The following is a 144,179-nucleotide window of genomic DNA, read 5'->3' as shown; positions in this document are numbered from 1 at the left end:
AAACAAACAAAAATAACAAACAAGCACCCACTGTATAGCACAGGGACTCTACTCAGTATTTTGCAATAACCTATAAGGGAAAAGAATCTGAAAAAGAGTAGATATATGCATATGTTTAACTGAATCACTTTGCTGTACACATGAATCTAACATGACATTGTAAATCAACTATACTTCATTTTTTTAAAAAGAAATAAATTTAAAAAATTAAAAATTAAACTGAAAATAAAAAGAAAGAAAAGTAACTGGATACCATAGAGTGCTGTGATAAGTACTGTTAAAGTCTTCCAACCACTGTTCATTGAACACCTACTAGGTGCCAGGTGTTATGCTTAGCTCTCTGGGACCAGAGCTGTGGACAGCAGAGCCCTGGGCTCTGTCCTTCCAGACCTTCGGTTGCAGTGGATAAGATGACGCTTGTGAGCACAAGCACTATGGGAGCACCTGGGAAGGAGGGATCTCACATCCAGACTGGGAGGATTCTCAGAGGGGATGCCGCCTTAATGGATTTTTAGAGATGGATGAACCTGTGAAATCTTGCTCACCCCTGTGTTCTAAAGCCTGGCACGTATAGGGAACTCACTAATTGGTGAACTTGGAAAAAGAAATAGAGGTGTTCTCCATTGTGTACGGACTGCACTATTCCTGATTAAATGAATGAATGAGAGAGTGAATGACTAAGTGAGTGAATAAATCCTCACCTGCAAGGAGCCCAGTGGGATGAGCTCTCCCAGCAGGTGAGCCTCTCTGTCATCCTTACAGGTCACCAGAGAGAATGGACCAGTCTCAGCAGGCTTTCCTTCAGTGATGGAACATTGAGAAGAATTTGGGGATGGCAGCTGGTGATTAACCCTAGTCTGCGTGTGTGCGTGTTTGTGTGTGTGTGTTGGGGGCAGGGTGCGGTTCCTTGTTGCTCTGGCTTCTGTGTTTTGCTTTTCTATTAGAGGAAATGCTTTATTAAGAAAAGACATTCAGATCTCTCTTTCTCACTCTCTATTTTTTGTTTTCCTGACTTGCTCAATACTTTTTCAAGCTCTTATTTTCACAGAGGAAAACCAAGCCGCCTTCCCGAAGCTGTGCCTCAGGTTTTGTTCTTGCCAAGGTCATGCAAACCCAGCAGCCCACGTGCCTCTGTAGGTCAGAAACAAGGGCCCTTCGGCTCCATCCAAAGATCATAATCATCATAGTAACAAAACAATATCCTTTCAGTTTTGCTCAGTGCTTTTCCTTCTATGATCTCTTTTCATATATAGAGTACATTTAGGAAAATATGTACAACATTTGTGGATAAAATGCTTAGGGATTTCCACATTCGTATTGGTGATGCCCCAGAAACCTGTGTAGGAGCCTATTGGGGAGGGGGCCCCCTAAGGGCAGGATGCTCTGCTGACTTATTTCTCTGCCCTTTGCTCAGCCAGTCACACCAGCCAACTCAGCTGCTTGCTTGTGCACGTTCCATATACTGGAGTCCCAAGTTCCAGGTAACATACATTTCACATTTCACCTGATACATATATCTCATAGCAGGGGAAAAAATAAAAAAAGGTTGGAGATTAGTAATCAGTGGCAAAGTTGCATATCTTCATAGTGTTGCTAAAGAAATACAGGCCCAGAAAGGGAAATCATTTGCCTAAAATCACAAAGCTAATTAGTGGCAGAGCAGGAACTAATCCCTCATCCTAGGTATCATTCTGATTTCTACTCTAGAACATGTTTTATTGCTGCATCTGGCTAAACCAATCACAATGAGTGAAAAGGACAAGTAATTTGGACCAAGAGGGGAGAAATAATAATAATAATTAAAAATCTTGAAAGCTGAAGCTTCTGGCCTGCCCCATCACCCTCCTGTATACCTGGGGGATCTGAGTTCCCTGAAACTTGAGAGGTTATAGAAGGCCTGGTGCAGCTACTTCTCCCTCCTGGAACCTCACTTTCACCTCCAGAAACTGACCTGGGTTGGTCACTCACCACCATCTCTTTGGGCTCTGGAATGTTCTTCCAGGTAGGAAATAACTAGCAAGGATTACCCCTGTCCAGACTAACTAAAAGTCTGGATCTGAGGTTCAACTGAAATCAAGGATGGGAATGCTTTCTTTCTAATGTAAAACAATAAGGCTTTATAATGATGAAGTTGCTCCAAGCCTCCTTGCAGCAGCACAGAAAGACAATCAGCTTCCAGGGAAGAGAATCAAGTCTCTACCACAACTTTCAAAAACCGCAGAAGGGAGGTCTCCAAGCTGCATGAAGTTCCTTTGAGAAGGCAAACTCAGATCTATTTTAGCCTCTTCCTGTGAAGGAATGGCAGCACTGAAGATGCTCCCTGGTGTCACGACCACCAAAATGACACTCTTTGTGCCACCTAGAGGTACTGGGAAAGTAGGGGGAGACCAAGGCACTGACTGCAGCTGAATTAGCAGCTCCAGGAGGGCAAAGCGACAGTTCTTCCCAAGTTTTCAGCATATTCAGAACACTTTTAAAGATACTTTTACCTTCTGTAAAGAAAAATATGTTTGCTTATAGCTTCCTTACCTGTAATTTCTTGCAATGGTTTGCATACTGTCTGTTCTGTCCTTCCTTCCTTCCTTCCTTCCTTCCTCCCTCCTTCCTTCCAGTAAATCTCTCTCTCTGGCCAAAACAATACCATTTTTTCCTGTTCATTCCCTGAAGAGAGTACCAGTTATACTTATTTTGAAATGATGACAACAGTACCATTAAAAGCAGATTTGAATTCATGTCTAGTACTCAGATAATTTCTTCAAATTAAGCATTGGTCTCTCCTACAAGCTTATTTTTAAATGTAAACAGTAATGTAATATTTTAATAATATCTTGAATCATGGAAGCTTTTACTGAATTAAATTTATTGAATCGATTTCACATCAACAGTAGACTCTGGCCAGGGACATATTCTGGCTATACTTATAAGGTTCTTCCTGGGGAGCAGACCCATTCGTTTCTCATCTCTGAGAAAAGATGAGTGGAGAGAGTACTACAAGAGGGGGTAACAAAACAGGTAAAGACAAGGATGTGGGGAAATCTGGAACACAAAGAGGGATAGTGAAGATCAGTGATTGTTTATAGGAACTATTTTGATGCATATCTCCTTGGTGGCAGATTATCTTCCATTATTCCCACCTCTTTAAGATGTACAACAACAGGAACTTCCCTGGTTGTGCAGTGGTTAAGAATCAACCTGCCAATGCAGGGGACACGGGTTCGAGCCCTGGTCCGGGAAGATCCTACATGCCACGGAGCAACAAAGCCCGTGCGCCACAACTACTGAGCCTGCACTCTACAGAACTGCGAGCCACAACTACTGAGCCCACGTGCCACAACTACTGAAGCTCACGCACGTAGAGCCCATGCACAAAAAGAGAAGCCACTGCAATGAGAAACCCATGCACCACAACAAAGAGTAGCCTCCACTTGTCACAACTAGAGAAAGCACGCGTGCAGCAATGAAGACCCAACGCAACCAAAAATAAATAAATAAATTTATTAAAAAAAAAAAAAGGATGTACAACAATAGCCATAGTATTTTCCAGTGAAGCAGATCAATGTTATTTGCCATCAGGGATCTTAATCTTGTAAAAGAATAAAGTTAGTGAAATATATATATGAGTGAAAATAAACCTCTCTCTTTTAAAAGAAAAAAAACAAAACCTTTTATTAGTTTGTGTCACACGGCTTGTGGGATCTTAGTTCCCTGGCCAGGGACCAAACCTGTGCCCTCTGCAGTAGAAGTGCGGAGTCCTAACCACTGGACCACCAGGGAACTCCCCAGCCTTCCTCTTTTACACTAAAATAACAGCCAAGGGCCCTGGGAGGTGGGAAGGGGGAGGGCTGAATGTAAGGGCCATGAGTTCATGCCACACATTGGTGCCGAGGAGTGTTGCCATCACACCTATTTCCAACTCCAACCACCTTCGCAGTCCTGCATGGAGCTTTACTTCTGAAGGGGTTTTTGTGTGTATAAACAATCAAATTTACTACTTGCTCTTTCTTTAATGTTCAATGTAATTATACTTATATTAACTAAATTTTCTCTAAACATTTAAACATAAATTTACACAACTTATAAATCAAAATTTAAACTTTATGAAACCTCTTACACATTTAAAAGTTAATAACAAACCTTAGTCAAATTCTCTATCTCAATAAAAGCATGAGCCTAATGTGCTGCATTCCTTTAAGTGCGTCAAACACCTTAAAAACACATTCACAAATGTGTGATAGTCACAAAGTATCATAATGCTTATAAAATATATTGTTATATTCATACTTAGCCTATGAGAAAATTAGTGATTCTATAGGTTTAGCTAAATTTCTCCATTATTCACATACTTTAATATATTTTAATGCATCTTTCTGGGTTACATGACCTATTGAACATAAAACCAAAAGATTATGGTTGGTCAGCTGAGATTGTTATCAGTGAATTGATTATTAATCACACCAAGGCCACTGTTTGAATTTCCAAAGTGAGTCAAACCCTAGCAGATATTTTTTATCAAGATTGTTTCATTGTGTCAATGAGAATGTCCACAGCCATGTCTTTTCCTGCAACTTGGTGTCTCTGCTTTCTTCCTTCATTATATCTGTATCATGGGATGTGACTTATGTCCTCCCCAAATTCATATTTTGAAGTCCTAACCCTCAGTATCTCAGAATGAAACTATATTTGGAAATTGTATCTTTAAGGAGGTAATTTAATTAAAGCGAGGTCATATGGGTGAACTCTAATCCAATATGACTGGTGTCCTTACAAGAAGAGTATACTGGGACATAGACGAATACAGAGGGAAGATGATATAAACAGAGAGAAGACAGCCCTCAATAGGCCAACTAGAGAGGCCTGGAACAGATTCTTCCTTCATGGCCCTCAGAAGGAACCAATCCTGCTGACACCTTGATCTCGGACTTCTAGCCTCTAGAGCTGTGAGAAGGTAAGTTTTGTTTATGCCACCCAGTCTGTGGTACTTTGTTCCAGCAGTCCTAGCAAACTAATATATAATATTTAGCCTCAATTTATAATTTAACTCGATTTACAGTTTTTGCATCTCAGGAAAATTGGTTGAGTCATCCAGAAGTTTCATTTTCTAGGAGATAAGAGGCTGAGTTGACCTAGCAGTCCTTCTTCTTGAATTTGACCCCTTTATCATGTGGCAACCCACTGGTATGCTTTCCACTTAGTTTCTGCCCATGGTCTCTTGAGCTGACAGGCCTTTGCTGCTCTGGGTATAATTTCGATCTCCTAGGTAAAACAAAAACAAAAAACCATAATACTTATAAACATGTACTTGGAAAAACAGAATGTCATGTATGTCATATATGTCAATAGTTCCTTACCAATTTTAGTTCATTTAAAATTTTTATTCACCCTTCTTTGGTATTATAATGATCATCTTATACGTGTTAATGAACTTATTTCATCTTTGAATGTCATAGCTTTCTTATAGACTCAATTCATTCCAGTTAGATATATTTAATATTCTTGTTTGATGGTCAAATTATTATAACTTGGCAAGTAGGAGTTTCTTAAAACTATCTCCTTTGTCCTTGCAGGATGACCCTACACATTTTTAAAAGTGTCCTTGACTTCTGACACTCACTGTAGCTCAAAGTTCATCCTAATTTTTCTCCATACCAAGACATGGAGTCAGTTGATCTCCAAGGAGCCTTGGTTCTCTCCAGCTCAAGAACTACCTAGTGTTGGAGGAGGAGATGTGGCCACTCAGCGTCCATGACCATGCTTTGCATTTGAGTGATGGGGGACAGGGAGACATCAGTGCTGGACCACCAGTGCTGGACCACCCTGGGGATAGAACTGAAAACATCTGTTTCTCGTCAAGGTCAGGAGGCTCACAATTAATCTCTAATTTAGCTTTAAGATTAATAAGTTATTAAAAAAAGATTAATATGTTATTTAAATTTATTTCCATTTCACTATGTTTAACTTAACTTTTAACCCATCATCCCAGTTGCAATCATGTCTCCTTTTTTACTTTCTTTTTATGTCTCATCAACCACCATTTTGCAGTCACTTTATTGAACCTAAAGAATCCCAAAGTACCTCATAAATTGCCTCTGTGTATCCTCCCTCACTGTCAGGACAGATACAAAGCAATCTAGCCCCTTTCACACGTGTGAACACATTTAGGTCCCATAAGATGATATTTCACAGGCTTAAGGCCTAATTTTCTAAGGATGTAATTTATAGGCTGAATGACCTTTACCCATTTTGTTCCCCTCTCTGGACCTCACTGACTCATCTATAATGTTTTGTTTCGTTTTGTTTTGTTTTTTTTTTTAACTAAGAAAAGAAAAAGAAAAGGCCAGGTTTCTGTGATTCTGTGATTCAGGAATGTATCTGGTCCAGGACCAAATCTGTTTCATTAACTAAAGGATCTTTACAGAATGAATACAGAGGGAAGGAAGGACAAAAGAGCTGAGAGCTCTCCAGTCCTATAAAACCAGACACTGAATACCACTCAGCTGTTCTTTCCCTATGTGAACCCGAAAATTAAAAGGGTTAAGCTGTGTGAAAGCACTTTATAAACTTATACCATGTGTAAATTTTCTTTATTCTTATTACAAATTACCAATCATGATAATGATTGAGTTAATTCAAGCATTAAGCTGTTAAAGCTCTCACCTAGGTGTCGGCAGCAAAGTCCTTACAAAGTCCACATACCCTGGATTTCCAATTCAGTGCTCTATCCACCAGATTATGCAGCATTTCAAATATGAAAATGAATTCCATGGATGAGAAGCAATCATTCACCCATGGGCCAGGCTCTCATCTTTCTCTGCACACCTGTCAGGAAAAGATCCAACTGGAAAGGCCCCACTTGCCTGAGATAAAGGCCAGTCCACTAAGGACTGTGACGTCGGGTGCTCTGCTCTTGAGCATTACAGCACACCAGCTGCATTAAGGTTGTAAGGCATGCAAGCCTTCTCGGGCTATTTTATTCATTCCAGGTCTCAGGGATACCTGGAATGTGAGATGAGTTTGGGTATACCATGTCTCTTCAGCATGGCTGAAAAATGAAGTGCATACATTGTAAACAATACATGACTTGTGTAAATTTATTTTTAATATACATACACTAAAGTATACTGTTTTATTATTGAAATATAATTGATATACAATTTTTGTGAGTTTCAGATGTACAGCAAAGTGATTCAGTTATACATATAGATATATATATTCTTTTTCAGATTCTTTTCCCTTATAGGTTATTACAAAATATTGAATACAGTTCTCTGCTCTATACAGTTGGTCCTTGTTCGTTATCTATTTTATATATAGTAGTGTGTATATGTTAATCCCAAACTCCTAATTTATCCCTCCCCCTTCTTCCCCCTTTGGTAACTATAAGTTTTTTTTCTGAGCCTATTTCTGTTTTGTAAATAAATTTATTTGTATCTTTTTTTTTTTAGATTCCACATACAAGTGATATCGTATGATAGTGTCTTTCTCTGTCTGGCTTACTTCACTTAGTATGATAATCTCCAGGTCCATCCATATTGTTGCAAATAGCATTATTTCAATCTTTTTTATGACTGAGTAATACTCCATTGTCCATATAGACCACATCTTCTTTACCCATTCATCATCTGTTGATGAACATTTAGGCTGCTATATGATCCTGCAATCCCACTCCTGGGCCTATATCCAGAGAAAACCATAATTAGAAAAGATACATGCATCCCAGTGTTCACTGCAGCACTATTTACAATAGCCAAGACATGAAAGCCACCTAATGTATACTTTTCAGTGTACTTTTTTTTTTTTTTTTGAGCTTTGACAAATGCCTAGAGTTTTTTTTGAGTTTTGACAAATAACCACCACCACATTCAGGATGCAGGACAGCTCCATCAACACACAACTGCTGTCCTTTTGTATTCAAGTACTCCGCGGTACGTGGGCCTCTCACCGTTGTGGCCTCTCCCGTTGTGGAGCACAGGCTCTGGACCCGCAGGCTCAGCGGCCATGGCTCATGGGCCCAGCCGCTCCGCAGCATGTGGGATCCTCCCGGACCGGGGCACAAACCCGCGTCCCCTGCATCGGCAGGCAGACTCTCAACCACTGCACCACCAGGAAGCCCCAACCTTTTACACAATGTCATATAAGTGGAAATCTGGCTTCATTCACTTACATACTGTATCATATATTTTAGATCTATCCATGTTGTCTTGTAATTTGTGTTTTTTATGGCCTGGTAACGTTCTATTGTATGGATACACCAGTGTTCGTTCATCCATTCATTAGTTAAAGGACATTTGGGTTGTTTCCAGGCTTTGATGATTACCAGTGAAACTGCTATAATCATTTACATACATGTTTTTGTATAACATAAGTTTTCACTTCCTTGAATAAATACCTGGGAGTTGAATTGCTGAATCACATGGTGAGTGTGTGTTTAACTTTATAAGAAACGGCCAAACTGTTTTCCAAAGTGACTAGACCCTTTTGCATTCCCTCTAGCAATGCATGAGGGTACTAGTCAATCTACAACCTTACCAACACTTAGTAGTGTCAGATATTAGTATTAGTAGTAGCACTATTATTATTATAGCAATTCTAATAGGCATGTAGTGGCATCTCATTGTGGTTTTAATTTGCATTTTCCTTGTGACAAATGATGTTGAGCATCTATTCGTGTGCTTACTTGCCATGGTAAATTGTCTTCAGTGAAGTGTATACACAAACCTTTTGCCTGATTTTAAATGAGTTGTTTTCTCATTCCTGAGTTCAATAACTATATTTAAGCTTACAATTTTTTGTTCACCAAGAAAAATCCAAATACCCAAGATTATTATAAATAGAATTTGAATCAATGGTAACAACAGACACCTAGATTTTAAGAAGTCCACATATTTAGTTATAGAACAGTACTTCTCAAAGTTTAGTGTACAAATGAATCATCTGAACATCTTGTTAAAAATGTAGATTCTGACTCAGTAGGTCTGGAAAGGAGCCTAAGAATCTGTGTTTCTAATAAGCTCCCAGGTGCCGCTGGTGCCTATGTCAAATTTGAACTAACAAGAGTCTAAAAGATCCTGGTTAAGTTCCCTTTTCTACCCCAGAGCTGACCAACACTCATCATGTAATCAAATCTTCCTTTTCTTTTAGAAGAAAAACATGGAATTAATAAATACCTTAAGATAATTGTATCTCTTCCACGGGTTATAACACATATTGCTAGACCTTGAATGGTTATGTCACAGAGTCACTGTAACAAATTTTTGTCTAAAATTATCTTATCCTGTTTTATATTTTGAAATTTTGCTACTAAAGAACAAAGAGGGATCCCCCGCACTGAAGTCATTCCAATGAAGAAATAGTTACATTTGTACCTTATTGGAATCAATTATTTTTTGACCCCAAAATACTTTGAAATAGTTTCTCATTGAAGTAAAAACTTTGTGTTTTTCCCCCCATTACAGTGATGTGGGAGTGGGTGAGTCGTATCCAGATATCCTAGGATGTTATTTAAAAATCCTCACAAACACAGGCTTTTTTTTTTTTTTTTTACATTTAGATGGCACCTACAGGAATTATTGTAGGTACTATCTAAATGTTATTTAATATTGCATTGGATATAAAATAAAATGATAGTAGAAAAACCCTTTTATGTCCAAGTCTCTTTGAGGCCTGGAATTTCTGTTTCATTTCTTGGGTTAAGAGAATCAGAATCCTACTAGCTAGCCCAGAGAAGAAAATCATCTACAATTTTGGCAAATGCAAATACTTGTTTATAAAGGGATTGTGTATACTTTAGAGGGTAACCAAGATGAGCCACTGAGATTCAGGAAAAAACTATTAGAACTTCTATTTTCATTCATTTGTAAATTTAAAAGAATAAGAAAATCACATTTGATCAGTGTTGACTGTATCAATCGACACATTGAACTTCATTTCATCTCCATGTCATAGAATGGAAGATAAAGAATTCCATTTTGGACATAAGTTTGAAATATCTGAGAGAGATTTGAGTGGAGATGTCAGGTAAGCAGTTAGACCAGCAATCACAAGAGAAGACCTGTTGGAGCCACAAACCAACAAGGTGTCAGAACAGAGAGGGAAGTGAATGGGATCCCTTCAGTAACAAAAGAAGGTGTAAATAGGAGGTAATTCTAACATTTAGAGCTTAAGCAGAGGAGGAAAGACAATCAAAGAAAATTGAGGAAGCAAAAGAGTAAAGAGTGTGGAGAGAAGCAAGCTTGTTCCCAGGAGAAAATAATGTTTCAGAAAGTAGTTGACAGAGTGTCAAGAAAGATTGATTAACCATATTAAATATTGCTGGCGGGTTTAGTAAAATGAGGGCAGAACATGACTACAGGATTTGGTTCCAGGGATGATTGGTGATCTCAGCAAGAGGGTGGCCATCTCAAAAGACCCCAATGCAAAGTGGAAGCACACAGGATCCATGCCCAAGGAAGGACACTTCCTTGCCGCTGTAAACAGAAGTCAACTTTATTTTGGTGTAAAGAAATACATGCATGTTCTGACTGAAATTAGGGGGAATTAAAGAAATGCAAGAGGTGACCAAAAAAACATGTTCTAAATTAATCACTGTTAATCCTATCATCTAAATGCAAGCCCTGTACTAATGTTGTGTCCAACTCCTCTGTTTTCTCAGTTGGTAGGTTTTGTTCCTTTAATTTGCTCCACATAATTGTGATTAGGTTTTATGCACTGCTTTTTTCACTTCACTTTTTAACAAACAAACTTTAAATGGTTTGTCAGCATAGTATACCATAAAGTATGTACATCATATAGATACTCATCCCATTTAGATTGTTTCCAATTTGAAAGCTGTTACAAATAATGCTAAAATGAGCATCTTTCTGTATAAGACTTCTCCTCAATTACTTTGTACTTAAAAAAATTTTTTTTAAATAAGGAAATTTCTATGTTAAATGTTAAGATGACAAACTCTAAAGACCTATTTTTTTTTAACTGTAAAAAATTTTTTTTGAAATATAGTTGAGTTACAGTGTTACATTAGTTTCAGGTATACAGAAAGTGACTCAGTTATACATATATGTGTATATATATATATATATATATATATATATATATATACATATATACATTCTTTTTTTACATTCTCTTCCATTATAGGTTATTACAAGATATTGAGTATAGTTCCTTGTTGGTTATCTATAACTTTATAGTAAAATATTCAAACATACAACAAATTGGAAAGAATTTTACAGTAAACACCCATATACCCAAACCTGGATTCTACTATTAGGTACTTGCTAAGGACCTCTTTTTAAAATGAATATTAGCATGCTATGGAATGACAGAAAGGACCCCAGATCGACCCATAAACAAGATAAATAAACTCTTGGCAGTTTTAATTCAGCAATTTCCATGAACACAATTTCTAATTTCTTTTCTCATAATTCAGAATATTACTTTTCTACCTTTACCTCCAAGGATACAGAACTTGTCTAATACTGAGTGGTAGGACATTGCTGCCAGTAAAAGGAGAGGGAGGTGGGTCGGGGGAGAGAGAGAAACAGGAAGGGAAAGGAAGGGAAGGGAAGGGAAGGCCATTTGCTACCTTTAATTTCAAGAAAACAGTTGAAGTTGTTTAAGTTATATTTTTCTCTAAATATCTGCATTGTCAAAAGCTGGAGCATCCACATAGTAGACACTTATCAGAAGTTTTAGCTTCTGGGACAACCAGCCTCCTCTTCCTACCATCCCCAGTCTCCCATTTGGGAAACTCCTCTTAGCTGGAGTCCTGGTGAGAAACACCAACCCCTCACTAGAGAAGAAGAAGCAATACAATTCTTCTCTCCCTGTCTTGGGTCAGCAAGAAGCTCGCTCGTGAGTTGGGCTCTGCAAGTTGGCAATCAATTCCAGGGTTTGGATCTTGAGAGAATGATGCAATAATGTGGGAACAGAGGTCATTTTCATCACCGTGGTGCCCTGAGAGGGCCATCCCATGCTTCTATAATGACCTTTGCTGCAGTCTTTGATGGTCAGCTCTCCCTGGTGATTACCTGTTTCTACATCTACTCTTTCTCCCCTTGTTGTTTCTATGAGCCCTGAAAACACTTCAATAATCACCCGTTTCAACTAAATTGCTACAAGTCAGTCTTTGGTGCTTGTAAAGATGTCTCCGTCAGAGACCAGTGGGCAGGGCCAGGCTGCATTTAGGATTTTGGACTTTAGAGCTACTAATGGGTAAAAATTCTTTCAGCACAGCACTCATTCTTCAGGGATGATGGAGACCTCCCTGAAAACTAGTGGCAATCAGAACAAAAGGACACACAGGAGTGAATGCTCCTGGATGCTAAGGAGCAGAAAGAAGGCTGCTCAGAGTGGCTGACACCCCGGGAGCAAGGACCTTCTCATCTTCCCATCACACAGAGGCTCAGGACACCAGGGAAGTAAAGACAAGGGACACAGAGGCTGCAAGTATACCTGTCTGGGAAATCCAGGGACAAATGAGGACGCCAGGAGAGACATTTCCTGCAGCCTGTGTAGACTCCAGTGCTGTGTTTTGTCCACTTTGTGGAGCCAGAAAGAATGAAAAATTGATAATAATCTGTTCTTCTGACAGCTCCTGACCCCTCAGTGCTCATCTCCAACATGTCAGGTGGGAAAAGCCCACCCAGCCTATAGCCACCACGCCCATCTTCAAGAAGTGTTTCCTAAACTTCATGGGTAAGATTCACCTGCAACTCCGGTTAAAAATGTAGCTTCCCAGGTGCTGCCCCCAGAGATCATGATTCAGAAGGTCGGGGTAAAAGCTGAGAATGATTTCTTACCATGTTCTGCCATAGGATTCTTGTCATCATGGAAGTTTGGGAAACACCACTGTAAAGTCTCTTACCTGATAAAGGTATAACATAGATGCCTAGGAGGGATTTCCCTGGCCATCTGCAGTATCATCACAGAAAAAAGGTGGTTTGAAGGCCAAGAATAGTGGTTCTTGATATTGTACATACCAGCATCTCCTGGAGGGCTTGTGACAATATAGATTGCTGGTTCTACTCCCAGAGTTTCTGACTCAGAAGGTCTTGGTTGGGGTCTGAGAATTTGTATTTCTAACAAGTTCTCAGGTGATGCTGAAGCTGCTGGTCCTGGACCACATTTTGAGAATGACTGACCTAGAAGGAACACAATGTCCACAGGTGTTCATGTTGGATGTCAGGCCATGGAAATTATCACTCACCTATTCTCCCAGAGGAAACCCCTCCCCCAATCGATGAACTATTAGAAAAGAACAGGAGATCCTCAATCCAGAATTACATAACCTGAGGCACCAGAGGCCAAGATTCCCCATCCCGCACAATATATCAGACAATAAAATCTAGAATCCCGATTGTGGTCATCAAGTAGACTCAGAGATGCAACCCAAATCCTAACCCTCCTGAAACTGAATAAAGTAGGAGGTTGGAGGGATATGGATGCCTGTACAGAGGCAATGTTTCTACAGTACAGCCTTGGGAGACCCATGGCAGAGTCAAAGCAAGGAAACTGATACAAAAACACCTGGGCCTTGGGACACATCCCTAGTGCGTCAGGGAGAAGACAGCTGAGAGGAAGGGGAGGGCATGCTGGGGTGGGGACTGGACACAGCTGAAAGAACCAGGCCGAAGCTCCCAGAATGACTCTGCCATACACTGGTGGGATGCCACCACGTGTAGAGTTGGACCATGGAACCCAGTGCATACAATCTACCTTTGGAGGGCTTTGTAAATGCCAGACAATGCAATGTTCTAAGAACTTTTCATGAAACAAACTCCCTTAAGACACACTAATCCCAGTGAACAGGTACTAGTAACATGGCCCTTTACTGATTAAGAAAATAGGGCACAGAAAAGCCAAGGATATTGGTGGAAGTCACAAGATGAGCGCTCACTGGAGCCACATATCCAATCCAGGCCATGTGACTTCAGTGACTCTAGGCTCAACCTCAATGTGCTGCTACTTCTCCTTAACAGAAGATGTATTTTGTGATTATCTGCCACCTTTAAGTTTATATTTTAGCCACTTTGGGTGGGGGTTAGAGGAGGGGGATATAAAATAAAAAAGATACTTTCCCTTCTTTGAGAAAGATTACCCTCTGGTAGGATGGACAGACATACTTACAGCTAGCAAGGCATCTACATCCAGTTAAAGGCTGTGGGGATGCAGAAGAGAGTATTGAGGGAGTAAATGGTAAATCTTGGAGACTTGGTGATAGAGGAGGCCTTTAATCTAGGCCTTAAATGTATTATAAGCCAGAAAAAAAAAAGTCCTTGCAAGGTGGGTACTTAAGAGAGAATATCTTGGAGAAAGAAGCACTTGATTCTGAGGCCCTGACCTCATTTTTCAGATTCTCCTTTGCTTTGCATCCCTTTCTGGTTCCCACTATCACCATCCCGCTGGCCTTAGAGGGTAGTAATCTTCAAATATTCTGGACCAGACAGAAAAGACCTTTCTATTAACTCCCCACTGTACAGCTGAGGCCAGGCTGGAATTAAAAATAATGGAAATCAATAAGCCTTTTACTAAATGCTCAGGAGCAGAAACAAGGAAATAAACAGTCCTAGTAATATCACAACTTTGTCTAAGAGGGCTTCTCCTTCCACACTGGATCCCTGAGGAAAGGGCATCATGCCTGATGCCTTCTCTTCTTAGACCCTAGTCTCCCTTGAGATAGTGGATATCTATTTTCATCCCCACCTGTTATCTGGACTCCTCAAAGTCTAGACAGGAGATGGAGAATAGTCTTCCCTGGATCTGGTGCCTGTCCTTTCAGGTCTGGCCTTGTATGTTCTAACTCACCTCTCCTCTGAGTAATTAGAAGGGATTGACCTTCTCCTCTGGACTTTCATTTCTTTATGGGCTTTTAAAGAACACCATGGCTACCTTGTCTGAAATCAAGTCTGGACACTGCCATGAATTAACTGCATAAATTTGATCCAGGCATTTGACCTTTCTGAGGTTCTGTTTTTCTGTTGGAAAAATTAAGGGTTGGAATGAGTGGTTAGCTCTGTTCCATTTCTGATCTCTCTATTATTCTAAGGTTGTCCGTGGACATGACTCAAGTTGCTCGTAGCATATGTTTTTCCTCAGCAGTAATACATTAAGGGAAATTGTCTGAACCTGAAATGTCAAGTCTATGAGGAGGCCCTGTGTCCCTAAGCTCAAAGACTGCTTTGCTTTTAAAGAACAAGGTTGGGTGAGTAGAACCTGGGCTCTTGGATTCTCTATCTTTATATACATAGTATTTAAAGTACATTAGGTCTAAAGAAATCCAGGAGCCCTTTCTATCTCTGGTAAGCTCAATTGCATGTAAAAACAGCATGGCTGATATAAACACTAAGGCCCATTCATCAGCTTCTCTCTCAGGCTGCAGCGTCCAGTCTCTGAGATAACAAGCTGGATTCAAGCACTTTCCCAGGAACTACAAGCCACGGCTGGGTCATACCAATGGGCCATCAGCATGTATATACAAATGACTCTTAGCCAGCCATTGGTACTCACAAGTTCCTTTTTATATGTGAAGATATACACAGAATTTTAATATGATGATGATAATGATCAGGTTTATGCTCAAAGAGGAAAAGAACCCCAGTGGAAATAACAAAATGGCTTGAGGTGACCCCACTGACATCAGCAATATCTAAGATTGTATTGAAGGTCATACTACTGCCTGGAGGATTTTCACCATTAAGTGGTCTAGAACATTAGATGCTTCTCCTTTGGTGGGAGGAGGTCTGCGAGAACCAGACCAGGAAGACATAGATATAACAGAACCAAGATGGAGATTCCTCTCAATAAAAGTACAGGAGGCATCAAAACTAGGAACCCTGCTTCAGTGGAGAATCAAAGTTAAGAGACCAGAGAGCAGGAAGAAAACATTCAGACTCAGGTACAGTACCAAGGAATCCAAAGGTAGTAAAAGAGAAGAGTAGACCATTGAATGAGATGAAAGAGCAGAAGGTTCTTTGGACAAATACTAGAAAAAAATCTCTATTATCTGAGGTTGGATATTAAGGTGGCCTTTTAACATCCTGGTGGTATGGTACATGGGGCTCATCAAAGATTCTATAAGTCAATCAACCTACCAAAAAAAAGACAATGGGTGTGTGTTTTCTGGGCTTCGTGATATCCTTGGCTTCCAGCTGAATTTGGTTTCTATCACCTAAGTTCACGGTATATTAGTTATGTATCCCTGAGTAACAATTTACAAGAAACGTAGCACCTTAAAACAACACACATTTATTATATCACAGTTTCTGTGGATCAAGAGTCCAGGCTTTATTTTGTTAGGTTCTCCATTTCAGAGTCTCATTTGAAAGCTGCAATGGAGGTGCTGGCCAGGGCTGCAGTCTCACTTCAAGTTTTGACTGGGGAAAGATCCTCTTCCAGGGCCACATGACTGTTGGCAGCATCCATTTCTTACAAGCTGTAGGACAGAAGACCTCAGTTTCTAACTGACTGTCAGTTAGAAACTGCTATTCTCAGTTCCTTACTATGTGGCTTCCTCCACAGGGCAGCTCACAACATTCATGGCTTCTTCACAGCCAGTGGGGAGAGTCTCCTAGAAAGATAATATTACAATCTCATGTAATATAACAGTGTACATGCAGTCACTTACATCCCATCACCTTTGCCAAATTCTAGTGGTTTGAAGCAAATTAGAGGATGCACTTGCACTCAAGCAGAGGGAATTATGCAAAGGTGTGGCTACTAGGAGGTGGGGATCACGGGAGCCACTTTGAGTCTGTCACACATAAGTAGAGCTGCTTGTTGGTGCTGGCTCTCAATATTCTTCCATTCTCCTTGAGAAATTCAGCGAAGACACCATAGGCTTGGCAATGAACTGCCTCACATAGTTAAGTACAGACTGCTGGACCAGACAATGGGGCTCTCTAATCATTGTTTCTCCTCTCTCTTGGCTAATAGCTGAGTTTCCATTCCCAGAAATCAAAACTTTCCTTTTCCCAAGTAGACAGAAACCACAAACCAAATGAAATGAGGTAAAGAATTTAACAAGGAAAAGTATTTGGGTCCCCTAAACCTACCTCACAAGTTGGGGCAGAACTTGGTCATAAAGACTCGTGAATAAGGCTTAAGGGATTTGATTGACTCAATATGAGTCAGCAGTGTGATGTGGCTGCCAAGAATAGCAAAGGCTGTGTTACATGCAGTGTAATTAGTCCAGATGGAGGATTACCCGAGAGGAGATGACCTTTTCTCACTTTGTGCTACTCTGACCACACACAGAGGCTGGTGCTGATTCCAGATCTCACGTTCTAGAGGGCACATGGGGACATCCCTGAACCTGGAAAGGAGAGCCCCCAGGAGGTTGAGGAGTTGGAAAGCATGGAAGATAACAAAACAAAAGGAACAATCTCCCGAATGGAGAATAGCACTGTTTTCAAACACTAGAGGTCTGTCTTATGGACGAGGTATCAGGTGGTTTTATGTGAGCCCAGGGGAGAGAACTGATACACTTAGTGGAAGTCCTAGAGAATCAGAGTTCTGCTCACGGTGAGAAACATTTTCCAAAAGGCATAGCTGCCATAGAAGAGGGTAGATGCTTATTGCTGGAGATCTTCATCAAGTCGTTCAGTTATTCAACAAACTTTTATTGGTTCCTACTAATGGATAAGCACCAAACTATGCAGATACCCAACAAAGAAGATGCATTCCCTGTCTTCAAGGAACGTACCTTGAATAAGACAAGTCAATAAACAGTTTCAATGACAGGAAGTAACCAATAACCTCCAAGCCTCAGACTTTCAGTTCTTGCTCATGTCCCATGTAGGAGGCCACAGCTCGGCTCCTGGGGTTCCATCTGCCTGCTCATTCTAGAACCAGAATGAAGGAACTTGGGATAGGGGAAGAACAAGAGTGTTGGTGGAAACTTGTGACGCCTTTGAAAGTTTCCCCTCAGAGGAGACTAATCTGCTCACATCCCATTGGCTGAAGCATATCACATGCTCAATGCCAATGTCCATGGACAAAATAGTACAGTCTTGCCACAGGGGGCCCTGTAAGACACAGCAACAGGCAAGTATGTATAACCCTATACAGGAAGGTGGGAGCAAATATCAGGAATAACCACACAGTTTACTATAGTACCCTCACAGTCATTCTATGGAAGTTGAGAGAACAAGATTTTGTGGGAGACGTAACCCTTTGAAGGGACTTCAAGGATGGAGAAGACTGTTTTCTTGACAGTCTTGGGCCAATCACTCTCCCTTTCCAAAAATCACTCTATATTCACACATGTACTTACTATATAGGATAATACATTTTAGTGTGAATGTTTATAACTTAGTTAACTCTGGTCTAAGTGGGATGGTTTTCTTGCCTAGGGAGAGAAGTGAAAAAATAAACACTTTCCACTCGGGAAAGAAACCTCCAGAAATTTAAATGAGGTAAATAAAATTTAACAGCTGAGAGAAATTACAACTACGAAGAACTAGGTTAATCCAGGAATGAAAGGGAGTGAATCAAGAAAAAAATATAAGAAGCTGAATTTAATTAAGGGACCTAGAAGGAAGATATTAGTAGCTGTTCTCCGTGAGGAATAATAAATGAAAGATTGTCATTTTTGGTTGTAAAGGCCTAAATTATGGTCCCCTGCACACTTCCCTCCTCAAAAAATAATTTATTTAAACTATCTGTGAAAATTTCACAAATGGAAGGAGCCAAGGCAGGCTGATTATAGTCTGTTGATTTGTTTGTTTATAAGAAATTCTATTGCCATGGCCCCTGGGAGCAATAGAGTGGAAAAGAAAAAAATATCCCTTTTTTCCTAAGTGTGGCTTGTGAACCAAGGGAAGAGGCCGGGATGGGCACTTAGCCTAAAATACTTCATTGCTCACATTGCATGTCCTTTAATTTTTAATACATTTAATTCCTGTGTTCGGGGAGTTTTTCTTTTTTTTTTTTACCCTCCTGGTGCAAAATCATTTTGTTAAAACTTTTGGAATCAACATGCCAAATGCCAACTGCACCATACAGTGGCTGTGAGATAAATGCTTCTTCAGTAATTTTCAATTAAAAAGCTACCTTGTTCTCTTCAGAGGAAAAACACAATTTTAATATTTTAAAAATAGTGTGGTGATGATAATAAAATCACAACCAGCATTTTCCTCTAAAGCTACCACTGGGGCCCTGGGTGGGCCCAATTAGGGGTAACTATGGTGAGTTTCAATCTTTCTGGATGTGTAAAGTTGCTGTTGGCAAGACAATGTCTGGTGGATGGAAGTTAGAAGCTTCTTTGGAGTTCTGTGTCCACAACTTGCTAGCCATGGGAACCTGGCTGATAACAATAGGAAACACTTAGGGGAGCACTTACTGTGTGCCACATATGGTTCTAAGTGTTTACATGCATTAACTCGTATAATCCTTGTGACAGCATCATGTGAAGCAGGTATTATTATTATTACCATTTTGTAGACAAGGAAACAGAGGCATAGTAACTTGCCCCAAACATATAAAGATCTTCTACAAATCAATAACAAAAAGACAAAAACACAACAGAAAAATGGGCAAAAGACATAAATAGGCACTTCATAAAAGAGGGACAAATTAAGGGTATGGTATTAACAGATATAAACTATTATATATAAAATAGATAAGCAACAGGATTATGTTGTACAGCACCGGGAATTACACCCATTTTCATATAATAACCTGTAATCAAGTATAAGTTGCAAAAATCTGAATCCGAATCACTATGCTGTACACCTGAAACTAATATAATACTGAAAATCAACTATACTTTAATTTTTTTAAAAAAGTGAAAGTTGATCTTCAATGTTATCACCACCACCCCCAAAGAAAACCAAACAAACAAACAGTAATTATGTCAGGGAATGGAGGTGTTAACCTTACTGTGATAATCATTTTGCAATATATACATATATGAAATTATCATGTTGTACACCTTAAACTTATTTATGCTATATGTGAATAATATCTCAGTAAAACTGGGGGGGGGGTGAAAGAGGATATCCAAATAGCCACTAAACATAGAAAAAAAGCTGCTCAACTTCATTGGCAATCACAAAAGTCCAAATTAAAGCCAAAATGGCACAGCATTACATACTCAGTAGAGTTCCTGACAGTAAACAGACTGGTGCTACCAAGTGCTGGAGAAGAAGCAGAGCCATGGAAACTCACACACTATGGGTGGGGACTGAGTCAGCACACATTCTCTGGAAAACAGTTTGGTATTAACCACTCAGTTGGACTTTTGCAAGTCCTGTGATGTAGCAATCCCACTCCCAAGTGTAGAACAACATAAATGTTTGCACTTGTGCACCAAAAACACATGCACCAGGATATTCACAGATGTGTGATTTGGGAAAGTCCTAAACTGGAAACAACCTGAATGCCATCCACAGTAGGACTAAGAACATTCCGCTACTCACACGATATAATACGATTCAGCAGTAACGATGAACTTCATCTCCAAGCAATGGTGTAGATGAATTGCATAAATGATGTTGAAAGAAAGGACTGAGACACAGAAGAATACTGGATGATGGTATGTAAATAACATTCCAGTTTGCAAATTTAATCTCTAATTAAAAAGTCAGGAGAGTGGGTGCTTTGGGGAAGGAGGGAGGGTGGTGCAAAGAGGAAGAGGCATGCGAGCCTTGCGGAGGTAAACAAGACCTATCCCTACGTCTTGAACCCAGTTCTTCATTCCTGGTTCATGAATTGGGTGAAAGTGAGTTTGTTTGACTACTTACCCTTCTTCAGACTTCCATGTATCATCAGACAATATTTGTTCATTTCCTATATGACGTGAATGTTGAAGTATTACACACTAATTTGATTTTTTTAAAGCAAAGACCTGGCCCCTGTTCGTGCCTGTTCCTAAGAAATTAGAAATCCAAATATACAATAAATGTTATGCTAAATAAAGTTAAAACTAAACAACTTTAAATGCTACAGGCTTAGAAATACCCTAGTAGGACAAACTGGCAATTTCAATTTCATTTTTCATTTCAGCTATTATCTACCCAGGCTTAATCCAGGAATTGCCTTTGGGTAGTGGTGTTATTGTTTTGTTTTGTTTTTTCCTCTAATTTTCTGTGATTTTCCAAATTAGCTATAATGAACAAGTATTACTTTATAATCAAACAAATGCAAAAGTAAACTTTAAAATTTAGCTGAACCCTTAATACTGAGATGCGGAAGTTTAAAAGTAGCATGTAGTCCTTATTCATGTATCACTTGGGGCCTGTAAATGCTTCTTTCTCCTCTGACGTTTTCAGTAAATTCAGTGGAGAATTTTGCCATTTGAAACTCTTCTATAGAAACCAAGCCCATGATTCCTGGATGTGGCCCAGATCCCACCTCTTTGTGAGGCTTTCCATTCTCTGACTAGTCATTTGGAAGCAGGACCTTTGATGGTCAAGCAGGACCCTTGATGGTCAAGTTAAAATGATCTTTTTCTTTGAGTACATCAAACATTTTGAGGATTAGTTCACATGCATAGAACACAGTAGTATCGATCTCTTGAATGATTTACTAATTAAGTACCTCAAAATTTGATTCAATGGTTTTGGCTTTCTTTATTCTTATTATAACATGTAATTACAAAGGTACTGTGAAAAATTACAGGAAAAAAAATGTTATAATACATCACTTAAGGGTGCCATTTCAAAGATTGTAAGAAATAACATACTGTATTTCACTGACTTTAAGGTTTTTTTTTACATTTTAATATTTGTGAAATTGGGATTATCCCACAGTTGATGGCATCTTGCCATTGTGGTCAGCCAAGCAGTGTCATGAGGCTGATGTCGCTGCCTGCTTTTTGGTGGACTTGCTTGCTGCTGCAGTCAGTTTTGAAACTTGTCATGATCCCTGCCTCCTGAACTTCATATTTCCAGTAGCCTCATCCCCTACAGTATAGGCTAGACCTAGCTACTTATTTATAACAAATGGCTCGTGACAAATGTGACAGGATGTCTCTTCTGAGGTTAGGTTATAAAAAGATTCTGCCTTCCATCTGGGGTGTGCTTTTTGCTAAGTCAGATGAAGCCCACTGCCCTATGGGGAGGCCATACAGCAGGGAACTGAGGGAAACCTCAGAATGGCCAGCAAGGAGCCAGGTCCTCAGTTCAATGACCTGTGGGGAACTAAATCCTGCCAACAGCCAAGTGAGTGAGCTTAGAAGCAGATCCTCCAACTCTGAGCCTAGGCATGACTGCAGCTCAGACAGACACCTTGATTAGAACCTGAGCTACTCTGAGCCAGAGGACCCAGCTTAGCCATCCTGACCCACAGAAACCAATAGAAAAATGTGTGTTGTGTTAAGGCACTAGCATTAGGGTTAATTTGTTACACAGCAATATATAGCTGATACACCCAACTGCCATCACTTCATGTTATTATTATTTGAAGTACATGTGGTGAGTATAATTGTTTTAAAATGTCTTTTAGAAATACACTAAGAATTTTCATTGGAATGAAGTAAGTCAGAAAGAAAAAAACAAATATTGTATATTAACGTATATATGTAGAATCTGAAAAAAAATGGTATATACGATCTGATTTACAAAGCAGAAATAGAGACACAGACATAGAGAACAAATGTATGGATACCAAGGGGGAAGGGGGGGTGGAATGAATTGGGAGATTGGGATTGACATATATACACTATTGATACCATGTATAAAATAGATAACTAACGAGAACCTACTGTATAGCTCGGGGAAGTCTACTCAATGCTCTGTGATGACCTAAATGGGAAGGAAATCCGAACAAGGGGGGATATATGTATATGTATAGCTAACTCACCTTGCTGTACAGTAGAAACTATGCAACATTGTAAAGCAACTGTACTCCAATAAATTTTTTTTAAAAGATAGTATATATGCAAAGAGAACAGAAACAGGGCACTGTGGTATAAATGTGACTTCACAAAGTCAATGTCCGTATTTGTAGTAATGACCAGGAATTCTCTATTCTCTTGCAAACCAACAACAAAGTGTTTATGGAACTGTGTTCATTTTTTAGGGCTGCCGTAACTCAGCACCACACACTGGATGGCTTAAACAACAGAAACTTATTTCCTCGCAGTTCTAGAAGGTAGAAGTCCAAGATCAAGGTGTTGGAAGAGTTGGTTCCTCCTAAGGGTCTCTCTCCTTGGCTTGTAGATGACCATCTTCTCCCTGTGACCTTGTATGGCTGTCCCTCTGTGCATTTCTGTGGCCTAGTCTCCTCTTCATATAAATATACTAGTCAGATTAGGGTTCACTCTAATGACCTCATTTTCTCTTAATTCCCTCTGTAAAGACCTGATCTCCAAATACAGTCAACTTCTAAAGTCCTGGCAGTTAGGACATCAACATATGGATTTGAGAGTCGGGGTACACAACTCAACTCATAACATAAGATCATATGTTCACAGGTTCTGGGTGTTAGGATGTGGACATCTTAGGAGGCCATTATTCTGCATATATCAAGGGTGGATGATGAAAGAGAGTTTCCTTTATGCTTCAACATGCCACATGTGTGAGTGGAGTACAGCTAGCAAACTTAGAAAGATGTTCTCTGCAAAAGAAACACCTCCCATTCTCACTTATTCAGAAGATAATGGCCCGGTTTGATTTCCCATGGGGTTGGGGTCTCTTCCTTTTGCTCTGTTCCACCCCTTCTGTGTCACTTGCCTTTCAAGTGAATACAAGTCCACTCAGGAAGCAACATCAGCTCTGGTTAATGGCACTACTTGAAATCAGTGACAAAAGGAATATTCCTTGTATTCAGTAAAACCAAAATATATGTGCCACACAGTCAGTGGCTGTTAGCTGCATCATCTTACCTAAATCTCAAAATATTGTCTTCTAAGTACCATTGTGTTTATCTTATAGAAGAAAAACTGAGGTTCAGAGGGAAAATGTGAATAGACTTGAAAGGCAGAGAATCATACTTAGCTTTGTCTGACTCCCAAGCTTTTCTCTTTGAGAACTCTCCTTCCCTTCACTGCTATGATTTTCAAGCAGCAATGACCTCTGGAGCAGACGTTGTCAGTTCACAAGAACTGTTCCCTTAAAGGGTCTGTAATCCAGAGGCATTTAGGGTGCTTAAGAAAGTAGATGGGTTTTGTTGTACTTTTTTTAAGAAAGGCGGGACCATCTGATTTAATTCCCTTTTATAATAATGTGCTTGCATTCAGTGTGTACTGTATGCTTTACATGCAATATGAAGAGAAGGGGGCCATTTTTATTTTCACCATTTTAGAGAAGAAGAAACTGAGGCTAAATAACTTGGGTGAAGTCACAGAGCTCATTCTGCAGAGCTGGGATCTGAACCCCAGCAATCTGGTTCTGGAACCTGCCCTCCTGGGGTTTGCAATATCTCCTGAATGTTTACTTTGGAGGAGTTCACTTCATGTTCTCTTTCTAAGTATGAGTAGGGCCTAAAAGGCATAGACTATGAGCCCAATAGACATACAATAACCCCAGGAAATGACCTTGGCCATGGTAACAATTAGAGAACAGGGCAGTACATAATGAGTGCTAATTGTGGGCAAGGGATAAGTGAATTAGGACCAGGAAAGAAAGAGCGCTAATCAGTTGGGAGATTTTAAATCTACCTCCATAAGTGGCACCCCTCTTCCGTGCCTCTGCAATAAACACCAAGACAGATGAAAGCTAAATAAGTTCTTCACTACTGAGGGAAGTTACGCTGGAGAACGTACCACATGAGAGCCAAAAGGGCTGCTAGCTGAACCCCAGAACTGGGTACACTTACGTAGGGAGGAAGAGACAGCCCCAGGCCAGAAAAGACCTCTCTCCAACAGGGGAGGACCCCAGAGAAGCAGCAGAGGAGTCGAGCAGGTTGGATGCTTTCTGCAGGCATCCTGCTCCCATGAGGAAGAAGGGCAGAGCTGATGAAGCATCTGAAGTTATTCTTCTTTGCAATCTGCTCACAAATCAGTCCATCCATTTCCCTAGACAGGTAGTGTCCCCACCAACCAGAACAGCTTCCAGGAAGAAATAAATTCAGAAAGGCAGGCTGTCTCCAAATAAAGAGCAAGAGCTGGCAAGCCCATTTAATCCTCCAAAGGATGTACTGACACCTTCCTGATTTTCAGCTCTAAGACGACAGCAGGTGCTGTCTCCACTTCACCCTGTATCTCCAGGGCCCACCCCTGTGCCTGGCAGAGAGTAAGAGCTAGAAAACTACCTGATGCTGGAATAAATGAACTAGTGACCATAAGACACTAGAGCTGAGATCTGAAGCACCACATGAAATCAAGGGCCCCAATGTGAGATAAAGTTTGCAGCAAATACATCTCCATAACAGCTACTATATTAAAGGGCTGATTGTATGTGGGGTGAGAAAAACAATTACACTGAGAACTGAGCTTTTAAGTCTAGAGTGAGTTTACTGAATGCAATTACAGTATGAATATTGGATGTAAATACCTTATGGATAATTCCTAGAATGTAAGTACATTTTCTAGGCATGAAGATAACCCTAGATCTCTTCTTCTACATTTGGAGACAGGACATAAAATCCACTGGACTCTTCTTTCTGCTTTTTTAAAGTGCATACATGCAGGTAAGAGAGGAAAGAAAAAGAAAAAAAGAGAGAGAGAGGAAAGAGAGAATTACATCATGAGACAGGAAAAAAACATGGAAGGACTTGATGTTCACCTGGCCCTAAATCCAGCATTGCTAGTTGTATGCCCTTTAAGAACGTACTTAACTTCTATATGTCCATGTGCAAAATGGGAATAAAAGGAGAATGTATTCGAATCTCCTAGCATAACGCATATCAATAAATGTCATGATTTTTATTTACCTCTACATACCTCCTCCTTATTTCCCATGTTGTCTAATATATTTTCCTAACTTTGTACAAGTTAACCATTTTTTTTTAACATGGAATTCAAGCATGGTTTGATCAGGGCTCTGTCTTAATTCTTCTCTGATCCACTTGTTTTTACATCTTCTGTGTACCAGAGGTCAGATTTTGTTTCCCTGCTGAGGTCTCTCATGGTCACAGGACAGCTACAAAAAGGAATTGAGGTATCATACTTGCAGGTTAGTCATTTTTACATTTTATAATAAATATTGTTACTAATATATTGAGATGTCAGCTTGATCATTTTAAATACAAAATGTTTGTTTTTCATTTAGAGCTAAGTTGTCTGAGCTTCAAAGTGTTCTTTGAAATACATATTGCTACCATAAAGGAGAAAAAATATATAAATATAGCTAGCTCTTCTGAGTGTCACGGCAAACTCTTTATAAGAAAAGTATAGCAAAAGTCAGAAAGAGAACTTGAGCATCTTTCAAGACTCTTCTCATAGCTCTGGCTCTATTTTAAATATAGAATCAAAACAAGGCTTAGAAGTGAGAAGGCAGCCCTGCCGGTTTTCACGGACAATAGGCCACATTCTGGAGGACTTCAGCGGGGACTCGGAGAGGAGAGAGCTGCTAGAAATATCATGTGCTGCTTGAAGCTGAGAGTTCAGGGTAGGAATGTAAGGGTGTGAGAATCACAGCCCAAATGTTCCTTTGACCTTCCTAGTATACAGAGAACAGGAGCACATGAGAATCGTCAGACTGAATTGTAATTTTTCTGTTCTGCTCATCTGTGAGCCCCTTCGGGTAAGGGATTACATTTTATTCTTCTCTATAAATCTCAGCCCAGGTACGTACCACAGGGCTGCTATATAGGATGTACCCAGTAAATGTTTCCACTGAACTGATAGGGCTGAAGAGAGAGGAAAAGGTCCTTTTTTTTTTTTCCTGGAGAGTTTGAACCTCGCAGGATCCTTGAATAAGACCTAAAAGAGAGAATCAGCAAGACCTGCTCATCAAAGCATCAGTCAGCTTTGGTCCGAGCAAACCTGAAATCAAAGAGAGTACCAAAATTTCCCATCGCCCTGAAGGCTTTCCAGCACTCAGCAGGGTCTAATAATTTGAACAAGGGGACCACTTTGGACCTGTAATATTGCAATTTTTGCAGCACTGATGTGTGTAATTTGGGGCAAAGTTTGACACAGGATCAGAAATAAAAGCAGTATGCTGTCTAGAGCTGTTTACCCAACACAACAAATGGACTATAAGGTATGAGTATGAAATTGGGTTTATCATACATTCTTCACCGGAATCAATTAAGCATTCATCCCTTGCAATATCACCATCTACACATGGCCAAGCCCTCCATTAGAAGTCATGAGAGCCCAGGGTACTTTCAGTGCTTCTCAAAAAAGTTTTAATTTCTTTTAAAATCAGAAGAAATAACAAGCTTTATATCTCAGAAAATATTTAAATAAATAAGAATAATATACTCTTCTTTACACCAATGTAGTCATGCAATATAATTTTAATTTTTAATTAATTAATTCATTTTGGTGAAGGATAGGTCCTATAAAGGCAAAAGTTAGAACTAAACCCTGTGACCACATGTGCCAAGAATACATCTGGTATCGGGAAGGGGATGAAAGTTCTGTTTTCAGAAAAACATCCAATAATCTATTAATCACAGAGGCGTGAAACGTTTTCAAGGACATATAGATAAAGTTGGGAGTTGGTCGGGCTGTTGGGGGAGGCATGTGATGGGTGTGCTGATTGGAAGGAACCACAATCCTACATGTTTTCTGGATATGACCCTCATTTTCTCTCTCACAAGCCGTCTGCTCCAGCTAATTAGCAAGTCAAAAGATATAGAAACAATTCTAGACCTCAGCACAATCAAATTAGAGGAGTTATTTGAGGATACCATTTCCACACAGTGTAATCATACTCTCTTTGTTTTGGTCAAATGAGTGAAAATTATCTTTCAAACCCAACTCCCTCTCCTCTACCCAACCAGCTCTGTGGATGGTGGCATTTCATATCTGCTTTTATCAGTTTTACATGTGATCTTTCCTATGAAGACAGGAACGCACAATCTACAATTAAACAATACCCATCAAACTTTCTATACAGCAAGGACCTTTTAAAAAATACATTAGGGGCTTCCCTGGTGGCACAGTGGTTTACAGTCCGCCTGCCGACGCAGGGGACACGGGTTCGTGCCCCCGTCCGGGAAGATCCCACATGCCGCAGAGCGGCTGGGCCCGTGAGCCGTGGCCGCTGAGCCTGCGCATCCGGAGCCTGTGCTCTGCAACAGGAGAGGCCACAGCAGTGAGAGGCCCGTGTACCGCAAAAAAAAAAACCCAAAAACATTGACTTTTAAGATGATTCAGCACTGAGAGCCATTAGAGCTCTATCTAAATCAAGACTTGAAAAGTTTATTAAAATTGGATTTTTAACCTGATCCCAATTTCCTCTGCTTATAAAGAATCCCACTGGACTCCTTAATATTCATGCTATTAACCTGAAAGAGTCAAATGGCCATTAAGGGAGGAAAGGCTGAGGCTGCGCAGGGTAGCCTTACAGATAAAATCAGGTTGAGCCCAGGCAGGTAGAGTGACCGTGAGTCCTGGAGGTGCTCCAAGGAAGCAAGTTCTCTCTTTCTCTCTCTCTCCAACTCCCCTTCTCCTGACCTCTCTCTTCCATCACATATTTGGGGGAAAGTAAACAAACGAAAATACCAAAAACAAACATAAGCAAACTATTCAAGTACAGAGAGCATGGGCTAGGAGTCTAAGTTTTACTGGAAGGGTAGCTGCCTTGGATAAATCACTTCCTCCTCTGGTGCCCTCATTACTCCCACTCACTCATGTCATGACTTTAAACTTCTGTGCCTTTTTTTTTTTTTTTGTAAAATGTGGACATCATGGTTTCCAAGAAGATCGATGAAAGAACAAATGGTGAGGTTCATATCATTCACTTTGTACAGAACCTGGCACAAAAGCCTTGGATGAGTCTCAGCTGGGGGTATTCCTGATTCTTGATCCAACACACAGGCCAGTTACTTCCACTTCCATTTCTTTCCTGCAGTCTTTATCTTCTGCAGGACACAGTATGAAACTTAACTGATGCCAGTGAGTCCTGGTAAAAATGGGTTCTGTCAGTCTTGTTTCTCCTTGAGATAAGATTTTCTGCTCCCTTAGGGCAGTGGCGATGTCTTACTTTTCCATCTCTTCCTGAGTACCTGGCATAGTAGTAAACACATACCTACTGGGTGCTCTATAAAGACTTTGGTACCTTAGAATATGAGCAGCTGAGAGATCACCTACTAACACCCTCTCATTTTCTAGTTGATGACACTGAGTAAGAAGGTCTTAGGCCACCCATCTGAGAGTGACACCCACTTTTCTAGTTGACTGTTACTGTGTCTCCTATGTCCATCCATTCTTACACTGATAGCTTTGAAATGGAAAAACGGAACCACATCTGACCTAAACCCTGACTCCTTCAGGGAAGTTCAGTTTACTATCTTTTTTGAGAGTATACTATGTTTCAGACACCATGCAAGGTTCTGGAAGAGATAACTAAATTGTACTCCCCGTGTTCAAAGCACTTCTAATCTAGTGGGGAAGACAGATCTCTAAGCAGATATTTTCAGTACAGTGTTTGTGTTGTTATAGCAGAGCTGAGTTCTGGTGATACATAAACACTTGGATAGAAAACCTAACTCAGGCCCAGAAGAGGTCAGGGAAGGTTGTTCAGGAGAAATGACAAATGTTTTGGCAAAGACAACAATGCTGAATAACAAAATAACCAATTAACTCTTTCTTAGTTATCTAAGCACAAGAATATTCACCATCGATCAGTGAATGTTGGCTAAAATCAAAAATTGAAAGAAGCTAAAATTCCAGTCCTTAAACTCTTGTCAGTTGCCAGATCTGCCTTGAGTCACTTGGTGCAAGTGAAGCTTGTAACAGAGACTCAAGGCTGGGGCCTGAGGTTCTAGTTCCTTTTTTGGACTTGTAGTGGGGAACTAAGCAGATCAGTTCACCCGACTTTGGCTCCCAGGGTGCAAATGGAATCACTGCCAGCCTCCCTTCACATCTTACAAATGAGTTGTGAAATTCGGACTATGGGCACAAAATCACTTTGAACTCTTAAGGAAAAGTAATCATGCCAACTTAGTACATCAAAGCCGCTCCCTATTTCGAAGAACTCATGGTCTGTGCAGGGCTTAGCCTCTGGTAGGAGCTTAAGGACACCAGTAATTGGCAAGGGTATATCTTAAACTACCACTTGACCCACACAGCCTCATATGTGATTTTACACGACTTCATAGAATAGGGGGAAAAAAGCACTTCTTTTAAAGCTAATGTAAATTTGAACGTTAAGGCTTTTCAAAGTGGGGCTTTCAACTGACTTTGCTTTTTCCAGTTTTACTGAGAAATAATTGACATACATCATTGTATAAGTTTGACATACATCACTGTGTAAGTTGAAGGCACGCAGCCTGATGGTTTGATTTACATATATTGTGAAATGATTACGACAATAGGTTCAGCTAACATCCATTTTCTCATATACACACGATAAAAAGTAAGGAAAGAAGAAACAAATGAAAGAAAAAATTCACTTTGTGATAAGAACTCTTAGGATTTACTCTATTCGCAACTTTCCTATGTGCCATACAGCAGTGTTAATTAACTATGGTCATTATGTTGTACATTATACCTCTGGTACTTATTTATCTTATAACTGGAAGTTTGTACTTTTTGACCACCTTCCTCCAATCTCAGCCCCTAACCACAAGTCTGATTAAAGTGACTTTTTAAAACATATATATATATTTTTTTCTTTTTTCTCTTCCTCTTTTTTTTTTCAACCTAAAATAGGCATGTCAAAATTAGTCTGGCTCAAAGAAGTAACCAGGGTCATTAAAACCCCTAAAAGCTTATTTTCCAAAATAAGACTTGGCCTTGGCCTCCCAGATGCTACTAGCTTTATTAGACAGCAAGATAATGTTGGTCATTATCTTGTTTTCTATTGTAAAAGGGCACTGGGTAACAGTACGTGAGAAAGGGGTCAATTTCCTACAGCATTAATTACTTAGATGGGAGAGTATTTTTAATCTAAGCAAAGTTAATGAAAGATTTTTTTAAACTTAAAGGACAAATTCGAATTCTTCCAAGTATTTATCTTCCAATATTTAAGATATGGAAGAGCTGCTGAAATTTCATATAAAATAAATTACTTTGACGCTCACCTGGCATTTTTCTTTGTTTCCTTCCTTCTTTTTTCTCTTTTTCTTTTTCTTTCTTTTTTTTTTTTTTTACGTGTTTGCTGATCTGCCTTTGAGGGCGACTTGCTTTGGCTCGGCTAGGCAGGAAGCCCAGCTTCCCCAAGGAGATTCCAACTCCAGGCCCCTGGAAACCTTAAATCTGAAATTGAACTGAAGGCCGGTCTAGTTCTCACACAAAACTTCCCAGCCACAGGAACGCGGGGTAGGGGGCAGGGAGACCTGCTTAATTTCAGAGCTGACATTTGCAATCCTGGTGCACTAGCAAAGGCAGAGCTGAACGCTCTGCGCTCCCCTGGTGAACCGGCATCGGCTCGCGGACGCGAAACCGAAGCTGGAGGGCGTGTTCATGGCGACACGGAGCGCTTGGGAGCCGGCTGCTCGCGCTGATCCCGGCCCGGGGTGCCCAGCCACTGGCGTCCCGGTTGGGCTGCGGTGTGTGAGGATGGCTCACCCTACTTCCTGGGCGGCGCGGGGAGCACCGACGCCTAAAGAGGGCACCTGCCGGGAAGGAAACCGGCCGTGCTGACGCACGTGGGAGGAGTGCAGGTATCGGGGACCTTGCAAGGCTGGAAAGTGGAGGAAGAGATGGGCTCGGGGTTCGGACCTACCTTTACCTAGCAAGAGTGACGGAGTAGACAGGACTTCCCAGGTTTGCAGCGACGGCAGAGTCACCCAACCCACAACAGACCCCATCCTCCCGGTAGCGCTGGTCCCCTCCCCAAGCCCCCATCCCCACCCCCCAGCCTCCCGGGACTAAAACCCGAGGAACTGCCGTGTCAGGTGGGCGGGACTGACTCTTTCAATAGCTATCGGCGGGAGTCCTCAGCCCAGCCCCGCCGCCGCGAGCGCTAAGTAGCTAGCCGGTCACCGAGCGGACCCGACTCGGGGCAGCACCGGCGCGGGCCGGGCAGCAGTGGGCGCTCGCGATCCTCCTCTGCCCAACGCGCTCTCCCTCAGTGCCCGCCTCCTCCGTCCCCTCCTCCCTCTCCTGCCCCTCCTCCTGCCCCTCCCCTCCTCGGGTCTGATAACCTAGCCTCGCGCCTGCAAAGTCCCCGGCTCGCGGGCAGCCACGAACCTCCGCCACTGCCTGGTCTCAGTGGGTGCCTGCGCCCGTGCCTCACCCGCCTGCCCAGGTCGTCTCGAGGCTCGCTCCGCCGGCCGCCGGTGCTCCACGGCGCTGCCCATGGCCAAGCCCGAGAGCCGACTTCGGGCGCCAGACCTGCTGGAAGGTGGCGCGGCTCAGGTGAGTGACGAGCGCGCGAGGCGAGGGCCGTCAGTCTGGGGAGTGGCAAGACGAGGGGCCGTCGAGGTGCCCTGACCTGGCAGCCCGGACTTAGGGCAAGAGCAGAGCCCAAGGTGAGTTGAGGCTGGAGCAAGTGGAATGTACATTGGGGGAAAAAGGAAGGAGAGGCCAGAGGTTTTCCCATCCTCCTAACCTCCTGACTTGGTCCCTCAGCTGTGCAAGTCTTCAGGGACTGGTTTTTACAGGCAGGTATCCGGGTTTCTGATTTGGTGAATTGGATTCTTTTTTTTCCCTTACCTCCTAGCAGAGTCAGGAGGTTCGCTCCTGCCCGAGGCTTCTCTCTAGGACAGACCGTGAGGGATAGCAGGAGCTCAAAGCGCAGCGGAGCCCGGGTACCACTCTGGCTGAGAACTTGGGGCGCGGATACAGTCAGCAAAAAGTCAGTCTGTTGAGGGAGCATCCAGGGTGGGGAAACCTTGGTCTGGTTTGCTTTTGGAGCGGAGCAGAGATGGGGCATTTCCCGAGGGGCGGGGATGCTCGGGAGGAGAGAGATCGAGGCGACAGACAGTAAGTACCCTTTTCCCCTAATGCCAATTATGCACGGTTCTGATTTTTCGTGTTACTTTCTACTCTTTTTTTTTTTTCCCTGCATCTGTTTCTATTTCGAGCACCTTGGGTGGTGACGGCAGATGAAGGTGAGGGGAGGAGGGGCGCCAACCTGCGGTGGGAACGCGTAGAACCCGGCTCAGAACCAGGGGCACACTCACGGAGCCTGGTGTCTCCAGGTGCGCCCTCCGAGCCAGGCGGCCGACTGCGCGCTGCTCACCCTTCTGGCCCCTGCCTGTGCCGGGAGCCGGAGGGCCGCTTCCTGAGCCGGCAAAAAAAATGGGATGGAGAAGCGAGCGGGGGCGAGAGCTGGGATGCAGGGCGCGGGGTGTAAGGTGTGCTCTGCTCCGCGGACGTTTGCCGGCTTAGTGAGTCTTCCGTCTCATCCCCTCCGCCGGGCGGGAGTCCACGCTTCCTCGCACTCCCGGGCCCCTCTCTCGGGAGGGGATTTTATCCCTCTTCCTCCGCCCTCCACTTTGCAGGACCAGTTGTATCCGTTCCTTGTCTTGCGCGAGTCTCGCTCCTCCCCACAGCGTTGTCCGCCGGCTATTTTTATCCACTACTTGTACAGAGATGCTTTTGAGGGGATTCTAGGGAGGCGACTCCAAATCTACTGCCTTCTCGCTGCGCTCCCCGAAGCGGTCCCCTGCTAGCAGGGAGCAGCCAAGGGATGAGGATGGAGTGCGCCCACTTCTCCTTCTGCAGCCTGAGCTCTCGAAGCCCCGGCACCACCGGCTCGGCTGCTCCGCCCGCCGCTTGCTGCGGGAGCCGATCCCCGGAGAGTTCCTTAGGGCCCGGGCGCAGGTGCTTGACCGACTTTAGTGGCCACAGCCCTTTTACACGCAGGATCCTTTGGGTCCTACACGGGCGTTCTCGCCTTGCCTCAAAATCTTACCTTATTTTGTTGAAATGTAATTACCAACTTCCACTCAAGTGTTAATTTCAGGAATTTCATGTTTAAAAAAAAGAAAGGGAAGATAACCCAACTTCTGCCTCTCTGCATTTCTAAATGGGTTTCTAAAACCCAACGCCCCTCCTTTGGCGTTCGGAATTACTGTTGCCTTTTGCTTTCTCAGTAACGATTGGGTGCGATTCGAATAAGCGTGACCCAGTGAAATCTCAGGAGATGGACGCTTCTGCTACAAATCCCGCGTTACTCTTTGTGTTTCCAGTGCTTAGATTTTTTTCTTTTTTCCCTCCCATAGGACTGCACAAATAATATTGAAATGGACCATTGTGTTACATAAGGTTTCTCCAGCGCTAGGCAGGGAAAGATCAGCTTCCCAAGGAGCTTTTCAGGGCTTCAGTGGGTCCTTTCTAACTCTTTCAGCCGAGTTTGACTGGGATCAGCAACTTCGTGACTAAGCACTCTTAAGTCGAAGCAGTTAATTACGGAGGTAACATCCAGTGAAGATCCCTTATGGAGGCATCTTGAGCGGTGTTTCCCGGCTAGAGATCCAGGCTGAAGCTGCGGGCTGTTCAGGGCACCGTAGCTTTAAGATGGGAAATTCTTTGCTTGGGAAACTGGTGAGAAAGTGCTACCTTGAACTTGCAAAGGGCATCAGGAAAAACCCATGGTTCTCAGCTGTGTTGTGCTTTGTGTGAAATTTCAAGTCCTCCACTTTGTAGATTTTCAGGAACCCTTGGACTCCACAATATAATTGGGGATGCACTTTTGTTGTGAAAAGGAGAAATCCTCTTACTGGAAAAGTCTGGAGTGCTCCTTGAAGGGAAACACAAAGTGGAAGCTTTTCTTATCTTGAACTAAAATTTGATGGCGAATAGAAAGGGGCTAGGGAGGTGGACTGGCTGATGTAAAATTGCTTGGTGGGTAAACAGTGCCTTTCCCAGAACAGGGCATCTACCCAGGGTGGCCCATACCCACAGGGAGTACAGAGTCATTTTCTCTCTATTGAGGACAGTTTGGAGAGAGGGACAGTAAAAGGTAGTGATGTCCTGATGGAACTGAGCCTGTATTCAGGGTCACAGCTGAGAATCCAGGTTCCAGGGCATGCTTCTAAGCCAGGGTCCTTGTGTGAGAGACAGTCTTGGAGGAGTAAAGGCCTGTGTAAAGGAGTAGAGGCAACTTTGGGGAGTAGCAACTTTCTAACTGCTCTGTGGGAAATGCAGTAACTTTCCAGCTGGTGTTGGAAAAGATCTGGGTTTTTCCCCATCACTTTGATGTAAGTGTCTTCCTTCAACCTCACTAATGACCTAGTGCTTCTTAGCAAGGCCAACGTTTTCCAGTGGGGAATGGCAAGAGTGCTAGCTGAATTTGGAGCCAGCTTCTTGCCCCAGGACCCTAAGCAAATTATTTTTTAATCTCTGAGCCTCAGATTTTACCTCTGCAAAATAGAGACTGAAAGATTAAAAGTGAGAAATGTATGTGAAGAGCATTTGGGCAGTTCTCAAACACTGGTGAAAAATGTACAAGGTTACTTAATATGCTTTTCCTGCCAATTTCATTTGGTCTATTTTAATGCTAAATTTTATTATAGTTTGTGAATGTCTGTGTGAATTACATATGCTAAACTTTAAATGAGGGAGAGGATTCCATATAATGGACCAGTATCTCCTTGTGATTATGCCACCTGAAATTCACCAGCATCAGGGCTCCTGGCTTTTGAGAACTATTAGTTTCTTGTTTGTAGAACCAGAGTTAAATTTCTGAGTGTTTTTTGGTTTTTTTAGCTTAATGCATTTTGTATGTCTTCAGGAAATATATGTTTCAGGAAGGGCCCTTATATTGATTAACCAAAAAAGGAGGAACTTGCAGATGAGTATATCAGTTTCAGGAGATGACCTGGGTTTCCCTTGTCTACCTCTGTCATCAACATAAAGTGTCTCTCTATTGCATTTTGGTGTTCAAAAGTTGTCCTCAGGACCTAGCTAAGTGGCTAATGCATGCTGGATAAGTTTTTTGTTGTTGTTGTTTTTTGCGGTATGCGGGCCTCTCACTGTTGTGGCCTCTCCCGTTGTGGAGCAGAGGCTCCGGCTGCACGGGCTCAGCGGCCATGGCTCACGGGCCCAGCCGCTCCGCGGCATGGGGGATCTTCCCAGACCGGGGCGTGAACCCGTGTCCCCTGCATCGGCAGGCGGACTCTCAACCACTGCGCCACCAGGGAAGCCCTGGATAAGTATTTTTGAAGTGAGTGAATGAACGATTGAACTGAATCTTCGCAAGCAACCCCATGCTGTACACAGGCAGATGGCATCATTTCTGTTTTAAAGATTTGGAATCTGCTGATTAGAAAAGTTAATTAATTTTCTGAGGGTACAGAGGATTCCAGATTGGAGTTCAGGTCTGTCCTCATTCCATTCCTCTGTACTGCCTGTGTTGCCCTCCCTCTCCCATCACCACTTAAAATCTCCTCCTAATCCATAGTGGACTTCTGCATTTTGGAAGGTTCCCAGCAACCAAACACCCTTCTTATTCAGGGGGTACCACCCTCCCCTCATGGAGGGACCTTTCCATGGTGGGGTGGGGCTCTTCCTCTGTGTCCACATCTCCGGGCCTTGAACTGGGGCTCAGCTGGATGATCCCACCTGAGACTTGGAATCTCGAGGGACTAACTAAGGGACAAAAGGACAATTGAGCATTTATTTGTGACCGTGGGTCATGAATCAAGTGTTGTCAGCAGCAGCCTCAATGTCACAGGATGTCCCAGGGATGCCATTCCTATGTCATTATCCTGACGGTCCCTGGTGCCAGGTTCCCTCCATTCCTTTTCATTTCCAAGCCTGACTTTTCAGCTTCTCATTAATTCCTAGAGGTAACTCATAGTCTTCAAGTAAATTCTTTCTCTGTTTGATTTAGCCAGAATTGTAACCAGCTGATGCACAGCCGTTCACAGTTTGTCTTCAGGCCTGCCTCTGGCATGAAGCATTCTCAGCTTCCTCTACCCACAGGGAATTAAGCTCATAGCTTTTTCAGGCCTTTAGAATAATATTTACTGGGCCATAGTTTGTCGGTTGTTATGTGATACCACCAGAGTTCTAGAAAAATGAATATATTATTCTTCCAAGAAATAGCATAAACATAACGGAAATAGATCCCAGGGGACATCTTTTCTTTTCTTTCTTTCTTTTTTTTTTTTCATGTTACATGCTTTTTGGTAACTTTCCAGCAGGGGTCGCTCACTCAAATGCCTTCAGCAGCCAGGCAAGGAATAGCCTGAGCAAAACAGGCCTGGGAACAATCAGGGTAAGGGGGGTGGGGGGCTGCAGCTCTGACCCAACACACAAGTTGGGACCTCAGGCCCTGTCTTGCCACATCTGTGTTTTTTTTTTTTTTTTTCCAAGATAGGCTGCAAGTTCACAATTTTATGTAGAATCTACTGACTTTTAAGTACCAGCCGCTAATTCAAAGCAATTCTACAGGTAGGCCTCCTCATCTATATCCCACAGGCCTCCAATTTACGGCCTCTGGGTTCTGGGAATAGAAAAGAAATTGGTTGGAATATGAGGCTAAGTAAAATCAGTTCTTGGGAGTATTGAGGCAAGGATATGTTGGGAGTGTAGTGTAGACAGTGCTCCAGTGAGTTAAATTTCATGTCTACAGAATTTGTGTTTGCGGTATTCCTTTTCCTTGTCCTGTAAGCAGTTACACCAATTGCATTTATCCCTTTAACATATGTTTATTGCGTTCCAGTCATGTACCAAGAGTTGTTCTTCTCATTGGTGACACAGTAGGGAATAAAACAGGGGGAAAGCCTTGCCCTTCTACTTGTCTTCTAGTGGAAGAGACAGGTAAAAGCAAGATGGGTAAGGACAATCTATCCTAGATTAGATCGAGATGTGCTAAGAATAAAAATAAATCAGAGGAAGTGTCAGGGTGCTGGGGTAAAACCTGCGGCAGGCGGGGCAGGAATCTCCAAGTTCAGTCTCTGACTCAGCATAACCAAAGTCAGCTTTCACTGTTGGAAATAAAAGATTTTGGGGTGTGGGAATTTGGACCCTGGATTATATTCTGGGAGTGGCTATTGTGGGTAAACCCCTAATAACAGACTGTTATCTTAATTTTAATGAAATCAGCTATTGAGCCCATTCATTGAGTGTCTAGCAGGTGCCAGGCGCTGGATTAGGTGCTAGAATCCACTAACAGACAAAACCAATCAAGGGACAGTCCTCAAGGAAATTGTAGACCAGCATGGAAGACATGAATAAGTGATAGCAAAAGAGTAGATGGCGAAAGTGAGCAAGGAGGGTGGAAAGGGTATCATAACTATTGAGTTTTGACATTCGGAATGCTGGCATTCAGCATCTTTTTAATGGAGCATCTGATATGTGTCAGGAACAGTTTAGGTCTGTGCTTCTCAACCTATTTGAATCCTGGACCCCATCATCAGTGAAGATTTTTTTAAAGCTTTTTTTACTTGGCCATGACATTTTGTGTGATTACCAAATTTCATTTTGTGTCAAGAAAACAAAGTATTTAAAAAATCTGTTCTAAGTGTGAAATGTACTTATGATTTTTGAAACTCTAGTACACCCTCTCCCCAGTCGGCCCAGCCATTGATAGTGACTGTTGTTGCCAGGGAAGTTGTGCAGAAAATTAAAGAAAATAGTTCTTGTTCTTGAGGAACTGACAGTTTAGTATGGTAGTCAGATAAATCAGCAATTTTTTTTTTTTTTTGCGTATGAGCTGAGAAATGCATCCTGTTTGAGCCTTTGCCTGTGTCATCAGGTAAGCCTGTCCTTGAGAACACCTTCTTTACAATCACCCTATTTATTTCTTTCATTGCAGTACTCGCTCCCACAGCATGGTTTTGTAGCCATAATGTTTATCTGGAGTCCTCTCATTACTTCATTGGTTCACTTGCTCACTATCTCTCACGCCCCCATCAGAATATGTACCCTGTGTGAGCAGGCATCTGGAGGTACAGGCTTGTTTCTCCCACCAGCTTCCAGAACAGTGTGTCTGGTTCCAAGTAGTTGCTCAGAAAAGAAACAAGAGGCAACCTTTCTGCCTGGGGGAATTAGGAAAGGCTTCATGGGGGAAAGAGAAAGCCTTGCAGAGAAAAGCCAAAGAACGATGATGATACAAGATAATCAAAATATGGCCCCAAGCCCTAGGTGCGATCTCATTTGTAGGTTTTAGGGATTCCTAGTGCGGTCAGCCCAGGTGAAGAGCTGACATGCTAAATACAAACCCTTCCCTGATTAGATCCTGGCAGCTCCAAAGCACTCTGGCATGAAAAGAATGAAAATGATTTAAAAAGACTGAAAAAAATGGAAAAAGAGAGAAAAGAGTGAAAATGATAACTCTTTACTTCCATCTAGTACGTTAATACCCACTGTCTCCTTTTTCTTCTGTACGCAGTCCTTCAAGGCAGACAGGGAGCTCTTAGCATCTTCATTTTGTATTTAAGGAAACCAAGGTCCAGGAGTGAAGCGACTTTTCTTAGATCCTCAGAACGAAGGCAGCAGACCCTGGATCCAGGGCTGTGCTTCTCCGCCTGCAGTGAGCAGATCGCTCAAGGTGGAGACTGGTTAAATCCCTGGAGGACTGAGTTTTCTATAAGCGAAGAAATATATTTAGATTTCAAACATTCACGTCTCCTTTGATTCGTTAAGAACTTCCATTTCAGCACTTTCTGAGATGTGTTTTGTGTCTTGTTGAATTTCCCCTAGAATTCTGCAGATTAGGTACACCCTGCAATAGGGTTGCTTTATGTAAATGTCTTCACTCTTTAGTTTAGGAGAGTAAATCAGAGTCCTGCATCAGCAGTTAAAATACAGTGGGAGAAAGGTGATTGCAGATGCAGCTGAAATGAAAAGGCATGCTCTTTTAGCTGTGCTCAGAAAAATACATACTCAAGTGGCATGGAGTGAAAGCAGGCTGGCACTGTCTCTGGAAAACTCACTTGCACTTGATGTAAATTACGTCTTCAACCAGGTTTTTCCCAGTGTCCCGGACAGGAAGGACAGAAAAGGTGTCAATTACAGATTTCTGGGATTAGATTTTGGAGTTATTCTTGAGGTGGAAACAGCATGGCTTTTGAAGTCATATCTGTTGGCATTTCTGATTCCCCTCCTTACTGATCGTATCACCCTGAGAAAAAGACAGTTTTTCTGGGTCTCAGATTTTTCAACATTCTAATGAGGATTAAAAGAGGTTGCCCATATCAAATGCCTAGTGTAATGCTCAAGATAACTTATATTCATCTTATGCAGAGTTGCCCGATTTAACAAATAAAAATACAGGACACCCAGTTAAATTTTAATTTCAGATAAATAGCATATACTGTTTTAGTATAGGTATATCCCAGATACTCAATATTAAGACATGATTGATTTTTTTTTCTGAAATTTAAATTTAACCGGAAGTCCTATATTTTATTAAGCATCTCTATTCTTGCAGTGACAGTTCGGGTAATGCCTTTGGTGAAAGTTCCAGAGCTGTAGACAGTTACAGAGGGGAGAATACAGTAATTTGGAGGTGAAATGACTTAGCCAGGGTTCCAAGGAGAGCAGGAAGGGCTGTTTTCTCTGATGAAGGGCTGTTTTCTCTGATGAGCTTAGCAACAGATTAAACCAAGGCAAGCTTACTTGTTTGCTAAAAGAAGCAGAAGAATTGTGGACAAGTCAGATCTCTGAGTGCATTTAATAAGTTAGTCAGATATCTCCCATGCATGCACCAGATTATTCCCAATACCTTTTGGGAAGAAGGTATTTTAATCCCGTGAGGCTACCAGGGGAGCATTCAGTCCGCTAACGCAGCACATGATTCAACAATATTGCTCCGAGCTCATTTACTGCACAGGGCTGGAGCTGGAACTACGAGGCACACACAAGGGTTCCACTGAGTACACTGAAGGAATACTTTGTGCTTTGAAAACTCACACCTGCAATGTCTTCCTCGTCTGATGAATCCAAAGCTCATAAAACAGTGAGAGGGCCTTTCAGACCCGCTCCTCCCAAGTAGATGAACTCAGGTTATGAATTGAGTCTGAGATCTCTCCAGGACTGCTAGAATATGTTGTTCTGAGGATGGCCATGAAAATGTGTTTCCATTTCAAGTAATAACCTGCTGGGGAATTCAATAAGCAAGACTTTGGCTGCCGGTAGACTTTTCCCAAACAGAATTTAATGCTTTCTTCTATAGTGAGATACTGCTCATGCCAAAATAATCAGTTTCTGTTGCAGCTTATATTACTAACTCCTCATTTAACCTGAGCTGCTTACTAGCATTATGTTTATATGGAATATGGACCAGAAAGAAGGCAAAGCAGCATGGTGGTGAGGATGCAGCCTTAATCAGCCAGAGAGATCTGGTTAGGTCTACTTTGCTACTTCTCAGTCATGCAGTAGGAGATGTTACTTCCCTCCCTAAGCCTCAGTCTCCACATCTTCAAATTGGGCACAATTAAAATTATAGCAGAGGATTTCTTAGTGCGCATTAAACCAAATAAGTAGTGTCAAGCATTTACATGGTGCCTGGCTCCTAGTCATCTTTTTAAAAAATGTTATTAATAAGACGACAAAAGAAAGCAGTGTAGACCTTGAGATTGCAAACTCAATGTCATGTCACAGAGACCATAGACTGAATCTCATGCATCATACTCATGGGAGACTCTCTGAGTCTTTTGCCCTTTGTTTCTTTAGTCTTTATTTATATAATCCGTACAGATCTTATTATTTCATTTTCTGGGCCAATAGCTTAGAAGCAGTAATGTAGAAAAGCTTTTACTGTTAGGGGAAGACACAAAGTACAGAGAGTGAAAGGGAGGGAGGAAGAACCTGGGGAAGAGGGAGGGAAGAGAAGAGAAGGGAGAGAAGCAGGGCAGAAAAGGAATGTAAGAAGACAGAGGATTTGAAGCCCAGGGAAGTGCAGTGACATCTTGTAACAATAAGTCCCTGGTTAAATCCTATCCCGATGCAGTCATTTAAGTAAATGCCACTCCCTCTCCCTCTCCCAAGGCTTCTCAGGACCCCAACTTAATACTTATGACCTTGAGGGAAGGACTGCAAGAACTGTAATGGTGAAACTGGAAAGAGTGTGGAACGTGATGGAAATAGAGAAACTGGAACCTTTCCCCCTGCTCTGTAACAGCATAAAGTCCTAGATGACAACTGAACACAAGGGAACCCAGTGACATTGTGTGGAGGACACAGCCACCGTGCCCATCTTGGTCCTCCTCTTGCTGCGAGAGGTGGGTCTGTTATTTTGGGTTTAGTTTTACATTTCCCTTCATTAAACATGGACTCTTATTAGAGAGAGTTTCAGTGTGGCATCTCTCCTGCCCCTATTTCTCCCTGTGAAATGGTTCCCTCCCTTCTGATCTTTAAGCACTTTCCACACCACACATCAGAGGAACTGACCTTTTCTGGGGGGACAGGTCGGTCCTCCTCAGTTGTTCAGCAAGCTGGGAGCATCCTCGGGGCCAGAGCACTTTGGAGGTCACGAAAAAGAACTGCCCCTGCTCCAAAAGGTAGTGTATTATCTGAGGTGTTTGACATTGGGAAAAATGATTTTGTTTTTCCCAACCTTGGTTGTCTTGTTAAATGGAATTACACTTCATGGACCTTTTGTTGCTAGAATCACATTTAATAACATATGTGAAACATTGATTTGAGAGTCTGGACCAAGGAAGTGTGTATAATGCCGCACTTAGTAGTGATCATTAGCTTTTCTTGCTGGTAAGCCTGATTTTGTGTGAAAAGCAGATCAAGAATGTTATTAAGACTCTAGCTGTGTATTGCCTTCCAGGTCACCTCCCACTTCTGCTGATCTCTGTCTAGGTGGTGAGAAGCCCATGGTGGCCCCAGCAGCCTCCCTCATCCCTTTGCTCTAACATAGGAAGGGAGCAAGTTTGGGGAAGTCTTTTAATTGGGGAAGGAAACCTTTCTCAAAAGCCTGCAGAAGATTCCCCGGTAGGTCCCATTAGCCACAGGCTAGAATTTACAGAAGGAGAAACTAAGGCACAGACATTTGAAACTGTGGAAGAGGCCAATTAATCGAATACGGTCATCCCAAATTGATCCCTCTTGCCTTTGAGCAACTGTTACATTTATGTTTGTATCTTGCAATGGGCTATGGACCCTGCTCTGCTTCATAACATCTTTTATTTCTGTCTTCGGCTGAAATACAAATCTTGTATTCTTCTGGTTATGCTTTTCCTTCCCTCCCCAGCTCCATAACTTTTACAACCATTTGCATCTGCAGTATTTCTCTATGTTAATTTCTCCAGCCCTGATCCGAACAATCTTTGCAAAACACAACTATAATCAGGTCCCTGCCCTGTGCCTTGATGAATAATGTCCCATGGATCACCGTGATTTACAGTATTAGTGTTTGAGTGCAGGACACTTAAACATAGATGAGATCTCGGCTCAGCCATGTTGCTACATCACGATATCCCTCTGGGCAAGGTCATCGTCTCTCTAAACCTCACATATTCTGTGATTTTTAATTATGGATTTTTTCATACACTTATTTAATGTTTAATCTGTTCCAGTAGATTAAATCATAGGAGGATGGAGGCTACAACCCTGGAACAATTCTGAACCAATGCCTGGTAGGCAGTTGGCACCCAGGAAATAACTGTTGACTAAAAAAACCTAAGAACCCAATATATTCTGTTTTTAATTCTGATTTGTCAGGATTAAATGTGGTGGTGCATAGGGAACACTTAATGCCCAGAGTGGGTGCTCAAAACCTAGTTTTTCTTTTGCTGTTTTGTTTTTTTTTTAAATATAATTATAAGTAATGATGCAATTCAAATCCTGCAGCATGGCATTCACATTCTAATCTTTCAAGCCTCGTCCCTCACCATCCTCTGTTCTGACACACACCTTGTGTTCTGACCACAGGACTGCCCATTGTTTCCCCAGATAAATCAGGAATGTGGACATTCCACCCTGTGCCCATGCTGTTCCCTCTGACAGCCTCCCCCCTTTTTTTTAAATTAATTAATTTATTTATTTTTGGCTGTGTTGGGTCTTCGTTGCTGCGCACGTTGCTGTTGCTTTTTGGGCTTTCTCTAGTTGTGGCAAGCAGGGGCTACTCTTGGTTGCGGTGCACGGGCTTCTCTTTGCGGTGGCTTCTCATTGCGGAGCATGATCTCTAGGCACGTGGGCTTTAGTAGTTGTGGCACATGGGCTCAGTAGCTGTGGCTTGCGGGCTCTAGAGTGCAGGCTTAGTAGTAGTGGCACATGGGCTTAGTTGCTCCGTGGCATGTGGGATCTTCCCGGACCGGGGCTCGAACCCATGTCCCCTGCATTGGCAGGCGGATTCTTAACCACCGTGCCAGCAGGGAAGCCCTTCGCCCTGTTTTATTAGCTCCAGACTGTCCTTCCCTTAGGTCTGTCCTGGATGCTCTCCATCCATAATAAATAACGTGCATGTGGCAGTTGCATGTGGCAGCTCTGCGGCTCTCTCTCTTCCAGGCACAGAGTAGGGTTGCATTTTTCCTATCTGAAGATTAGATGGCCTTGTGACTTGCTGTGGGCAGTGAAAGCAAGAGGAAGTGAAGTGTCACTTCCTGGAGCTTGAAGGGCCAGCTGAGGTTCTGTGCATTTTCTCCCCACTCTGGCGTGATGGCCTGCACTGTCTTTCTAGGTCTCTGAGAGCCTCAAGGCAGAGTCCTGCCACCGACCTGAGTGGGACAAGCTGCCGAGGGAGGAGGCACTGAGATGTGGGGTCGATTCTCAGTTCTCCTGGCTCCTTCTGGCGCCGTGACGTTGCTGTGATTGCTGTGGGCTTCACCGCATCCCTCAGGAAACAGCTGCCCCCAGAGAGCAGGATAAACCACTGCTCTTAGAGCTTTGCACCCGCTCCCACCTGCTCCCTGATCTCAGTGCAGGATTGCTCAACAGAATGTACCACTGGGAAGTGAAAGTACCGTTATCGTAAACAGAAACATCAGTCTTTGAGAGAAGCCTGATGTTTTAGTTCAGATTTTTTGAGCTCACGTGGGCAGCTGTCCTTAGTGACCCACCAAGGAATGAAAGTGACCCCAGAAAATGTCCTCTGGGTAAAGTCAGTGCCACCCGGCTCTCTGTCCTTTCCCGATCCCTCTCACTGCAGGCAGCCCTGTGTGCATAAGCCTTCCCCTAGCCTGGGAGGCCCCTGTCCCAGGGAAGGCTCTACACTGTTTACTCTTGAAAGTGGAGCCGGCCTTGGCCTTGCTCTGATCCCAGCCACGCTTCCTCCATCACACAAATTCCAGCAGATGCAGCAGAAGGGCTCGGGGTTGGCATGGAGCCATTAGTGAGGATTCTGATTACACAAGCCACCGGGCCCTGCTGATTTAAACAATCGCGTGTGTTCAGAATTGCCTTCACCTGCCGCCTTTTCTTACTTAAATAGTTCTTTTCGGTCCTCTGCAAAGATGGTTCAAAGGGTAATTATCTCATAATTGTTGTCCTTTAAAAACATTAGATTGAGCCACTTGGTGCTTTTCATTCTGCTGTTTTCTTTGCCATCTATCTCTCTCTGCATAGCTCTCAATACTCAAAATTTTCCACTTTTTCTGAAGAATGCTTTTCCTTGTCAATTTTTGGAATGTTGCAATTCCTTTCTTACGACAATTATTTAGCAGCTTACTTGTTATAAAAATCTGAATTTTAATTGCTATTATTGTCCTTTTATTTTTCTCTTCAAGCTAATTCATCATACTACTGTTGATTGAACCAATTTTATTGAACTCCTATGTATTGAGGGTCTAACCCTGTGTCAGATGGACTGAGGTATTTTTCTGCAATATCTCATTTAATTCTTACAGCCACTCAACATGGTAGGAAGCATACCCTATCTTTGGATGGGAAATAATAAGACCCAGGGAGGCATGTAGCTTTTCCGTGATCAAATAACTAAGCCAGGATTTAAACTCCGGCAGATATCAACTCACTTGCTTTGATCTTCCCACACCGTTCTATTTATTTCTCTATTTTTCTGTTTATATACTTTACCCTGGATGTCAGTTAAAAGCGTTGAGCTTGGTTTTTGTCCTCATCAGACCTCTGAATGTTTCTTAGGTATTTTTTCATGAAGCATGTCACAAACTTCCTCTTCCTGGCCTCCTTTAAGTTGCTAAAATTGTGTCTACCACAGAGCTTCTTCCATCTCATTGAGCTGTAAGTATATATTTCCACATCCATCTTTCCCCTTCCACAGTGGTCTCCTGGAGGCTGAGGGGGGACCTGTCTCCTTCCTGTATCCCTGGCCAATGCCCGGAAGGGACCTGCCCTCAGGAGACCTGGTGTCTGTGTCCTGAGCAAATAACATAGACTCCTGGGTGGTGTCTGAGGGAAGAAGGAGAGTAATATGTGTAAGAAGAAATCTTCTTGAAATCTAATTTAGTGACTCACACTAAATGTCTTTCCTCCTATGACTCTAAACATTTGAAGGAGACTTGTGGAAAGCCAAACTATGAATTTCAGCACAATCTTCAAAACCTCATTTAATTTGAACCCTTGTGCTTTGGCCAAGCCCCTCCTTTTCCCTGGCATGTTGGACACCAATGCTAGTTTGAGTTTGGTCCTAATCTGGGGTACAAAGCCAGGCCTGCACGTTCCTACCAGCTGATGGGGGAATGAAGGTAGTTGTCAAAGTGGGAAAGCAATGTGGCTCAATGATCAAGGGGGACACAGTCATATTTTTTCTTTGAGAACTTTGGAAACTCATTGTCATGGAAGCATCACATGGGCAGGACCTCAAGACACGTGTTAGCTTCATTAGTGCATTGATGACCTTGAGAGGGTGTGAAAGTTGCAGGAAGTCTTGAAAACTTAGTTCATCATTGGAGCTATCTCTCTCTCTCTCTCTCTCTCTCTCTCTCTCTCTCTCTCTCACACACACACACACACACACACACACACACACACAATTTTATGTAGCAAATTCCTTTCAGAAGGAACTGGAATGGAGAATCCCGTGGATGAGCCCTACTGAAGTTCCATCAAATCTAATCAACACCAAAAAACAAAGAGCAATGTAGAAAATCACATGAAGACTCCCTCTTCCAATGCCTTTGCTTTTTCCTTCTTGTTCACTAAGAATTGGAGAAATACAGTTATTGGGACATGATAACTCATTCCCACGCCATTTTCCATCTTTGATTTTGAAACACAAAACAAGCTATTTCTAAATGTAACTCTGTTACAATTCTTCTCGTCTCTTGACACATTAATAAGACCAAAACAATTTGATGTGTGATGTATGTCTACCCATTATTCTGTTGTCTATGAATCTTTCTGCTAATAAGCAGCATATCTGTAGCCATCTCTCAGCCCTAACCTTAGTGCAGTCATCACATATTTTGCCCCGTCTCCCTCCATTTGCCTCCCAGTACACCCTACACCCCTGCGTGTACCTGAGTCATTTGAGGGAAGGAACAGGATGCAAGCTGTATCTCCAATTCCCCAGTGCCTGATACGCAGCTAGTCTATTTAGGGCTTGTCTGAATTGTGGCTACGCTGAGCAGGCTGATAATTGGGTTTTTGCACGTCCTACTGTTCTTCAAAGGTTGCATCTTCATTTATTTAGGGAGAGACTGAGTGTTATGTGTGGTCAGAAACAAGAAAATGGACGCCTGTGGCAGCCCTCAGCCCTTTTCTGTTGTCTTAGGCAATTTTGCTCACTCCCAAACTTACATCCCTCTCTTACACAAGCAAAAGCCCTAGAGTCCACTGCTTCTAGCCAGCCTAGAAGGTCCTGAAGCTGACCCTTTGGAGTTGGGTGGGGGGAAGGCTTATCTCAGCACACACAACCCCTCAGCCCCTACCCCAGCCTGAAGGGCTTGGTTTAAATGTATATCTTCTTATCACTGAGAAGCCTTTTATATAATGCTATTTTTCTTCATCTTGTTTTGTTCTAGTGGTGACTAACATCCTTTGGAGATAGTTCTCTAATCTAGCTGATCCACCTCTTAATCAGGTGCTACGTTCAATTAATATTTGTTGAATGAACGCTGGATACGATCTGAATAGAACCAGAGCAGCAGGTAGTTTGGGAGACCCTACCCAAGGGGACAGTCTTTCCTGCTAGAAGCTGTATTATTTTCCCTTATATCAAAGGACTTTGGCAGTGTAGAAATTCAAGACATGTTGCTACCTTTAACCCATGAAATGTTAGACTGATGCCAAGTGACAAATCTTTATGATTTATTTTTAACAGTAATTGTTTTGTTTGGAATTTTGGATAATAGTATCTTGCTTTGATAGTCAAGAATGTTTCTTAATTCTCTAAAGCCTTTGCGTTGTAGATAGATATAAGAGGGCGGATGTTCTTAGCATTTGTGGTCCGATTGCTTCCTTTTGTAAAAGAGGCTTAGAGTATTTCTTTGTCTTGGCCAAGGTCACACAGAAGTCAGGACAGAACTTGGGACTAGACCCCAGCTCCTGACCCCAGCTAGCACCATGCTCACTCTTGTGCACTGGTCCTTTCAAGCAAAGGTGACTTTGTGGAGATGCATTTTATGTGCCTGAAATGATCGGTGTTAGCAATATTGACTACCTGAATAAGACCTTTATCAGCCACTACAGTGGAAAACAGAGTCCTGCCAGGGCTGATGATGACATTTGATGAGGGTTTTCATATGCCAGGCCCTCTTCTTAGCACTCATGTAGTAAATATCTCCTTTAAGCCTCATGACAATCCTACAAAATTAATACTGTAACCACCCCTACATTTCAGGTAAAAAGCAAACGAAGCACACAGAGAACACACAACTTGCTCTTGGTCACACAGAGGGAGTAAGGGATGGAGATGGGATTCAAACCCACACTCTTAACCACCAGCCTGCCCCCTCTGAGCTCTTGTAATTCATCTTAGGATTCCTGAATGTCTCCCTCAGATGCCAGATCGTTTCAAATATGTTATTTAAGTAATAATAAATTGAAAATATTTTAAAAGAAGAAACCATAAATCACTCTGCAGCAACATTCAGAAAGAATAAATGACCAGGCTGATGATGATTGAACTTATTGTAGAGTGTTATATTTAATCTGAAGATACTGAAATTATAACAAGAGATAACAAGAGATCACAGGGAAGCTTGTGTCAACTGCAAGATCTTTTCGATAGATTAAATGGCATTTAAAGATTTCGAGATGACTGAGATAATAAGGTAGGTGTTTCCTGTTTAAAGTAAATTCATTATAGATAAGTTCAAGCTCAAATCAGAGGCACATGAGACACTAATTCATTTTTTAAAACCTGAAGCTTAAGAATAAAGGAATATTTAACTTGAATAGTGGTTTTAAAAATTTTTTAAGTAAGGGATGAACAGAAATCACAGCCCTATGTGTAAGTGGGGGGGATGGAGGAAAAAGCCATGCACCACCATTGCTGTATTCAGTGCTGTTACAGGAACAGCAGCAATTTAATTCAAAAAATGAAAGAAAACATACAGACAATGTAAAATCAAAACCAGCCATGGTACCATGCTTTAATTCTGTCCATGCCTGTTTCCCCCTCAGCGACTTGCAGGCAGGGATGTCAGTCCTCACTGCAACCCCAGTGTGTTTCAAGGTCAGTACTAAGCTGTCACTTAAATGTCTGCCTTTAAATGATCATGTTTAAACCAAGAACATGCATATCCAAAGCAAAGACAAAATCAAGCTCTTGGACCAAAAGTGAGCAGTAGTTTCCAAGATTTTCCATTAACTTGCCCCATCTTGGAGTCTGTGAGTGGCATTGCTGGGATTCAAGCTCAGCACCTTTTGCTTTGTTCCATTGCCATGGCTCTTTTCCCTCCACTGTGTTTCCGAATCTCAAGTCGTGGCCCCTGCTGGCTCCTGCAGCCTCATATCTGTCACCCTCCCCCTCCACCTCCACAGCCAACCCCAGCACAGGCCAAGTCCCCGCAACCTGCCCTGCCCTGCCCTGCCCTGATTCTGCTACAAACTCCATTTGGGATGATTGTCCCTGGGGGACTGCCTGCTGAGCAGACCCCAAGCCTCCTCCCGGGTTATACCCGGCCATTGATCACCTTTTGGTAGAATGGCACCAGGCCCTCCCTGGTCTTCTACCTGTGTGGCCTCTCTCCCCTGGGCTCTGGTGCAACTGTACCTGATCCCTGCCCACACTGAACACGGTAATAGGTCTCCTTCCACCTGTATCTTCTACTTTACAGGGTGCTCTGAGGACGGTGACTGGGTTATTTCTGTGTCCCCGGGAACTCAGTACAATCTTAGCAACATCATAGGTGCCTTGTAAAAGTTTGGGGGGAGGGGCACCTGTGGGCAAAGTATAGACCTGAGGCATCAGTCTTTGCAGACTTGCTTTCTAATCTTTTCTTTTTTTCATCTTCACCTGTCTTGGCAACTGATAGCCATTTATTACATTCATAACTAATAATAATCGTGAGTTTTCACATAAATATCCATAGTTCAATCTTGAAAACTCCAAAGATCAGCCCACACGGGTCTCTTGTCTCCAACCACATCTGCCAGAGTTGGCAGCAGCTGGCTCCTTAGACAGACCACGTACACACGTGGCTGCTTGCTGCAGTCCCCACTGGCCAGCAGCCTTCCTAGGTGGATGTCACTTGCCTGATCCAGGAGACTGCTGTGTGCTACCCCTGGGAAAACTTACGCAGTGGAAGCAGTCCCAAGCAGACTCTTTTTCTTTACTATTTCTTCTAAGGGCTATGTATGTGTCTGCTCAGGTAGCTGTAACAAAATGCCATAGACCGGGTGGCTTAAACAACAACAAAAATGTATTTTTCCCAGCTCTCCAGTCTGGGCAGTCCAAGACCAAGATGCCAACAGATTCAGCTCCTGGTGAGAGCTCTGTCCTGGATGCAGATGGTTGTTGTCTCCTAGTGTGCTCAAGTGGCAGACAGAGTACCAATCTCTCTTCCTCTTTTCATAAGGATACTCATCCCACTGTGGGTCTTATCCTCAGGACTCCATCTAAATTTAATTACCTCCCAAAGGCCCCATCTCCAGATATCCACCACACTGGGGATAAGGGCTTCAACCTCTGAATTTTGGGGGGAAACAAAATTCTCTCTGTACAGTCTGGCTCAAGAAATGAGACAAATCCGCCCTCTACCTTTGCCCACCCAGGGGAAGAATTTACTTTGGCTTTATATATGTATGTTCAGCTGCAAAAGTATTCTAATGTTCCCTGTCCCAACATAAAAGAAACACAGATTCCCATGTGTTTGGGCCCTGGTGGCATGGGAATCAGAACACCTTGCTTTCTGATTCATTTCAGCCCCTACACACTTGACCTTGGGATTCCCGTTCTGTGTCCACCTGTTTCCCCATCAACAGGGATACAGACAGGACAAGATGACAACACAGGGTTCTTTGGCCTCTGATGCTCTGTGTGTCTTTCCTTGCCATTTCTAGGGAAATGTATGGATTTCATAGGTGCTGGCCATCTGTGGGGTGATGATGACCGTCCACCTCAGCCAGGGAGGCTCCCACAGTCAGATGGTACCTGTTGGGAGGTTGGGTCACAGCTGGAGCAGGGATCGAGCCATGCATATCCAGGTGCACTGAGGCAGCCCAGCTCCTGTCTCCTGTCTGCTAGCGCGGCCCTCTTTTCCACTCAGCCGCACCGAGTAATAAGAGAGGCCCTGTCCGCCCTCCTGTCACAGAACTCTGCCTGTGCCAGTGTGTTTCTGCTTCTAATGAAGGATTTATTTAGGTCACTGCTGCCTTCTGTGCACAGCACCGCAGATTAAACATGTTGAGGAGAAGTAGCCCCTCCTCAGCCCTCCTGGGGGCCTCCCTGCTGCACACATATGGCTGCCCATCACTCAGGCAGGGGGTATTCAGGGAGGACCCTCTGTGTGCCCCCTCCCCAGATAGAGAGCCTGGACTGCTTCTGTGTGTCACTGTCCTTTCTTCTGTAAGCCTCTGTCTGGTTGAGTCACTGCAGTACTTTGGATCATGAACAAATGCGTTTGACTAATTATCATCCTTGATTCCCATTTATACCACACAGCCTTCTTTTTTAGGGACAGAAATAGCTACCACGATTGAAGGGCTTGCCTTGGGCCAGGCAATATGGCAACTTCGTAAGCACCACACAGACTGTTCTATTTAATCCTCAAAATCGGTATATATTGGGCCAAGGCATTCAATCTAAGGCTCTGAGATTTCAATCCTGTCTTGTGGATTTTAAGTTATACAGCTGAGGTTTGAGCCTGGGTTTTTGGCTCTAATCCTCTGAATTCCAACATCTCCCCTCTGCCCGCCTCCACAGATAACACCACCTCTGTGACGGGACTGATCCCTCTCTATTTTGTCTACTGCAGGTGGTTCCAAACCTGGATTTAAAAACAAACTGCCCCAACAATCATAAGAAACAAAAACCAAAGGCACATCAGCCTTCACAGCCCAAGGCCAAGGGCATCAGGATCTGAATGTGAATGAACACAGTTGTTCCAAGCTCACTGAGTTCTTGCCATTCCGAGGGCTATGGGTGGGCAGACCAGTTCTCCTGGGAGCTTATTGAAACACAGACTCCCAGGCCTCTCCCCAGAACTCTTGGATCAGAATCTGCATTTTGAACTACATCTCTAGCGGATCGGTGTGCACGTATAAGTTTTCAAAGCACTGTTGCTGGTGATTGTCATGGGGCAGACAGAGCCCCTGGGGGGATGCTTAAGTCACCTCCCACTTGCAACTCCTTTCTAGATGCTTCAACCCTAATCTCTCACTAATTTGGAAAACAACTTTGTATGGGTTGACTTCAGACTACCTATGGGACAGTTTTCCTTTATCATCCTCATAGTATCATGGAATTCTCAGAAGCTCGGCAAAACACTGTGACTGAAATCTTCTGGCCCTAAAGCCTTGCCCCACCATGCTGCCCTCCCTGGTTGGCCCAGGTCCCTCCTTCCTTCAATCCTGAAGAATTACATTCATTATGCAGGCAACCTTTTGTATATATGGAACCTCCCAGCCATGCCATGGAAGCAACAGAGCATAGAAAGTCTGGAAGAGGGAGTGTTGGAAGAGTCCTGATCTTTTTCAAGGGGAAAACAGGGCCAATTACTCCTCCTTTTCCCAGATAGCCAATGTGACCCAGAGAAACTTATTAACATTATGTGGACTGACCTGGGGTCTTTTCTACCCTGGACTCTTTCCACCCCATCCTACCTCACAGCAATTACCATAAGTAGACCCAAACAGAAGTGAATGTCAACACTGTATGACAAGTGTCATGTGTAGGCAATTTCAAGAAAATAAATATTAATGCAAGTCTTGAGATCTCACTGTCCTTCTGTAGACTGACAGGCATGAGCTAAATCTGTTTCCTCTTTCTTGGTTTCCAAGATGATCTGCCAAGGATAGAAATCTGACAGCTCTGCCATGCACTCTTAAGTTAGCAGTGCAAAGGTAAAAGAGAAGACATTTTTTTCTCCTAAAGATGAACGAAAAATCGTATACTGTTGATTGCTCAGAAGTTTGGTTGGATATGGAAATGACAGTTCTGATCAAACTGTCTTGGCTCAGATATCAGTGCATTCCAGAAAATTAAATCACTCAATACTCGGGGATGCTTGGAGAGAAACAATTCTTGTAGAGCAGCACAAGAGCTCTTATCCTTCCTGCTATGTTATCATCATTCTTTGGAGTAAGCTCTCCCCTCTGCCGGGAATGCACTTGCCACTGCCCACAGAAGGCATCTCCATTCAAAGGCAAAGCAGCACAATGGGCTTTACAGATGGCCTGCGGAATTTTAGTCATCACACTTCCTGGTTCTGTGACCTTGAGAAGGTCATTTAACCTTAATAGCATGTTTCCATGTCTGCCTTGGGGAGAGAGACAGGCCATTAACATTCGTTGAATGCCCACCGAGTGCCAGGCACTGCACTATCTCTTTGCCGTGGGTAATCTTACTGAGTCACGATGGCATCCCTATGAAGTAGATTTTAGCCCATTTTGCAGAACGGCACATTGAGCCCCAGGGAGGTGAGAAACTTAGCTGAGTTCAGTTAGGTATAAGAATTCTAGCCTGGTTCTGTCCAATTACAAAAGCCTCTTTGTTTTTCTACTACTGCACACTGCCTTTTCATTGCTTAAAAAATATATAAAATAAAAGGAGACTAACCACCTCTTACTATCGTTACAAGTATTAGAGGAGATAATTTATACACGAGTGCCTACTGCCTGATACACAGTGGGCACCCAGGGAGGAATCTATTTCTTTTCAACGCTTTTGTCAGATCCCTTAGACGACTTGGGTCCCCATGTTTTGATCGTCCCTGTTATCCAAGGAGATTCTCACCTGTGCCAGCTGGGTCACCGTCTTTTGTTGAGAGGCTGGGAAGTTTTTCCTGCAGACACAGGGACCGCAGGCGTCACTGTTCCCGATGCACTGAATTTCCCTCCTGTTACATATTCTAGTTATTTCATTTTATCCACGAATATACTCCAGTGGTGGGACTGAGAGCAAATATATTGTATTAGTTATATTTGAAATCTGGGTCATGATGTGAATTATGTAGTAAGAAGACTTAAGGAGAAAATTAAAATATTTTTGAAGGGTGATTTCACTGCTTCCCCTCCTTTTGTAATGAAAATATGTTTTAGACTCTCAGTGATCTTGTCCAATCGCCATGAGAAATTTTGAGTCCCCCTCTTAACATCTGGTTTCTGCTTAACCCTCTAGGGAGGGAAAACTCACTACTTTTTGACACAGACATTTTCATAAAGGGACAGACTGTTAAGTTTCTCTTTCTGCTGAATTAAAAGCCTTTCTCAGTGCCTTCAATCATTTGCCTGACTTTCCACAACATTCAATGTATTCATTCAGCAAATAGCATCTCTAGTACCCACTGTGTACTAGCAATCATGCCAGCCCCAGAGGATGCAGCAAAGAGAGACAGGACATCGATAAGGAAGCTCTGAATTAACATTGTTGGGTGGAGAGGCAGGCAGTAAACAATCAAACAATTTTGGATAGTATATGAGGAATATAAAACAAGATGATGTCAAAGAAAGTGATTAAAGGAGAGTGGGGGCGCTAACATTGCGGGAAAGCCAACATTTGAAATAAAATCTGAATGACAAGGGAGAGCCAGCCTAGCAAAGCCTAGGGCTAGCATCCTGGAAAGAGGGAGCATTAAATGCCAAGGCTCAGAGCTGGTGTGAGCTTGGTGTGTTCAAATGAACAGAAAAATCAGGGCTTGGCTTAAAGGAGGCGGGAGGGGCAGGCAGGTCCCATCCTAGGTTCCTCCCTGACCTGAAGAGGAGTGTTGAGTTAATTTTCTTTTTTTACTTTTCTTTTTTTTTTTTTTTTTTTTTTTTGCGGTATGCGCGCCTCTCACTGTTGTGGCCTCTCCCGTTGCGGAGCACAGGCTCCGGACCTGCAGGCTCAGCGGCTATGGCTCACGGGCCCAGCCGCTCCGCGGCATGTGGGATCTTCCCGGGCCGGGGCACGAACCCGCATCCCCTGCATCGGCAGGCAAACTCTCAACCACTGCGCCACCAGGGGAGCCCTCGATTTAATTTTTAATGCAAGGAAATCTCCATCTGGAAAATCCTGTGTCCTCTCCCATGTGTTCCCAATGCCTGGTGTGTGGTCAGCATCTTCATGGTGGGGCCCAAGGACACCTAGTGCTGCTGATGGGAAAGACTCTTGTCTTTGGAATTCTTGAAACTCCGGGCTTGGTTTATCACTGCAGGATGAAGCAAACAGCCTCCCGGATAAAAGGGAGTGAACAGGGAGTGGGCTGGATCTCTTTTGGGGACCTTTTAACTCATCTACAAAGGGAAGGATGGGGTTCATTTTATGCTCGTTCTAGCAAGACTGGGCCATTCCAAGGAATCCTGTTCTTCATCAAAGAATCAGTGGCTGGCATGATGGTTCAACAAGACCAAAGACAAACCAAGGAGCCCAGTAACTACTTATACACTAACTCTGGGTGTTGCCACCTAGTGTGAGGGATGGTGAGGTTCCTGGCTTTGTCTGCTCAGACTGAGTTTGAGTCCTAGTACTGCCTCTAACTTTCTAGACAAACCACTCTGTTTCTCTGAGCCTCACTTTCTCATAATGATATCAGTTCTATCGAGAATGCAGTGAGCACCACAGGGGTCCTGTGTGCAAAGTTGCCAGCCTAGTGTCCGCTTAGTAGCGAGGGCTGCAGATGGCAGCTGCCATCATTGCTTTTGGGAGGAATGTGGCTCGGGTTCCAGATTCTGTTGAACAGTCTTTGTCTGCGCCTGTGCCAGCTCAGGGCTCCAGACTTTCAGAAGATTCCTTTGACAGTACCTAGTTTACTTCCGGAGGGAGAATAATCAACTTTGTGCTGCTTGCAAGTTCAAACTTGCCTTCCTGGTCCTTTTCCTGTTTGGGAAGCTCCTAATTTGTGAATGGGGTAGAGTATCTTACTTATTAAGAAAGCACTTTCCACAATTAAAGGGATTTCCGAGTAAGAACTGCAACACTGCTCAGTGTTCTAATACCTCTCTGCTGTCCACCTCAGTTGCCAGTAGCCACATGTGGCCTTGAGATGTCCTGTAAGAGTAAATGTATACACACTGGATTTTGAAAACAAAAAAAATGCAAAATATCTCCTTAATTTTATATAGTGATTATGTGTTGGAGTGATAACATTTTGGAAATACTGGCTTACATAAAAGTTGCCTTTTTAAAAAGGGGCTCCTGGAAAATGTACAAGTGCATATGTGGGTCATTTTAACACCTATAATAAAAGTAACAATAAGACATGATCTGTCTTAGGGCAAGATATGACTAAGTGTCAGGGACATAAATAAATAGTGGCTGCTATCACCTTTGAGGGGAGTTGCTGTTACTTTCCTGAGCATCTCTAGATCGCCTAAGGAGATTTGAGTTTTTTCTCCGAACGTAGTAAAACTGTGTGTTACACTTTTTATTTACACAAGTCATCTGCTGCATAACTCCTATGGGGAAGGCATCGTGGTTGGCATAATGGAGGGGAGAAAGTATTGGTGAAAGTGGGGAATTCATCTCATAGCTTAGCTAAAATGCTAGCTATGTAGCATGAATTCAATAAATATTTGTTTGATAATTGGAAGAAAAGTGCATATGTGCTTCACGTTACATTTCTATAGGACAGTGCTGATAACCCATCTCACTTCAGTCCCAAAGTAGCCATTTGAGGCAAGTGGAATTATTACCACTTTACAGATGAGAAAACTGAGGCTAAGAGAGGTTACGGCACTTGGACCAAAGTCAAAACTGGAGACAAGATTCCTGACTCCATAGCCTGTGTGATTCCTTTAACTCTTCTACTGAGTAGAACAAATGAATGCGTTTCACCCACGTGCTATATGTATATCCCCTGTGTACCAGCTGATTCTGGAGTTGGCAGCCAGGGCTTGTCACTGCTAGGTAGGTTTTTTCGGGGGGTTTTCTTCTTTAGGATCCCCAAAACACTGCCTTTGTTTTAAGACCACATGCTAGGGAGATAGCAATAATAGCAGAGAGTACAGAACTGGAACTCAGGATCCACAAGTTCTAGGCTCTGATTTTCTACCTGATCTTGGGCCTGTCACCTCAGGGCCTCCTCACCCATAAAATGAAAAAAAGGGACTTAATGACATGATGCTCTGATGCTCATAATTCCATTGTCAAGACCAGCTGGCCCAGATGTCCTGGCTTACAGGTTCACCTGAGCTTGGGGATCTTTCCTTTTCTGAGAATGTTACTAAAAGGCACAAAAATTCTATCTGTACCACTGAGAAATTCACATTATCAAACTACAACAGGAAGAACTTGGCTCTCGATGGCCACTGTGTGTGTGTAACTACATTTTATATATATTTAGATGTATAAATATATGCGTGTATATATACATAATATATATGTGTGTATAATATATACATAAAACTTAGCTAAAGTTTCATACACACACACACACACGTGTACATATGAGACTTTAGCTAAGATTTTTTTTCCATATACCTCAAGTACTTTTGGAATGTAATGTAGATGGCTTAGAATAAGTAAATGTACATTTTAGAAACTATTACATTATAAATGAGGAGCTTTTAAACTACAAAGTGCCCAGTTTTTTGGTTGTTTGGGAGGGTTTTTGTTTTTTGCTTTGTTTTTGTAAAGGACAAACTATATTTAGTTTCTTGTTTCTGCTGTCTGCTGGTAACTTCCCTTTAGGAAAAAGATCTCAGATGTGCACTGTGCTAATCAAGATGCCTCATAACAGAATGGAAAGAGCATAAATAGTCAGATAATATGAATCTCAGATCTGGGCTCTGACTCTAACCCTTAGATGTTGCAGGATCAGGTTGTTTCCTAAGTCTGGATGCAGAGCTGTATGATGGGGATGACAATACCCACCACAGAGAGTATAGCAGTTTAGTGTGGAGAAGCTACTCTCTCCATCACTTCACCCACCCCACCCCCTGCACACGCACGCACACACACATACATGTGCACACCCACGTACACACGTGTACACACATACATACATAAACACACAAAAGCATACACTTGCACCGGCACACACATACCCCAAACATGTAAAAAGCAAGCACAACTGGTCCCTTTGGTCAACGCACATGGGCAGTTGAGAAGGAAATAGAATTTCACTGAAACATACTAAAACGTTCATTTGACTGAAGCAAATGGCCCATTAAATTGGGCTCATCCAATCAGTAAGACCAGGCTTGAGCCCCATCTTGTTTGGCCATCCCTCCTTAAATTTTTCTCTTTCTTTTTCCTAAATATGTATGTCAGGTGATTTGGCAAGTCCCTTTTCTAGTGTTCTGTGATTTTCTAAAGGTTTCAGCTTTTTAATTGCTTGATCTTTAATATACATTTTACAAAGTGGCTATTACAGTTAATATCTGAGGGAGGTAGATCAATTGATCTGATCATAAACACGGAAGTCCTGCCTGTTGTTCTTTGTTTACACATTCTAGACAAGTTTTAAGCTAATAAAGTGAATTTTAAACCTGGCATAAAGAAGATGATGGGCTCTCTTGATAGAAAACATTTTTCTGGCTCTGTAAATCCCATAGTCCCCAAACTGGGCCTCTGTGCAACTCTTCCTGAGCTGTGTTTAGACAGAGATTACTTAAAAGAGAGTTTCCAGGACTTCCCTGGTGGTGCAGTGGTTAAGAATCCGCCTGCCAATGCAGAGGACACGGGTTCGAGCCCTGGTCTGGGAAGATCCCACATTTCTCAGAGCAACTATGCCCCGTGCACCACAACTACTGAACCTGCGCTCTAGAGCCCGCGAGCCACAACTACTGAAGCCCGCACACCTAGAACCCATGTTCCACGAAAAGAAAAGCCACTGCATTGAGAAGCCCGCACACCACAACGAAGAGGAGCCCCCGCTCGCCGCAACCAGAGAAAACCCGCATGCAGCAATGAAGACCCAACGCAGCCAAAAATAAATAAATAAATAAACTTTAAAAAAAAAAAGAGAGAGCGTTTCCGATCTGCTCTTTCCGGGAGAGGGTCGAACACGGATTGCTGCTTATCAGCCTCCTAAAAACAACAACCATAGCTCTTGTGTCTTTGGGAACTCCATGCCATGTAGCTCAGCAGTGCCCGTGTTCCTGAGGGACTTTAATGCCCAAATGTGATAAGTCTCAGTTAAAGAGAAAAAGGTATAAAGCAGGCAGTTCACAGGAAGAGCCCTGAATTTCGAATTTTAAATTTGGACCGTGAATTTTGAAGTGGACTAAATTTTTGTGTCCTTGTGTTTCTATAACTGTCCTGCGTTTCTACCTTACACTGTAGTGTTAAAATGACAATCCACTGAGCAGACTGCAAGACCTGTTCTTTATAAATAGTAAACATTTGCATGCATGAAGGTTTTTTGCTCTTTCCAATAACCTCGCCTGTTTATCCCTCTAGGCCCACTTCAAACATTTGCTTTACTTGGAAGACATCTCTAATCATTTCAGGCAAAATGAATGAACATAGGCCCTCACAGTACTCTCCCTAAATTATAATCGTAACATATATCGCACTGATGCTTACAGTCCGGTTGTATCAATTAACCTTTGCCAAATTGGTGCTGTAATGCAAACCACCCCAAAACTCACTGGCTTAAAACCACAAGCATGCATTCTCACTCCTGAGGGAGTTGGCTGGGCTGCACACAGGGGGCTGATGGGGCAGCTCTACTGCAGGTGTCTCTCGTCTTCCTCCTGGCACCAGCAGCTGGCTGGCCAGGGCATGTTCTTCTCGTGGCAAATAAAAAAAAAAAAAATCAAATTGCTAGGAAGTACACTCCCCCTACAAGGAGGCTATAGCAAGAATTGGATTCAGGGAAGAGTAAAGAATTGTAGTTAATCATTCAATCTTTCAAACAGGTTCACCTGCCCTGTTAGATCAGGAGCCCCTAGTGGGTTGGAAACAATGCCTGCTTCCATATCGCTTGCCCCTCTGCCTGGGGCTGGCAGCTGGTAGATATTCTCTGATGTTTGCCAAGGTCCAAAAGTCCTTCCCAACCTTTTCCTTTATAGCAGATGTTGGCAAACTATGACTGCAGGCCAAAGCTTGGCCTGGTTTTAGTGCCAACAGAGCAGTAAAAATACAAATGTTTGAAAAAAATTAAAAGAAGAATATTTAATGACCCATGAAAATTATATGAAATTCAAATGTCAGTGTCCATAAATAAAGTTTTATTGGGACACAACCACACCCATTTCTCTGTGTATCATCTATGGGTGCTTTAGAGCAAAATAGCATAGTTGGAGTTGCCATAGAGACTATATGTCCCCAAAAGCCTAAAACATTTACTCTCTTGCCTGTACAGAAACCATTCGCCGCCCCTGCTTCATAGGATAAAGGAACCAAGAAAGCCCCAGGAGGTGAATGTCGTGCCCAAGACGACAGAGTTATCAGCTTGATTAAGCCCAGTATTTATGTGGGGTTAATACTTCTCCCCTTTGTTTCCTAGTAATCGGAAGCCTGCGACACCCATGTGTCACTGATCTGGAGGCATCCCTCGCGGCAGCGCTTCATGACCCAGCGGCGCCCCGCCCAGTGAAGCCACCGTGGTGTCCAGCATGGCCGCGCTGCTCCTGGGCGCGGTGATGCTGGTGGTCCAGCTCCAGCTAGTGCCTTCCCGCCCCGCTGTGCCCGGGGCCGAGCTGGGCCAGCCGGAGCTTGTGAGGAAAGCGGCGACCTTGCAGGACGAGATCCGGGAAGGCGCGGCCCCCAACGGCTCCGCCCAGCAGCTGCCGCAGACCATTATCATCGGTGTGCGCAAGGGCGGCACACGCGCGCTACTGGAGATGCTCAGCCTGCATCCCGACGTGGCGGCCGCAGAGAACGAGGTGCACTTCTTCGATTGGGAGGAGCATTACAGCCAAGGCCTGGGCTGGTACCTCAGCCAGATGCCCTTCTCCTCCCCGCACCAGCTCACAGTGGAAAAGACCCCCGCGTACTTCACGTCGCCCAAAGTGCCTGAGCGGGTCCACAGCATGAACCCGTCCATCCGGCTGCTGCTCATCCTGCGGGACCCGTCAGAGCGCGTGCTGTCCGACTACACCCAAGTGTTCTACAACCACATGCAGAAGCACAAGCCCTACCCGTCCATCGAGGAGTTCCTGGTGCGTGATGGCCGGCTCAACGTGGACTACAAGGCTCTCAACCGCAGCCTGTATCACGTGCACATGCAGAACTGGCTTCGCTTCTTCTCGCTGCGCCGCATCCACATCGTGGACGGCGACCGCCTCATCAGGGACCCCTTCCCCGAGATCCAAAAGGTCGAGAGGTTCCTGAGGCTTTCGCCGCAGATCAATGCCTCGAACTTCTACTTTAACAAAACCAAGGGCTTTTACTGCCTGCGGGACAGCGGCCGGGACCGCTGCTTACACGAGTCCAAAGGCCGGGCGCACCCGCAAGTCGACCCCAAGCTCCTCAATAAACTGCATGAATATTTTCACGAGCCAAATAAGAAATTCTTCGAGCTTGTCGGCAGAACATTTGACTGGCACTGATTTGCGATAAGCTAGGCTCGGAACCTTTCCTATTGTAAGTTCTAGTGTACATCTAGGGGGGAAAGAGAATTTTAAAAGGGCATTTAAGCTATAATTTATTTGTAAAATCCATAAATTACTTCTGTACAGTATTAGATTCACAATTGCCATATATACTAGTTATATTTTTCTACTTGTTAAATTGAGGGCATTTTGTATTGTTTTTCATGGTTGTTAACATGTGTAATATGTCTCTATATGAAGGAACTAAAATATTTCACTGCAAAAAAAAAAAAATTCTGGACACGCTGTCTTTTTTTAATGTAATTAACTTGCCCCCAACTCAAGATAGCTGTCTGTGTTCACTCACTGCACATATTCCTTTATTACTTACTTAAAAAAAAAATGTTTTTCATAGCTGTTATACTCCTCTCCCATTCTCTCCCTTCTTCATTACCTTTTAAAAATTTTAATGGCTCGCTGTGGTCATCAGATTTATTTTTTTACTTGCATGGTGAGATTTCTCTTCATTGAGATCCCCTATTATTTTTGGAGGTGATAGTCTCACCCATGCCCAACTAAAGCAAGTACCTGAATGTGGATTTTAACCCCATGTAAACTCCAAGTGGACAAAGAAATTAAGCTGGAGAAGTAGTTACTAACCAGCAAGAGGCTTGCCTCCGAGAGTGCTTGCACTTACTTCTGACTGCAGCAATATGTGAAACTACAATAAAGGGAATTAAACCATTGGTCTTCAGAACGATCTTGGGGCTGTGTACTTTGCCCCAGGTGGCAGTGGGTCTCTGGAAAGCCACTTAGAATAGAAAAGAGGAATTGCAAAACCTATGCATGTCCCCATTTGTAAAAAGCTGACTAAAGTGGTAACTGTTTCCTTGAGTTGGGAGTCTATTAATCTATTTCCTTAAATATAAATATTATACTCCATATACTTTGAGACATAGGTGTATGTATGTTTAAAAATCAACTCTGGAGTCCTGAAGGTGAAAGGAAATTTAAACTCCCAAGGGTTGCAATTGAAAAGAGAAAAGTGCAAAGCAAATGGTGAAAGGTAAAGAATCCCTTGCACCTGCCTTGATAGGCCAGAGGCCCAATTTCAGTTTCACTTCTGCCCGGAACAACTGGGTTGTTAGAAGTGATAGAATAAGCCCTTCTGTGCCTCAGTTTTCTCATGCGTTCTTCATTCAGTCAGCCTTTTACAGAATTAAATAAATTGGATATTTTTTCTTATTATGAATGAAATAGACATTATATATAGGAACTCATTGAAATTCCCCCCAAGCAACCCCAGGAAGAAGGAATTATTACAGCAAGTTCAAAGAGGAAGAAATAGGCATGAAGAACATAAGGAACTCGCGCAAGTTCACACTGGCTATAAGCCAGAGCTCAGAGTCCACTTAAAGCCAAAGCACAGGGTTTTTGAGTTGGTTTTTTTTTTTTTTCCTACACAATTTTTTCTAAATTCAAATGGAAAGGCCCAGGCTCAGAGATAGTTCTTCCTGACATATTCCTTCCCTGGTGCCAAATGTCTTCCACCCCAAGAGGTGAGCCTGAGCCAGAGGAAGAGGGCAAGAATGAGCCTGAAGTTCTCTCAGCAGTGCTATCAGGGAAATGAGTCACCTTGGTTGTGCTTTGCAGCTGCACCCTGGCTTGAACTTAGCATGGCCCATGCCCCAGCCTGGGCCTTGCACAGACAGCAGAGAATGTCATCTCTCCTCCTTTATTAAGGTTGTCATTAAACAAACAACTCCCCAGAGGGTGTGGCAGAAATATAGCAGGTTTCCTGTTGACATGGTACTTTGCCATTTGCAGAGTGTTTCTCTCTGTAGCACATCATTGGATCTTACTTTTATCACACTCATTCAAGACTGAAAAAGTGAGAGGCTGGGCTTCCCTGGTGGTGCAGTGGTTGAGAGTCCGCCTGCCGATGCAGGGGACACAGGTTTGCGCCCCAATCTAGGAAGATCCCACATGCCACGGAGCGGCTAGGCCCGTGAGCCATGGCCGCTGAGCCTGCACGTCCGGAGCCTGTGCTCCGCAACGGGAGAGGCCATAACAGTGAGAGGCCCGCGTACCACAAAAAAAAAAAAAGAGAGAGACCAACAAAGGTGAAATTGAGTTATCAAGTTCGCCCAGGAATTGGCTGACAGAGTGGAGACTCCAGGGTGTGTTTTCTGACTCCTAAGAGGGTGCTCTTTGCAAAATACTTATGCATGTCTGTTCCCTGATAAGGATGGTGTGCGTAAAGCCTGCACTGTTGGGACAAAAGGTGGTGGGTGGGGCTGGAGGAGGGGAAGACCAAGCACTGGAGACACATCTAGCTGCTGCGGCTCACACAGCTGATGGTAGGGGATGATCCAGTTTAAAATGATCAGAAGGTATAAATTCAATAATTGTCGGTTTGGAGGTATGAGTCTTGACTAAAAATGCATTCATGGGGTCCACCATGGGCAAGGGGTCAAGGGTCAGATGAATATTTCTATTCATCTATTTATGGTACAACCCGAGCCAGCCATTTGGAAGAGATAAGCAGTAGGAGCCTGTCGCTCCAGACCTAGCCCAAGCACTTAGATCTCATCTGAGCTCTGTCAAATTCAGAGGAGGTCCTGCAGTAGACCACCTGCACAGAGAGACAAATGCAATGACTCGGGAGCCAGATGGGCACCTGACCCCTCTCCAAACACACCTAATACTAAGTCTGTTAACAAAGAGAGAGATGCTGAGGGAGTGAGGTTGCTGCCTGGACTGATCCAGGCTCAGGGGCAGCCTGGGGGCCTCTGGATGACAGCCTCCCAGAGGTGGCTGAGGGCAGTTGAGCAGGGCCTCAGCTATTATATTTGGAATAGTCACTTCACTTGATGCTTCTGAGTCAGGACAGCCCCCTCCCATCCTCCAGGAACTGGATAGTGCTGAAACCCTGGTAACACTTTGGTTATCAGCTCACAGCCTGAAAATTTGCCATTTTAGCAAAAATGATTATGTGCCTCTGAGCAGAGTGCCTTGCCCTTTCAATCCTGGGAGGCTGTACTCAGCAGAAGGGAGGTGTGAAGCAGAAGAGGCCATTGCTCAGGGTGCCTGCTGAGCAATGAGGTGGAATCAGAGATCACTGCCAAGAGTTCAGGTATGCATTAAAATTGTATTTTTCTTTCGAGCCCCTACTATGTGCTTAGCATGGTATTAAGATCTCAGGAGTAGGAAAATGTTAATGCAAGAACGAATAGACATTAACTGTTCTGTGTTTAAATTAAAAACGACAACAGCAATATGGAAGGGCTAGGAAGGCTGTTCTGTGTTTAAATTAAAAACAAAACAAAACAAACAAAAAGACACACATGGAATGGATGGAAAGGCTAGAAAGACAGGTAGTATTAACTGTGTGTAGACTGACCAGTGCAGTCATTCTCATTGAATTCAAGAACATCCCTGGGAGAAATCAACTAGCCCTGTGATAGAGAGGACTAAACTGGGCATAAGAAATGGACCTGCACTCATTGTTTTAGAATAAATAGAGGAATACTACTCACGGTAGGGGGATGGTTGCCCCAGAGATGGGGAATGTTGGAATTAAGGATCATACACAGAAAGTGAGAGATGACAGAGACATGTTTCATTACTCAGGAGTAGCAAGAGATGGGAAATCTTCCCGAAGGCTGCACGGCCAAGCTGTGAACCAGATCACTTACCTTGTGGGCCACAGGACCCTGTTCTTTCCACAGGAAGTCTTGGTGAAATTGCCATAGAGCTGGAGTACAGGAGGCAAAGGACATAACCAGAGCAGGGCATTCTGAACAAGGGCAGCTTGAGGAATCATGACAGTGGTGATAAAGAGGGGGAAGGAAGTAGAGAGATGCAGGCAAGAGACTGTCTATTGGTCATGGGAGTGAGTTAAGCACACTGGGAACTCACTCTGTGGCCTTGACATCTGCTTTCCAAGTGGTGGAAGCTTGCTTAGAAGGCACCCATGTGTCTCTGTCTCCTGTGCAGGTGTATCTATCATATAAAAATAACTACCATTTTTTGCATACCTGCTATGTGCTTGGCATTTGAAATAGGTTGCTTCTAATCCATGTGACAATTCTGAGAAGCAGGAAATGGCATAGTACTAATTGTACAAAGGAGGAAACTCAAACTCAGACACTAAAGGGCTTGCCCACGATGCCAGAGCCATTGATTGCCACAACTGGAATTTAGGGTCTAATGTCCACGCTCTGCTGCTTTGTAGTCTATGCAATTGTGGGACAGGGGAGGAAGAAATAAAGCATAGGCATCTGTCTATTAGGCAGAGCTTGGAAGAATGATGGGCATCCAGAATGCCAGGATGCACAGAGAGAGTTATATCAGATCACCTTCAAGCCAGGAGTGGCTGGGACCTGATACAAGGGACACATGATAAAGCATGTTCCTTACCGGCAGATATTCATTTAGAAAGTCTAAGCTTGAGCTAGAGACCAAAGCAACACAATGGAGCTCTCCAAATGGCAAGCAAGGGGTGAGGACCAAAGTTACAGACTGTCCCTGATTGAGATGCTTGACTGAAGTAATTTGATGTAAGAAATGGCCTTGGTTCTTCAGTTCATCCTGATATCAATATCTTTACTCCATTTTCCTCAAGTTTCCCAGTTAGGTGACCTGAGAGAAAAATCAAGTAGAGCCAGGAGACCTGGATGTGAATCCCACCTCTACCAATTTTTAGGTTCAAATTCTCAGAAGCTCAATTTCTCTCTCAATGTAAATGTGCTTAACTCTGTTTGGGGGAGAATTCAATGAGATAAGTAAAAACTGTAAAATCTGTGGGTATGTGGCTTAGTGGTTAAGAGCATTTAGAACTTTGGGAAGTAGACCAAAACTGGTTTTGAAACAGTCAGCAGGCACGCACTGCCTTGGTTTCTCCATCCATTTCCCAGCTTCAGGACTGTAGCCTTTGCTGTTGGTGCACCATCCAGAGCCCATTTACCAGGGAAGTGTCCCCATTCCCCACCATCAGAAGAGTTGGCTACTAAAAGCTCACCCTGTACTGTGTTCTGGAGCATTTCTCTCAGTTGTCAGCTGCTGCCTTCCCTGGAGGTACCTGGGAAGTTATGCCCACCCTTCTTTTCTACTCTCCTTGGGGTTGCCTGTGAGTAACACTTGATTGATGTGGGATGTGGAGTGGGGTCTTGGGGAAGCAGCTCAGATTCCTGGTCTCTGGGCAGGGCAACCTCTATGGTACAACTTATGCTCCAGAACTCCTCCTGGGATCAGGCTGAGGCTAGACTTCTGAAACCACACTTTTGCTTAGTTTCTTCTACTTTATCCTGTGCCCCTTGTTACCCATTTCTTCTGTAATCCCATTCTTAGTAAATGACTTGCCCAAGAATACAGGAATCCCCATCTCAGGTTTGCCTCTAGGGCATACAATCTAAGATAGTAAACTTGCATACATGTCTTATTCTCTCTATATTTCATATGAGTAATATGACCAGCCCACAGGGTTATTATAATTTTTCCAGTTAAATAACAGACAATAAGGAATGAGTCTGTTTTATCCTCTGACACATAAAAGAGCTAAATACAATAATAGACACAATTGTTACCAAGTATAATAGTTGTCTCTTCTTTGGCTTATCAGACTATCAACATAGTGTTCATGCATCAACATCAAACTTTAACTTCATGAAAGATTTCTGGTTCTCACAAATATAAGGGCATCACGCTATCTTATGTTACAGGATATCGTATCTCTATTGTTTGATAAGTATTTCATTTCGAGCTTGTGCATGAATGTTTTCTGCTCTTGGTTGCAACAACTTGGCACCTAGCACAGTGCCTGGCACATGGTAGACAGAAAGTACTTGTTTGTGAATTGAATTGTAATTCTAGCCCAGTTGTCAATCTGATGTGAAAATCCCCTCTACTATATCCCAGCTTCATGATCTGACCTCCTGGGAACACCTTCTGTGGGCCAGGCACTGCTAGCACTTCACAATATACTGCTTTATTTACTCCTTAGAAAACCCTAGGGAAATAATCAATCCAAGCTCATTGTTTTTTCCTTACCATCATATCCCCAGCAAATAGAACAATGCTTGACATAGGAGTTGCAGATATTTATTAACTAAATGAATCATTCTAATGCCCAAGCTCTCTCCACTATGCAGTACTATACAACCACACTTCCTGAATATAGCACTAGTGGAGAATCCAGTATTCTCTAAGGCAACCCATTACATCTCCAAATTGGCTACTAAAATTCACACTTCCTGTAACTAAATCTCTATTCCCGTAGCTTCCTCCAATAGAAATGAGTTTACCACAGGGCGTCATGGAGAACAAGCCTCATTCCACTTTTCCATATTGGCACACTGGATGAAACACTGGCCTTGGGTTCTGAAGTCCTGAACTTGGAGATTTTTCATAGCTATGTGACTTTGGGCAATTTCCCTAGCTTCTCTGAAATTCTGGTAACTTTCTGCAAAACAGGATAAATCATGCCTTCTTCACAGAGGTTCTATGAGTATTGCATGGTTAGTGACCAATGTATAAATATAAGAGATCATAATTCTATAAAAATTCATCTAATATTGAAAAGTAATTCAGATCTTATGACTGGTGTCATCCCTTATAGAGGCTAATGGGATAATTACTGAGTATTAATGAAAGCTGGGTGTGTATTATCTCACTTTATCTTTAGGTCAACCTCTGAGACAGATATTACTATTAACTTCATTCTATGGATGGGGAATCCAAAGCACAGAGATATTAAGTAATTTTCCCAAAGTCACATAGCTAGTAAATAGCAGTGTCAGATCTGTTCCCTGGGCTGTCTGTCTTCATGGCTAGCATACTTAACCTCCTGGCTACCCTACCTTTCAGTGCAAAAGAGAACCCTTTCTCCAACATATCTGCCCATGAAAAAGGCTAGAGCACAAAGAAGAAAAAAATAGAGATTAGGAACTTAAGATAAAAATCAGCAAAAAGACATAGTAGGCAGAATTCAAGAATGTCTTCCCAAGATTTCTAGCCCCTGGTGTACACACTCCATGTAATCTTCTCCTCTTCAATGTGAGCAGGACTTGTAAATAAGATGGGATGTATACCCTCTTGATTAGGTTATATTAATGGGATAATGGATAAGGATAATTAATAAGGATAATGGGATGTGACCTATCAGGTTATCTAAGACTCCAACTTAGCAGACTGGGGAGGGAGAGAGATTCTCCTACTAGTTTTGAAGAAGTTACCTGCTATGTGAGAGGGCTAGCAAGGGATTGCAGTGGCCAGCAATACTGAAAGTGTCCCTTAGCCAGCAACCAGCAAGGAAACAAAAGCTGTAGTCCTACAGTTGCAAAGTGTTCCAGCAAGCTGTGAGCTTGGAAGAGGGCCCCAAGTTCCAGATGAAAACACTTCTGGCTGAGACCTTGACTGTTGCCCAGTGAGGGCCTGCTTGGACTCCTGTTTTATGGAAACTGAGATAGTAGAAGTATGTTGGTTTAAGCTGCTGAGTTTGTAGTAATTTTTTATGTAATAGGAAACTAATACAAAAACTTAAATCTACTTTTTAGCGATCTTCTCAGTTTATACTCACTTTTCTATACTCTCTCTTGAAAACAAACAAAATGCATGACTTTTTGCTACCCAAGGAATACATGTCCATTATACGAAAATCAGCTTCTTCAAGTAAGATTATTCAGAAATAATCACTGTCAACATTTTGATTTGTATAGTTTCAGATTTTTCCAACACATGAATGTGTGTGTGTGTATTAAAAAATAAATTACATCTTTTTGATAACTCAGCAACCTGAGAGTAAACATCAGCTGATACCTATCTATTGATAGAGTTGAAATGGATCTTAGAAGTCATTTAAGCTAATCTTTTTGTTTTATGGAAGAAGGATGTGAGGTTTGGAGGAGTCAAGTCGCTGTTCATGCTGAATCTATATGAGAACTCAGAGCTACTTCCTAATACCTTCCACACTGTATGTTTGATGTCTAATCACTTGTCTAACTCCCCACCAGACAGTTTGCTCCCCAGGTGAAGGCCTGCACTTCCTATGAAACCAGTGCCTCACAGTGTTTTGCAGGAAGCTGATATCTAGGTGAGAGTGGCTGATTAAAGTTTTCATTTAGCGGTGCTTTTAGTGCAATGGGAAAAACAATAAAAGCTACATAGACGTGGTATTACAGTTACCTGTGGCTGTGTAGCAAACTACTCTAAAACTCAGTGGCCTAATGCAACAATTTATTATCACTCACGGTTCTGTGGGTGGCCAGTTCTTCTTTGGGTGCTCACCCAGTTGTAGTCAGATGGTGGCTAGGACTGAAGTTGCCTGAAGGCTGGACTGTGTTGGAGGTCCAAGATGGCTTCTTTCCTTACATGTTTGATGCCTCAGCTGGAATGACTAAAATGCCTGGGGGCTGGCTGGGCATCCTCCCCCCATACACACACACACACACACACCATGTGGCCAACTTGGGCTTCCTTATAGCATGATAGACTTAAGGTCATTGGTGGAATGTTTTATATGGTACCTGACTTTCCCATGAGAGTGATTGTTCTAGAAGAACGAAGTAAAAGTTGCAAGTGTTACATCATGAAACTACTGCTACATTGTGTTGTTCCAATGGGGCCAGCCCAGATTCTGTAGGAAAGTACTACATAAGGAGCTGAATAATAGGAGGTGTAGCTCACTGGGGGGACTGGCTCTCATGCTTGGTTGTTCCTTGACAATAAAATGGACAGAACACCTACTTAATGGATTTTTGGTCATATTTAAAAGGGAGATTAATATAGGTATGAGCTTTCATGAACCTTAGAGTCCATTATACAAATGTAAGCTATCATTATTACAAGTCCTTGGGCCTACTATGTAATTTCAGCAATTTTGACCTAAAGCATTTGCCTATTTTCAGTCCAATCTTTTGATCACATGTGTTGGTGTTAAGTGATTTTGCATGAATCATTTGTTCCATGTTGCTTATACTGTATTTTTATTATAGCCCAATGAAACCACATGAGAAAAAGATATACTTAGAACAAATTGTGGACTCTGGTCAGCAGGGAAAATTTTGTCCTCTAATGTAGGCAAACCTACAGAACATCTTAGAAAATCTGTCAAACACAAAAGAAAGTTGCTGAAAAAAAAAAAAGAAAGAAAGTTGCTGAGACATTTAACACTGCATATTAGAAACTGTGTATAACATTCAGAAAAGAATGCATGGCAGAGTCCATTTCTACTTTCTTTAATTTGGAAGTTCTATTTTTAATAACAATTTACATTTTCCACACAATTAAGGACTCCACCTCAGCTGTGATTTACATTTTTTTCCCCTCTGTTTATCTGTTTACCTGCTTCCCAGTAAGAAAACTAGGTTTTAAATCTTGACTTTAGTTGTGAGTAATACTAGACAAATTTGATTAACTATTTTAGAGGCTCAGTTTGCTCATATGTTAAATGGGAATAAGATTTTATTTAAGGAATTCTTAAGTAAAAGGCCAAGAGCACAGTCTTTTATTTACTTATCTTAAAGGCCAAGAGCACAGCCAGGTGCATAGTAGGCATTCACACATGTGCATTCATTGTTCTTTTCACGAATGTTTTTTTTTTAATTTATTTTATTTTATTATTTTTTATTTATTTATTTTTTTATGTGGTACACAGGCCTCTCACTGTTGTGGCCTCTCCCGTTGCGGAGCACAGGCTCCGGACGTGCAGGCTCAGCGGCCATGGCTCATGGGTACAGCCGCTCCGCGGCATGTGGGATCTTCCCGGACCGGGGCACAAACCCGTGTCCCCTGCACCGGCAGGTGGACTCTCAACCACTGCGCCACCAGGGAAGCCCCATTGTTCTTTTAATACCCTCTTTGTGGACCCCTCCAAAGGGTCTGCAATAAAGAACTGGCTTTTGGAATAGAACAGCCCTTGGGGTATCACTGCCCAGTATGAACATCAAGGGCAACACATCCAAAATCAGTGAGAACTTGTTGTGCCTCTAAACATAAACATTCACATAAATCCAGGCCACTGACAAGCAAACAAAGCTTTTGAGACAATTATCTGAATAATAAAAGTCTATTTGTTTTCCTGAAATATTCAAATAATGAAGAAGATAAGTTTGAATGGCCTCTTTGTTTCTTTCTTTTCTATACATGACAGATGCAGATTAAAGGTAATTTAGAAAGAAAATATAGTCCACTAAATAGTTTGTAAATTTACCTGTTTTGATAAAGAAGGCTCCTAACTATTTGCCAAGGACATAAAATGACTGTTTTTCAATTAACTGTCATTTCTCTCATCTGTACCAAAATCATTCCTTTAAAATCCAGTTTCTCCCATCTCCCAATGTACAGTGTCCTGCTTAGTTCCCCCCACCCCCCGACCCAGGGGGTATGGCAAATTTGAAAAGGAAACTGGAAAGGGTTTTAAATTTCAAGGGATATTTTAGCCATGACCATCTATTTATTAAAGTCCAGTCTTACTCTCGTTCACAATCACCAAATGGTAGAAACAACTCAAGTGTCCATAAACAGATTACTGGATAAATGAATGTGGTCTATCCATACAATGAAAATTTATTCAGCCGTGGAAACAAATGAATCCTGATGAATGCTACAACATGGATGAACCTTGAAAGCTTTATGCTGACTGAAATAAACCAGACACAAAAGAACAAATATTGTATGATTCCAATTATATGAAATAACTAGAATGGCCAAATTCAGAGAGACAGAAAGTAAATTAGAGGTGATCAGGGGCTGAAGAGAGAGGGGGAAATGAAGAATTGTTATTTAATAAACATAAAATTTCCAATGGGGTAATGACGAAGTTTTGGAAATAGACAGTGGTGGCTGATGTACATTTTGAATTTAATTAAAGCTCCTGAATTGTATACTTAAGATGGTTAAAATTTATGTTTTGTTATATTTCTTACCATATATATATATATATATATACACACACAGATATAGATATAGATACATATAGAAAAGGACACAAATCCAACCTTAGGTTCTATATTAACTTTTTACTTAATTGCAAGCAAGTCAGCTATGTTCCTAATTCATCTGCAGTTTATGCAGAAGGACCTTCATAAAGTGTTAACTTCACGCGTCACCAACAATTGCATGACAATTCTAGTTTCCAATCACTGCATTATTTATCAGTTTATAGATGGAAAATAAACATGATACTTAATGTAAAGCAGACCTAATTACCCCCACTTTTCATGTACCTAACTTATGACTTATCTTCAGACAAAATAAACTATTTACAGTTCTAATTTAAGCTACTGTACACAGTTTTCAATTCCTCCCATCCTGAGAAGTACATTACTGCCTCTAAAATGTATTGTTCCCATCCTGAGAAGTACATTACTGCCTCTCTAAATTGTATTGTTCCCAATCTACCTGTGAAATGTTCAACATCACAAACTTGGGGTCTCAGCATCATCAGTCAGGTCTCTCTGGAGTGAAAATTAGCCCATGACTCTGTCAGCTCTGTTTGACAAAAATTTCCCTTAATGAGTTGAGCCTAACTGACCAAACAGTTGGAAATAAATGATAAAAAAAAAAAAAAGCTCCTTAGCAAGCAAAAGCAGATGATGTATGTAATCAGAGTGTCTGCCTTGTATAGGAACGGGTTGTTCACCTACATGTGGATTTAGGTCAAGCCAGAAGACCCATCAAGGTGCTTATATTTGCTTCCTATGGAAGCTATAACAAATTAGTGTAAACTTAATTAATTGTTTAAGACAATGTGTATTTATTATCTCAAAGTTCTGGAACTCAGAAGTCCAAAATCAGTCTCAGTGAGCTAGAATCAAACTGTGGTCAAGGACCCATTCCTTCTGAAGGTTTGAGGGGAAAATCCATTTAATTTTCTTTTCTAGCTTCTAGAGACTGTCCTCATTCCCTGACGAGCAGGCCCATATCACCTCACCTTTTATTCAGGTGATCTCTGCTTCCTTCTTACAAGGGTCCTTGTGATGACATTGGGTCCACCCAGATAATGGGTCCACCCAGATAACCCAGGATAATCTCCTCATCTCAAGATTTTTAACTTAATCACATCCACAAAGTCACTTTGCTGTGGAAGGTGACATATTCACAGACTCTGGAGGATTAGGGTGTGGACATCTTTGGGGGTCATTATTCAGCTTACCACAGGGCTCTAGAGGTCTGTCATAGAACTGATCATTACTGGAGATGATATACATTTATTTGTAGGTTAAATATATATATTTTACTCATCTCTCTTATTTCAGTTTTCTTGTGCCAAATGTAATTTGTTCAATTATTCCATGGATATTAGCTGAGCATCTAGTGGGCAAGGCACTGTTCACAGGACAGGGAATGCCACAGTAGATAAAAAGTAAAGTTTCTTCCATCATGAAGCTTTCTTTTGGTGTTGGTTTACCGCCCTCCCCTGCTAGAATCTCAGCGCCATGAGAGTAGGGACTTCGCATCTTTTGTTTATTCCTGAACCCTCAGAGCCAGAACAGTGCCTGAGCCCTACTGTTAACACTTAGTGAATGAATGAACAAATGATCTTTCAAATCTGTCACATAGAAATTTACCCCAGGGAGAAAAGGGGGACAAATTTTGAAGATCTCTCACAGGTAGAGAATGAAGGGATGGAATGCATCTCATACTTCACCCTCATGATTTCCTGTGGTCTGTGTTTGTCCCTATGGTCAGCTGTGGAAAGTGGGAATCAGAGACATCCAATCACTTCCTCAATGACACACAGCTAGACTGGAACAGAGTCTATTTGACCCCCAGTTCCATGCTCTATATACTGTATCTGTTCAGAGCAGCACAAGCTTACTGATTAGTGACTAGAAGAAGAGTGAAGGATTGGCAAAGACCTCAGTTACACACACAGTTTCTCTACACTCTACCACCATACATTCTATGTAAAGTAGATGTCTAAAGAGCTAAGGTTTAGATACATGAAAGTATAAGTCACCTCAGTGTTTATGAAAGAAAGAGAAAAAGAAGAAGAAGAAGGAGGAGGAGGAAGGTAGGGAAGAGATGGAGGAGGTGGAAGAAGAGAAGGAAGAACAAAGAGAGTAACAAAGTAGGGCTTTTAATTGACTGTTTGCTCACATCAGTATTTCATCCTGGCCTACAATTCTGCACTTGATGTTGTTTACCATCCTAAAGGGATTTCTCAATAGTTTCTTGTGCAGGATTCCTACACACTCCTCAGTAGAGAGCCAAGATTCTCCTCCCAGCTGGGCGCCTCCCTCCCATTCACTGCAGTCCCATGATGCCTGTCCAGAGCCCAGCTCCTCTGGCGGGTGGCCAGGAGCTCAAACAAGCGCTGTTCTCCGAGCATAAAAATAAAGTACCATTATACAAATGGGAGGCTGGATTCTGCAATTCAAATTTGGGCCAGAAAATCACCTCTTACCTAAGCTGTTGTTTATCTAGGCAACAGGGGACTGTGGAAATTGCTGTACAAAATTTCAGTTCATCCATTCACTGGTTCTGTGGTTTTAGATACATATCTTCATCTCTCTGAGCCTCAGATTTCCTTCTTTGCAAAAGGTCATAGAACTAGATGATCTTTATGTTCCTGACAAGTTCTAGAATGCTATAATTTCTCCTAGGTAAGAAAAAGAAGAAAGGGTTGTCTTCTCACCCTCCCTTCCTTCCTTCATTTTCCTTTCTTTCTTTTTCCTTTTTCTGTCTTTTCTTCTTCTTCTTTGTGCCAAGATTTTAAGTAACAGGCTGCTCTGGCTGAAATTAGTACCTTAAATTTTTGAAATTGTCCTGGGTAGAAGCCAGAAAAATAATCACTTAAAAGCCATAACCATCTTGTTATGCTCTTAGAGGAGGAAACTGGAGGACAACTTTGTTGCCTCTGTCCTGAGAGCATCTATTTACAAATCTTATTTCTTGAAAAGTCACCCCTCCATCCTGATAGGATTTAGAGACAGGATTTCAGCATGGGTTTAGAAATGCAAATCCATTTTCTATTTCACATGTTATCTTGGTCAGTCACTGGTGAGGTGTGAGTGGCTAAGTTAGGCTGTCTTGGTCTAGAGTTGGAGCCTGGCAAGGGACTAGTGAGAGGAAATGGATTTAGAATGTTCTGCAAACCATACCTTATCATTGGAGAGATGGAAGTGGTGTTTGAAAGTTTGTTTTCTGAGACTTGCATGCAGGAGAGGAGACATGGAAGAGGGTAGATGAAGGAATTGATTTCATGGGAGATTTTGTGGAATTCTGGGTGGAGCAAGGTTTTCTTAGGATCCAGTGAAAACGTGACTCTGAATTGGGGGGAGGCCAGTGTCCACATCCCAGCCCTTTCCTCCCCAGCCATACAGACAGTTGGTGTCAAGCCCTTGAGATTCAGGGGTGTCGCTATTGTAGAAACCTTACATTATATGATACAACCTAAGCTTAACCAGACAAACAACCGACCAGGCTGTGGTAACTAGTTGATAACTGTGAGTGTATGATATACTCCTTTTGGGGATCCAATAAAGAATTGGAAGATGCTGATGAGAGGAAATGAGACCCTGTAATCAAGTCAGTAGGGTTCATGACACCATGGTTTTAGATTGCATGTAAATGAGATCTTGCTTGGATTCAGCATTAATGTCTTTGGTATATTCTGTCCCCTTGAACCTTGACAATGATTCCTTAGAGGAGAGGACACTGAGGCTGGGGTTTGAGCCAGGACTGTCTCACCCTGCATCCAACTCTCCCCATCATACAGCACTGAGTCTGTCTTCCCTTTTGCTCTGCTCTCATCCCTGTCCTGCACATGCATCATTTTAAAGTGTGCATAATCATATCACATTATGTATTTTACTATCACTACACTAGAGACAATGGACCTTTCCTGTTGAAGACCTTGACATATTCATAGTGTAAAAAAAAAAAAACAACAGCTAATGTTTGAAATACTTCATGCTTGGTTCCTCTTCCTATGAAACATGCTTGGAGTTTGAAAACCCTTAAGCTCTTGTTCCAACACCATGGGGGCAGATAGAATTGGGAAGCTTTCAAATGTAAAGGAATTTGTTGTTTCCTTGGCAATGTCATAATTCAAATGACTTCAGGTTTTCAAATGTCACAATTGTGATATACTATAGACAGTCATTAATAAACACAAATGTGTTTTTGAGGTTTAGATAAAAGTCAGTAAATAAAGGGATGGGAACCTCTATGCAGAAAGCAAGTGGATGGTGTTGGGAGCTCCATTTCTGTAGCTAGCTGGCATTTGCATGGAGTTCAAGTTATCTATGTTGACTGTGATCTTTGGAGGGGTATTAATTATTTCCCACTCACAAACCTTGATGGCTGCCCATTGATGGCAGGTAAGCTTGCTTTTTGCTTTTTAAATGTGGCATTTAAAGCCTTTTGCAAGATTGGTCCACCTTTACCTTCTTGTCTTCTTTCTCTACCTGTCTACTTTCTTGGCCACATTTTAAGACACAAGAGTACCAGACACCCTAGCCTAGATTCCCAAACAGGGCCACAATTTTTCATGCCTCTATGCCTTGTTCAAAACATGTTCCTCCCTTTGCTACCCAGCAGTGACCTCCATGGCTTTCAGAGCCCTGCTAATATGTCACCTCTTAGATTTAACTTTCCCTGGTCCTCACTGGTGGAAGGACTTAGCACCTCCATGGCATCCTCAAAGCACTTTCTAAGAATATCGTCTTTGGGGCAGGCCTGACCATTCAGTGTCATGGTCAATTCTGGGCCCGAGTCCCTGACCAGGTACAAAGTCCATCAATATTCCTGTGTCACCTTGTCTCCCTTGCACCTCACACAGCAACGACCTCATAGCAGAAGCGCTAAAAAAAAGGTTTGGTGAAAGAATATCTGAATAGTTAATAGATAGTTCATAGATACTGGTGTTCTTCTACCTGCCTTCATTTAATATTTTCTTTCTCCACTTTGAGAGAAGGACCTGCTTTTGAAACCAGGGGCATCCCAAGCCCACAATGGGCTACACTTCAAAACTTGATACCCTGAACCTCTGGGTCAGTAACCATTTGTGTAAGTGAACAAGCATTAGCCAAAACCACAAACAGCACCAGAGAGGGAGGAATTAGAATATTAGCAAGCCATGCATTGATAACCACCAGCCAGCTGGACATTCTCCTTCTGGGGCTCCTATGCTATTTGTTCTCTTCATTTTGAAAAGTGAGAAACTGAGGGGCTGTGTAGCCAAATTTAAGAAATGTATATGTAGAGTAAGGAGACTTTCTATCAAGGTCCACCTATAATTCCAGAAGCAGGAGGGAAAAATGTATACTCCCTAGAGGTAAAATACTTACTAAACAAAGATATAGATAATTGCTCCAACACTCCAGGGATAATTTTTAAATTAATTGTAATAAAAGTGAATGACAATTTCACCCACCAAATTATTAAATATTTAAATATATATGTGCATATATAATTTACATGTGTGTAATATTTAACACTGATAAAGATCTATGGATAGATTAGGACATGCTCATATAATCTCAAGTTCAAATGGTGAAATCATTCCAGAAAGCAATTGAACAATATATATCAAGGTCCTTAATAATGAGTAGAGTCCTCTGCTCACTAATTCTGCTGCAATAAATCTCTGTTAAGAAAATAGCAATACCTGAAGCAAAGACTTATGAACAAAGATTGTATTGAAGTGATATTGTAATACAGATATTGTAAAAGTTATATTGAAAGCAACTGTGTCTATTAAGACACACATGTGCTATATATCAATCTAAAATGTATTTATTACAAAATATATAAAATGAGAGATCTTGCTTGAATATTTACAAACATCAGCCCACCTGGCATAAGGTCTGAATAAATCCTGATGTGAAGAAAACACTCTCTAACCATTAATTTTTCAAGCCTCTGGGTCAGTAATCATTTGTGTAACTGATTCAGTATTAGCTAAGACCACAACAATTCCAGAAATGTTGGAAATGAAACACTAGCAGAGTTTGCATTGATAGCAACATCTTGCTGGCCAAGATGTGGTTGTACAGAAATTCTTACACATTCCAGGGAGAGATGGATGATTGGTTAAACATTTTGGTACTTAGGGTTAATCCTGAGAATGAAACCTGAGGAAGAAAACTAAAATCAAGGGCAACAACAACGGAAAGTCTTACTTACAAAAATATTTATTGTAACAAATATTATAATACTCAAAGGTTCTAAAAAGTCAAATAAGAACAACCTACCTGTCAAATGATGGGATATGGTCAAGTAACTTGTGACCTAGACATGCAATGGTGTATTATGTTGTCTTCAAGCAGCTTTTCAGAAAGCTACATGAAAATATGGGAAAATGCTTGTCAAGTTAAATAGAAAATGCAGGCTAAAAATAAATATATGGTTACTATACATTCAGAGGACTATAAATTATTCAGGAAACTATTAACTGGGTGGTTTGAATAGTGGGGTTGTAGATTTCTGTCTTTCTTCTTTTTTTTTTTTTTCCATTTTCTCCTTTTCTCCCCACCCCCGATTTTTACTGGTCTCTTAAAATGAAAACATATAATAACATTAAAGATGTAGAATTTGTCTTCAGGGGAAGCTTTTGCATAGTCAACTGAGGGCAAATTAAAGGCTATAATACTTTATTCAACACAGAGGAAGCATCTAGCGTCACAAAAGAATGAGCAAAGGGAAAGTGTTTTCCTAAGATGTGAAGACTGGAAATATAAGTAGACTATTAAAAGTCTTAGACATTTTTTGAATGGAAGGTGTACAAAGGATTGTTAAGCTCAGCAGGATATTTAAGGAAAGTACTTAGCTTCAAATTTGATTTTTCCTGAAATGCTTTCGAAATCTTTATCACAAAAGCCTCAGACTGAACATGTCCAGATTTTTAGGTTTCTATTAAGATCTGCCTTGTGGACTTGAAGAACTTTTATTTGGAAAGATACATGGGACCCTTTCTGCCTGACTCCAAGGAATGGAACAAGGGGTCCCATCACCTTGGTAAGGGAGACCTTTCTATTAGTTAGGAACAGTCTGTGGTAGTCAGGGTACCAATGAGAAACAGATGGCAAATTCAAACTGGGGTTGTTTGAAATGGGCTTATAAATGGAGCTAACTACAAAGGTATGGGAGAACCATGAAGGATAATGTGATAACCACAGCTAGTAAAAGAGCACGATGAGATGGCTATCAGCACCCACTAGCTCGAGAGGAGTGGTGACTTCAATCGGGGACTCGCTTGTCCTACATCACCCTTAGGACAGGACCCAAGGAGAGAAGTAGCCTGACTCCTCTCCTCTCACCCACCAATATCCTGCTGGATGTTGGCTAAACCTATTGGCTCAATCTAACTGGAAATGAGAATACAGTCCCGAGAGACCATCCTTATGGAGAAAAGCATGTCAAAAAAGGAATATCCAACCATATAAAAGAGTATGTTTTTCATCATTGCTGTTGGTGAAGAGAGGCTGAAGGATCATTTCTTTGGGAAATCCAAGCAGAGCATGGTGTTTGGACCAGATGGCTTAAAATTTTCCATTTAATTCTGAGATTTTGTAATTCTAAGGTACCTCCACTGAACTAGAAACATATAAATAACCAATGCAGCTGCAATTGTGTATTATGATCACCAGCCTCAAGTCAGGAAAATTGAGCTCTTTATTCCTTTTACAGTGCAATAACAATTTTCAGCATTCACACTGATTATCTTTGGAAGATTTTTACAAAGCAATAAAACCAATGATATATTTAATTGAAGTGTGGGTGCTGATGATCAACAAACACAACCTGGGATGAATATGTAATTGGCCCTCTTTACGTTTGTCACCCAAAGACCAGGGTGGATGAGAAGCACATTTTAATAAGAGCTGATGAATATTAAATGGCCACCATGCACTAGGCATTGAGCCATGTACTTTATATTAACTCATTTCATCCTGCCAAGTGTTGTTTGAACTATGCACTATGGTTAGTATCTTCCAATCTGTGCCCAGAAGCAGCCAAGGAAATGTACCACTAAGATTTCTTCTGTAAGAGCACAATTTGCTGATAGTCCCAGCTGCTGCCCCTTTGCTCTCATTACCATGTGTGCCAAAAGCACACTTCCCTTGGGCTACTCCCAGCCCAATGACAGGACACTCTACTGCATAGTGAGATGCAAGACTCCTCCAGAGAGTGACTATCTCAAGAACACCTATTAGAGCTACCATATGATCCAGCAATCCCACACCTGGGAGAAAATCACCTGGAGATTATCTGGAGAAAATCATAATTCAAAAAGATACATGCACCCCAATATTCATAGCTGCATTATTTACAATAGCCAGGACATGGAAGCAACCTAAATGTCCATCAACAGATGAATGGATAAAGAAGATGTGGCACATATATACAATGGAATACTATTCAGCAATAAGAAAGAATGAAATAATGCCATTTGCAGCAACATGGATGGTCATGGAGATTATCATACTAAGTGAAGTAAGTCAGACCAAGAAAGACAAATATCGTATGATACCACTTATATGTAGAATCTAAAAAAAAAAGGACACAAATGAACGTATTTATAAAACAGAAACAGGCTCACAGACTTAGAAAACAAACTTACGGTTACCAAAGGGGAAAAGTTGGTGGGGGGAGGGATAAATTAGGGGTTAGGTATTAACATATACACACTATTATATCGATATATAAAATAGATAATCAACAAGGACCTAGTATATAGCACAGGGAACTCTGCTCAATATTTTCTAATAACTTAAATGGGAAAAGAATCTGAAAAAGAATAGATATATGTATAGGTATAACTGAATCACTTTGCTGTACACCTGAAACTAACACACCATTGTAAATCAATTATACTCCAATATAAAATAAAAAGAAATTTTAAAAAGGTATATATGTGAGGTGGTGAATGTACGAATTAACTTAATGGGGGCACTGTCACAATGTCTATGAATGTCAAATCATCACATTGTATACTTTAGACATCTTACAGTTTTATATGTCAATTTTAACTCAATAAAGCTAAAAAAAGAACAAAAAAATACTTATTAGCCTGGCCTAACCTTTCTTGAAAGTGGGCTGCAGTAAAAGATCCTTCCTACTCAAATCTTCCTCCCTTTTCTTCTTTCACAGATATCAGATCCACATAGGGGGAAGGCTCTGCCTACTTTCTGCTCCCTCCATGCTATGGACTGTGTTATATCCCCTTCCCCTGTTCCTAATCTCTCTCTCTCTCGCTCTCTCTCCCATGTGAGGACACATCCAGAAGGTGGCCATCTGAAAGCCAGGAAGCAAGCTCTCACTAGAAACCCAGTTGCCCAGCCCCTTGATCTTAGACTTCCCAGCCTCCAGAACTGTGAGAAAATAAATTTCTGTTGTTTAAGTCACCCAGTCTATGGTATTTTGTTATGGCAGCCTGTGCTGATACTAATCCACTCCTCCAATAAATGTCTTACACCTACAATCCCATCTTGACATCTGGTTCTCTGTGGACCCAAACTAATGCATGCGCCATTGGGAGTTTCAGGTGTTTGCCTAAGTTCACAGAATTGGGTTGGGGCTCAAACCCAGGCAGTTGGACTCAACTATCTGTTTACTACTCTGCCTCTTGTGTTACTGACTAGCTTAACTTGCCTAGGAACACCTTTTTGGAACCCCTTCTCTCCTCATTTAACCAAAGCATCCCTGCTTTCTTTATCTATTTCGCCTGACTTGAAGTCAGACATCTCTTGTATCTGATCCGAGACTTCTGCTCTTCAGGAAAACACCTCTGGTACTTTCTTTCACTCCTCATGATGGAGCAGTGTTCAGATGCCTCTTCACTCTCATTCTTCTAAGACAACTTAGACAGATGTGAATGTAACCAGTTCTAACATTTCCCAGCTGTGAAACCTCAGACACACTGACTGCCCTGAGGCTTTGTTTAATTATATGAAAAAAAAAAATGAGAATCTCCATTCCCAACTCATGGGTTCCTTGGAGGATTCAGTGAACATTTAAGGGTCTAGGACACTAGCTGATCCACAAAGCCATTTATAAATAATACGGTTCTCCCCTATTTGGACCCACTTTTTGATTTATTTAAATTGATTCTCTTGAATCTATTGCCCACAAGTGTATAAAATATTATCATTTGCAATACTCCTCCCCTCATGAAATTGCCAATGAATATACTCAGGACACCCTACTCAGAAGCTCTGTCTAGATTTGACATTTTCCCTTATATTCCTGGGATTCAAGAGAATTCATTTTGATTTCCCAACTTGTTTATCTCATTCCCAGAATTTCTTATGAACTTGATAATCAAGTTCATACAAGCACTTGAGTTACAGTCCCAGCTTATGGCAGAAGTTGCTTTTTCTAAGGGAAAAAAGTGAATCCTGGAGGTAATTTTTTCTCATTATGATCTGATCTTTAACAAAGTACTGTACTTTCAACTATTTCTAATCATTCATTACTTGAATCCATCTTAAAAAGTTAAAAAACAAACAAACAATTTTTAGGCCATTTTGAAAATTGAAAATGAGAAGCAGTGTGCTATCCTGGGGGCTGGAATGACCTTTAGAGTAACATAGGTGAGAATTTGGCTGTACTGATAATGAGCTGTGTTACCTTAGACAGTTTCCTTAACTTCTCTGTGTTTGTTTCCTGCCACTAGAGAAGGATAATAACGTTCCCTTTCTTGGGATTTCTTCTTGGGAGGATTAAATGAAATTATGAATGAAGTGCCTTCTTGCTGACAAGCAGAAGAACCTAAATAAATTGTTGGTATTGTCCATGATATTTTCATTAATTTGGTACCCATTTCTTCTCTTTCCATATTGTTAAGTGTTCAAAGCTCTTCAGGGTTTTCAAGAACTTCTAACAAAGAATTTCCACTGTTTTAATTTCCAAGAAAGTCTAGGATGGCCTGTTAGAACTTGGAAGTTCCACTCGTGTCTTATATAATTAATGGACTGTTATAGGTTTTTGTTCCTTTGGTTGTTTATTTTAAATTAAAATAATTATTAATTATCTCCATCAAATATAGGTTTTGTTGAGAAATCAAATTTTAGATCCCACACAGCACTCCTTTGGATGTGTTCATTTCTTTGCTTACCTGGTCTTTAAAGGGCTCCTTTGGAATATACTAGAACACCTGGAAAGTCCCACTGGATGGTCCCTCAGGTATTACCTGCATTGTGAAATACAGACAGCAGGTACTCGTTCCTGTTCCTATAAGTTCTGGAAGAATTATACTATTCTCTGAAGAACAATGCATCTTACTGAATTATCTTCTTAAAAGGGATTTTGTTGAATATGTCATGATTTCTAAAAACCTTAAAAATGTTTTTTGTTCTCTAGCTTACTTCTTAATGTATCTCTCTGCATGACAACCTCTGATGTTGACAAGCATAGGTTTATGCACGTGATGTGCCATGATTCCTTCATAATGCTAAGTGTATGGGAATTTTTGGCCCTTGAGTAGGTGACTGCATCACAGTGAGATGGACTTATGGCTGGGGTGCAAGGGCTCTGTGCTCTTATGAAAACTGGTGGCTTTCATGAACCATACGATTGTGTTAATTGCTTTTCAATACTCTTCTATACTATAGTATGCCATTTTAGACATTCTTCCCACATGTGTCTTCCAGTGATAAATAAACTAAAAGGCAAATAAAATATTTATTTTCAGCTCCTGAGAAGAATCTGTAAGCCCTACCTTTGAGTCTATGACACTCCAGCTCCTGAATGGACCCCAGGACATCCTTTAAGAACAAGACTTGTCCCTGTGTCTGAGCTATGTCTGCTCAGGACAGGAAACGTGTCTGCAGCCTCAGCCCCAGACTCCAGTGGGAGTCTAGCAGAGTGAAAGTGACCCTGGAATCCTGGCTCCATCACTTGTAAGCTCTTTGAACTTAGACAAGTTACTTAACTTCTCTGTGCCTCAGTTTCCTCTTCTATAAAATGAGAATATAACACCCACTTCAGTGGTTTACTTTGAGGACTAACCAGGATATTACATGTAAAGTGCCTGATACATAATAATCCCTCAATAAATGTAAACTCTCATCATTATTGTTTTCTCCTCTCCCTCCAGGTGGCCCTTGTTACTGTGTCACAATCCATCTACTCTGCTTCAAGCCTGTCCCCATTCTTGTACAAAGAATGACTGACCCACTGGCTCAGAGTTCACGGGGTCATGCTAAGCCTCACCACTTTTAGTGACTTTGGAAATTTATTTCATCTGCAACTTACTTATCTCATCTGTAAAATGGGTATCATACCATCATTAGTGGTAGTGTAAAGATTACATGAGCTAATTCATGTTAAGTGTTTAATAAAATTCCCCAGCAGCATTGCTACTCAATAATTTATATCAAAATGTATGCAAAACTGAGTTATATAAATCTTTGAACCCACAGTGTATTGGGTCTGCTCTCTTAAGAATCCCACCTTTGTGCTTAGCTGCTGATGTTGCTTCTTTCATTCCTATAATAGTCAGCTTGCACTGTGTTTTGTTTTTGTTTCTGTTTTTACGAAACAGGCCACGTTCTGAAAAGCAGACCCCTCAATTTGAGGGTAGAGGCACAGAGCAGGCATCACTACTCCCGTTCTTACTGCTTTCATAGAATGGCAAAATTCATACAGGGGTACTAAATACATTGCTATGCTGAAAAGTGAAACTCTGCTAAATAAATATTCATAAAATGCCATTTACAAAATGAATACCTGTGCTAAGTGAATATGCATAAAATAAAACCTCATTGAACAGGTACAGAATTTAACCAAATTATAAAATTCATTAACCAGTGAGTACACTCATCCATTAACAAATTAATCAGCTTTCCCTGCTTTAAAAATGAATTCATAATTGAATGGCTTATTATACTGATCTTTCCTCATTGAAGACTTTTAATACAGGAACAGTGAACATGGAGGCAAGGAAGGTATAGCTAGTGTGTTTTCCTTTTCTTTATAACTGTCCTAAGTTTACTGATTCTTCAGTGAAGACTCACGTAAGTTGCACGACAGGGAAAGGACACAGTATTTTTTGATTTGCTGTTTTTTGGTATGTTTTTGACATTTACTAAAAGTCAATGAGCATACCTCATTTAATTTAATTTAATGGGTTAGGAATCACTAACCCATTTTGGTTGGAATTGGCTTGGACAGAGTTACAGGCCTCAAGCATCTCAGAGCAGGAACGTGACTAAGGGCTGTCTGATTCTGAAGCCTGGGTTTCCTTCACTTATACCCTGTCAAGCAGAGATATTAACACTGGTAACTGCCCTAACTGATGGCAGGATGTCAGCCAAACTCTACAAGAAATCCCTTCTGCAGGCATTAACCTCTGTTCACTGACTCACTGCCCAAACCTGCCGCCTGTGATACTGTTCTTGGCACTTTTCCTGTCCTCCTCTCGTGAGCAAGCATACTGTACGTAGCCCTCAGCAAAGCACTAATATGAACGGGGCCTTTACCACACTGGAATCACTCTAAATTAAAGTTAAGGGAAACCCAGAGGCCATTTCCTTAAATCTAGCAGGAATCAATCAGGTTCATTGTCTTGAAGAGAAACGGTGCAAGCATTTAAGGAAAGTCACGGTGGCTTCGGGTCATAGAAAGTCAGAGCTCGGTGTCACGTGTTCACTCCCCTCATTTCCTCATAGATGAAGAAACTAAAGCCCTCTCTCTTATGATGTTTATTGGCCAAGTTGTGCAGTTTGGAAAAAAGAATAGTTCAACAGCGTTTAAAGCTGAAAGTGTGACGCCAAAAGATACGTGTTAAAGTCCTAATGCCCAATACCTCTTAACGTGACCTTGTTTGGAGGCAGAGTCTTTACAGAGGTAATCAGACCATCAGTGTGGCCACTAATACAATATGACGGTTATCCAGTGAAAAGAAAGATTCTTGACACAGAGACAGACACATGTGGGAGGACGACAATGTAAAGGGACAGAGGGAGAAGATGACTCTATTAGTCTGCTTGGGCTGCAGTAACAAAGTGCCACAGACTGGGCGGCTTGAAAAACAGATGTGTATTTTCTCATGATTCTGTTTTAGAAGTCTGAGATCAAAATGTCAGCAGGGTGGATTTCTTCTGAGGACTCTCTCCTTGGCTTGTGGAAGGCTGTCTTCTTCCTGTGTCCTCACACAGTCTCCCTGTTTGTGTCTGTCTCTTACTCTCCTCTTTCAGTCATGTTATTGGATCAGGGCGCACCCACAGGACCTGATTTTAACTTAATCACCTCTTTATCTCCAAATACAGTCACATTCTGGAGTACTGGGGTTTAAGTCTTCAACGTATGAATTTTGGGGGGTTACAGTTGACACCCAAACAACATCCATTTACAAACCAAAGAGGGAGGCTTGTGGCAGATACTTCCCTTACAGCCAGGAGTCAGCCCTGCCAATGCCTTGATCTTGGACTTCTAGCCTCCAGAACTATGAGAAAATGAAAGGAACTTGTGGTACTTTTACAGCAGCCACAGAAAACTAACACAGTAATGTTTACCTGGAAGTGCCTAGCTGGAGTTTTCAGCCGCCAGGTGCAAAGGTATAAAGATTCAGCTGATTTCTAGAAAAATAAAATTGACTATTTTGCACCCACGTTTATTTCCTGAAAAAAGTTGTTCCTGTCTTGTGTTGTTTCATCCTAGTCTCTCTTCAGGTCATTCTCTTGGGTCCTTGTTGTTTTATTTTGTACTTGGTTCCTGATAGCTCATCAAATAGGGAACATTTGTAAAAGATGACTACAGGGGTTATGTTTTTATTTCCAAATACCATGGTGGACTGGAGGAGATGTCCTTTCTGGCATCTTGGAGACCTTGGAGTGTGAGACCTTCCTGGGAACACTGTTTACACCGCTGTAACTTAAGTTCTTTTGCCTTGTTCTCCAGGTGATTATGCCTAAGTAATATTGCAGGAGAGAACATGGTAATGTGAGTTCACACAATGCTTACCTTCTTGAATCTCAGGAAACTACATTTTCTAGAGTGAATCATTTTCTTGGAATTGGTAAAACTTGGTTCCTTTAAACTTTTACATTTAGAATGATACTATTCTTGATGGATTCTTTCATAACAATGAATCACATTTTCCTGTGTTCTTAGATGGAAAAACTTTCCTGGAAAATTATTTTCATGTTCATGATATTTGTACAATCATCATATGTACCCTTAAGTTGCATTGAAATGTGTAGTCCCCTGAGGATATGTTTATGTATGTAAGATTTTCCCTTTATTTACTCTGGGGTACTATTTTTTTTTGGAATTCCTGTCTCTTCTTAGACACAACTTACCATAAGTGTTGGAATAAACATTTTTAATCAGAGGAGTTTTGTTAGATGCAAATGGTCTACAGTAACTGTAAACCATAAACACAGTACCTGGTACATGTTAGTTCATCTCTTTCCTAACTGGCTGGAAAATATATTGTCAAACTACTTAGAACTGTGAATAAAATAAAACTTAACAGGTGCTACATGCTGGCCTGAGTAGTAGTCCTTTGAAAGTTGTACATGAACTTCAGTTTCTGAAATTTTTTGGTGGTTTAAAGGGATTGTGTGTGTGTGTGTGTGTGTGTGTGTGTGTGTGCGCATGTGCGTGCACATATGTATATTCTTTGTTCTAAGCCTGCTTGTAGGTGTGTGGTGAGTGCTGTGCTTTAAGATAGAATTGGGATTGAATCCTGCTGTATCATTTTGCTGGGCCTTCCATAACAAAATACTGTGAACTAAGGGCTTAAACAATAGAAATGTATCATCTCACCTTTCAGGGGGCCAGAAGTCCAAGATCAAGGTATCACCAGGGTTGCTTCCCTCTGTGAACTGTGAGAAAGAATCAGTTCCATGCCCCACTCCTAGCTTCTGGGGTTTGCTGGCAATCTTTGGCATCCCATGACTTATAGAAGCATCACCCTGATCTCTGCCTTTTTGTTCACATGGCATTCTCCCTGTGTGCATACCTGTCTCCAAATTTCCTCTTCTTATAAGGATATCGGTCCTATTGGATTAGTGCCCACTCCATTGACCTCATTTTAACCTAATTACCTATCTGAAGACCCTATCTCCAAACATAGTCACATTCTGAGGTGCTGGGAGTTAGGACTTCATCATATGGATTTTGGGGGAGAGGGACACAATTCAGCTTATAATATCTGGCATTTCCAGTGACTATCTCTAGTGATAGCAAAGTTATTTGACCTTTCTTTAGTCTCAGTTGCCTCATCTGTGAGAAGAAGCTCATACTGCAAACCTCCCAGGAGGTACATGAGAATTTTTGAAGATATATGGAAAGGTAATTTGTGACTGCCCAAGTGCTACTCATGAGTATTAGACCAGGGAGATGTCACCATGCCTCATGCATGTGAGAGCCCTGGAGGGGTTGTCAGGGCACCTGGATTTCAAACCCTAATAAGGGAGGTGAAGCACTTTTGATAAGCCCCTACCATGTGCCAGTATGACTCTAGTTGTTCTTATGGGGAACTCAGGTTTGCCCTGCTCTATCTAAAAGGGGCTGAGTGGGTTGGGCTGCAAGCATCAATTTGCTCACACTGGACTTGTTCCTTTTTTGGCTGAAGTCTGAGGCAGAGGAATAGGCATTGGGGGAGTCATAGCTATGGCTATAGTCATAGACTATGGGCCAAACTTAGAAGTCGAAGAATCTGGAGCAGAAGCTAAAGGGAACTCTTCTCTGGAAGCCTGTTGGGGAGTTGGAAGTTTGCACCAAACCAACTAGGCACCTGAGGGTTTTATAGGTTTGAGATGGCCTGGACTATGTCTCCATCTTGGGTGTCAGTGGCTCAAAAAATTCCCAGAAATAATACTGCAACATAGGGGGCACTTTGAAGGGAACTGAGGTCATATGCTTATGCTGGAAAGTTAGGTAAACGATGCTTACGGGATTCCATCTGTACCTCTAAGCTGAGGACACTGGGGAGGTTTCACATTTGCCATCTAATTTCAACCTTATAAAAACCCATGAGTGGTTATTAAGTCCTATTTTAAGAATGAGGAGACTGAATATCTTCCATTGAGCTATTTATCTGCCTAAGTGTTTCCCAAATAATTCCTGTATCACCTACACAGTCTGGGTCACATATACCTACCACTTGTATTTCCATTGTATTTGATATTTTCTTTAAACTGATTTAATTTTACTTAGAGTTGTCTTGAGAAACAATATATATAATTAAGGGCTTACTGTGTTATATATAAACATATAAAATACACATTAAAATAAATATGTAATTAATATTAAAATATTTTTAACATCTTTATTGGAGCATAATTGCTTTACAATGGTGTGTTAGTTTCTGCTGTATAACAAAGTGTATCAGCTATACATATACAAATATCCCCATATCTCCTCCCTCTTGCATCTCCCTCCCACCCTCCCTATCCCACCCCTCTAGGTGGTCACAAAGCACCAAGCTGATCTCCCCGTGCTATACGGCTGCTTCCCACTAGCTATCTATTTTACATTTGGTAGCGTACATATGTACATGTCACTCTCTCACTTCGTCCCAGCTTCCCCTTCCCCCTCCCTGTGTCCTCAAGTCCATTCTCTACGTCTGCGTCTTTATTCCTGCCCTGCCTCTAGAATCACTGACCAACAATTCCAATACTAGGTATATACCCACCCCCCCCAAAAGAATGAAAACATATATTCACATAGAAACTTGTATATGAATGTTCAGAGCATCATTATTCGTAATAGCCCCCAAATGGAAACAACTCAGATATCGATCAATGATAAATGAATAAATAATATGTGGTATATGCATAAAAGGAAATGTTATGAGGCCAAAAAAGAAGTACTGATACATGTTACAACTTGGGTGGACCTCAAAACATTATGCTAAATAAAGGAAGCCAGACACAATAGGTCACATATTGTATGATTCCTTTTATATGAATTATCCAGAATTGGCAAATCCATGGAGGTAGAAAATGGATACGCATTTACCAGGGGATGTGAGGAATGAGGACTGATTACTTGCTAGGTACAGGATGTTTTTATGGGATGATGAAAAGCTTTGAAACTAGAGAGAGGTGGTGGTTGTGCAACATTATTAATATACCAAAAACAACTGATTTATTTACTTTAATATGGTTAACTGTATTTATGTGAATTTCAGCTTCAACTAAAAAAATCATCATCTGTGTGCTATAAAATTGCCATGTCTAGGTGTAGGGCGACCACAATGCAAACCTTTTATTTTTGGCTCCAAATCTCTGCCCCACTCTGCTTGATGTTGCCACAAGCTGATCGAAATGGAAGCCCAGCTTTTACTTCAGCCGAATGTTTGCAGACATCCACTTCAGCAATTGCAGGAGATGGCAGGGGCAATAGGAGAAGAAGGAAGGAGAATTGGTTCCAGACTAGGGAACCCAGCTCCAGCTAGAGCCACACATCACACTCATGGTCAGCACATGGGGTTCCCTCGCCATGGTTTTCGCCTTCGATGATGGCTCCTCCCTGTTTCAGGTGCCGATCCGGCCGATTAAAGATGAGAAGGAAAGTGTGAGGCCGGTGGTTTTGGGTGAACCTGTCCTACCTGGCTGCTCAGGCAGCCAGACTGCTGGAATCACGCGGGACACACACCCACGAGCCTTTTCATTTCAAAGGATGCTGGCTGCTGGGGATGGGGCACAGAGTCGTGATCAGAGGGAAGATGCTCTGAACCGCCCGCCCCCGGCCTCCGAGGGTGCGGGAGGATAGGAAGAGAACTCCTGGGTGTGGAGGCTGGGGTCTACTAGCAATCACCTGCCCCCAGCAGAGGTTTCAATCTTCTCCTTCGCTTTGGCATTTATGCAGGTTCATTTCCTCTCATTTTAAATGAAAGATCCCATAATCTCATGCCCCCACCTATTAACACTGTTTTTTTTTTTTTTTTTTTTTTTTTTTGCGGTACGCGGGCCTCTCACTGTTGTGGCCTCTCCCGTTGCAGAGCACAGGCTCCGGACGCGCAGGCTCAGAGGCCATGGCTCACGGGCCCAGACGCTCCGCTGCATGTGGGATCCTCCCGGACCCGGGCACGAGCCCGCGTCCCCTGCATCGGCAGGCGGACTCTCAACCACTGCGCCACCAGGGAAGCCCAATACTGCTTTTTAGTGAAACTTTTCCAAAGGGTTTCCCTGGACCGCCTGCCCCTATGTCTCGTGTCTCTCTCATTTGCTCAATCCAAAGGTATACCTGGGTTCTATCCCCAGCCCTCCCCTTCGCGGTTCCTGCATGCTGACACCTATTTTACAGGAGGTTCCCGCAGTCTTTGACCTTACCCGCCACACCCTCCAGTTTAGAATGCTCCATTTCTTAGCATGCGTGATACCTGTCTCCCCGGGCTTGTCTCCTCCTCCACCCCCTCCATTGGACCCTAAGCAGAGTGAGGTGGGGAAGATGTCTGCTTCCTTCAGTATCCACACACCTAGCAATGCCTGAATCACAGTGAAACCCCTTGGGGGAAAGGAACTAATGAATACCTCGATTCTTCCAGGTGGAAGACCTGGATTTCATTCTCTGAGATGTGATAAACTTTTAAACAGAAGCAGTGGACTGTATGACACTTTACTTTCCCCTGGATAGCATCCAAGCTCTGAAAATTGTAGTTGGAAATCTTCAAACGCTCTGTGAAAAGCTGATCCTGCTTCTGTGAATCTCTTGAGTAATAGGGAAGTAGATTTCTTCAGTTCTGGAAGCACCGGGGCTAAGAGCCATGCTTGGGCATCAGACTAACCTGGGTTTTAATTTCAGCTCTACCAAGCAGTAGATGGAAACCTGGATTAAGCCCTAGTTCCCACAGATGTTATTGGTGAAAATAATATCCGCCTAGTAAATACTGACATAATACCCACCTGCTATTATGAAGCTAAATTAAATGAGATTATATACAGTCAATTTTGCTGTAATGTGACGTATGAGTCCCTAAAAATCATTACACTATGCACAATCATGCAATAAAAATGACAGGGCTCAAGGGAAGCATGGAGTTATTGGCACAGCACTCAAAAACTTCATCACTGATACATTTAAAGAAGAACCAGATAGGAACTTAAAAGTGGTGGCACAGCTTTACACGTAGTAAGTAGATAAGAAATAAAATACTTCAATAAATGTGGCCCTTGACTTTGAAAAAGACCTGAAGTTTGTATACTGTGAGTGATGGAGAAGTGAGGAAGGAGAGGCATAAAACTGGGTGGAAAGTCATAACACAGGATGTGGATGAGAGAGTGTGGCTTAGGGCACACGCGAGGGACTGGGTAGTTGGTGGATGTCTGAGGTACGTTTTGTGTTCGTTTTTTTATTTTCATATGTCTCTGTTGACATGGATGCAGTTTTCTTTGTTTATCTAATGCTTCTTGTGGACAAAATTCTGCTAAGCAAACACAAAATTTGTGTTATGCTCAAATTGTTCCCTGATATATCAGTTATGCTGGAAAACATTTGTGTTATAAAAATAAGTCTTGTTTCAGAACTGGCTGTAAGGAAGGTACTATAGTGTCCCTGGCCTGCAGTAAACATCCAAATAAATGGTTGGTATTTTTCCTTTATTTTTCTCTTCCCTAAAATCTGATCTTGTTGAGGGCAGGCACTATGTTTTGTCCACCTTTTTGCTCCCTGTGACGGACACTCCTTAGCCAATCAGTAAGTATCCCCGATGGTAAGAGCAGGACAGGGCTCAGCCTCTGGGGAAGAGGCTGCTGCATTTGACAAGACCTAAATCACAAGGGAAAATATAACAACTCCGATACCTGGTGACCTGCAGGTTGGAGTAAGCCCAGAACCTGCTGACCAAATGCTGGACCCTGAGTATTGACCTAGCCCAGAGGTGGGCCTGCAGGTGGAGAGGCAAGTGAAGGGTTCCAGAGAAAAGAAATGGCCATACTGTGGCTTCCCAGGGGCAAATGACAAATTTCAGAGATGTGACACCATCACAAATCTGGTAAGTGACAGACTGAAGTCTTGATCTTGGGCAGAACTGGCTCCAGGCCCATGCTTTTACCTGCATGTCACTACTTACCAATGCCTATGACAAAATCAGTCAAATCTATAAGGTACTACCGCAGTACTGTGAACTTTCTACCTGACGTCTTATTTAATCCTCAAAATCACCATATAATATAAGATTAATTTTCTTCTTTTACAGATGAAAAGAAAATGAGCTCAGCGAAGGAAAGTGACTTGCCCAAAGGCACACAGGAATATGTGGACAGCTGGCTCCTCATTTAGAGCAGGGCAAGGAGAGTTCCGGCTGCCTGTCCTGAAGGGCCAGGGGGAGGATGGATGAGAGAGTGGATAATAAACGTCAGTGCTGCTGTCGGCTCTCAGCGGAGGGCACCAACTGTGTCAGTGAACAGCATCACTCTGCTCTTCCCTAACAGAAGCATAAATATGGCCCTTCTCTGCAATGAGCAATTTCCTTAGCTCTGCTGACACAACGGGAAATATCCTCAGCGAGAAAATTAAATATTGGTGTCACAGGACTATTAGAGAAGCAAATAGCATCCCACACTTCCTCCTCCCTCCCTCCTTTTGAATCTCCACCTTTTCTCAGGCTGGCATGAAGCCCTGAAGAGGGTCCCAGGTCCCAGCTATGAAAGTGAAGATTTTTGAGATGTCTGGGACCTGGCTTTGTAAGGAGAGTCATTCGTTCACTGATTTGACACATTTCTATTTGAAACAGCATGAGGTCTTACCGAGAGCTTCTGATTCACATTTTAGAGCTCAAGTCTGGACTCTGCCTCTGAGATGCTGTGAACTTGGGGGAGGTTACTTAATCTTTCTGAGCTCCAGGTTCCTCTGGACCTGTTTCTTTCTCTATAAAGTGAAGATTCTCACCATCAGTATAATCATCCTCATGAAAATACCTCCTTCATTGGGTTTCGGAAAATGAATTGTGTCAGCCTCCCAAGTCTAATGCACAGAGTGTGTGAACACCCAGGAATGTGATTTTGTTTTCATTCCTAGGAGGTCCCGGAGCTTGTGCTCAGCGATGTGAGAAACATAGACAGCGTCAGGGATAACCCTGCCCTCATGGAGTCCACAGTCTGCCAGGCACAAGAACCCACATGCCTGACTCCCCAGCCCGTACTTCAGAGAATCATCACATTTTGGACTGTGAAACGCCTTTTTAAAAGTCTGTTTTGCAACCACCACGGGAAAGTGCTTATCAATTAAATATCCAAGTATTGAAAAAAAATACAAGACTGTCATGTATTAATAAAAATGTAAAATGAGTCAGGATTTTATTTCACAAACCATCATTAATATGCATTTGAAAAAATATTAGAACTTATAAAGGGCAAGGTATTTTATCTGGGGTAGAGACAAAGCATAGTACATATATGGTTCAAGAGCTCTTGAAATCACTCTATGCCTCCCATCCCCATGGCCTACACGTTGAGAATTATACAAAAACAAAAAACAAGAAAAAACCAAAACAGTCCCTGGAGGGACTCCTGCCTTCTTTGTCTCTTGAAGAAAGGTTAGAATAACCAGTACATTTTGTGATGATGAGGTGAAACCCATAAAAGGAATGATGTCTCCAAAGCTCTACAGGGATACCCAGGGCCTCAATGACACGCACAGAGGGATAGCAGGTAATTTAGAATTATAGCAGGTAATTAGAATCCCCAAATGTAACATTACAAGTTAATCCCATGGATGGGAAAGAGAGAACTGTAGAAACTAACGCAGAAACTAAGAAACTGTAGAAACTAAGATCACCAAAAATTAACCGAAGTTAATCTCTATAGTCAGTGTGGCATGCTCTGCTCTGTTGAGGAAGGAGAGATGAAATGGTGGCAACATATTTTACACTAGATTTGTTAATTTTTGCTTCTGCTTTTGCTCAAAATATACACATCTGACAAAACCTAACATCTAAAGGTCTGTTGAAGTAGAAAGCTGAGCTTTTGGGATGAGAGTATAAAATTCATCTGGAGATAAATTTTTAGTTTTCACTCTTGACTGATGCTCAGATACTTATGTGAGGACGGAAGGAAGTATCTGATGTGGTTTTGGATGGAACAGATTCGACATTCCAGGTGAGGGCTCATGCCATATAGGAAAAGAGCACTTGCAAATACTAGACACTGTGTGTTGAAGCCGTCGCTGTCACACCCACTCCAAGCTATGATTTCTCACGTGGGCATAAGAATAGCCTCCTAATTGGTCTCAGTACCTTCATCTCCCTCCCCATGCCCCACCCCACTGCCATCATGCACCATCTATGCAAAAGCCAGAGAGAGTTTTTAAACTTTCTTTTCGGATCACAACACTCCTCTGCTGACCTGGCTGCAAAGCCCTCCCTAATCTGGGTCCTGTCTTCCTCTCTGACCTCAAAATGACCTCCATCTCCCTTTCTCCCTGGTTTTCCTTCTGTGCCTCAAACACCCCGACCTTGGGCATCCTTCTCACCATTTGGATTTTAGCTTCAGTCACTTCCTGTGAAAGGCCTGTGCACACCCCTGCCTCTAACATACTTTTGCTCACATAGACCATTTTCTGTCACATTTCTTTATTGTAGTGTCTTCCTAGCAGTTGCCTTCATCTGAACTTACCCTGTTTATCTAGTTGCTAACTTGTATGTTGTCTGTGGACACCCTACTATAAAGTAAGCTCTGTGAGAACTGAAACCTTGTCTGTCTTGTTTATACCAACCCCCCAGTGCCTGGAACGAAAAAGGTAGGCAATAATCACCTGTTGAATGAATGACTGAATGATTGAGTGAGTGAAATAACTTAGTTGATTTACAAAGCTTTGGAATGGTCTGGGAAAACTTAGGAACCTTTATAAAAGAAGAGAAGCTAGAATACCGGTGGAAACATGAACAACTAACTACATCAATAAAAATGTGTTCAGTTCCTACGACTAAGTCATTTAATCTTTGTGATCTCACTTGATTTCTCACAACTGCTAACGGAAGTAGGCAAATCATATACAATATCATTATGCATGTTTCAGAGCAGATCAAATCCTAAGGTTATCAACCTAAGCCAACAAAGTGAGGTTGAGAGGAAGGGGTTGAGGGAGGGAAATGGAGTCATTCTCTGCATTGGGGTATGTCCCAAGAACTCACAACTTCTTCCACATCCATTGCACTGTTCAGCCTTTGCAACAGCTCTGAGAGGTGGTCAGATGAGCACGGCACAGAGGCAGAAACACAGAGGGATGGTGTGGGGTGACATTCCTGCTCCTCCCATACTGGGGTCATGACTTTGGGAACATAATTGAATCACTTTGTGCCTTAGTTTCCTCTTCTGTAAATGAAGAGGAACATAATCTCATAGAGTGAAGGTAAGGATTAAGTAAATCAACCCAGGTAAGGTAGTGAGAGTGGTGTCTGGCACATAGAAAATAAACTGCTCAAATGTATTACATCATCTTTCAGAGAGTGGTGAGACTCCTTTAAGGTCCTATATTGAGCACGTGGAGGAAACAGGATTCAAACTCAGATCTGGAAGCCGCTAAAGCTGAGTGTTGCCCCTGAGCCATGTGACTGCTCTCCTCCTGGGGTCTCAGTTACTGATGGTCAATTCCATATAATTTATACACTTGGACCATTCCTTGCCATTTTAGTGTGTGCATATTTATTTTCCTCAGTGGGATTATAGACACCTGGAAAGCAAAGATTGCCTGTCTGGAAAGCAGGGCTTACCATTTGGTAAATCCCAACACATCTTGTCAGTGTATAGACTTTCACTTAAACTGCATCTAAAACCATCCACCCTCCTTATTGTCCCGATGATTCCCAAGGTGAGTTTGCCTCTAAGCCGACATCCTTGGAATCCCCATGTCATACATTGCTGGTATTAGTCGTTCAGGTTTTTCGTCTCAATATTAAAGCACTCGGTAAGTCAGTATAGGTCCCCGATGTGGCCTCTGCCACTAGCTAGAATTGCTATTGTTTGATTGCCTAGAACAGCAGCTTGGATAGCAACACAATTCATCCACTGCTCGGAGGGAGTTTATAGTAACAAACTTGAGCACAAAATGGTGCAGCAAACATTGAAATGCACTTAGGATGCAGAGATGGCCCCGCCCTCGAGAAAATGCAGTCCACTGAGGAAATGATATGTATGAAGTAATCACAAGACAGTGTGGTAAGTCCCATGACAAACAGGAGACGAGGGAGAGCCCAAGGTTGGAAAATCTCTGAGGAAGAATTTGGCCAGGCTAGGGAAGAGGGAACAGGCCAGGTATGGGCTCAGGGGTGACTTTCAGAAGAAGGTAATATCTGAATTGAGTCTTATAGAATTAATGGAATTATGTCATCTAATAAAGATGGAAAGATTATTCTGTGAGGTAGTTTGAACAAAAGCATGGAGGTCTGATGCATAAGGAAGGGGGTTGGATGGGACATAGTAAATTTTGAGTAGGTGGAGCATTAACTCAAGACATCCAGTGTCAGAATGAGTCTCTGGGTACTTCCCAGGCTGTACCAGGGAGCTGGGACATTTTCCTGCAGATACAGGAGGATTCTGGAAACAACAGTGAGACAAGTCAGGGAGAGCAGCATTTATTCGTACTTTACCAGGTACCAAGCACTGTGTTAAGTGCTTTACAAGGATTATGCCATGTTCGTAACAGCCATATGGGACATTGCAGGCAGAAAAATGGTCCCTAAAGATGTGTGTGTCCCAATCCCCCAATGTTATCCTATATGGCAAAAGGGACGTTGCAGATGTGATTTAGTTAAAGATCTTAAGACGGGAATATATTCTGGATTATCCAGGTGGGTCCACTATAATCCCAAAGGTCCTTAAGAGGCAGGAAGCTCAGAGATAAAGAGGGAGAAGTCATGATGAAAGCAGAGGTTGGAGTTAAGCGTGGCCATGAGCCAAGGGATGTGGGCAGCCTCTGGAACCTGGGAAAGGAAGTTAAATGGATTCTCTCCTAGAGCATCCAGAGAGAGCCACCTCCGCTAAACCATTTTAGACCTCTGACCTCCAGAACTGTAAGATAAAAAAAAAATTGTATTGTTTTAAGCCACTAAGTTAGTAGTAATTTGTTACAGACACCATAGGAAGTTTATTCATGGAGTCAGGTATAAAAAACAAAATCATCTTCATTTTAGTAATGAGGAAACCAAGTCTCAGAGAGGTTAATTTGTCAAAGGGTCACAATGCTGAGAAAAGGCAGAACTAGTTAAACTGTGCAAATTCTCTCTCCAGCGTTGCTTATTCTGCGTGAACCAATTTTTTGCTTGAGTTGAGGGTAATTTCTTGTCAATTTCTTTCACTCCCCATTCTTGGCAACACCCTTTATGCAGTATTCATGCCCACCAACATGTGATTCTTTACCAAACAAATGACAGTAGAGAGATCTTTTACTCCTGCCAAAAACCTAAAGGAAAGGGGGAAAAGCACAGGTTATGAGCATCTCAGTGAGATTAGAGAATCTGAGTTTAAAAATTAGATTGGGTGATAAAAAGCACATTCTTCATAAATATTTAACCTCCATCAGCATGACAGTAATTAGAGAGCTGAGTGGAGTACACTGCTTGCAGTGGGCTGTCCTGATTTCTGAAAGGAAAATCCTCTTTTTGCAGCTGTATAATTCTTCTTCGAGAAATAAATGATTGAAATCCAAGAAAATGAAATACTGCTTTGGCCACCAACGTTTTATTTGAAATGCCCCCAAAATGATGCTTTTTAAATTGTTGAACTCTTAGCAAATCTGCCTTCCATTTTCAAGCTATAATGGACCTGAAAGCTGTACATAGTCAGTGCAAACAGTTATCCCACTTCATTCTTCTGCATTCATTCGCTATTCCTCTTGTGGTGGATTGATCATTAATGGTCCTGATTTATTCAAGCCTCCCTGAATGCACACCCCTTGGTAATGCCCTTCAATATTGACTCTGACTCCAGTCTTGGCCATATGCCCTGTTTTGGTCAAAAAGTAGTAACAAACAAGACTTGAAAAGTGCTTGCACATTAGGGCTTTTTCTCTTCCCTTTCTTAGAATCCTGAGTGTGGCAAGCTTGGACAAGCCTATTAGATGATAAAAAGCATATAGTCCAATTGTCTTATCAACCTAGATGGCAGCAAGCCAACTGGCACACATGAAATGTGGCCAATTTACACTATCCAGACCCAGAAAACGAGAAGCTGCCTGCTGACCATTGATATATGAGTGAGACCAGCCCAGCCTAGCTGAATCATCTGGTTGAACCCAACACAAACTGCCAATCTGCAGAATCAGGAATGGAAAAAATATATATATTGTTTTAAGTCACTAAGTTTAGATCAACTTGTTATGCAGGAAAGCAAAACTAACTTACTTTGCATCAGTATTCAAGCATGCTCTTGGGTCTTCACTATTAATTTAACACAATAAAATAATACAAGCAAAAGGAAACAACCCCACAGGTCATCCTTGCAAGGCAGCTGCTTCAAGTAACAAGTCTACACCATTGAAGGGGAACAGCTTTGCTTGGGGGTCACTAGCTGTCTCTAATTTACTACTTAGACATTAGCTCTGCCCTAGCATCACTTATACAGCTTCACTTGTACATTTCTTGGAATGATTGCATACTCATGTTATTCTTTAGTTTCAGGTAACTCTTTATTCACTTCAGTCTGGTTTCCAGTCCTAACACTTCACTGAAACTGTTCTTATTGAGGATCGGTTATGACTCTATAATTTACTGACAAGCAGCATAAACTCAAATTGAATAACTCACAAACTAAAAAGGAAAGTTATAATTATGGTATAGAGTATCTCACAGAACCCAAGAATGGGGTTCACCAACACCTCAGCCACCACTGGAACCAAATCTTTCTCTCTTTGGGTCTCACCTTTGGGCCTCTCCACATGTTTCCTTTTTTATTCTCTCTTGTTACAAGCTAACTGTCTCTGTTCCTGAATCTGTAAAACAGAAAAAAAGGTAGCAGCCAAAATCCTCTGGGTTGCATCACTCAAGTTCAAGAGAGTAGCTAGGCCTAACTGTCATCTCTTAGATGGATTTCATCTTCCCTGAGTATCTTTTTATTAACCCTACTTGAGGGAGACACCAATTTATGAAATGACTCGTTGTGTCTAGGGTTTGGGGTCATACTGTGTAATCACACAGAATCTCTTATGACAACCATGCAGCTATAAATGAAGGAGGGAGGGACAAATCTCAGAAAAGGAGAAGTTCCCAGAAATGTGGTAGAACTAGGCAGACAAAGCAATTTTTGTTCACTAGAGCTTACCTCTTGGTTTCCAATCATGTATTCTATCAATACACACATTTTTAAAACTTTCCTACCCTAAATGAGCAAAAATCTTCACACTGTGGGTCTTAATATCAGCTCTCAGAGTTGTAGCTTTATTCTTGGTTTTTGTATGATTATGTGATTCATGTTTATTTTCCCCACTAGCTTATATCTTCATTAAAGCAGAGTCCAGTTTGTTGTTTAGCTCAGGATCTGGCTCTAATGGTAGGAACCTAATAAATGTTTGGGAATGACCCAAGGAACACCAAGTCATTTTTAGGTTTGGCATTGAGAAATAACGTCATGGGATACTATGTTCTGATCCACATTACCTGTATTGTCAGGTGAGCAAAATAAGACGTCAAAATATTAGATAATTCACCCAGGTTCATGCAGCTAGTCTATGATAGACCCTGGACTTTGATCCTTACATTTTTGCTTCAGAATTGAAACTTTTAACCATTCTGTTCTATGGCTTCTCAAACATACTAATATACAATAGTGGAGGAAAAGCAGGATAATGGCAATAAACTTTACCAGGAAAAAACAAGGAGGAAAGATGACGGAGCATATGCTGATCATTGATCCAGACCACAAATCACATTTCGTTGGACAAATATAGTAGGGTCATTGAGAGGATGAATGGAGCTCATGGAGATAACTTTTCTGAATTACCTCTTTGATCAGGGAGTGAGATTTGTGGTCAGCCATATGGCTGTATCTAATTCTGTCAGTTGGGAGGATTTCTTTTGCATATAAACTTTTACTGGAAGTCTTTATCATCTACTGTAGAATGTTGTCCCTGCTTTGAGTCACACTCTAACTGAGTACTTAAGGAAGAAGACTTCACCACCCAGAAAGAAGACTTTAACACATTAATCCCACGGGATAAAGGAGGAGCATAAGCAGGAGTCCTTTGGAGACGCATGCTGGTTCAGATTGTCAAGTCATCTGACTCCTCCCACATATCCCTAATCCACATTTCCATTATCATACACAGTTACCTGGGCTCTCAGATCTCTAGGGACATTAATAAATGTATGTTCCTGTCCTGACACTTAATTCCTTGTCTTAAGGTAAAACAGCTTGAATTAGAGAGTATTTCTCTTATAGTATCTCACAGAATGCCATCAATAACTGCACACACACAGTATAATGACCTGATAAAGTGCTTTTAAGCTTTAGTCTCAATGCACACATCCAAGACCAAAAATCAACAGATAATAGTTTATCCAGTTAGTTCACTAGAACACAAGAATGGCAAGATTCCTAGTCCAGAGTGAATATGTTGTTGTTGTTTCCAATACCCATTTCTCTTCCAGTCCTGAGCATCTGCTACTTATAATTCTGCTTGTGGTGAACGTATGATGTAGTGGTTAAAAAATATGAAATGTGGATATAGAGTATATGTGTTAAGTCCTAGCTCTGCTACCCACTGGCTGCATGACTTTATACAAGTTACTTGACCTTTACATGCCTCGCTTTCCCTGTTATGATGAGTTAATAATAGGGTTATTGTGAAGATTTAAGCATATTAAATAGTGTGTGACAGTTTCATGATATTCCTTAACTATCATAGTATAAATTTATTTGTTAAAAATATTATTTTTATTAATAACAAAGTCATACTTGAAATAACTGAGGCAAAAATGACATGAGGTTTGTGGAAACTAAGGCTAGAATGAAGCTAGAAATTCGGGAAAACTGGGCATATAAACTCATACACCACCATACATTCTTGGTGCGGACAGGTTTTCCCTTCTCTATAGTCTGGTTGCAGTAAAAATGGCCACAGTCAATGCTTTCTTGGTTTACTTCTCTTCAATTCAAAATATCAGTCAAGCTTAGCTTAAATATTAATTTAATTCCCAATTGCCAGCTAAGTATTCTTGTTGGCATGTTTTGGGCCAAGTGTTCTTCCTTGACTCCAACAACTGTGGCTTGGAGATGGGATGAAGTTATACTAGCGGGCATCTGCCAGAGTAACCATATAGGTTGAGTAGGGAGGAAAGGAGATGTTTCACAAAGGGGAAAAGGTGAAGAGAACAGTTGTCAGTAAAGAGGAAAATTGTGTGAGGAAAAGGATAATCATTCTCTACCACAGACTCTGATAACAAGGTTGTGGCAGAAATCTGAGAAATGTTTTTAATGTTCCTTGTGCTTGATTTCTCAATAGTTGACTCAATTAACCAAGTTCCCTCAAAATGGTATCTTTCCTTGGAGACTGTGACATACTTATTTTTTTACTCTTTCATTGCCCTTTCTATGCCTGTGTTCTATGCACCCTCCTCCACCATTCCACAGTTGACTATTGGTACTTTTTTAAGATTTTTTTTCTGGGTATTTTTTGCTTTGTATATTTTCTTCTAGGTAATCTCATCCACTACCAGTTTCAAAAGCCATGTGCTGATGACTCCAGATTTATATCTAGAGTTCCGGACTGTCCACTCAACCTCTACATTGGATTTTCTCACAAGGATCTCAAATTAAACATGTCCAGGGGCTTCCCTGGTGGCGCAGTGGTTGAGAGTCCGCCTGCCGATGCAGGGGACACGGGTTCGTGCCCCGGTCCGGGAAGATCCCACATGCCGCGGAGTGGCTGGGCCCGTGAGCCATGGCCGCTGAGCCTGCGCGTCCGGAGCCTGTGCTCCGCAACGGGAGATGCCATAACAGTGAGAGGCCCGCATACCACAAAAAAAAAAAAAAAAAAAAAAAACATGTCCAAAGCAGAACTCAAAAGCTTCCCTTTTGAACTAGCTTCTCATCCATTATTCTACCATTTGGTATTTTATGCATACTTTCTCCAGCAACAGGCATAACGGAGCATAACTGACAGCATTAGGGCTTCTATTTTATTGAAAGCCCCATTTATAGTAATTCTAGAAAGATGAAAGGGAATTCCTTGAACTCACAGTAATAATTTAGTGGAAAAGATCCTATCAAATGTCAAAGAGGTAGTTAATTTAAGGTTATGAATTTGGATTTATTTCTGCAAAGCTGAGTTGTTCTCTGATAGCTTAAGTAAATATAGGCGATATAGAGCTTAGCTGTTTATATATTGTCCATAAGCTTTCATGAAGATTCTTACATAAATAAAGATTGCTCTGTGATATTCAGGGGTGCTGAGGGACGTAAAGCAAATAGCTAATAAAATAACAGAACTGGGATTTGAAGCACCATCCATTAAATTCCAAGGGAGATGTGTCAGAAACAAAACAAAATACAGCAGTGAGGGAGTTTCAGAGACAGAAATTCACAGAAATGCCTAACCCATACTTGAAAAAGTTCTCCAGCCCACGCACCTAGGGTAGGGTGTGGTCCTTAGTAGAAGCTAAGAGCTTGTGTGTTGACCAAATAGAGAGCCACTGCATCCTAGAAGTCCCTGAAATTCATCATGGAAGCATAGTTACCAAAGAGGCTGGAAAAAGAGGATCCTGCAGGTAGCTTCCAGATGGGCATTTGAGATGGAGGGAAAGCTGAAGTAACACTCTGAGATACAGCTCTTTCTGTGATGAAATTCTCTCTCTCTCATTTTTTTTTTTTTGACCGCATGGCTTGTGGGATCTTAGTTCCCTGAGCAGGGATTGAACCCAGGCCCTCGGCAGTGAAAGCAGGGAGTCCTAACCACTGAACAGCCAGGGAATTTCCTATGATGGAATTTTTAATTTACAGAAAACATTAAGGAAAACATTTTTGCATAGGAAACCCCAACATTTTCAAAAAGCGTATACTTTTATTGAGAAAAAATAGATATGTGATTATTGGGGCACAAAATGAATTCTATAGTTGGAAGGTAGCCTAGAAATAATCTAGTTCAACCACGTCATTTTCCATTTATGGAAATAGGCAAGACAAGTGAGGCATGAGAGGAGTCTGTATAGAGAGAATTTTTGTGCCTCCTCTGACTCCAAAATTTACCATGTGAACCACTCCTCTTCTATCAGCTTGTTAGAGCAAGTTATATATACTTGTTACATCTCCTCAAATGTGTAGCAAAGAAATCCGTTCCAAAAATAATCACATGTGACTTACTTTTTCTTATTTCCCCATAATACAAAATAAACAGTGAAAGCATATTCATTAAATACAACCTAGAAAATACAAGAAGACAGAATGATACTGAGGATGATGATAGTATGATGATAATGATATTATTAATAATAATAGTAAAATCATTCCTAGTCCTATCCCCCAAAGATAGTCATTATTATTATTATTTGGATATGTAAAGACATAGATTCAAAGACATAGATTAAGAGTGTGGGCTTTCCTTTGAGGGAAACAAATTTCAAATCTCAGTCTTCCGCCAGAAGTTGTCTGACCTTGGATGTGTGTTCTGATGTCACTATGGTGGTTTCCTCATCTGTGAGCTCCAGGTGTTACCAACAACTGCCTGATAGGACTGTGAGGATTTAATTGTGAAGCGTTAGTCCATTCCAGGAAAAAGCATGCAAAGCTCTTCGTTATTGTCATTTTAATATATGCTTTACAACCTATACTTGAAAAATACAGCATACACCAAGAGCTGTATGTTAATATATACATGTCTAACATATATGGGTAATTGCATGTTCTACTTTAAGTTGCCATTTATGATAAGAAATGTTCATGTTATAATATTCACATTCAAATATCATTTTATGGCTAAAAATAAAAGGATATGTGAAATCAAACTTCTTTCTTGACATTTAAGGTCTTTCAAAATTTTTGCAATTACAAATAATGCTGTGATGAATATGTTTATATATAGTCTCTTTTTATGGATACATTTCAGAAATGGAGCTATCACAGCAAATATCAGGGATATTTATAAAACTTATGATGCATCTTGCTGGATTGCTCTCCCAAGGGGTTATACCAATTTACACAAAAATTAGCAACACATGAGATTTTTTTTCCATCTTTTGGTACATGTGGAAGCATTCCATTCTGATATTTTAAAAAAACTTTGCAAATTTGATATTTAAGCAATGAGATTTCATTGTGATGATTTCAATTTTGCATGACTCAGATGACTGGTGAGTTTGAATATCTTCCCATTGCTTTTTAAGCAAATGCCTTTCCACTAAGGGAGACATATTATTTTCTCATTTATCTACAGATATACAAGTACATTTCTTATTGATTTGTTTGGGCTATCTGATTATTATTGATAACAATCCTATTCTGTGTTTCCTAAAAATTGATTTATTAGTAATAAATTTACAATGTCTTTTTATATACCTTAGGTTTATTTGTTCATTACTTTGTTTTAACTTATATGCACTCTGATCTGAGTATTTTGATAAATTTATCAAATAACTAGAAAATTATTATGATTTAGGAATTATGTGTCTGGTATGTATATTTTGTTCCATTCATTTGTTTGGTCAGGCCTGGGTCAGAATCACACCGTTTCAATTTCTGTAGCTTTATAAAACTTAGATTTCTGGTTAGATTAGTTCTCCCCCATGGACTTCTGTTTCCGAAAAACTTCTCTGCTATTTTTACAAGCTTATTTTTTACAAGATAAATTTGGATTAATCTTTCTTAACTAAGTAGACAATCTGTCATGATTTTGAGAGAAATTACATTCTACTTTAAAGCTACTTGAAAATAAATAATAGTTTAGAGTCTTTAGTCTTCTCATCCAGAAATATGATCTATATGCTGATGACTCAGTATTATCTTATACTTTTCAAGAATATTTTGTTGTTTTCTACAAATTTCCCTGAATATTTCTCATTGATATTACTTCTAAGTATTTTCTTCATTTAGCTATGGTTAATGAGATATTTCCTGATTAAGTATTTTTAAATCCAGTTTTTGCTAAATATATGTTTACCATTCATTCAGTTTACTGAACTCTGATTCCAATAGTTCTTTGGGTGATTCCTTCAGGTAAAAAGTGCCTGCATTAGTTATCTTTTGCTGCATAGAAAACTTCCCCCAAACTGAGTGGCTTTAGACAACACATTATCTCTCATTTTCTGTGGGTCAAGCATCTACACACAGCTTAGTTGAGTCTTCTGGATTAAGATCCCTCACAGGCTGTAATCAATATGTTGGGCAAGACAGTCTAAGTCATCTTAAGGCTTGACAGTGGGACGAAACTTTTCTTGACTCACTAACTTGGCTTTTGTCAAGATTCAGTTCTTTGTGGGCCATTGGGCTGAAGGCCTCATTTACTTGCTGACTCTTAAATAGTGGCTACCCCTCAGGTTGTTGCAACCCAGATCTTTCCATGGGCAGCTTGCTTCATAAGAGTGAGAATAGCCAGATGGAGGGATGGAGAAAGCCAGCAAGATGGAAGTCACAATTTTTATCACCACATCCCATCATTCTTGCCATATTGTGTTGGTTAGAAGTGAGTCACTAGGTCAGGTCTAGACCACACTCAAGGGAAGGGGTTACACATGTAGCAAAAACCAGGAAGGTGGGGACCGTTGAGAGTCTATTCAGAAGCTGCCTACTATAGTACCTTTTGAGTGATTTAGCAAATAAATAAGTTCAACTGCAATTTTAATTCCAACTAATCTACTACATCTCCTGTCAATTAATAAAAATAGCAGTTCATTCTCTCAGCCAAGACCACAAAGGTTGGGCCTCTCCATATGGGAAGTCCACAGCTGATTGTCTGAACTTTGGGCTCTCTTGCAGAACTTCTAGACTGGGCTGATCACAATGTCCTCAGACCATGCCAAACCCAGAGGATGGCTAGCCATTAAGTTACTATATTGGACCAGGGTACTATTCTGTGTTCACAGCTCTGTTCTTTCACACAATTCTAGACAGGAAAAATGGAGTTCAGGTACATAGTTGAAGAATTATGTATAAAATTGCAGTGTATATTTAGTGGAGAATGGTATTTATCTCCCCAGTCTCCAGACCAGAGCTAGATTGTACTTTATTAGTGAAGAATTAAGTTGCTGTCTCTCATTTCTTTTCAAATGAAGAATCAAAAGTTCAAGGGGTCTTGCCAGCTCCCAGAAGTTTGCAAGCCAAGACTCCAGAAGCACTACACAAAATGATACTAATTGCTTAAGGGAGTTCTTCGAAACTGAGTGCTTTAGTCCATCTTCAAAGGAGAAAGAAATGGAGTCAGTGATTCCCTCTTGCAACAATAGACACTTTCTCCTGCACCCAGTTGAAAGGAGAAAAGGAAAGAAGTGTTAAGTGAGAATTGACAAGTGCTTGCACAGACTGTCAAAGTAAGATGATAATGAGCTTCAGAGTTTTAAAAATTGTCTCTCCTTATTACCATATTCCTACTCTCATGATACATATTTCCTGAACCAAACACAGACAACTAACACCAGATTTTTCCTTGAAAATTAGGAGGTTGAGTTTAGGAATAATAAAAGTTACTTAAATTGGATTAGAAAGGACCTTGCAATGGAGGGGATACACTGTAGGGTTTGTAATCCAGACCTGGATTTGAATCCAGCCGATCTGCTCTAAATTCACTGTCTATGCAACTTTGGACAATTTTGCCTTTCTGAGCCTGTCCTCATATCCAACAATGATAATACCTTACTCAGAATTCATTCAACAGACATTTATTGAGAAGTCATTATGTGCCAGGCATTCTTCTTTATTCAAGAGGCATGATAGTAAATAACCAAGGTCCTAGTAAAGAGATATAAGTAGACAGAAACCTATATAAATTCTGTATCAATATGTGATAAATTAGGTTAATGTGATAACCCAACTGGTCAGAAAAAGCTTTGCTGAGGAACATAATATATGTAAGATAAGACACATGGTCCTTAGAACATCATAGGGGCTCAAAAATGCAAATTCCAGTTTGTTCCCAGTATCATTGCTCTGTTTATTAAGCAAAGGCACAGCATGTGAGCAGCATTAGCCATCCCATCATACGTTTTACATTGTGTAAAACTCTGAAAATTTTAGAAGCAGCCTTAAAGTTATCCTAGCCTAGCTCTTATAATTTATAGATAGGGAAACAGAGGCTAGTAGAAGAGACTGAGCTGAGGCAATACGGGTTGATTTTCATCCAGAATACTCCACTGCAGAGTTAACTGAGCTGTTGTGTATTGGTGAATCAGCCTCTTCCCTGGGCATCTGCAGATATTAAAGTCCTGGCATCTGTGAAATCAGCTTTTCTCAGTTCTGGAAACAAAGAAACCCTGGTCTGAAAGTCTCCTGACTCCTGGCTGAGAACTCCTTTATCCTTAGAGTTGTGATAATGCCCACACCCTTCCTATCTCCAGCCCAGGGCAGTGGGGAGTGGCCAGCGAGGTGAGAGCCGTGGAGGAGTAAGTTGGGGACAGTGGAGCCAGGAACAGGAAGTCCTCCGCCCACAGTCCTGTCCCCTTTCATCCCCTCTCCTTACTCAGGTCAGCAGGACATCATTCTGAAGCTCAGATCTGATCTGTCACTTCCCTGCCGGGTGGGTCCTCTTCGCTATCACGATAAAGCCAGATTCCTTCTGGGACTAGATGACTTCACAGTCTGGCTCCTGTATTCTCACCATTCCTCTTATCAGTTTGTCTGTACAAACTGAGCTCACGGCCACTTCAAAAATATACTATTTCCCCTTGTGCCTTTTGCACATGTTCTTCTCTGGCTGCAACATCCCTTTATCCCACTGATGCACCCGAAAAATACCTATTCATCCTTTGAGGTCTGGCTTTGACATCACCACCCTGGCCAGCCAATGGCACTCCTGCCACCCAGGCCAGGTGCTTACCTATGTTCTGTGTACTTCCCTTTCACTCCATGCTTAGCCTCATCACTGTGCCTGTCACCCTGCACCTCTGCCCTGGATTTTGTCTCTTTCCTTGTTTGTCTCTCCCACTAGACCATAATAAGATCCCCTGAGTTCACTGTGGAATCTCAAGGGCATTGCACTGTGCTTGACATAGAGTGAGACACCAAATACATATTTGTTGAATAAATGGAGGGATGAATGACTGGATGGAAACCATAATCATCATTAGCTCTGATCAATAATTTAAGAATCTGAGAAGTCAGGGAAGAGCATGATTGTGTTATAGTTCTTGGGGTCTGCATTAGTTTTCTCTAGGACTAGACCTTGATCCATGGACCTCTAGCAAAAACTGTGTCAAACTTTTTGATCTAAAATGTAGACCCATATTAGACCTTGTATTCAATTCTTAGGGCTGGTGTAACCCTGCTTAAGGAAAGACGTGGTCATCTCTGTTTCATTGGCTGTCCTCCCCTTTCTGGCTCTTTGACTGATCCCTTCTGTATTAGTTTCTTAGGGCTGCCATAACCAAGTACCACAAACTGAGTGTCTTAACAAAAAGAGATGTATTGTCTCACAGTTCGACAGGCTAGAAGTTCAAGATCAAGGTGTTGGCAGGTTTGGTTCCTTCTGAAGAATCTGAGGGGAGGATCTGTTCCAGGCCTATCTCTTTGGCTTATAGACAGCTGTCTTCTCTTTGTGTCTTCAAATTGTCTTCCCTCTATACTTGTTTGTGTCCAAATTTCTTCTTTGTATAAGGATACCAGTCATATTGGATTAGGGCCCCACCGTATTCCGGTATATCTGCAATGAACCTATTTCCAAATAGCATTACAATCTGTGGTACTAAAGGTTAAGACTTGAACATATGAATTTTGGGGGGATACAATTTAAACAGTAACAAGGTCCATAGTGGGTTGAATAATGTCCCTCTAAAATTCATGTCTATCCAGAATCTCAGAATCTGGACTTATGTAGAAATAGTGTTTTTGCAGATATAATGAGTTAAGAACTGTGAGAAAATACGTTTCTGTTATTTAAGTCCCCAGTTTGTGACACTTTGTTAAGCCAGCCCTAAGAGACTAATACAGAATCTAACATGTACCTACATTTTAGATCAGAGAAGTCCAGCACAGTTTTCACCAGAGGTCCAAGGAGCAAGATTTAGCCCTAGAGAAAGGGAACATTGGAACTTAAAGATCAGGGCTTAAAGATCATCAGATCCAAGAGAACAGAGTGACTAATGGTTAAAAGGGTGACTTTGGAGTTAAAGTGCTCTTGTTCATAGCCTAACTCTACCACTTGCTGACTGAAGATAGCAGTTCCTCTATCCCATGACCAAAGTGAGGAATAAAAGAGATAACGCCTGTAAAGTGCTTAGCAAGCACCTGGCTCAAAGTCAGCAAGGTGTAGACAGGGAACTAGGAACCTGCCCAAGGTGGACCAACCGTAAATGGAGATGCTCAATAGGGCCCTGTACTCTGATACCCACAAGGCCCTCCTGGGCTCAGTCAGTCCTGCACCACCAGCAGAAGGACCCTGGACTCTTTCCAGGCCCCTGAAGGGTGGGGAAGAAGCTCTTCATACAAGCAAGTGGGTCAGACTCTTCTAGCTGTGTTGGTGTGATGGGGTAAGGCTGGGGGTGGACCCAACCCTTCAGGAGGCTGCCATGTATTCTGCTTCTGGGGAAGGCAGGAGAGGTGCCAACACTCTCCTTACTGGGCTCCCCACCTTCAACCAACCGACAGAAGAGTAAACAGTCCCAACTCTTGCAAAACAAAAACCAATCCTTTTGCCAAATTAATAGTTCTTTTTTTTGGTTTGTTTGTGTTCTAAACTCCCAGGACACTCTGTTTCTATGTACAGCATTTAACAAAGGCAAACATAAACAAAGGCAGCCTCCATAGCAATGATTGGCCCAAGGCTGAACCCCTTTATCAGAGAGCACTCTGTCTTAGGTAGGATGGGCTCTGACTCTCTCATGTCTATGTACATTACCTCCTCTGGCTACAGAGCCCTGGGAGAGTCCAGTGATTCTCAGGAAGCCTCTTTTAATAAGGAAGGTGCTAATGTGTTTATTTTACTGTATTACTTATAATCCCTTTTTTGGTCTTATTTCCTTGAATTTTTCTTTAACACTACTACCCCCAGTTAGACTTTAGGAGCGACAGGAAATTACTTGAGAGGAAAAGAAGGTTCGACACTACATTTTACCGTTGAGACATTTAAGTAACCATGCATCCTCCACCCAGCTTGTGATAAACAACTTTAAATTCCCTCCACACTCAGCAGCCTTTGTCACCACCGCCGATGAGTTCTTCAAGGCAAGATGGTGAGAGATGTCATGAGGATGCTCCCTCAACCCTGGAAAAGGGGATCTGGAGTGAGAAACTCATCCCTGGGCTGTCACATGGCTCTCTCAAGGGCCTTCAAATCATAGTCAAACCAACTTCACCCCTACGTGCTGTGTTACGGTCCGCCTGCCATTAAAAACCAGGGGCACTGACAGAAAACAAGAGGAATTAGCATCTGGGGTGGGCAGTCTATGCAGAAGGGAATCTTTGCCTTTGCAGCAGAGCAAAGGACCAGACACCAGATGTACCTGAGACCCACTGGTTTCATTCTAGGACTGTGTTGGGTGGTACCTTGTCCATCATAATCATAATAATAATCATGATAATAAGACTTAACTTTACACATTTACTTATCCAAGACCTACTGTGTGTCAGAGACTGCAAATTCTTTAGCATATGTTTTCTTAAAAGTCATGCAATCTCTGCAGAGTTGATATTGTTATGACCATTTTGTAGCTAGAGAAACTGAACTTGCCTAAGTCACACAGCAGTGTTGATCAGAGGTCCATCCAGGGCCTGCTGATTTAGAGACTTATGATCCCCAAGCCATTGTTTCATCTGAAGGCAGTAGAGGAGAATGGTGTGTGCTCAGATCTAGGGCCAGATAGCTGATGGCCTTTGAATAACTAGTCCTCTAGTGACTTGCAGAATGACATTGGGCAAATCATTAAATGTTTCTCAGTGTCCTCATATGTGAAAAGGGGACTCATTGGTCATGCTTTCTATAAACATTTAGTGAGTGCCTACTAATGCCAGGTGCTGAAAATATAGGAGAAAACAAGAGACAACAATTCCTGAACTCTACCTTCTGGGAGTTGGAGAAATGGAGGGAAATGAACAAATTCATAAGTAAACAACATTGCGTATTACATGGCTGTTAGGGTAATGGGGAAAATAAAACAAGGAAGAATGGATCGGAAGCAGAGTGCTAGGAAGAAAGGAGTGGTGTAATTTGTAGTGTCTGGGAATGCCTCCCTGATAGGGTGGCATTTGAGCAAAGTATGGAATAAATCATGTAGATATTTGTGGGACCAGCATTTCATGCAGAGGGAACAGCAAATTCACAGGAGCATACCTGGCAGATTTGAGAAGAATGGGGTTGGGGGCAGTATGGCTGAAGTTGACTGAGCAAGAGGAAGAGGGGGTAGAGATGGATTCAGAGATGGGAGTGAGATTGCTCAGGACCTGAACAGACCTGTAATAACTGGTTTTTAACTCCAAGAATAGAAAACACTGGACGGTTTGAAAGGTTGACTAATAGGATATGAGATATTTTCAAAGTATCATCCCGACTTTTAGACAGAGGATGGACTAGAGTGTAGCAAGATCAGCAGCAGGGAGGTTGCAGCCATAATCCAAAGCAACAGATAACGGTGGCTTGGATGAAGGTGAGATGATGGGGAAGCGGTATGCAGTGGTTAAATTCTGGATACAAGATGATGTTAGTTGAAAGCACTGCATAAGTTTACTGTTACAAGGTGTAAATGTGTTGATATAGGTAAAGCACTTCCAATAATGTACAAAGTAAGTGTTAATTGTATTTTTCCTTATGATAGACACAACATTATTGATAATAGCACACTGTGAAGTCATTCTATCATAAAGCCAATACTTTCTCTTCCCTCCTTCCCTCCCTCCCTCCCTCCCTCCCTCCCTCCCTCCCTCCCTCCCTCCCTCCCTTCCTTCCTTCCTTCCTTCCTTCCTTCCTTCCTTCCTTCCTTCCTTCCTTCCTTCCTTCCTTTCTTCCTTTATGTATTTATGTATCCACTCAAGGACCTATATTTATATTGACTAAATTTGTAGGGTCTGGAATCATATACATATTTGGGTTTAAAGGCTTGGTTATGCCATTTTACAGCTGTGTTACCTTGAGTAAAATCGAGATTCTCAACTTCTCTGAGCCTCAGTCCCTTCATCTCTAAGGTGGATATAACAATGGTACCTACAGTAGAGGGTTGATTTGAAGATTGAGATAATTTGTATAAAACCCTTAGACTAGTTACTTAGAGTAATAAATGCTCAATAAAAACTTTTTTTTAATTTATTGTATTATTAAATTTGTATTAACAGCTAATAAGTACTGTATTATATGTTGAGGGTTAAACATTTATTTACATAGTCCTAGCTCTTTAACACCTCTTATCTAGAGGAAGAGGCCTGGGGAAGAAGCACAGATAAGTTGTACAGAACAACATAGCAGAGGAAAATATGGTGTGTTGCCAGGGAACTATCCAGTAGTAACTAATCCAACTCATAAATTCAAGGTTGGCTTACTGGAGGAAGTGATGTTTAAACTCAACCCTAAGGGATCAGTAGAAGTTTGCAAGGAAAGTTGGGAGTTGCGAGAGCTTTCTCAACAATGTTTAGGCAAAGGAAGCAACATGAATAAATGTCCTGAGGCAGGATATGGCATGATCCAGGCAGAAATTGTAAGCCATTCTAAGAGATCAGTAGAGAATTATTTGTCTATCAGGTGCATGTTAAACTGGTGAAATGAATTAAAAATTTGGAAATTGTGACACTGACCCTTTTCTTCCACAATTATTCTATTTGGTAGAATAGTTTCAGAAGGAATTCATGCTTATTGCACCTGTCTTAGCTAGTGTCCAAATAATGATGTCAGCTAGGGGGAAAGAAAAACAAATTTACCCCCCTCTACCCAAAACAGCTCCTCTTTCTGTGTCCCATGCCCCTACCCTCATTTTTGCTAATAGCATCAGTATCACCCAGCAGTGAAACATCTCTCTGAGTCTTCTACCCCTCCTCCTGCTACAAGGACACACACACACATACACATAAACACACACACACACACACAAGCATATACATCTTCATTTAACTAAACATAGAATTGTGTCATTTCTACCCCCAGGATGTCTCCTATCTTTTTCCTGTCCTTTCTAAACCCACTGCCATGATCCATGTTCATGCCATCACTCAGCTAGATTGTTGCAGTAGCCTCACAACTCATCTTCCAAACTCTTCTGTTCCTAGGACAGGTCAGGGGTTTGAAGACCATGGCTATCAGATTAGTCTTTAAAACAAGTGTCAGCAAACTTTCTCTGTAAAGGGGTCAGATAGTGAATATCTTATGTTTTGTGGGCCACAGGGTCTGTGTTACAAGGACTCAACTTTGCCATTGTAGCGCAAAAGCAGCCATAGACAATACAAAAAACAATGAGTGTGGCTGTGTAATAAGCAGATGCCAGAGTTGACCCTGTTCTAAAGCAAGACTCTTAGCATCACCCCACAACTGCTTCCCATAACTTCCAGAGTAATGTCTGTAGCCTAAAATTAAACACATATAATATATCTTTTCATCTACTGTTTCAATCACTTTCCTCTGGATCCCCCCACTATTTCCTTTCCCTGTAGGTCTTTAGCTTCCTGTCCCACTGAACATTCTCTATCTTCTGAACAGGCTCAATTTTCTATCTAACTTGGGTGCCCTTTTCTCCAAAATTATCTTGTTAAAATTTCCCTTATCGCTCAAGACCACCTCTGACACTGGTTTCAGTTCCCAGGGGTCTTTTTCACAGTAGGAGTTCATCCCATCCCAAAGGGTCAAGAAGAAACTGTTGAGTGTTAATGCTCCTACTGGTGGTTTCTGTGAGGAAGAAACTTCTGTCATCTTGTGTTAGACACTAAGACCCTTGCTCTTGCCTGAAAAATCTTTGACAAAAGTCCCATTGAGAACCAGGATCTGTGACCCCTAATCTTGAAACTGGGCAGGCTCTGTGATAACCGTGACCATAGAGTATGGCAAATGTGAGTGTCATATGCTTGACGTATGTCACATGTGTGTCAGTGTCAATGACTAAGTTTAAAAAAACTGACATCTTTTACTTTATGCCTTTTAGAATACTCTCTTTGGGAGCCCTAAGCAACAATATAAAGAGTCTGACTACTCTGAGACCATTTACTGTCATACTGGAAATGCCAGATATTAGTGCTTAGATCAATAGTATTAGCTGAACCCGGCCATGCCTCTCAAGGCACCACATAGGTAAGTAAAGCCATTTTGGAACCCCACACTAGCCCAGCCAGCAGCCAAATACATCTATATGACCTCCATCACCTCCACATGGGGCAGAAGAATTGTCCAACCAAGCCCTGCCCAAATTCCTCACCCACAAAATCAGGAGATAAAACAAAATGATTGTTTTTTTAAGCCATTAAGTTTGGGGCTGGTTTGTAACAGAGCGATACATGAGAATATAGGCTTCTAGATTAATCACCCTGTTCTCCTCAATTTTTGTGAAGGGGAATGTCCTCAACTCTTTTCCAAGCCAAGAGACTTCACATTCCCATTTACTTTGTGGTTGCTCTTCCTCCTGCTTGGAATGCTTTTTGACTGTGACTTCCTTGTATTCTTTACTTTTTGCCTATTAAAAATCCAGTTTTACAGACCCATTTATAATACCACTTCCCTATGAAGACTTTTCTGATTTCTCCAGGCAGTTATTCAGCAAGGCCTTGAAGTTCTCCCAGTACATGGTTTAAAAGCTCATCACTGTAGTGATTTCTTTTGTGAGTTTTCTTTTAATGTGGCTGCCTTCCCCAGTTGGCTGTGACCTCCTCAGAGGCATAAACCATGCCTTACTCTTCTACACAGCTCTGTTTGTTGTATGGTTGCTGACAATTATTAGCCACTTAATAAACATCTATTGAATAAATAAATGCAAGAGCTGGGATGTGCACACTAGTAGTTGCCATGTTGGATTAAAGATGATGAAGGCAATCTGAGAGGAGTAGCCAAGATGGTGGAGTAGGAAGACCTGAACTCACTTCCTCTCACAGGCCCACCCAAATTACAACAATTTACAGAGCAACTATTGATGAGAAAAACTAGAAGATTAGCAGAAGAGACCTACAACTAATGATATAAAGAAGGAACCACCACGAGACCAGTAGGACAGTAGGAGGGGCAGGGATATGGTATAGTTAAGACTCATACCCTATAGTAGGTGACCCACAAACAGGAGGATAGTTACAAATGCAGAGGTTTTCCCCAAGGAGTGGTCTCAACTCCACATCAGGCTCCCCAGCCAGGGCTCTGGCACCCTGATGATGAGCCCCCAGAATGTTCAATTTTGAGGTTCATCAGGGCTTAATTTCAGGAGACCCAGAGGGCTGTGGGAAATACAGACTCCACTCTCATTGGGCACACACAAAATCTAACATGCTCCAGGACACAGGGAAGGAGCAGTAATTTGAAAGGAGCCTCGATTAGACCCACCTATTGATCTTGGAGGGCCTCTGGGAGATGCAGGAGGGCAACTGGAGCTCCCCCTGGGGACATAGACACTGGGGGAAGCCACTTTGGGGAGCTCGTTCTACCATGTGGACACTGGTGCTGGCCTCCTTCCAGATTACTAGCACCGGCCCAGCGCAGCAGCCTTTTAGCACTGGTACTATGTCTTAGGCCAAGGAACTACCTAGGTGGAGATATGGCCCCACCAACCAGTGGGCTGATACCTGCTCCAGGACCCCTAAGACCCTGCAGCCAACAGCCTCATGACTAGCCCCGCCTATGAGTGGCCAACTTACTAGACACCCATAGTAGTCAGCCCACCACAACACAAAAATTCACACAGCTCACAAAGGGGACACCCCTAGAGCATATAGCTCTGGGGATCAGAGAGGAGTGAGCAGCTGGGACACATAGGATGTCTCCTACAAAAGGTCACTTCTCCAAGGTCAGGAAACATAAACAACTTACCAGATATATAGAAATAAAAACAGCAAATTAGGCAAAATGAGGCAACAGAGTGTGAAATAAAATTCATATTTAATGGCAAGATAAAAATTTAAACAAAAAATTTTCTCTGCCATTTGGCCTCCTCTTTCCCCCCACTGTGCATTGTGTATCTTCATTATGCATTGACCAAACCTCCCCCATCAGCAGAAATACCTGCTCAACCATAAAGAGCAACATTCTCCTCGTATCAACAACTCCTTAAAGATAACATTCCTTCTTGATCTTGTAAAGGGTCACATGGAGCTTACATCTGGATTGTGTAAACTGTCAATAATACATCATTTGATGTATAGCCCTCTGTCTCAAAAAACCTGTATGACTGTGACTTGATTTCTAACGTGTGAGACAGTTCTCAGAGCTTTCTGACATGGTCTACCCAGGTTATAATCCTCAAATTTGGCTTGAATAAAAGTTTCCATTTCTTTCTCAGATCAGCTGATTAATTTTTGTTGGCAAGAGGACTATATTCAAAATGAAGAGACAAGATAACACCCCAGAGGAAGAACTAGCATAGCGTTGTAGGTCAATTATACTTCAAAACAAACAAACAAACAAAATCAAAGAAAAAGAGATCGGATTTGTGGTTACCAGAGACAGGGGGAGGGGTGGAGTAGGAATTGGATGAAGGTGGTCCAAAAGTGCAAACTTCCAGTTGTAAGGTAAATAAATACTAGGGATGCAATGTACAACATGATAACTATCATTATCCCTGTTGTATGTTATATATGAAAATTGTTAAGAAAGTAAATCCTAAGAGTACTCATCACAAGAAAAAAAACTTTTCTCTTTCTTTAATTTTTTATCTATTTGAGATGAAGGATGTTCATTAAACTTAATATGATAATCATTTCATGACCTATGTAAGTCAAATCATTATGCTGTACACCTTAAACTCATACAGTGCTATAGGTCAATTATATCTCTACAAAACTGGAAGAAAAAAAATATGTTGAAGGGAATCTGCTCATTTACTGACAAATTAATTCAAACTTTCTCATTACTCATTCCAAAGGAAAGGATAAATGAGTTTAGTTTATTTCTAACATATAACATGTCAGGAATGAAGACTGAGACTAGGCTGTGAGGTGATCAGAAGTAAATCCTAAATCTCAGTGGGTTAAATGGCAAAGATTTATCCCTCTCTTTATGTCACAGTCCAATGCAGATTAGGCAACTCTCCTGAGCAGGTCTCCTCCAACTGAAACTGTGCACCTCATATTGGAACTTGAACCCACGCGGCCGGGACTCGAACCCGGCCAAAACCCACAGTCTTCCAACTGAGATCATACACCTGGTTTCAGGACTTAATGAAGCTCGGGTTCTTGATGTCTCATCGCAGAAAGAATTCAGTGAATTCACAAAGATCTTGTGTGAAATTTCAGTTGAGTTTCTAGTCTGTACTCTCACACTCTATTTAATAAATACTTGAGATAATTCAGTACATTACAACAATGTATATTTATGAGTTCCTTTTTCCACAGAATATTCCCAGTGATTTGCAATGATTCAGACTGTGGGATCTGGTATCAAATTGCCTGGGTTCAAATTCCAGCTTCGTCACTTCCTATTGAACATAGGGTCGGTAGCATAACCTCCGCACTCTGTTTTCTCAGCTGTAAATCAAGAATAATAACAATAGTAACTCCTACTAGGGTTTGAGGGAAGATTCAATGAGATAATCTATGTAAAATGACTGTGAACTCTCAAGAATATAATAATAGCTCACTAAATAGTGCTTAATTACTTGTCGCAGTGCTATTTCTCTGATTTGGGAAAGGGACACCCATGGGTTCTACATCCTTTGTTAGGATGACAGGAGTTTTTTTTTTTTCTTTTTTCCTTCTCTTTCTCAGATAACAGATGAAGAAGTGACAGTGACAACTCTTTGTTGTTATCTTCTGATAATGCAAGTGTTGCGTCAACACAACAAGTTTCTTTTAAGTCATTGGTGAGCTGGAGAAAAGAAGACAGAAAGGAACCTGCAAGTACCATCAACCATCTGAAGGCCAGTCAAGTGGAAGTGGATTAGATGTGTGCTCTGTCACTTTGGAGGACAGAATAGATCTTTGGATGGGAGTTATAGGGAGTCTAAGTTTTATTGAATTAAAGAAAAACAATTTACTGAATGTAAGGAAAAATATTCATGGTGTCAGACAATAGATGGGCTGCTCTTGTATTTTAAGTTGATTTCCCAGAAGCAGCCTCTGATATGATGATGAGCACAAAAGCAAATCAGAGACATGGGAAGGAAGTAAGATGAGGAAGGAGAGGAGGCCAAGGAAGTATATGATATCAAGTATAAGATATACCCACACTTGGAGGGTAGCTTTGGCTCAATCCCACAGGGGAGCCTTAGACACAGTGAAGGGCACATTCCAGAGTTCCTGAATCAGGGGCAAGGGAGCTGGAGTAGTTATACTCCTGCACTCATCATTAGTTAAGCCCTAGGATGACATACATTCCCAGGTACTTCTGGGTCTTTTTGCCTTATGCCTATAGGCAGTGAAGGCTCTGGTAGCCTGAAGGCAGCCCTCCAATTGCTGCTGTTGGTAGCAGAAGCACATGAAAGCTGGTGGACACAAAAATAGTTAAAGGGATCTGATGGAATATAGATGGAACACTGACATCATCTGCTAAGCTTTGTCTGTAGTAAAATCCCATTTCTGAGGAGATCCAGGCAGAGGCTGACAACTAAAGATATGGTCTCTCGACACCTATTTTAACTCAGAGTCTTTAACAAAGACTTTCTTTAGAATGAAACATTACCATTGCTTGGTTTCATTTGGCGCTTTTAAAAACCAAGTGCCTGGAGAAAGCCTTCCCCTAAATACATAACCTGGTCTCCAGTTGACCTGCTCTTTGGCTACTCAATGGACTGTAGCTTCAGACAGACTTGGTTTCTCTTTCCTGCTCTACTCTCTTTGGGCTGAATCAGACAAATCACCTAACATCCTTGTTCTTCAATTACTTCAGCTATAAAATGGAGCAAATAATAATTACCTCTTAGGTCTAATAACAATATCTCTATATCTGGCTCACGCTAGGTATATATAAATGTGTGTGTGTGTGTGTGTATACTACATGCATTCCTTCATTCTCAATTTGAGGCAGTAGAAATTAAAGCAGAAAGATTAAGTCGCATCTCAAGTCTCTTGGAGAGAGTGGGGATTATTCCTATTCTACTGACTCTTTCTCCAGCACAATTTCTAATTTATCATTTCACATGGAAATAAGGATATGGATAAGGCCAGATAGAGTGTAGAAAAACAATAGATCAAAACCCAGTGTCACTGCTGGTGTTGTGGCGGTTTTTATCATCCATATCTTCTATTTACTAGCTATTGGACCTTAAGAAATTACTTATGTTTTCTGTGCCTCAGTTGTCTCTACTCCAAAACATGAACATTGGGCTACATGGACATAAAGTTCCCTTTGGTTCTAACCACCTACGATTCTAGGAGGCAAAGAGGGGACAAAGGCATGTAGGTGCTAGAAGTCTAAGTGTAGTGATATGGATGGAGTTGTATAATATTTCCTCAAGAGGTCAAAAGCCTTTGTTGCCCATAGGGGGAAAATAATAAAACATAGCCTGCCTACCGATGGAACTTGCATTTTCTGATTGCTGGTTGGATTTAGACTTATTTACTTGTTTCTCTTCAAGGTTATTTCCAATCCTGAGGTTAACGATTAACAAAACCATAATTCAAACAACTTACCTGAGAGGCACTGAGTATATGTATCTAAGAGAGGAAAATCGGCTGCAAATGAAACAGAATATTTGTGCAGTGAGCTCCTCTTCCCACAGATGCTGGGAGGTTACAATGCCACAACTGAATAGCTGTTTGAAATAGTTCACTAAATTACTCTGTTGGGTACCCCTTATTAAACAATCTGCTTCAGAAAGTTCTTTTGTTTTCTTCTTCTTTCTTTTCTTTTTTCCAGGGCTGGCAAAGTCTTACAATTTCATTATGCTGGGGGGCTTGGTGCTCTCTTTTGAGAGATATGTCTGCTTGGCAAGTGGCCCGAATTACCTTCGTTGGTGGGCCTTGATAAGTGTCTCTGAACGAAGGGAAAACAATTTGTACAACTCTTCCAGTCAATTGGAGGCTGAACTGTGGGACTGAACAAAGCTCCAAAGTGCCAATTTGCCCTTATCAGGTGCAGCAGAGAAAATGTGATGGCCGTTACTGTGAGAATAGGCAAGTACTCCCAACAAAATGAGAAAACAGTTATTGGACCAGTTTTATGAATCCAGAGCTAGTTCTGCAGCAATTTTCATACAATTATGATATGTTAGTATTGCCTCACCATATGGCTAGTCATTGATCATTTTGCCATGATATTAATTTAATATGTAGTGTGGATGTTTGTTTGTTTTGTTAATAAAATTGTCATTTTGGTGTTCTGATTCTATCATAGAATATGTGAGCATTGATAGGTTTTTAAATAAAATTTGTTGATATTTGTAGAATAAAAATCTCTTTCATAAACCTCACACTATTTGAACTTTCATAAGAAAGTTATTGAGTCCCATATACAGAAAGGCTGACTGAGGCTGAGAAGTTCCTAATTTGTCCCAAGGTCAAGCCAGTGGTAACTGAAAGGTCAGGGTTCAGTCCATTTTTTTGTTGTTGTTCAGTGAAATATTCTTTCTGGGCTGGGATACTAGCTTTCTTTAAATAGAATTCCTTTATAGGGATCCTGTTGTGACATATTCAAGACCTCTCCCAACCTACTGGAGAAACATATGTGGAATCAACTGAGTGGCTCTCCCTCTGCCCATGTGTTGAGATCTAGGGGACATATTACGTACTCTGGAAACCAGAGCCCAGCTCAGGCAGACATGAGAAAGCCACCAATGAGACATCAAGGTTCATATAAAAGGCTGAAAAGGACCTCTGCAATGCTCTAGTTTTGAAATTCTGTTTCCCAGAACTTCTAAGATTCTGTGAGGGCATCTCAGAGTCCACTGCAGAGGTCAAGAAGAGGGTTTGAAGCTTTCTACCCTCTGCCTCAGCCAAAGCTGTTTAAATATAGGACTTTCATGAACACTTTCCTTTGGTAAGAAGGTTCACTATGGGACAAAATGTTTGAAATAACTGGTTTAATCCAATACACTCTCTTTCTGAAGGTGGAAGAAGCCAGCCCTAGAGAGGCCATGGGTCCAGGAGGAATCTGCATCTTTCAGGAACCCAAGCTACATCCCATCATCTCCTAGCTCCTACTTCTGTGGACCATTGCTGGCAGGGTCAATCAATAAAAAGACCCCATATCTCAATACTGTTAATGCTTAGACTCACATTTGCCCTATACTGAAGACCACATTTGGAAGCTGGGTATGTAGGGTTGTTGTGAAATATATAATTCATGAGGAGATAAGAATGTTCGAGTGGTAGGGAGGAATGTCTAAGTACCTATTAAATCTCTAAGGTCTTTCTCTTCAATAATATTTTATTATTAATTCACTTTAAATTATTACTCTATGATTAATTTCCATTCCTCCTCTCCATTCCCACTGTGTTGCATCATCTCTTAACCAGTGTCTCTGCCTCCTCTTTTGCCTATATCAAATGCATCTTATGCACAATCACCAAAACATATCTTTGCAACATACAAATCTGACTGTGCTACTTTCCTGATTGGAGTCTGCTTCTTTAACAAGATGACATCCTGACATCTTAGCTGTACTGCAGAATGATTTTTTCTCTCTCCCTTATACCCACTGATTACTTCTCTGGCTTCGTCTCCCATTGCTGGTCCCCTTGTTCAACAAGTGCCAAACATAACATTTTACATTTTCCTCCACGCACTCATCACTGCTTCACACATGGACTCCTAGGCACATTCAGTCCCTCCTGTCTGGAAAACGCTTATGGCACTTGTGTACCTGGAAAACTCAAGCTTCAAGATGTACCCTAGGCCTTCCCTGGTGGCTCAGTGGTTGAGAGCCCGCCTGCCGATGCAGGGGACGCGGGCTCGTGCCCCGGTCCGGGAGGATCCCACATGCCGCGGAGCGGCTGGGCCCGTGAGCCATAGCCACTGAGCCTGCGTGTCCGGAGCCTGTGCTCCGCAATGGGAGAGGCCAAGATTTACCCTAAGAATTGCTTGCATTAGAAATCTTTTTTTTTTTTTCCTATACCCATCATGTGTTAAATAAATGTTCTATAACATACCTTTATCTAGCAATTGCCTGATTCCAGTGAAATCTGCACATGATGTGAATATATCTGTCATTAGTAAAGCTTTCTAGGGCAGAACCTGCATTATACTTTCTTAATCCCCCCATAGTACCCAACACAAAGAATGCTCGATAAATACCTCTTGAATTTAAATGTCTCTATTTCTGATTCCATGTATTAGTTAAGACTCTTTTGTTAAAGGAAATAAAACCACCTTCTACAAATTCAAACCAAAAAGGGGATTCAGTAGGAGTATGCAGGGATAATTAATAATATCCTAGGATGTGAAGTTCAGCACAACTTGATGGGGGTTGGAATGCTAGAGGCATAAAGTCCATTCCTCCATCTCTCTGGGACCTCAAGCTCAGTCATCCCTGCTTCTTTCTGAGGATCTGATGAATTTTCTTCTCATTTTGTCTCTGAGGATTGCTTTTCTCTGCTTCCGAATACATATGGAGGGAAATGATCACCAGAGCCCTAGCCCAATGTACTATCTGAGCTGGACCTAAAACTTCTGAGTCCTGATTTGAAAGAGGAAGGATAGGACTCTTTCTACTTTTCTAAGCAAACATTGTCAGAGGGGAAGGCATGGCTATGAAGATTAACATAGAGCCTATAATTACCCATTTGGTTGAGTCTGTTTGAAGAAAAGAGGATTGCACAAGCATCTCAGAAGTATCCACCTGGAACATGCTATTTGTATCATGATTAGGCAGTCTAGAGTGAGGCTAGTATTTCTCATAGTGTTTTCCACTGAAAGTTAGTTCCATTGGGTGATGAAAGTTGATATAAGAAAAACAAAAACCTCTAGTCCCATAAGCTTGAGAAAATGCTCAGTTAAACACAGTTATCCAGGTTTCTTTTCTTCAAGACTCCTTAATGGCTTTTATATGCAAATGTGATTTTTGGACCAGAAAAGAAGGATATCATTTGTTGCATTCCCTAAACTTATTTGTCCACAGAAACACTTTTTCCCCCAAGAAACATCTTTTAGCATTAAAGTTCCATAGAGTATACTTAGAGAACACTGGGGTAGTCCAGTGTTAATTATCTCACCCTCCTGGTGGAAATACATACTAACCAATATGTTCTACTCCACCAATTATAGTAGTGGCATTTCCTAGACTGTATTTAGGAGCCTTTGAGAGGCGATAAATTCCTCTTTCTCTCTCCCCTCCTCTCAGCAGGAGTGAGTTGTGATTTCCCTAGTGACCATCCCTCAGGTGGAATCTTCTCTTTCTGTCCAATTTTAGGCCTAATTAAATGTCTGCTATGATTTTAACAGATTCCACTTAGGATGTGAGTACTGGTTCTTCTTGAGAAGTTGTTTCAGCAAGTAGAGATGAGCTGGGAAAACAAAAGCAGCAGTTATTTATAGGGCACAGCAGAGTGCATTGACATTATGTTTCCAGGTTAATGATTGGTTCAGGTCCATTCATCTCATGTTTATTGAGTGCTTGCTTGATTTTAGGCTCCAGGTTGGGCATTGCTGATACCAAGGTAAATAAGACTAGAGCCTAACCTGTAGCAGCTCAGATTTTAGTAGAAGAGACAGACATGTCACCAGATAACTTCTGAATGTGATAAACACTTTGGTAGAAGAAAGTAAATGATAAAGAGCTAGCACAGAGACTAGGACCATTTAATCTGGAGGACGCTGCAAGAAAACACTCTCCGGAGGAAATGACACCCATTCCCTATTTTGATGAAAGGGTAACTGTTTTCTTTTCTTTCTCTTTGTCTGTGTTGTGTCTTTGTTGCTGCACGCAGACTTTCTCTAGTTGGGGTGAGCAGGGGCTACTCTTCGTTGTGGTGCACGTTCTCATTGCGGCGGCTTCTCTTGTTGCATAGCACTGGCTCTAGGTGTGCAGGCTTCAGTAGCTATGGCTTGCGGGCTCTAGAGCTCAGGTTCAGTAGTTGTGGTGCACAGGCTTAGTTGCTCTGCAGCATGTGGGATCTTCTGGACCAGGGATTGAACCCGTGACCCCTGCATTGGCAGGCAGATTCTTAACCATTGCGCCACCAGGGAAGTCCTGAAAGGGTAAGTGTTTCAATGAAGATAAGAAAGGAGGACTTCCCTGGTGGCGCAGTGGTTAAGAGTCCGCCTGCCAATGCAGGGGACACGGGTTCGTGCCCCGGCCCGGGAGGATCCTGCATGCCGTGGAGTGGCTGGGCCAGTGAGCCATGGCCGCTGGGCTTGCGTGTCCAGATCCTGTGCTCCGCAACAGGAAAAGCCAGGACAGTGAGAGGCCCGCGTACTGCAAAAAAATAAAAAAAATAAAAAAAAAAAGGAAACCTTTTTATGCATGACTGAGAAGAGAAAAGGGTCAAGGACAGAACCCTGGGTTATACTCACAATTAAGTGGCTGACAGAGGAAGTGAATCCAGGCCAAGGAACTGAGAAAGGATGTCCAGAAAGTTGGGAGAATTAGGGAGAAGGGTAGAAGAGAAAGAAGAAAATTTCACGGAAAAAAGAAAACAAAGAAACAAAACCAGAGCATCAAACGCTGCTGCAGAAAATCCAACAAGATTCCAAAATCAGTGGTTTTAAGGTTAGTATTCTCAACCTTGAGCTTGAATATATTGGAGCCCCCAAAGACAGCAATTTGGACTCCCATCAACTTTTTCCACTCACCCAGTGAAAACCTTAAATGGACCCATGATAAGATAGTATAGACTGTTATTACTGAATCAATGTAAACTTCAGTTAACAAAGATACAAAACTTGAGAATAAAGGGAAGGGAGGGATGGAAATCAAAGGGGTCTTTGGTGGGTTATGGGTTTGTAAACATTTATATTTGATCAAAAATATGCATAAGAATAAGGAATCAGGAGACCTGATATTGATACTGGATTCTACCATTAACCAATCATGTGAGCTGGATCTGATAATGACTGACATCTAGTGAAGAGACCAGGCTGCCATGTTGTGAGCTGCCCTGTGGAGAAGCCCATGTGATGAGGAACTGAAATCTCAGCCAATCAGCAATGAAAATCTGAGACCAGCAAACAGCTGTGTGAGAGACAGTCTGAGTGGAACCTGCCTGTGGAGACTCAAGGGAACAGTGGTCCCTCCCAGTGATCACCTTGATTCCAGCCCTGGGAGAGACTCTGAATAGAGGTATCAGTTAAGCCACACCTAGACTCCTGATCCACAGAAACAGTGAGATAACAAATGTTCATTATTTTAAGCTGCTACATTTTGGGATAAGTTGTTACACAGCAATAGATAACTAATACATGTGTTACCCTTACAATGGTCTACTTAACACACATGTTTTCAAATCAACTTACTTTTTTTACATGCTTATATTTATTTAGATGGAAAACTTTATATTACATATGTAAGAGAATGGTATCAATTTCCACAAATGGAGGTTGAAAGCATCCCATTTTTATATACCTTGAAGAATAACTAGCTAATCGGAAGAACAAGGGTTTGTGAGAGAGACCCTGGTTTGAATTCTATGTTCACTTCTTGTTAGCTGTGTGATACTAGGAATGTTTTTTTTTTTTTGCTCCAAGACTTAGTTTCTTTGTCTGTACAAGAGGAAATTTATCTCTATATTTTAAGAGGTTTTTGAGGATTAAAAATGCAGTATTGTGAAAGTACCCAATGATGATAATGATGATGATGACAATGATGATAATTGCCATCTTTTTAATCCTTACCTCTGTACCAAGCACTATGTTAGATGATTTATATCCCCCCCAACTTTATTATATCATTATAAACATTTTGCCATCCAAGAAACTCTTCTGGAGAGGTTGGATAACTTGAGGTCACCCAACTAGTGTAAGGGTGGGGTAAGAATTCAAACACAAATCATTTTCATTACGAAGCTCCTATTCTTCACCATAATAGATTACAGACTACACACAGTTAAAAATACTTGCCAGTGTTGGTTGCCTCCTCTTGCTTATGAATGATACTTTTCAGTTTTCTGCCTCCTACTTTAAAGTAACATTGAATGCTTGTTTTTCTAAGCCAGATTTAACTTCATCTCTTGGATCATCCTCGGTTTTCTAATGGAGCAGTGGTCAGGACCCCATTTTTCTAGGTTCACAGCAGCTCGTCAACCATCACCCAGGGTCAATTGGCGCTGCCTGTAGTAATGACAAAATCCATGCCTTCAATTTCTTAATTAACTAAATACAATGAAGTCTGTAAATTGATCAAAACAGGATCTCATATAGAATTAATTAGGAAATTGCGGGGGAAGACTTGGTAATTAATTTAGACTTTATAAATCTTACTGGGAATTTTATGGAAGCCCCAAATAAAACACAGTTTTTTTAAAAAAATTAATTTAGAATGTGATATTCACTTCAGCATTTTTTCTTTATTTGGGAGCATGAAACATCTCAGCTTCCAGATGCTGTGTTAAGAGGGTGACATTCTGGGGTTACGCTGTGCCTTGAAAAATGCCCAGTGGCAGTGCCGTAAGAGGGCAGATGGGAGCCTTTTTATAAATTCCATGATTGCCCTTTCCCAGCAGATGCCTCTAAACATTGCTCTTGACACAATCATTTTAAACAAGAAACACCATTTTTTTCTCATCTTATCGAAAGTGTAAATAAAAGCATTCTTAGAAAATTTTACAATGTTTCTCACCTGTTACAAAACAATCTGCAAAACCAGAATACTTAATATTATGGTTTCAAGAAAAGTCCCCCAGCTTTTCGACCTCCAGCCAATGTGTATGAAAATTCTGGGGCCACCACTCTATTGAAACCCAGGCTTCATTGGTTTCCTCCATCCACAAAGGATCATACCCATTTGATTCATGGCACTGCGCCTGGTACTTGTAGAAGAGCAATGCATGGGGCACCTGTCTTTGCCTTCAAGGAGCACACAGGTGAGTGGAGGATATGGGTGGGAAAATGGGCAAGTTCACAAAAGTGAGTTTGATGGTGGGACCAGCAACCTTGTGTGGAGCAGTAGCGGGGATGGGGAGCTGAGACTCTACATTGAGGTGCTAACACTTGAGCTGAGCTTTGAAGGAGGAAAGACCATCACCAGGCAAGCTCGAGGGAGTGGCATGAACCTGGAGGACTCAGGGACAAGGTCACATCTACCACATTAAAAGGACTTGGGTCTATGATGGCTGGAGCACTTTATTTTTCTGGGTCCTGACACATTGGAGGTGATGATTGTTCCATAATAGCACTTCTGTTGCATTGACTCAGCCTGAATCTTTCTGATAATGAATTAAAAATGCAATTATTAAAAAAAAAAAGGAATGCAATTAGCTATTTTACATTGTGTTCATATATGCAAATTAGAGAAGAGACTTGATATAATTATGTAGAAAATGGAGGTTAATAAATACTCGTCTGGGCTGTAATTATCTGTACATTCCTAGAGAAGGATAGTTTAGAGTCTGATTTAATGGAGTAAGAGAAAGGAAGAACTGTATGTCAGCTGCTGGGCTATTTTTAATTGACTCCTCTGACCATGATGAGAAGGTCACATTATCCCCAGTTTACAGATAGGAAATCAAGACCCAGAAAGGGAAGGCAGGTGTTGAAATTTGCACAGCCATGCCTGACCAGCCTGGATCACGCCTGGCTTGGTCTGACTCTTAAGCTTATGTTCCTTTCATTTTCCCTCACTTTGTTTTATTATTATTTGAATATTTCATGATTTTATGGTGTAGTGATAGCTGGATTCAAATGCTAACACCTGAAAATGTATTAGTCATTTTTTGTTTCTTTCAGGTAATTTAGCTAACAGTGTACTTTGACAATATAACCGTCAATTAATGACATCATAGTATGTGCAACTTATAATATTTGATTTCCACAATCTTAGTTATTTTAGGAAAAAAAAAACCCAATAAATTCAAAGCATAAAACTAAGCCAGCTTACATTTACCCTTCAAAATTGGAAACTTTCAAAATGTACAATAAGGAAAATTGAGTAAATTATGTTATACTATTGGGTCGGCCAAAAGGTTCGTTCTGGTGATGGAGAGGCCTGATATAGATAACTGGGGAACTGGTTAACAAGCTATAAAATCTGCTCTGCAGTTGGAGAAAGCATTAAACAAGCTGCTGCCAGAACTGAAGACCTTGGCTTCTAAGAATAAAGAAACCAATCTCTCACGCTTCATGAAAAAGTTCCTGGATTAACAGACCAGGAATATAAGCTATCTGGAATACCAGCTTAACTATCGTAAGGACTTAGAAAAGGCAGACCAGAGTGAAGGACAGCCCGAAAAGGCTGCTGAAGCATCTGAAACATCAAGTAAAGAGACAACATCTGAAGGCAACACAGCAAGTCTTCCTACCCAGGAGGTCCCAAAGTCAGCTACTTAAGAATCTTGTTCTTCTCCATTTGACAGAAGTGTGCTTTCCTTTTCACCTCACAAATGAATCTGTTTTGCATTATAAAAGATATTTTATGGAAAAATCTGAACAAATCTTTTGGCCAACCCAATACTTGCAAGGAGTATTAAGTAGCAAATGAAAATACTGTGCTCAAAGACTATAAAATATACACAGAAAAAAAAGAATTTGCTCTGTATGCATTAAAAAAAATTTTATAATAGGCAAATATTTTAATAGAAAGTTATACTTTATTATTACTTTTAACTGAGCAGACAGGATATAAAGACTCCATGTTGATTTTACATTCCTTTGAAATAAGGTCCTGTTGCTTTAAGAGCAAAGTACAATAAATATCTCTAAATAATAATATCAATGCATGATTAATTAGCCCTCTGATTTATACAAGCAAGGTGAATAAATTCCACGATATTTGTAGTAAGAGCAACAAAGCAGACGTCAGAATGAGTCCCAAAGCCAGCAATTACTCCTCTTATTTTACACCTCGTATTTTCAGCAAGGGTTTCTGCATTTATTTTTGTCACTTTTCTTTGCCCTTTTGGGTTCATCCTTTTTTTGCACGGACTTGTGCTATGCCCCATCTGCTGTGATTCACCCTGTTCTAATTATACAGCACACATCCTGTCTCTATGAACCAGAATTTTATGAGGTTTTTAAAAAATAATTAATCAGGGCCTCCCAGGTGAAAGATAGGAATGCAATATTTTTAAAAGAGATGTTATTGCTGGAAGTAACTTGCACAAGCCTGAGCACATTAGGTACTTGTGATTATTTGGGACAGAGAGAGAACATATATTGTAAGTAACTCAGTTTCCTGGAAGGCTGCCTGGTCCAAGGCAGAATAGTGGCCTGAGAGAAAGGACCCCTGACAGCTTGCCACAGTTCTGCCTCTTACTAGCTATGACACTTTGGCCACTTAACCCCCTACCTCTCAATTTTCTCCTCTTTTGAGATGAGAGATAATCTCTGATCTTCCTTCCAGGTCTGATCTTTCTTCCAGACCTGACCCCCCTTCTTAATTGAATCACTTTTACCCATTCATTTGTTCAACAGATATTACTGGAGCACCTATTTATATGAGACCCCAGGTTCAGAGACTTGGAATCCATTTGTAGTTCTTTTGGTAAACAGCTAAGTCAGGCCTGAAAATTCATTTCTATATGTTTCTACTTCATTTACTTAGAAAACATTTCTATCACATCTACTAGGTGTCAGGCACTGTTCTAAGCACTTTATAAACAACTTATCCTCTCCATTTTACAGATTAGGAGGGTTCAGTAACCCAATGCTATTGGCTGAATTGTGTCCCCCCCAAATTCATGTGCTGAAACCCTAACCCACAGAATGTGACTGTAATAAGAGATAGGACCTTCAAAGTGCAGATTAGGTTAAATGAAGCTGTTAAGGTGGACCCTAGTCCAATATGACTGGTATCCTTATAAGAAAAGGATATTTGGACATACAAAAAGATGCCAGGGATATGTGCAAATGGGGCCAAGACCATGTGAGGGCACAGAGAAGAAGTGGCCTTGTGCAAGCCAGGGAGAAAGGCCCCAGAGGAAACCAAAACTTTCCACACCTTGATCTTGGACTTCTAACCTCTAAAAGTGTGAGAAAATAAATTTCTGTTGTTTAAGCTGTCTAGTCTGTGGTATTTTGTTATAGCTGCCCTAGAAGTCTAGCCTACCCACCCAAAGTCACGTAATTAGTAAGCATTGGATCTTGTATTCATTTAACCATAGTTTTATGCTATTTCTCAAAGATATAAATATACCTTCCCCTATTACCCAAGTCTGGGATAGTAGAAAGAGCCTACTTTTCAGAATGGAGTACATCCAGGAAAAATTAATCCCTGCCTGGGCAGTCCTTAGCTGTGTGACCTTAGGCAAGAAACAGAAACACTCTGACCTTCAGCTTTCTCATCTGTAAAACTGAGATAATAGTACCTACCTCGTTGAATTGTTAGGTGGGTTGGAAGACATTGCATCTGTGTAAAGTACCTACTAGGGTATGTGAACATACAGAAGATTCAAAGGCAACTCTCTTTCCCTTCCATGAGATGATGGATATGGAATAGAGATGTAAAATTTGCAAGTGAAAGTCTACAAAAGGTATTGATAATAATACCCCCTTTATACTGCATGCTTTTTGCCTGCCAGGCCCTTTGCATATGCCATCTTCAATCCTGTGAGGATGCCCAGGATGGTTTGTTGTAACTCTCCCCATTTTAGAGTTCAAAACATGGAAGCCCAGAGAGTTTCAATAACTCACTAACATCATAGAAAGTCACTGACAGAGGGAAGTTTTTCCCCATGGTGATTCTTATGCCAAACCCTGAATTCTTGCTGGAATTATATTTCCTTAGACTCCTTCCTAACTGTTTCCCAGTCAACTCCTTAGCCCCCAAGGCCAGGAGCTATATTTAATTTGTGTGTGTGACTCCTATTCCAAACCAGCATTACGAATGGCATACGCACAAAGAAAATTAGTATTTAAATGGCAGTGTAAATAAACACATTACAGATTCTGGGTGTACACATCCCTGATTCTGCTTGCTTTCTCAGGTGGGTGAAGGGCTGACCATGGACCTCTGCTGGACCATCTGGAGTGGATGTGGCCTCCACATCAGGAATAACAGGACCAACCAATTACAATCTGGAAGGCACCTCACCCAGACAACAGGGGGCCCTTCTGCAGCTTCAAACAAAGCTGAAAGTCCACTATTTTAATGCTTCCCCAGAGCTTTTCTGCCTGTTAGATCCTCCAGGGAACAATAAAATAGGAAACCTCCTGCCTCTCCTGGCCCCAACTTCCCAACCATTGCTTTTTAATATTCGGGCCCTCTGGCCTCCAACCAGATCAATACAGCATGATCTCTCACAGAGAATCACTTCAAAATGACTTGCCTTTGGTAAAGCAAGCTGCTCATCAGACCGTCTGCAGATCAATGACGGCTCCCTCAGGAGAGAGACACGTGTTGTTTCCTTATTACAATTTAAGGATTATGTTTAACCTTACAACAAGGGTGCCCTTGAATGCTTAAGTAGGTGGCTTTTGATCCAGGTCTTGGAAAGTAAGAACTTTGCAAGGGGTGGCAGTTAAGCCTGGGAATGGCAGAAAGAGGGACCACTATGTCCAAAAAACACGCAGGTGAGAGCCTAAATAATAAAGGAAAATTGATCATTTACTGAGTGTCTACTTTATGCCAGGGACTGTGTAGGGAGATTTACATCCTCATAAAAGCACTAGAAGTTAACTATTTTTATCTCTATTTTTTAGAAGGAAAAGCTAAGGCTCTAGGAGTTCACGTAACTTTCCAGAAGTGGCATAGGTGTTTGTTGAAGGAGAGTTTGAATGTTGAGTTGACTGATGCAAAGCTCACTCTTTCTAGAAGAACAAACATAATATTAGAGGCTGGCCTGCTAAGTCTCCAGGCTCCGTTCTTAGATATTTGTTTATGGGAGTTTTATTTGTTTGTTAATGTTTGTTTATATTTCAAGTGATGGTTTTAGAACTTGATGAGTGAGACGGTCAGGAGTTACAGGCAGGGATTTAGAGAGATTTTATTTCATGAGAAGTTGTGGTCCCTCTCTTCTTTGTTTGTGGTTCTTGGAGAAGCAGACTGCTTTGATGAGGCTAAGAGGGAAGAATTTCAGATATTGAGATGGCATCTTCAGAAGAAATGCTACATTAAATATCCGCCCCTGAGTGTTGAATAGATCTCCATCCAGTAGGCATTTATTTTTTCATTTATTCATCCTTTCCTCACCATCTATGTATGTAACACTTCCTGGGCAGCAAGCATAGGGCTAGTCCTTGGGGCACTAAGTGGCCAAGTGACCCTCCTGCTCTGTCCCTGGAGAACTCACTCTCACATCCAGGGCAGGCAAAGGAATTGACAAAAATGAGAATATCAGAGAAGGCTAGAGAAGGGAGTAAGTGGTGATGTCCCAGGTGGATCTGCAGGGGAGAAGGAGCCCCAGGATGTAATGTTCCTGAAGATTCTTGGAGGGAGAGATGGACTGCTGGCCATCTGGATTCAGAGCTGGGCAGCAGCTCCAGAGGACCTGGGAATAAATCCGAGGACAGCAAAGTGGTTCCAGCCTGGGTACTTGAAAGACAAAAATCCCCCAGACTGTGACTTCCTGTCTCAGAGACCACCTTGCACTTTCTTACTTTGAAGATATAGGCTTCTCATGAACAGTGAATTTCACACTTTCCAGAGTGATAATCAATCTGCTAGTGTTGGTTCAGGTTAGAATGTAAGGGTTCGAATAGATTCTATTTGATGTAGCTCCTCAAAATTAGTGTCAACTCATTTAAAAGCAATTTTTATGGAGTACCTCCTTGGGCGGGCAGGTATCTATAGAGATCCTTGCACATAGGAGGGCTTTGTAAGTGTATTTTATGTGTTATGTATGTGGATTTCATCTCTTCCCCCAAGTTATTGCCTTAATCTCTACAGTTCCCTGTGCATCTGATTGCCTTTCCCTCCCTCAATCTTTGTTTCTCTCTCTTTCTTTCTCTTTGACACACACACACACACACATACAGAGTTCCATCTGATTTTGCCACCTTTGTTCCTTCCTCCCTTTGTTCTGTTTCCTCACTTTCTTTTTCCTCATTATTCGTTAAGTGCAGAGTGATACTGTCCTGGAACCAGTTTACTGTGACTATAAAGACCCCTGTGCTAGGCAGTCATCACTATCTGTCTCAAATCAGGGCACAGGGGAGACAATCCTTGGCACGTGCACAGGGCTTTGCAATTTAAAGGAATTCTGCCATTTGCATCAATTTTCTCCATTAATTTTTGCCATAGCCTGGAAGGAAGGGATTCAATAACGCTCTCATATGAGGACCCTCCACACAAGGATATAATGAGTGAAGTAGACACGCAGAAGAACCATCTGGAAACCTGTTGAACATCCAGTTTGGGGGCTCTGCTACAGGAATTCTGATTCAAGGAGAAGCCAGAAATCTCCATTTAACTAACTCCTCAAGTGACTCTGATGAGGGGGCCCTACACTTAGAAAGGTGGTCTAGAAAAATAGACCTTGATAAAATGGGGTTTTAGATTCATCAGGGTTATGATGAGGGTGAGACTTTGCATTTCTAACAAGTTCCCAGGTGATGCCTGGGGTGCTCTGGTCCAGGGACCACACTGGATGTAGCAGGGGTTTAGTAGGGGTCTTTATTATTCTCCTACATTTTGCAGGCCTGGAAACCATGAAGGTAACTCCATTTCCTCAAATCTGTAGAACTAGTAAGGAACAGAGCTGGATTCACTGCCGTGGGCATATTGTTTTACTTCTACACATGGAGATTCCCTGTGAGAGAACCAGGAAATGCAAAGTATCAAGACTTTAGATATTTAGATCATGTGAAAGACACAAGATGGAGATAGGAAGTCAAGTTTTGCAGTCTTTTGACAGTCTTGTTCATTCTATTCTTCTGATTGGACCAGCCAGCCCACCTGGGCTCACACCACTGCCTTGTTTTCCCCAAGGCTGGTCACCATCTTTCTCTCTGGGGAGCCAGGTCCATAGAAAGCTTATGGCCTATGGAATCCTGCAGGCCTGAATTAATATGTTTGTTCTGCCAACTCAAATCATATTGGTAGGATATTAATATTACTTACTAATGCGGAAGTTGTAGTTTATTTCCCCCAACTTCAGTTTCCTTTCCCACAAAGCAAAGGTCATCTTCTGCCTCCCAGAAGAGCTATAGCAGGGAGTGTCAGGGAACTCTTAGATCTTAACTTCTGTAGAGGTGAGAGCAGGGGGTGATGCCCAAAATGGTTACAGATCATCCTCTGACCCAAGTCTTCTGCTCTTCATTGCTTCTTGTCCTGTGCCTGTAACTGGTGAGTTCTTGAAGTGCAGTGACTGTGAGGGTTAATAATTGTAAAAGCATTTAGAAAGGCAGCTGGTACATAGGAAGTGCTTGATAAAGGTAGCACCACTGCCATCATTGTTATTAACATGACTCATCTGTGTTTCATACATGGTACCTGGCCCACAGCTGAAGAGAAACCTGCTGCTGGGGGTTATATAGTAACCATAGAATGAGATCAAGAAACATTCAATGACTACTTAGCCATAAAAAAGAATGAAACAATGCCATTTGCAGCAACATGGATGGACCTAGAGATTATCATACTAAGGGAAGTAAGTCAAAAACAGAAGGACAAATACCATATAATATCATGTATATGTGGAATCTAAAATATGACACAAATGAACTTATCTACAAAGCACAAACAGACTCACAAACATAGAGAGCAGACTTGTTGTTGCCAAAGGGGAGGGGGGATGATGGAGGGATGGATTGGGAGTCTGGTATTAGCAGATGTAAGCTATTGTATATAGAATGGATACACAATGTCCTACTGTATAGCACAGGGAACTATACTGAATATCCTGTGATAAACCATAATGGAAAAGAATATGAAAAAGAATGTATATGTATGTATAACTGAATCACTTTGCTGTACAGTAAATTAGCACAATGTAAATCAACTATACTTCAATAAAATAAATTTAAAAAAAGAAAAAGAAATGTTCAATGACTTTAGGACATATTTCCATCTAATTTCTGGGTACTGGATGAATCCTGCTTGGGGACAGGCATTACTATATAGACATCTGGCTGTTAGAATTTGAGTGGCCTCTTTCCAGACATGTTCAAATTCTCCTCGAGGCCAGGCCTCCCTGCCTGGAGCTTGGTCCCAAAACTGGAGCTTCCCTGTTCCAAGTGGGTAGTTTCCTTTCTTTGGCCTCTTTCCAGGCAATCCTCTGGCCCAGACAGGGATGTTGCCCTGTCCACCATTCTTACCTGTAACACAGCTACAAGTCGTCTCTTTAGAATCAGTATAGAGAGGAGGCTAAGTAGGTGATTACTATGAATTCTCCTGTGGTCTAACATAGGCCCATTGTGTAGTGGCATGCCTGTCCTCCAAGATGCTCTCAGTGTTCTCAACTGGAAATATATGGATGATCACACCAATCTAGTAAGGTAATAATGGTGATCAAGCTGTAATTAAAATACTAGCTATGGTTACTGGATGCACAGGCACTGTGCTAAACAGTATCGGGATTCTCTCCTTGAATCCTAGGAGATCAGTGTTATCAATCAACCCATTTACAGATGGGAAAAGGCTTTAGAGGTTAAGTACCTTTCCCAGATCACAGAAGTGCTACATGTGTCTTGACAATATTTCTCAGGCAATCATTCTCATTGCACTTAGAGCAAAAACAAAATCCCAGCTCCTCAGTGCAGCTGGGTGCATACGAGGTCCTGACGCAGCCAACGTACCTCTGTCTGACCTTGGCTCTGATCTTGGTTCTTGATATTTCTCTCAGGTGCTTGAGCTGTGGTGCTCCCATGGCCTAAAACACTGGTTGGCTGTTCCTCTCTCTCCACTCTCACCTCTGCTCTGGTTACTCATCTTTTAGAGACTGGAGGAGCCTAGCTGTACTATTTTGGGGGGAAGCCTTCATAGGGTGCCCATGCATGGAATTCTACCTTGGCAGAGAGAGTGCTCTTTTTAAAAAAATGTTTTTAACATCTTTATTGGAGTATAATTGCTTTACGATGGTGTGTTAGTTTCTGCTGTATAACACAGTGAATCAGCCACAAGCATACATATATCCCCATATATCCTCCCTGTTGCATCGCCCTCCCACCCTCTCTATCCCACCCTCCCTCTCCCACCCCTCTAGGTGTTCACAAACCACCGAGCTGATCTCCGCATGCAATGCAGCTGCTTCCCACTAGCTATCTATTTTACATTTGGTAGTGTATATATGTCAATGACACTCTCTCACTTCGTCCCAGCTTACCCTTCCCCCTCCGCGTGTCCTCAAGTCCATAGACAGAGTACTTTGAGGATGGATTCTTGCCCATTTCCTTGTCAGCCTCCTGCTAGGTCGTGAGCTTCATGAAGGCAGGGTTCGCATCTGTTTTGTTTGTTATTTTACTCCTAGTATCCAATAGACATTTCCTAAATACTGGAGTGAATGAATCCACTATTGCTTTCCCTCCTGACCCCATCCCTAGATCCTGAGGTTAGACCTCACTTGAGTCATGGGTCATGATAATACCATTTATATATGTTTTTATGAGTTACTTTTCTGGAAGCCAGGAACCCTACTCATCTTCTTCATTCCCTCCTATGATATCACAAAACTGGTGCTCAATGAATAAATGCTTATAATTGAATCAGACACTATTAGACTTGAAGGAATTATTCACAATCACTGAGTATAAATACCTCTATTCACAGATGGGAGAATTGAGATGTTTGTTGAATTGATTAATTTGTTTATAAAACTTGGGTTAAAACACTCACACACACACAGAGAGAAAGAATATCAAAGGCTTTGGTGTCATACATTACACATTTCTGGGCTTGGATTCTGATTCTGTCACATCTAGTTTCATTGCTTTGCATAGCTTTTCTTAACTTCATTGAATCTCAATGTTTCATCTCAAAAAAGTGGGCTCATAATATGTAACTCAGCAGGATGTTGTGGGAATTACATATTGAAAGCATCACTTGAGAGACAGCTTCTGAAAACCCTTGAAGCTTGCAGTACAGTGCAGGTTCCATCCAGTTGTCAGTCTAGCTACGTTCAGATCCCTGCTCTGCCCCTCACTAACTGGGTGATCATGGACAAGTTACTTAACCTCTCTGTGCCTCAACTTTCTCATCTGTAAAATGGGGATTATAATAATCATATCTACTTCATATGATTGTAATGAAAATGAAAGATCTAAATATTATAATCTCCTTTCTCTCTCTCTCTCTGCACAAATAAATAGGACTTGCCACGTCATAACATTCAGCAGATGCTGACTTCCACTAGGAAAAGGAAGGAATTTCTGGACTATTTTAGATACAAATCTAGCTATTTGGGCTCTTTGATCACTGAGCATGGGACTTACCATAATATGACATGGCCACCTCAGAGACTGGTCTATCCCAGGAGAAATTATATCATTTTTCTACCTGACACTCTGCTTATGGGTCTAGGAGAAAAGATATGACAGATGTGCTCTCTCTGAGACACTGACCCCAAAAAGTCACAGTGCATGGTCAGCAGCAGGGAGATAGTGCAGTTTTTTTTGTGACTGTTATTTCCATGTCTGTTTCTAACTCAGTGTGAGGGGCAATGTATGCAGAGGAACACTTGCGGATCTTGGGGGATTGGCCATGTAGAGGTGGTGATGTGGGCCAGGGAGGAATAACGCCTTCAGGCTGCTTCCTTCAAGTTGCTCAGTCAGATGCCTACATCAGGACCAGATGTGCAGAGACACTATGGGGTCCTAAGTGCTGATCGACTTTCCCAGGCATTCTTTGTCTTCTTGGGAACCTTCTTTATGTAGCCACATAGTCACACTTTGATTAATTCAATAGACATTTGTTGGTAACTGCGACATGCCCAAGCACTGGGCTGCTATAGCAGTAAACAGGCAGGAGCCATCACCCTCAGGGAACTTAGAACAATGGGAGAGACAGTTACAGAGCAGTGTAGGAAGGCATTGTAACTGCAGAGGGAGGGCCGGGGGAGCACGGGTGAAGTGCGTAGAATCAGCCTGGGAAAGGCTTCCTGGAGAAGGTGGAATGGATGGGATAAGGTACAACTAGCCACTCAAGACACCAGATGTCACAGTATCATAGGTGGTTATGTGGCTTGGGCATTACCTCCCCACAAAATGGATGGAGACAATGAAGGAAGCCAAGTAGGGGAACACCGCTACAGTGTCGAAAGCTCTTATCTAAAAACTGCAGTTCGAACTGCATCCAAGTAACCTCCAATGTCAGTGACACCTTGAAATGTGTTGATATAAAGTTGGTTCTTACATAGTGAGTGGTTACAAAGCAGAAGAAAGACACTTATGAGAGTGAAAGGGGGAAGGATAATTATGAGGTGACAACGGGCAACAAACTAAGGCCTGTCTTGGCAAAGGAAGACATGTGTCATCTGTTTAAGGGTTAACAGTGGGAGGTAGGGAATCAGGCAAACTTGAGTCAAAAAACACTTTTCCACCAACTCTATGTGTGGCCTTATGGGGCTGTACTCTGTAAACCTCAGGGGAATGTGATGCTTAAAATCATGTGCATGATTGTCCTCAGATGTCCTGGGTTTCTGGTTGACAGATTTAGTGAAGAAAAATACAAGGTACTCAGAAATACATAAAGGACTCTTCAAACTCGACAATAAGAAAAGAAACACCCGATTAAAAATTGAGAGAAAGACCTGAACAAGCACCTTGCCAAAGAAGACATACAAATGGCAAATAAGCATATGAAAAGATGTTCCATATCATTGATCACCAGGAAAATGCAAATTTAAGCAACAGTGGGATACCAGTGTTAGAACGGCCAAAATCCGGAGCACTGACAACATCAAAGGCTGGTGAGGATGTGTAACAACAGTGTCTTTCATTCATTGCTGATGGGAATGCAATCTGGTACAGTTACTTTGGAAGACAGTTTGGCAGTTTCTTACAAAACTGAACATGCTCTTACCATATGATCCAGCAGTTACACTTTTTAGTATTTACCAAAAGTATTTAAAAACATCTACCCACAAAAAATCCTGCACATGGATGTTTATAGCAGTTTTACTCATCACTGCCAAAATTTAGAAGTAATCAAGATGTTCTTCAGCAGGTGAATGGATAAATAACTTTGGTCCAGACAATGGACTATTATTTTGTGCTGAAAAGAAAAGAGCTATGAAGTCTTGACAGACATGGAGGAACCTTATCTGCATATTACTAAGTGATATAAGCTAATCTGAAAAACCTATATACAGTATAATTCCACCTATATGACTTTCTGGAAAAGGCAAAACTCTGAGGATAGTAAAAAGATAAGTGGTTGCCAGGGTTTGAGTGGGGAAAGAGGAATATACAGAGCACAGAGGATTTTTAGGGCAGTGAAACTACTATGGATGATTCCATAATGATGGATACATGCCATTATACGTTTGTCCAAACCCATAGAATGTACCACAAAGAATGAACTGTAAGGTAAACTATGGACTTTTGAGGATTCTGATGTGTCGTTGTAGGTTCATTAATTGTAACAAATGTACCACCATGGTGTGGGATGTTGATACTGGGGGAGGCTGTATATGTGTGGTGGCAGGGGTGCATGGGAATCTCTGTATCTTCCCTCAACTTTGCTGTGAACCTAAAACTGCTCTAAAAAAATAAAGTCTGAATATTAAAAAAAAGAAAAGAAAAAAAGCAAAGTGCTCAGTAAATTTGAATTTCAGATAAACAACAAAAAATTGTTTTAGTATAAGTATACTACAAATAATCATTGTTTATTTGAAATTCATATTTTAACTGAACATTCTATATTTTATTAGTGATCTTACTTGGGTTCAAATCCTAGTTTCTCCATTTCTTCATTATATTACCCTGAACAGGTACATCAGTTTCTTCATCTGTGATCTTGAAGTTGTCATGAACTCATAGATATAAAACTTTCAGTAAAATCCCTGACACAAACAAGAAAAGTCAGGCACTACTATTCTTATTATTCATTGAACATATATTTTCAAGGGCCTACTAAGTGCCTTATCTCTCAAATGGAGGTGTATTGTGTCCTTGAGGATTTATTATAGGGATTAAATGAGGCATTATATTCAATGTGCCTGGTGCAAGGACTACTTGGTAGATGCTGGCTGGTAGCTGTATCAGTATGTGGGTCCAACTGACCACTTTCTATCTCTAAGGAGCCCAACTTTGTTTTCTCTATTCACATTCACCCCAGGACTAGTGTGAGACAAGCAAGACATTCACCTTGAGAACAAAATTTAAGCAGTGCCAAAAGGCTCAGTAATAAGATAAATAATAGATTAGCTTTATAGATTATTTTAATATATTTAAAGAAATGTTAAAATTCAAAATTAATGCAAAAAAAAGTCTATTCTGAACAAAATATAATTTTTTAAAAATACAGACAGGATCAGACTCTATACTTGCAAGACCTAGACTCATTTGATTAACCTCATTCCTGTCCTACTAATCACTTTAAAGAAATGATTGAATATTTTCTTCCTGAAAAATGATCTAGAAAAGAAAGACAGGCATCTTCTATTGCTGGTGGTAGAAATAAAGTGAAAAAGAAGAAGTTTGAAAGACTGGTGGCTCTTTGTTAGAATATAACACGCCACAAAATCTCTTCTTCTTTTTGGATAAAATTTTAGAGACACATAAATTTGACAATCATTTTTTTTAACATCTTTATTGGAGTATAATTGCTTTACAATAGTGTTAGTTTCTGCTTTATAACAAAGTGAATCAGTTATACAAATGAATATGTCCCCATATCTCTTCCCTCTTGCGTCTCCCTCCCTCCCACCCTCCCTATCTCACCCCTCTATGTGGTCACAAAGCACCGAGGTGATCTCCCTGTGCTATGCGGCTACTTCCCACTAGCTATCTATTTTACCTTTGGTAGTGTATATGTCCATGCCACTCTCGCGCTTTATCACAGCTTACCCTTTCCCCTCCCCGTATACTCAAGTCCATTCTCTAGTAGGTCTGTGTCTTTTTTCCTGTCTTGACCCTAGGTTCTTCATGATCATTTTTTTAAATTCCATATATATGTGTTAGCATACGGTATTTGTTTTTCCCTTTCTGACTTCACTCTGTATGACAGACTCTAGGTCCATCCACCACACTACAAATAACTCAATTTTGTTTCCTTTTATGGCTGAGTAATATTCCATTGTATATATGTGTCACATCTTCTTTATCCATTCATCTGTTGATGGACACTTAGGTTGCTTCCATGTCCTGGCTATTGTAAATAGAGCTGCAATGAACATTTTGGTAAATCACTCTTTTTTAATTATGTTTTTTTCAGGGTATATACCCAGTAGTGGGATTGCTGCATCGTATGGTAGTTCTATTTTTAGTTTTTAGGAACCTCCATACTATTCTCCATAGTGGCTGTATCAATTTATATTCCTACCAACAGTGCGAGAGGGTTCTCTTTTCTCCACACCCTCTCCAGCATTTACTGTTTGTAGATTTTTTGATGATGGCCATTCTGACTGGTGTGAGATGATACCTCATTGTAGTTTTGATTTGCATTTCTCTAATGATTAATGATGCTGAGCATTCTTTCATGTGTTTGTTGGCAATCTGTATATCTTCTTTGGAGAAATGTCTATTTAGGTCTTCTGCCCATTTTTTTGGATTGGGTTGTTTGTTTTTCTGATATTGAGCTGCATGTGGTGCTTGTATATTTTGGAGATTAATCCTTTGTCAGTTGCTTTATTTGCAAATATTTTCTCCCATTCTGAGGGTTGTCTTTTTGTCTTGTTTATGGTTTCCTTTGCTGTGCAGAAGCTTTTAAGTTTCATTAGGTCCCATTTGTTTATTTTTTGTTTTTATTTCCATTTCTCTAGGAGGTGGGTCAAAAAGGATCTTGCTGTGATTTATGTCATAGAGTATTCTGCCTATGTTTTCCTCTAAGAGTTGGATAGTGTCTGGCCTTACATTTAGGTCTTTAAAGCATTTTGAGTTTATTTTTGTGTATGGTGGTTGGGAGGGTTCTAATTTCATTCTTTTACACGTAGCTGTCTAGTATTCCAAGCACCACTTATTGAAGAGGCTCTCTTTTCTCCACTGTATATTCTTTTTTATTTTTTTTGCAGTATGTGGGCCTCTCACTGTTGTGGCCTCTCCCATTGAGGAGCACAGGCTCCGGATGCGCAGGCTCAGCGGCCATAGCTCACAGGCCTAGCCGGCTCTGTGGTATGTGGGATCTTCCTGGACTGGGGCACGAAACCGTGTCCCCCGCATCGGC

General features: G+C 41.6%; 1 protein-coding gene, 1 long non-coding RNA gene and 1 other non-coding gene across 8 annotated transcripts; 1 reads left to right on the top strand and 2 right to left on the bottom strand.

Moving 5' to 3' along the window:
- Positions 1-3,504: 3,504 nt before the first annotated feature.
- LOC137223119 (uncharacterized) lies at positions 3,505-7,669 on the bottom strand. Its single transcript, XR_010942724.1, has 2 exons — positions 7,495-7,669; positions 3,505-5,253 (listed from the first exon to the last, which is right to left on the bottom strand). It is a non-coding gene; the product is annotated as an uncharacterized lncRNA (long non-coding RNA).
- On the bottom strand, positions 3,702-3,774 carry TRNAR-UCU (transfer RNA arginine (anticodon UCU)). The gene has a single exon. It is a non-coding gene; the product is annotated as a tRNA-Arg (tRNA).
- Positions 7,670-31,549: 23,880 nt separating the features above from the next.
- Positions 31,550-94,709, top strand: HS3ST1 (heparan sulfate-glucosamine 3-sulfotransferase 1). Of its 6 annotated transcripts, none has more exons than XM_067735523.1 (2): positions 31,550-31,659; positions 60,799-62,713. In XM_067735523.1, the coding sequence occupies exon 2, from the start codon at positions 60,908-60,910 to the stop codon at positions 61,841-61,843; it is 936 nt and encodes a 311-aa protein (XP_067591624.1). In that variant the 5' UTR covers positions 31,550-31,659; positions 60,799-60,907; the 3' UTR covers positions 61,844-62,713. The 6 variants fall into 6 exon arrangements, 5 of the variants coding, with proteins under 5 accessions (XP_067591624.1, XP_067591623.1, XP_067591627.1 ...); XR_010942915.1 differs by lacking the exons at positions 31,550-31,659; positions 60,799-62,713 and adding exons at positions 31,895-32,356; positions 93,927-94,709; XM_067735522.1 differs by lacking the exon at positions 31,550-31,659 and adding an exon at positions 32,076-32,356.
- The last annotated feature ends 49,470 nt before the right edge of the window (positions 94,710-144,179 follow it).

Source organism: Pseudorca crassidens, chromosome 4, assembly GCF_039906515.1.
Source record: "Pseudorca crassidens isolate mPseCra1 chromosome 4, mPseCra1.hap1, whole genome shotgun sequence".
In the NCBI taxonomy this organism is placed as follows: Eukaryota; Metazoa; Chordata; class Mammalia; order Artiodactyla; family Delphinidae; genus Pseudorca; species Pseudorca crassidens.
Note: the sequence above shows the minus strand (reverse complement) of the source record. Positions and strands in the feature narration are given on the sequence as shown.

Bases quoted from the DNA above. Each gene is read 5' to 3' on its own strand.
- HS3ST1 (XM_067735523.1), top strand. From the start codon at position 60,908: ATGGCCGCGCTGCTCCTGGGCGCGGTGATGCTGGTGGTCCAGCTCCAG.